General features: G+C 47.5%; 2 protein-coding genes across 8 annotated transcripts; both read right to left on the reverse strand.

The window, feature by feature from the left end:
• Window positions 1–6,121: 6,121 nt before the first annotated feature.
• On the reverse strand, window positions 6,122–60,203 carry Myo1f (myosin IF). Its single transcript, XM_075975659.1, has 28 exons — window positions 60,087–60,203; window positions 46,344–46,481; window positions 45,826–45,915; window positions 45,643–45,737; window positions 44,246–44,333; window positions 44,063–44,152; window positions 42,018–42,149; window positions 41,723–41,857; window positions 40,498–40,630; window positions 40,144–40,340; window positions 36,304–36,384; window positions 36,099–36,185; window positions 34,827–34,913; window positions 34,313–34,480; window positions 32,647–32,732; window positions 28,225–28,306; window positions 26,369–26,475; window positions 25,299–25,397; window positions 25,059–25,203; window positions 19,043–19,157; window positions 18,786–18,955; window positions 14,816–14,961; window positions 14,292–14,438; window positions 13,999–14,147; window positions 13,543–13,626; window positions 11,190–11,385; window positions 10,922–11,091; window positions 6,122–6,567 (listed from the first exon to the last, which is right to left on the reverse strand). The coding sequence occupies exons 1-28, from the start codon at window positions 60,087–60,089 to the stop codon at window positions 6,491–6,493; spliced, it is 3,297 nt and encodes a 1,098-aa protein (XP_075831774.1). The 5' UTR covers window positions 60,090–60,203; the 3' UTR covers window positions 6,122–6,490.
• Window positions 60,204–63,010: 2,807 nt separating this feature from the next.
• Window positions 63,011–94,434, reverse strand: Adamts10 (ADAM metallopeptidase with thrombospondin type 1 motif 10). Of its 7 annotated transcripts, none has more exons than XM_075975660.1 (25): window positions 94,144–94,434; window positions 88,910–89,096; window positions 88,347–88,693; window positions 87,077–87,233; window positions 86,040–86,257; window positions 80,047–80,130; window positions 79,805–79,950; window positions 79,105–79,148; window positions 78,901–79,006; window positions 78,665–78,811; window positions 78,386–78,527; window positions 73,472–73,579; window positions 72,989–73,134; window positions 72,831–72,894; window positions 71,820–71,922; window positions 71,421–71,554; window positions 71,195–71,318; window positions 68,635–68,715; window positions 68,386–68,549; window positions 68,162–68,288; window positions 67,939–68,068; window positions 66,753–66,957; window positions 66,226–66,402; window positions 65,986–66,148; window positions 63,011–63,665 (listed from the first exon to the last, which is right to left on the reverse strand). In XM_075975660.1, exons 2-25 carry the CDS (start codon window positions 88,995–88,997, stop codon window positions 63,556–63,558), a joined length of 3,315 nt encoding a protein of 1,104 aa, XP_075831775.1. In that variant the 5' UTR covers window positions 88,998–89,096; window positions 94,144–94,434; the 3' UTR covers window positions 63,011–63,555. The 7 variants fall into 7 exon arrangements, with proteins under 7 accessions (XP_075831775.1, XP_075831782.1, XP_075831781.1 ...); XM_075975667.1 differs by having other exon boundaries at window positions 78,403–78,527; window positions 94,144–94,189; XM_075975663.1 differs by having other exon boundaries at window positions 63,412–63,665; window positions 71,421–71,608; window positions 94,144–94,278.
• Window positions 94,435–144,179: the final 49,745 nt, after the last annotated feature.

Here is a 144,179-nt window from a genome sequence, read left to right on the forward strand (position 1 = left end):
TATTTACTGAGGCAATGTCTGTTACTGAAGCTAGAGCTCACCAGTCCCCACTGGTGTAACTTGCCAGAAGATTCTCTGTGTCCACCTCCCAAGTGCCCCAATTACAGGTAACTGCTATGTCTTCCACCCAGGGAGTGCCAGGGATCCAAATTCTCCCTCATTTACATGAATTCTGTGAGCATGAACCCTGATCCCTCATGTCTGCACAGAGCATTCTTCCTAGCAAGTTTCGAATTTTTCAGTGCATCCAAGTGTGCAGTAAGAATGAATCTGTTGGGGCTCGAGAGATGGCTCAGTAGTTAAGAGTACTGCTGCTCTTCCAGAGGACCCAGGTTCAGTTCCCAGCGCCCACATGGCAGCTCACAGCTGTCTGCTACTCCTGTTCTAGGAGATCCAATGCCTTCACATGGATATACACGTGGGCAAAACACCAATGTACATAAAAAAATGAAAAACATGAATAAATCTGTTGTAATAGCCTAATTCAGAACTGTGGACCTCAGGTTTAGTGAATAGGTAAATCCCACAAGTAGCAAGGTGTGAACATGAATCCCAAGTGCATTGGTGTCATGCAATGAGGTAAGTGCACACTCGGTGCTGCTCTTGGGAGGCTGGAGTCAGCCACTGGACACAGTGACAAAAACAACAGCAGAGACCTGAGCTTGGATCTGCCCCACGAGATAAGAAAACAAACAGCCATGAGTCAGGGAACCCGGCTGAGGGGCCTGGAGCTGAGCCTTGATACCTGGGAAAGCTGAGCACTCCGGAAGCTGGCAAGGAACAAGTTCCCCTTTGTTGGGCTACAGTGAGGAGATCTCTCCACTGTGCAAACAGAATGAAGACGTGGTGTGGAGGCCAGGAAGAGAACTTGGGTAGGTCCCGTAGGCTCCATGAGAGGTGGAAACGTGAGAAAATGTGGTTTCTGATGCTGTCACTGATGAATATTATTTTCCCATTTTCATGTGTGTGGTGCATGTGTATGTGCATGCGTGTTAGTGAAGGGGTTTCATGCAGGTACATGTGCACACGTGTGTGGGTACATGTGTGGGGGCACATGTGTACCTGGTTGCTTATACATGTGAAGGCTGGAGGTTCGTGCGGTGACTCTGTCCATACTCAGTGAGACAGAACCTCTCAATAGAACCCAGATCTCACCAGTATGGCTAGTCTTGCTCTGGGGATCCTTGGCCTCCACCACCTGAGGCTGAAGTTACAGAGAGGCCATAGTGTCTCCCTGGCCTAATATCTGGGGTTCAGAACTCAGGACTTGATGCTTCTTTGGCTGTTGTGTGACAAATACCTTTTCTAGGGACACACAAACATGTTTACTCACCTTAGATAGGGAGCCCACCTTGGTGAACCAAGAGATTTTCTGTGGCTACTTATAGGAATATGAGGAGGGGTTACTCAGAGAAGCAGAAATGACCCAAAGCCCACCCTTTAATGCGTGACAGCGCACAAAAGCCGGAACCCTGGAGCACACTGGAGCAGCTCAGCAGGGTGGAGGATGTCCTTTCCAAGTGACTTAGTTGGTCTAAACCTCTTCCAGACAGCTGGCGGCTCGGAGTCTTATTTGCAGACTGACTTTTGTGAAAGTGAGTCTCAGCAACCTGTGCTGTTTACTCTGGCAGGTGAATTTAGTCAGTTTCAGGGACGTTCTGAAGCTATTTTGAATTGTTGACCTCTGGCTTTAGGCGTTTCCCTGCCGGGTGGGGGATGGGACAGCTAGTTAACTGGGGGAGGCACAGCATCTCCTTCTGGTGATCATTTGGAGGATGGGTTTTGGGGTAGTTGATAAAGTAGAATTTAGATCCCAGATCCTTATGCATCCAAGCTTTCAAGAGATGTTTATTGAGTCATAAACAACTGTAGACATTATATGCAGCATATTTCTAGATAAACTAAGAGTCTGTATGTGCCACTTAGGCTAAGAAGATGGTTAGAAGACATTTAGGAACTGAGAAAGATGGGGGCTGGAGAGATGGCTCCAAGATTGAACTCTTGCAGAGAACCCAAGTTCACATGGCTGCTCACAAATCCAGTTCCTGAAAATTGGCATGTCTTCTGCCGGCACTTGTACTCACTCAGAAACACACATACATATAGACAAATAATAAAATAAATTAAAATTGAGAAAGGGGTTGGGGATGCCATTTACTTAGTAGACTGCTTGACTACCATGCACAAACCATAGGTTTGTCCCTAGAATCACAGAGACCTTCTGTGGTAGGTGCGCTTGTCACCCCAGCACCAGAAGTAGAGCCAAGAAAGTCAGGAATTCAAGGTCATCTTCAGCGATACATAGAATTCAATACTATTCTGTGCCACGTGAGGTCCTGTCTCAAAAAACTAAAACAAGTCAGGAATGTTTAATCTTTAATTCCAATATTTGGGAGGTAGAAGCAGTCTCATCTCTGCCAAAGGCCTGCCTTCTTTACATAAAAGTTCCAGGCTAACCAGGGCTATGTAGTGAGAACATATCTCATAAACAAACAAACAAGCAAACCAACCAACCAGAAATCTCCAAGTAACACCTCCCCCAACAATAACAACAAATTCAAGAGGAGGCCCAAGGACATAGCACAGTGCAGGAATTAAAAGTGGGTCACCACGCTCAGCCTTCTTCAGAGTCTTTATTACTGGGATCACAGGTGGAGAGATGGCTCAACATACAAACAAAACACTCATACACCTAAAATTTATTTTTGAAAACAGAAACAACCAGACAGGGTCTCCTGAATTGGCCAACATACAGAGAATAAGAGACTGTTGAGTATTCAGCTCTAAATGGCACCTGTATGTTATACCTCTCCCTCCAGGGGTCATCTTCTCAGAAGAAATATCAGAAAGAGCGTAGGAATCAGAGATTGAAGGTAGCATCAAGGAAACAGTGACCCCTGGTAGGTTGACCACACACCAAGGCCCCATTTCCAAGAATAAAGCGACAATACAAGCTAAATTCGATGGGGAAATTCAAGAAAAGAAAGACAGAAAAAATCTTCAGGTTTATTTGACATGGATGGTTGTGAGAGCAGCTGGAGGTGTTGGTGGATATGTTCAAAACATGTGTGTGAAATTGGCAACTGTGTAGCCGAGGATAACTTTGAAGTGCTGGGATTGTAGGTATAAAACCACAACATTTGCTGTATGCCGTACTGGGGACCCAACCTGGGGCTTTGTGCATTTAGCCAAGCACTTGACCAGCTGGCCTGGAGTCCCAGCCTCTCTTTGTTGCAAGGTGGAGAGGTGTGTTTATGCTGGGAAGGAAGAAGGGGTGAGGCTGAGGAAAGAGCATGGCCACAAGGAAGTGGGTGGAGGGGCCGGATGTAAGACCTTTTGTGAAAGAGCCCACAGGATGTGGGAGCTGACGACTGGGTGGATTTGAGGTAACAGTGGTTCAGTCTGGAGCTGTCCCTAACCTAATTTATCCAGCCCCAGTTTTATTCTCCAGTTCCAGCACCTGTCCAACACTTAACCGGTTACCTTCTCAGGAGCCTCCCTTCCTCTGTGCCAGTGGAGCCAGGGCTGGAAAGGAAAGAGGGAAAACCCCTTCTGCCTCTTCTGCCTCCTCTTTCTTTCTTTTATGTAGCTCAGGCTGCCCCAAAATGAGTTTGCACTTTTTTTTGTTTTTGAGACAGGCTTTCTCTATGGCTGTCCTGGCTGTCCTGGAACTCACTTTGTAGACCAGGTTGTCCTGGAACTCACTTTGTAGACCAGGCTGTCCTGGAACTCACTTTGTAGACCAGGCTGGCCTGGAACTCACAGAGATCCAGGTGTCTCTGCCTCCCAAGTGCTAAAGACTAGCTCCACCACCGCCTGGCAACTTTCACTCTTGATTCTGCTTTTGCCCTCTGAGTGCTGGGATAAGAGCTGGTTTATGCAGTGCTCAGGATGGAACCCAGGGCTTTCTACATGAGCTACTTTCCTCAACCTTGTTTTTCTTCTTCTCTTCTGTTCCCTTTCCTTTCTCTTGTCTCTTCCCTCCTTCCATTTCTGTGGGAGCCGAGAAGGCAGGCCGTTTCCACATCTGTCTGACGGTTGGAGTAGCTGGGAGACTAACTGGGGCATCTGGCACGGTCGCCCAGCACCTTTGATAGAAAAGCAGACCTGGCGTCACCCTCAAAGTGGTCAGGATACGTTAATGTCATTCTGCTTTTTCTATTGTAATTATGAGGTCACCTGGGGAAGAGGTCTTTTCAGCCTCCCTGACAAATTGAACATAAGCAAGCCATGACTTAAGTCATTCCCCCGCTGCCTAGGAAACAGAATGCCAATGAAGTTTTTGTCCCCCCTCCCCCCAGCTTACATTGATATAAAAGCTTTTTGAAAAATAAACGCGGATGATTTCAGGATTTAAATGATCACTGAAACTCCCTCCCCATACTGTCCTGTGAATTGTGTCTTTAATATTCCCACGCCTCTGCACTGGTCAGAATGATTTATGTGGGGCTAGTCTGTGACAGATTTCACTGCTAGGTTGGAACCCAGGCCTTCATGCTAAGCAAATATTGCCAACTAAGCTACATACCCAGCCTGCTCCTTTGGTAAGGAAAATTTATTTATTTAAAAATTGCAATTAATTTTTTTTGCTATGTGTGTATGGGAAAACATGTACCATGTTGTGCATTTAGAGGTCAGAGGACAGCTAGCAGAAATTAGTTCTCGTCTCTGATCACGTGGTCCTCAACACGCACACATGTTGTCAGTGCTGTAGGAAGCACCTCTACTTGCCGAATCATCCGCTGCTCTTAAGCAGTTTATGTACTATTATTATTATTTTAAATATTTTATTCCTATTTGTGTATAGAAGTGTTTTCCTACATATGTGTATGTGTATCCCGTGTGTGCCTGCTGCCCAGGGTAGCCAGAAGGTGTTGGATACCCTGAGACTGGAGTTATGGATGGTTGTGAGCCACCTTGTGGGTACTGGAAATCAAACCCTGGACCTCTACAAGAGCAGTCGGTGCTCTTAACCACCGAGCCATCTCTGCAGCCCCTGTTTGTTGTTAGCAGGAGGGGGGTAGAAAGAGGAAAGATTTGCATAGTCAGCTCTCCCAGTCCACCTTTATGTGGGCTCTGCCAGGAGTGAACAGCGAGCTCACTGGCCTGCTGGCCATCTCACTGACCCTCCTCCTTCACCATAGCCATTGGGGGGCCAGGCTTGTGAGGCCTCAACCCTAGACAAAGAGTTACAGGCACCTAAGGGATGCTGAGAGCAGGAGAAACTGCCTTCCCCAGGGAAGAGCACACCATGGTTATTCAGGACGAGGTGTCAACTCTGAAAGCACATACATGCATTGACATTATAGAATGAGCAGGTTGTAATTTTGTATTTAGGAAGGGGAAAGTGATGTAATTGTTTTCATAATCTCAAAAAATTATTTAAAATAAATAAATCGTAATTCTAGAACTTGGGAGGCAAAGGCAGACAGATTTGTAAAGGTTCAAGACTAGCCTGAGCTGGGTGGTGGTGGTGGCTCAAGCCTAGTTCCAGGACAGGCTCCAAAGCTATAGAGAAACCCTGTCTCGAAAAACAAACAAACAAACAAACAAACAAACAAACAAGACTAGCCTGGTCTATATAATAAGTCATTATTTTCTCTCTCTCTTTCTCTCTCAGTACTGTGATTTAACCCTATGCTATACAAGTGCTTCTGAACTGGAGTGTATAAGAACTCAGAGACGGAAGGGTCCAGCCACACTCAAGGACAGTTAAATGCTTTTGCAGAATGATTGGCCAACAGGAGGCCCAGCTACGTCCTGTGCTTGTTTTCCCAGCCAAGGTTGGTTTCCTGAGGCAAACGCAGAAGCAGAAGGACTTTTCGGAGCAGTTTCCTCACCCCCACATGAAAGTCTTATACCGCCCAGGACATCCTCAACATTGGTTATTTAGGGCTGGTGAGATGGCTTGGGGGCTAAGGCCTCACCACAGAGCTTGATGACATTGCACTCTCGGTGTCCCTGTCCCCGTCTCTTGACTACTGAGATCACAGTCATGCACCACCATGTCCGATTTTATGTGGGTCCTGATGAACCCCAGGGCCTCATGTTGAGAAGCAAGCACTCTACCAACTAAGCCCCATCCCCAGCCCCAGAACTCAGTGATTTTCTCCTGGTTTTTACCCGACATGTTTATTTGCCTCAGTGATGAGAGAAAGGTGGAGAAGCCCGACTGTCAAAGTCCCCTGAGCCTGGACTGTGCACAGCACTTGGCGCTCAGGGCAGGACATGGATCATTTCACACACACAAGGCAGTTGGGAGGTAGGTTCTGCAGCGAATCCTATCGGATACATGATGAAACAGAGACTTGGACAGCGATTCAACCCATGGGACAGGCCAGCACCAGGCATGGGGTGTGACGGTGGTGATCCTCCACACACAGGGCCCTCACTGGGCTGGAGGCCACAGGCCTGAGCATTCCGGCCAGTGCAGCCAGGGAAATCAAAGCTCCCACTGGCAGGGCAAGCAGGCAGACTGGTGGGCGGATAGTCAGATCTTCTCCACATAGTTTCCTGGGAAGAGACCTTCCTGGCCATGGAGTCGGCCCTTCCACCAGCCAGAGGGATCTGTGGGAGAGAAGAGCTTGAGATGCCCAGTGCACACTGCTTTCTCTGTCTCTATCTTATACTCATCTTGGATATTTTGTTTGCTTTGGACACATGGTATTGTATGGTTCTGCCTGTCTGCAAACATACTATGCATGGGCCAGAGAGATGGCTTAGTACTTGTCATGCCTGAGTGAGGACTGGAGTTTCTTAGAACCCACGAAAGCCGGATGCAGTGCTACATGGCACATCTGTTATTCCATGTTTCTCTATGGTGCAACAGAAGGTAGAGACAGGAGAACCCCTGGAAATGCTTGGGTCAGCTAGCCTGGCATATACTGTAGTGAGCAACAAACAAGGTGGAAGGGAAGGACTGACACCGTAAATTGCCCTCTGACCTCTATGTGCAGACCATGACAGGTGTGTACCTTCATAAAACACAAGAATGCACATATGTGCGCCTGCACACACACACGGATGCACACATACACACAGATGCACACATACACACGGATGCACACATACACACGGATGCACACATACACACAGATGCACACATACACACGGATGCACACATACACACGGATGCACACATACACACAGATGCACACATACACACGGATGCACACATACAGACACACATGTCCGTGCACACATACACACAGATGCATACATACACACAGATGCACACATACACACAGATGCACACATACACACGGATGCACACATACAGACACACATGTCTGTGCACACATACACACAGATGCACACATACACACAGATGCACACATACACACTGATGCACACATACAAACAGATGCACACACACACGGATGCACACACACACACGGATGCACACATACAGACACACATGACCGTGCACACATACACACGGATGCACACATACACAAGGATGCACACACACACACGGATGCACACACACAGACACACATGTCCGTGCACACATACACACGGATGCACACACACACGGATGCACACACACACGGATGCACACATACAGACACACATGTCTGTGCACACATACACACAGATGCACACATACACACGGATGCACACACACACACGGATGCACACATACAGACACACATGTCCGTGCACACATACACACAGATGCACACATACACACGGATGCACACATACACACGGATGCACACATACACACAGATGCACACATACACACGGATGCACACATACAGACACACATGTCCGTGCACACATACACACAGATGCATACATACACACAGATGCACACATACACACAGATGCACACATACACACGGATGCACACATACAGACACACATGTCTGTGCACACATACACACAGATGCACACATACACACAGATGCACACATACACACTGATGCACACATACAAACAGATGCACACACACACGGATGCACACACACACACGGATGCACACATACAGACACACATGACCGTGCACACATACACACGGATGCACACATACACAAGGATGCACACACACACACGGATGCACACACACAGACACACATGTCCGTGCACACATACACACGGATGCACACACACACGGATGCACACACACACGGATGCACACATACAGACACACATGTCTGTGCACACATACACACAGATGCACACATACACACGGATGCACACACACACGGATGCACACATACAGACACACATGTCCGTGCACACATACACACAGATGCACACATACACACAGATGCACACACACACACGGATGCACACATACAGACACACATGTCCGTGCACACATACACACGGATGCACACATACACACGGATGCACACATACACACGGATGCACACATACAGACACACATGTCCGTGCACACATACACACGGATGCACACATACACACGGATGCACACATACACACAGATGCACACATACACACGGATGCACACATACACACGGATGCACACATACACACACGGATGCACACACACACACGGATGCACACATACAGACACACATGTCCGTGCACACATACACACGGATGCACACATACACACGGATGCACACATACACACGGATGCACACATACACACACGGATGCACACACACACACGGATGCACACATACAGACACACATGTCTGTGCACACATACACACAGATGCACACATACACACAGATGCACACATACACACGGATGCACACACACACAAGGATGCACACATACAGACACACATGTCTGTGCACACATACACACAGATGCACACATACACACAGATGCACACATACACACACATGTCCGTGCATACATGCTCAAAGACACACACATATAAACCCGAAGACATGTGTGCATGTGTGCGCTATGTTGCTGAGGTTGACCTTGGACTCCTTATCCCCCTGCCTCTGTCCCCTGAGGACTGTGATTATACAGTGATTATACACGCACTTCTGTTTCGTTTGGAGACTGGTTCTCTCTCCCCGAGCAGCCCAGCTTGACTTTTTGCTCTCCATCCTCGGTTTCCCAAGTTCTTGGACTATATGTATACATATATATATATATATATATATATATGTATATATATATATATATACACACACACATATATATATATATATACGGAGCCATTATGCATGGCTGTCAGCCTTGGGATCTCGAGGCAGGCGCTGGGGATTGAACTTTGTACAAGCCAGGCAAATGCTCTGCTGCTGAGAAGCTTTACTGATTGAGCCATGTCCTTAGCAGCCGACCTCTCTCTCCTGCACACGAGGGAAGTGCTGCACCACTGATCTGCACTCAACGGTCTCTGCCCTTCAAACCCTAGCAGTAGTTAGGAATAACCAGGTCCCCATGACATCCACCTCTGAAGTGTTTCTGGGGTCCCAGATGGGGACCTTCAGGTAGGACTGGGCAGGGCCATCATGACTCGGCTTCCTTCCTACTTACAAGGACTTGTAAAGTCAGTTGTTACTGACAAAAATAAGGCTCCACCCTGATGTGGTGGCGCTTTCCCGTCCCTCAGCACGCAGGAGGCCGAGGGAGGCCGTTTAGGGAGCTCAAAGGCAACAGAGCATGACCTCGTCTCAAAATAACATAAATAATAAAAAGGCTGAGGCATGAGGTCTGATAGAATGAGGCCGCAGCCCTAGGTGCTTTAGGAGCGACATTCGGAGACCAGTTTTCCAGGCTGTGCAGCTGCGGGAGACGGAGCTTCATACCCAGTCCGCTGTTTCTCTATGTTTGTACGTGCGCACCACTGTGCTCACCACTGTGCGCACCACTGTGCTCACCACTGTGCTCGCCACTGTGCTCACCACTGTGTGTGCACCACTGTGCTCGCCACTGTGCTCACCACTGTGCTCGCCACTGTGTGTGCACCACTGTGCTCGCCACTGTGCTCACCACTGTGCTCACCACTGTGCTCGCCACTGTGCTCGCCACTGTGCTCGCCACTGTGCTCGCCACTGTGCTCGCCACTGTGCTCACCACTGTGTGTGCACCACTGTGCTCACCACTGTGCTCACCACTGTGTGTGCACCACTGTGCTCACCACTGTGCTCACCACTGTGCTCACCACTGTGTGCTCACCACTGTGCTCACCACTGTGTGTGCACCACTGTGCTCGCCACTGTGCTCGCCACTGTGTGTGCACCACTGTGTGCTCACCACTGTGTGTGCACCACTGTGCTCACCACTGTGCTCACCATGTGTGCACCACTGTGCTCACCACTGTGCTCGCCACTGTGCTCGCCACTGTGCTCGCCACTGTGCTCGCCACTGTGCTCACCACTGTGTGTGCACCACTGTGCTCACCACTGTGCTCACCACTGTGCTCGCCACTGTGCTCACCACTGTGCTCGCCACTGTGCTCACCACTGTGTGTGCACCACTGTGCTCACCACTGTGCTCGCCACTGTGCTCGCCACTGTGCTCACCACTGTGCTCACCACTGTGCGCACCACTGTGCTCGGTTTTACACTTTTAAATTACACTTTCTTCTTCCGTAATGTGTGAGCACGGTATGCACCTCTGAGTTGTATGTTTTTGCATGTGTGTAAGTGCCCGTGTATGGGGGTGTGCATGTGGAGACCCCACGTCATCATTCCCTACTGCTCATCCACCGTATTCACTAAGGCAGAATCTCTCAGTAAGAACCAGAGCTTGCTCTGGGGATTCTGGAAATCAGAACTCTGGTCCTTGTGTTTTCACGGAGCCATCTCCCCAGCCTGTGTGTGTGTGAGTCCTAGGTTTGGTGGCAATGGCCTTTGCCTGCTGGGCCGCCTCACTGGCCCTTGCTCCTGGTTTTTGCAGGGGTGGAAGGCTATGCAGCAATGTGTAGCTGCCTCACTATGTCTGAACACTCCCCACCCTCAGCCTCTACCCCAGAATACAAACCTTCCATGAGGATCTCAATTACTTCATTCACATTGAAGCTCAGCTCGTCCACATCTTGGCCTATGTATTGGTACAGTGCCCGGCACCTTGGGCCATGGATGCGTGGTTGGGGCTTGGGCCGGCCCACACCTGGCACAGGTCTCTGCCCTATGCTCCGCTTCCTTTGCATGCTGTGGAGACAGTGTGGGTTTCATCACAGCCCCAGATAGATACTCCTCTATCCCTTAGCCACCTCCTGGGGCTGTGTCCGCCACCTGTCCCCACCTACCCTGCCACACCCTGGTCAGGCACATTGAGGAATTCTGTGTTGTGCTCTGAAGGTGGCCGTGCCCGGGGACGTCTGCTGGCTCCTAGGGTTGAGGATGGAGGGCCTCGGGGAGGCCTCTGGGAACTCCTTCCAGATGTGATCTCCATGGGTAAGGGCCCCATCCGGGAAGAAGGTGGTACCCCATTTCGATTCATGCCTATGGTGGAAACAAAGACAGAGATATCTGTCATGAGTGGCTGTGAACATTTGAGGAGTTGGTGCTGAGATCTGAGCCCGACAGAAGATGCAGCCACTCTCAACTCAGTATGGTAGAACTGTGTCTGAGGACCAGGAGTGGAGATGCTCACCTTTAACCCCAGCACCTGGGGAAGAAGAGGCAGGTGGTCCTACCAGCCAGGACCACACAGAGTGTCCCTGTCTCAAAAACAAGAACATGGTGATGCCTTTAACCCCAGCACTCAGGAGGCAGAGGCAGAGGCAGAGGCAGGTGGATCTCTGGGGTCAAGGCCAGCCTGGTCTAAAGAGTGAGTTCCAGGACAGCCAGGGCTACACAGAGAAACCCTGTCTCAATAAACCAAAACCAAACCAAACCAAAACAAAAAACAGAAAGAAAAACCAAACCACCAAAACAAACAAAAAGAAAAGGACAGAGTCTGCATGAGGGACCCCAGAGGCAGGAGGCTCTATAGGGAGCTTTACAAGCTGCTGGGGTAAACAGAAGGGCGTTTGTGCGTGGCTTTATGTATTGCTGGTGTATGTGTGGGACGCATGCATGATACACACTTGATGAAGACTTGGGAGTTTCTTTCTTTCTTCCTCTTCCTTTTCCCTTACTTTTTCCTACTCCCCTCCTTTCTTCTCTCCATCTCTTCCTCCTCTTCACCTCCCACCTCTCCCTTGTCCTTTGATTTATGGTTTCACTGTGTAGCTGTGGCACTGGCTCTGTAGACCAAGCTGGCCTTGAACTTTCAGAGATTCACCTGCCTTCGCCTTCTGAGTCCTGGAATTAAAGGTGTTCACCACCACACCCAGCCCAAATCTTTTTTTCTTTTTCTCTTTCTTTCTCTTTCTTTCTTTCTTTCTTTCTTTTTCTATCTTTTCTTTCTTTCTCACTATCTATCTATCTATCTATCTATCATCTATCTATCTATCTATCTATCATCTATCTATCTATCTATCTATCTATCTATCATCTATCTATCTATCTATCTATCTATCTATCATCTATCTATCTATCTATCTATCTATCTATCTATCTATCATCTATCTATCTATCTATCTATCTATCATCTATCTATCTATCTATCTATCTATCTATCATCTATCTATCTATCTATCTATCATCTATCTATCTATCTATCTATCTATCATCTATCTATCTATCTATCTATCTATCTATCATCTATCATCTATCTATCTATCTATCTATCTATCATCTATCTATCTATCTATCTATCTATCTATCTATCATCTATCTATCTATCTATCATCTATCTATCTATCTATCTATCTATCATCTATCTATCATCTATCTATCTATCTCTCCATCTATCATCTATTTATCTACATATAATCTATCTACCTATCATCTATATCTATGTATGTATCCATCTATCATCTATCTATCTATCTATCTATCTATCTATCTATCTATCTATCATCTATCTATCTATCTATCTATCATCTATCTATCTATCTATCTATCTATCTATCTATCATCTATCTATCATCTATCTATCTATCATCTATCTATCTATCTATCATCTATCATCTATCTATCATCTATCTATCTATCTATCTATCTATCTATCTATCTATCTATCTATCTATCTATCATCTATCTATCTATCTATCTATCTATCTATCTATCTATCTATCCATCCATCCATCTTTTTTGGGAGGGAGGTTTCAGTAGCTGTGGAGCCAGTCCTGTAGACCAGGCTGGCCTCAAACCCAGAGATCCTCCTGCCTTTGCCTCCCACTTGCTGGTGTCAAAGATGTTCACCACCACTGCCCAGCTCTCCTATCTGTTTTTGAGACAGGGTCTCAACGTTCCTGTGCAGTTGACAGACCCAGATTTACATGTCTTTCCGCATGCTAAGCAAGCATTCTACCTCTAGGGTGTAGGTAATGTGGGGATTTGGATGCCAAGTCTAGAGGCAAGAATAAATATGATGAGTTGGCTAAATTAAACGTAGTTTCCAGGCTAGGATTGTGCCGGATGGTGGGAGAGGTCAGATCTCAGAAATATTCCCGATTATGCCTCTTGTAGATGGGAGAGCTATAGTGAGTTGAGTCGCTGTTGTTAGATTCTGACGTCCACAAAAGGCAGCGTAAGTCACTAAGTCCTCACCTCTGGGGGGCCCAGGAGCTGCTCGAGTAGGGGCCTGCGCTGACCTTCGAGGTCTTCCCTGGGCTAACCCCTTCCGCGTAGGCTCTGAAAAGAGAAAGACAGCAGAGACAGATTTGACTAAGCCTCTGCTCATACTCATCGGTTCTCCCACATTAGTTGCTGGTAGAAATTCCACCCTTTCTGAACCTTCCCCTCACCCTCCTTATTCTTTGAGCTCTCTCACTTCAGGACACGCCCCACCATCTGTTGAGAGCTTAGGCTTGCTTCTATGGCCGCGACCCTTCACGTTTCCTCTCATTGGTCATTTCCCTAAGGTGGGTTATCTTCTTTTGTACCTTGACCCTTGAGACCCTGGCCTCTCTAGACCAGCCTAACTAGCTCCACCCCCACAAAGTCTTCATCAACCTCGCCCCGCCTCGCACCCACGATGTCCACCTCTGCTTCCCGCGGACTTACTGGTGCTCTTAGGCAGACCGTCCCCAATGCTGACAGTGAGAGCTCGGCCCCCAGCTTTGAGCATAGCCAAGTCTCCTATCCCGCGGGAGAAGGTGACGTTGCGGGTACTGCCTCCTCCCCAGCCTTCCTTCTTCACCCGGAACTGTAGTCTAGGGGAGAGAAGGGTATTTGGGGGCGCCAGCTGGGGTTCCTCTTCCACACCCAACCCGTGCCAGGGTCCCTGCGGTAGACAGGGGCCACCGCACATAGACCAGGTAGACAGTGGTGCTCGAATTGGCTGTTGAGGAGCATACGTGTCGCTGAAGGTGAGGGGCAGGGGCCTGCGTGCGGCCTCTTCAAAGCGCTTGCACAGAAGGCTGACGAACTCGGTCTTGAAGATACTTTCTAAGAAACTGTCGGCAGCTTCTTCCTGAAGGATGAAGAAGTCATCCTGTCTGGTGCTGGCGGAGAGGCAGGAGAGCAAAGAGTGAGGGTACAGGAAAACAAGTGGAGTCCAACCTCTGAGGATCAAATTGGGGGAAGGGAGAAGGAAGAGCCCCAGAGGTGGTAACTGGGAAGGACCAGAGGTCAGATAGAAAGAGGGACAGAAATTGTCTCCACATAAAGATCACTAAAGTAGGGTCGGACCTGAGCCACATCCCCTGAGGCCCACATGGTGGAAATAATCCACATGGTGGTATGCTTTTCTACTGCCCTCCCCTCACTGTGCTGGGCTGTGTGCCCGTCTCCCCAGATAAAAGTGTAATTAAATAGTTTGTTGAAGATCCTGGAAGTAGGGGTAAGGGAAGGGGCAAGAGAGCTAGGGACTTGGCCTTACCTGAGGGACACGCCTCGAAGGGCCTGGATCTCCAATTTCTTCTTCAGGACTTCACGAACCAGACCCTTCTCTGGTCCCTTTTTGACCTTCTCTCTCCCAATCACATACACACACTTGGGGGTCAGGATCAAGTCCCGTTTGATGGGCTGTGGAAAGGCAAAGCCAGAGGCTGGTGGCTGGGCTCCAGGGCTGGGCAGTCTGATGGAAGACAGCCAACTCTAGACAAGGGTGGGGCTTGCCGGGAAGGTGACTGGGAAATCCCTCCAAGCGCAGGTGTGTGAGCTGCTAAATCACGTGAGAAATAGAATAAAAGTGAGGGCATATTGGTTAGGGATGTCTGGACCACAACAGGTACAGGATATAAGAAACACCCTGAAGGATGTGGCTGGCCTCTGAGTATCACATGACTGTTGCCCTCTCTGCAGCTGCATATACTTTCCAGAGACTTGCACAAGACTGGGCCCATTAACTTTCGGTGAGGGACTCTTGAGGCCAAGGGTCCTGAGGATTTGTAGACAGTTAATGGTTGCTAGGAGGGACTCATGTAGCCCCATCCTTCCTTGGAGATCTATAGGCAGTTCATGTGTTCTGAAGGAGAACGAGAGACATTCTCTGGTGGTACAGCCAATTCTAAGTTGCCCGTGCTTTTCTAAACCAATCCTTTAGCCACGCTCCTGGAAATAACCTGGATTAAATTTATTGTACCACCAAGCTATACCTTAATGGAACCATTTCTTTGATCTGTTGTTGATTGACCTCTCTGGGGTGGACAGACATTGGTTAGCAGCTCCAGGAAAAGGTCACAAAGCTGTGTGTATGGATTTGTGCTGGGAATGGAATCCTTGCATGCTAAGCACACACTCTGTCATGGAACCACATGCCCTCAGCCCAGCTTATGTAAAGGTATGGATTGCTCAGGGGAGTGTACAACTTACGGGGCAAACAGGAGCACATACCCTAAGTCATCTGATGGTGGCAGGGCACACTTGTAGTCCTGCTGCTCAGGAGGCTGAGGCAGGAGGATTGCAAGTTCTAGGCCAACCACATGAGTCTATGAATTTGTATAGGAAGGCAGGTATGCACCTGAATGCTGTCAAAAGAATGACGTATCATGAGCAGTGCCTGGAGGATTGTGGGAGACGCTCCAGCAAAAAAGGCAGAGGGCCTTTTGCCTCAGGCGCATGATTGTTCTTGGTGCCCCCTGTGACAAACATTTTTATTAAGACATGTTTATTCTGGCTGGATGTCAGAACATATCTCTGGAACCCAGTCTGGCCAGTGTGCCCTGAATCCGGACACATCCTTCCGCCCCGCTTTAGTGCTTCCCCAGATGATACATCTCTTGTGTATACCAGGCAACTGTGGTCAGATCCATCTGTTCTGAGGAAGTTCTGGGAAAGGCGGCTCTGTTAAGATTTACTATCTGCTTACTGATATTTAGGTACACGTTTTTCTGACCATTCTCTTCTGAGCTCAAATAGCCTTCATTGGATCACTACTTTCTTTGTTCCATTCTTGTATAAGAGCACACTGAAACTGAAGTCAGGTTGTGTACAGCGTCAGACTGCCCCTTCTTTGAGGTCCTCAGATCCCAGGTCCAGCCGACAAGAACTGCACCAGTCAGCCCCAAAATTCAACAATGACGGCTAGTTATATTTTATTTAACAATTACTTATTTTGTATGTGTCTGTGCATGTGCAGACATGTGAATGACATGGCATGGGGGTCAGAGGACAACCTGTGGGAGTCAGTTCTTTTTCTCTGCCAACTTGGTTCAAGGAACTGAACTCAGGTCTCAAAATTGGCAGCAAGTACCTTTATCTGCTGTGCTGTCTTGCTGGTCCTTGAGGGTTGGTTTTGTCAACTTAGCACAATCTAGACTCAAGGGATTCTCTAGAATAGGTTGGCATGTGGGGACATCTGTGGGAAATTATTTTGATTACGTGAAAGGTGGGAAGACTATTTCATGGGCTGTACCTCAAGCTGAATAAAAAGGAGCAAGCCAGCTACACGCATGCACACTTCAATCCATTGATTTCTGCTCTTGCTGTGGTTGTAACTGTCTGCTTAAGGTTCCTGCCTTGATTCTCCCATGCTGAGAGAATGTAGTCTGGAACTGTGAACCAAATAAATCCTTTCTTCCATACGTTGCTTTTATCAGAGTATTTTATTGAGTAACAAAACTAAGACAGCAGATATGGTTTGAAAGAAAATGGCCCCCAAAGGGAGTGACACTATTAGGAGGTGTGGCCTTGTTGGAGGAAGTGTGTCACCATGGGGTGGGCTTTGAGGTCTCTACACTCAAACTACTTCCACTGTCTCAGACCATTTCTTGTTGCCTTCTGATCAAGATGTAGCCAGTGTAGGCCCATATTTCTATATGGTGTGGCAGCCAAGCTCTAAAGCCATAGGCCCACCTGAGACGGTAACGTAGACCTGCAGACAGCGTCAACAATAGCCAGGAGGTGCTGCTCCTTCTCGGTTATAAATGTAGATCACCTGGGGAGAGGTGTTGGCTCAAGCTGATGACCTAATGGTCAGGATGTTTGGGGCTCCTTCCTATGTAATTTGGAGAATATCTTATAGAGATGCTAATTCAGGCCTACGTGATAGCTAGCATACTTCAGCAGACAGGTAGATGCAGATGTGACTAAAGGCCATTCACCTGGTTACCTAGGAGACAGACTAATGTATTTTCCCACTTAATTTATGTGATGGTATATAAGCTGTTTGGATAATAAACGCGGGGAGATCGTCAGGAAAAAGAACCCTGAGAAGCCCTTCCATGTGTAAGTTGCGTCTGATTGTTCCTTGTGTCTCCGTTTCAGTCCAGTTAGGGAAAACAGTTATCTGTGTCGGAGCGACACGGGCCCCAACAAGCCAGCACCACGTCTCCTGCACACCGCTGCTCCCTGCCGTGATGATGATGGACTGAACCTCTGAAACTGTGAGCCTCCCCAATTCAATATTCTGTCTGTGTAGATGCCTGCAGGCCAGAAGAGGGCACCAGACTCCATTACAGATGGTTGTGAGCCACCATGTGGTTGCTGGGAATTGAACTCAGGACCTTTGGAAGAGCAGGCAATGCTCTTAACCTCTGAGCCATCTCTCCAGCCCCTTCAGTGTTTTTCTTATAAGTGTTGCCATGGCCATGGTGTCTCTTCACAGCAGTAGAAACCCTAACTGAGACAGCAAGCGAGAGCGTGTCTTATGGAAGTGGATCGTCTGGACCCAGAGGTGGAAGTGTCCCTGTGTGGTGGGCGGGCACAGGCTACATGCCATGTGCAGCTGTGCATGTCTGGAAGAGATTTTTCTACATTAGGTTATTCAATCACGAAAATTAATTTGGTCATGATTTCTGGCACAGTGAGGCATGTGCCTGTGGACAGGGATCCCTTGGCTTGGTGAGAGTGTTTGTATGGTCAGGGGCATCAGAATCCAGGGACAGGGGTGTCTAAGCCAGGTGAGGGAAGTGGTCCTGTGGCAAGGTGAAGGGTAGCTGACGGATAGGTGGTCTGCGCTGCACAGGGACAGGTTTGATAGACGACTCTGTTATTGGCTGTGGGAGTGCGGGTGGGTATGACAGTACCACACAGAGTGTCTCCCTCCCCCTGGGGGTTCACGTGGCTCAGGCTGACCTGGAACACACTGTATAGAAGAGGATGAACTTGAAATCCTGAACCCTCCAAGAGCTGGGATTATAGACATTTGCTGCCATACCTGGTTTGTGTCGGACTGAGGACAGAACCCAGGGCTCATGCTAAGCAAGTGCTCTGCCAGCCCCATGAGGTCATGTCTGATGGACAGCGTCCACTACAATGGAGGGTTTACTTGTGGATAGGTGTGTCTGAGCCTGGCGGGAACACGTCTGTGAGGAAAGGTGTCAGGAAGCTAGGTGGACGGGGCATCTTCTGGTATGGGTGCGAGGCAGAGGCACAGCCTCTGATGGGAACACCCACTCAGGTCTTACCTTGAAACGGCGGTCATACTTGGTGACTGAGTCGGCAAAGTCCACTCGTTCCCTTTTGGCCAGGAACTGGCGCAACTCAGGCCGCTCCTCCAGCCCCAGATAGTCCCCGACAAAATTCCGGTTAATGCTGTTTCGCCTGCGTTCCTTCTTGTTCAGTAGGATGTTGGAAGCTGCGAGGACACATGTGTGGTTGAAAGTCATGGCCTTTCTTTAATCCTCCTGCCCGCAGACCTTGCCTCCTAGCGGAGGCTCCTCACCTTCTTCCCGCATCTCCTCGTACTTTCGGACTGCTATGTGGCGCCGCCAGGCTTTCTGGATGGTACGGGCGAAGCCATCAAACTTCCTCTCTCGCATTTCTTCCAGGAGGAAAAGCTAGACAGGGGGGAGGGGTGTTGGGTCCTGGTCTCTCCCAAGGCCCTGAGTCCCCATAGAAGCCTCACACTTGCTATGCAGCCGAGGACAACTTTGAACCCCTGATCCTCCTGCCTCTATCTCTGAAGTGCTGGGAGGACAGGCATGCACCCTCACACCTGGTTTAAGGGGTGCCAGGGATGAAGCCCAGGACTTCGTGCATTATAGGGAAGCACTCTATCAACTGAGTCCCATTCTCCCCATCCTCTTCATGACTGTACCCAGAAGTCCTTCCCACTTGGGGGCTCACACCCCTCTGCATTAAATTAGAACAGGAGTGCTGTGATAGATGGCAGTTAAGAGCAGCTACTTTTACAGAAGAGCCAGATTCAGTTCCCAGCACTCATGTCAGGCAGCACACAGCCCCCTGCGACTCCAGCTGCATGGGATCCAACATCTCTTCCAGCCTCTGTGAGACCCATACATGCATAGTATTCTTTCTCTCTCTCTCTCTCTCTCTCTCTCTCTCTCTCTCTCTCTCTCTCTCTCTCCCTCCCTCCCTCCCTCCCTCCCTCCCTCCCTCCCTCCCTCTCTCTCTCTCTCTCTCTCTCTCTCTCTCTCACACACACACACACACATTAATAAAATTAAATTATAACTTGTTAGTCTCAAATCCCAGCTCAGCCAGTGGTCTGCTCTTTCTGGGTGTGTGTGTGTGTGTGTGTGTGTGTGTGTGTGTGTGCGCACACACGCATGCATGCCTTTGGAAGCCAGGGGTTGATGCTGTGTGTCTTCTATTTCTCTCCAGCCTATTTTATTTTTTTTAAATTATTTTAGTGTGTATATTCTTGTCCACATGTACAATATGTGCACGCAGTGCCCTCCGAGGGCAGAAGAGACATCAAGTCATTTGGAGCTGGAATTACAGATGATTGTAACCCACCATGTGGTTGCTGGGAATTGAACCTGGGTCCTCTGGAGGCGTAACCAGTGCTCTTAACTGCTGAGCCACCTCTCCAGTCCTCTACCTTAGTTTCCGAGGCAGGGTCTTTCTCTGAACCTGGGACTTGCAGATGGGCTAGCTGGCCAGTGACCCCCACACTACTCCTGTTTCCAGCAACAGGGTTACAGGTGCGCCTCCCCAAGCCTGGCCTTTAACATGAATTCTGAGGACCACGCTCAGGCTTGCACGGCAAGCACTTTACTAACTATGCCGTTTCTCCAGCCTGGAAAGTACTGTTGAGAGCAAAACTGGGCTCTGCTTTTAAAAAAATAACCTATTGTGGAAATAGGTTAGTGGATAAAAATATCTGTGTCCAAGCCTGAAGACTCACCTCAACAAGAGCAAAATTCAAATCAAGGGTCAGGGGATAGCTCAGTGGTGGCGTGTGTGGTTAGCATGGGGAGGCCTTGGGTTTTATCCCAGCACCACACACACACCTATCTGGACACACACCACACACACACCTATCTGGACACACACCACACACACACCTATCTGGACACACACCACACACACACCTATCTGGACACACACCACACACACACCTATCTGGACACACACCACACACACACCTATCTGGACACACACCACACACACACCTATCTGGACACACACCACACACACACCTATCTGGACACACACCACACACACACCTATCTGGACACACACCACACACACACCTATCTGGACACACACCACACACACACCTATCTGGACACACACCACACACACACCTATCTGAACACACACCACACACACACCTATCTGAACACACACCACACACACACCTATCTGAACACACACCACACACACACCTATCTGGACACACACCACACACACACCTATCTGGACACACACCACACACACACCTATCTGGACACACACCACACACATACCTATCTGGACACACACCACACACACACCTATCTGGACACACACCACACACACACCTATCTGGACACACACCACACACACACCTATCTGGACACACACCACACACACACCTATCTGGACACACACCACACACACACCTATCTGGACACACACCACACACACACCTATCTGGACACACACCACACACACACCTATCTGGACACACACCACACACACACCTATCTGAACACACACCACACACCACACAATCTGGACAAAGCCTGATTTCTGTTTTTTTGTTTTTGTTTTTGTTTTGTTTTTTTTTTTTTTTGAGACAGGGTTTCTCTGTGGTTTTGGAGCCTGTCCTGGCACTAGCTCTGTAGACCAGGTTGGCCTCAAACTCACTGAGATCCACCTGCCTCTGTCTCCTGAGTGCTGAGATTAAAGGCGTGCGCCACCACCACCCAGCCTCCTTTTAAAGTTTTAAGGTTGCATTTATTTGTGAGAGTGTGTGTGTGTGCGTGCATGTGTGTGTGTATGTGTCTGTGTGTGTGCGTTGTGTGTATGTGTCTGTGTGTATGTATGTGTCTGTGTGTGTATGTGTCTGTGTGTGCGTGTGTGTGTATATGTGTCTGTGTGTGTATATGTGTCTGTGTGTATGTGTCTGTGTGCGTGTGTGTGTGTGTCTGTGTGTTGTGTGTGCGTGTGTGTATGTGTCTGTGTGCGTGTGTGTCTGTGTGTGTGTGTGTATGTGTCTGTGTGTGTGTGTATGTGTCTGTGTGCATGTGTGTATGTGTCTGTGTGTGTGCGTGTGTGTGTGTGTGTGTGTGTATGTGTTTGTGTGTATGTGTCTGTGTGTGTGTGTGCGTGTGTGTGTGTATGTGTCTGTGTGCTGCTGGGATGAACTCGCGGAAGCCAAAGGACAGCTTTTGGGAGTCAGTTCTCACTTAATCCTCTGAGACATATCAACAACCCAGCCTTTTCTTTCAGCCATTTTTTTCTACTTTTGTTTTTCTTTTTAAAAGATTTCTTTCTTTTTGTTTGTTTTTTAAGGCAGGGTCTCACTGTGTAGCCCTGGCTGTCCTGGAACTCACTCTGTAGAGCAGGCTGGCCTCGAATTTATGGAGAGTCTCCTGCCTCTGCCTCCTGAGTGCTGAGATTAAAGGTGTGCGCCACACCGCCTGGCTTGTTTATTTTTAAATTTAAAGATTTGTTTATTTTTAATTGTATGTATTGGGTGTTTTGCCCACACGACTGTCTGTGTACCACGTGCATGCAGTGCCCAAGGAAAGAAAAGGCATGGGAGGCTGTGAACCAGGACGTCTTCTGCAGCGGTAGTGAGTTCTCTTTAGCGGCTGAGCCATCTTTCTAGCCCCATCTACCTTTGTTTTTCCACTTTCATCTTACTAAAATTCTTTTCATCTGAGTCAGTCCCCCACACCATAAAAATATTTCGTGTTGGAGCTCAGTGGTTAAAAGCACTGGCTGCTTTTCCAGATGACCCCGTTTGTTACCTAGTCTCAACATGGCAGGCAGCTCACAACCGTCTATGCCTCCAGTCTAGGGGATCTGACGCCCTTTCTGGTCTCTACAAGCACTGCATGTACATCGTACTGAGACATGTAGATAAAGCATCCATACACATAAAATAAGGAAAATCTAAAAAGAAATCTATCTAATCTGCCTGCCTATCTCTCTATCTATCTATCTATCTATCTATCTATCTATCTATCTATCTATCTATCTATCTATCTTTCTATCTGCAGAATCTTTCTACACGGCCCTGGCTGTCCTGGAACTCACAATGTAGACCAGGCTGGCCTCCTGAGTGACAGCAAGCTTAAAGGGATGTGCTACAACACCCAGCTGGTGCACACTTTTAATTCCAGCATGCAGGGGGATCTCTGTGAGTTCCAGGCCAGCCTCGTGTAAGTAACAACTTCAGGCCAGCCAGGGCTGCATAAGGAGACCTTATCAAAAACAAAAAAACTCAGCAAATAATTCAGTTTCTTCCCCCCCCCCATGCTGATAAAAACTGAACACAAACTCATCATGTGTTCATTGTTCTCATCTGGTCCATTTCCCCAAAATCAAGATCTATATGTCAAAATTTTTGTCTCAGTTAAACCTTTGGGGGACACTAAGCTGCGTGGAATCCCCGGCTCTTCTGCCTCAGCCTCTAGAAGGCTGGGATTTTGGTGTTGTGCGCTGCCACACCTAGCAATGCATATATTCTCTCTCTCTCTCTCTCTCTCTCTCTCTCTCTCTCTCTCTCTCTCTCTCTCTCTCTCTCTCTCTCCTCTCTCTCTGGAGACGAAACCCATGTTAGGCAAATGCTGTGTAACTGAGCTGTATCCCCAACCTCAACCTCGTCCCCATTTTTCCCTCCTGCTCTCCTCTTCCTGTTTGTTTGTGTGTTTATTTGATTTTTTGAGATGGGATTTTTTTGGTAGCCCTGGCTATGCTGAAACTCACTCTATAGACCAGGTTGGCCTCGAACTTGGAGATCCACCTGCCTCTGCCTCTCTAGTGCTGGGATTAAAGGCGTGCACCATCACTGCCCAGCTCCCTCTTTATTTTCTTATACTCTTATATTTCACCTTTTAAAATGTGTGTGTGTCTGTGTGTGAATGTGTGTGTGTGTATGCATGTGTGAATGTGTCTGTGTATGCATATGTGAATGTGTGTGTATGCATGTGTGAATGTGTCTGTGTGTGAATGTGTGAATGTGGGTGTCTGTGTGTGAATGTGTGTGTCTGTGTGTGAATGTGTGAATATGGGTGGAATATGGGTGTCTGTGTGTGAATGTGTGAGTGTGCGTGTCTGTGTGTATGCATGTGTGAATGTGTGAATATGGGTGTCTGTGTGTGAATGTGTGTGTCTGTGTGTGTGTCTGTGTGTGAATGTGTGTGTCTGTGTGTATGCATGTGTGAATGTGTGTGTCTGTGTGTATGCATGTGTGAATGTATGTGTCGTGTGTATGCATGTGTGAATGTGTGAGTCTGTGTGTATGCATGTGTGAATGTGTGTCTGTGTGTGTGCATGTGTGAATGTGTGTGTCTGTGTGTGAATGTGTGTCTGTGTGTATGCATGTGTGAATGTGTGTGTCGTGTGTATGCATGTGTGAATGTGTGTCTGTGTGTATGCATGTGTGAATGTGTGTCTGTGTGTATGCATGTGTGAATGTGTGTCTGTGTGTATGCATGTGTGAATGTGTGTGTCTGTGTGTATGCATGTGTGAATGTGTGTGTCTGTGTGTATGCATGTGTGAATGTGTGTGTCTGTGTGTATGCATGTGTGAATGTGTGTGTCTGTGTGTATGCATGTGTGAATGTGTGTCTGTGTGTATGCATGTGTGAATGTGTGTCTGTGTGTATGCATGTGTGAATGTGTGTCTGTGTGTATGCATGTGTGAATGTGTGTGTCGTGTGTATGCATGTGTGAATGTGTGTCTGTGTGTATGCATGTGTGAATGTGTGTCTGTGTGTATGCATGTGTGAATGTGTGTCTGTGTGTATGCATGTGTGAATGTGTGTGTCTGTGTGTATGCATGTGTGAATGTGTGTGTCTGTGTGTATGCATGTGTGAATGTGTGTGTCTGTGTGTATGCATGTGTGAATGTGTGTGTCTGTGTGTATGCATGTGTGAATGTGTGTCTGTGTGTATGCATGTGTGAATGTGTGTCTGTGTGTATGCATGTGTGAATGTGTGTCTGTGTGTATGCATGTGTGAATGTGTGTCTGTGTGTATGCATGTGTGAATGTGTGTCTGTGTGTATGCATGTGTGAATGTGTGTCTGTGTGTATGCATGTGTGAATGTATGTGTCGTGTGTATGCATGTGTGAATGTGTGTGTCGTGTGTATGCATGTGTGTCTGTGTGCTCGTATGTGTACAGTGTGTACAGTGTGGCAGTGCAGTGTAGTAGTCCCATGGTGCGTATGTGAAGGTCAGAAGAGGACATGCTTGTACAGCCTGTTTTCTCTGTCCACCTTTATGTGAGTTCTGGGGATTGACCCAGAACTTTCTCTCTGTCACACACACTCACCGACTCTGGGTTCTTAACAAAGACCTTGGTACTCCCCATCTGGTACTGGTCTGGCTCCATGTTCACAGCACGAAGCAGGTGCTGGACTCCCTGGCGTTCATCTCCACGCCACCGTGGCCATGTCTCAGGGGTCAGAATGGCATACCTGCAGGCAGAAGACATGAGGGTGTGGGGGATTTGGAGCAGACCTGAGGTTGGCCATTTTAATAGGTGAGGTAATCAAGGCAAGGAAGACGTCACCTCTGCAGGAACTTGGAGAACTGCCGACGGTAGGCAAAGCCTGCCCTGCGCACCCGGATGTTTTCCCGTAGGCCCAGGTACTCTACCTGGTGCTTCACCCTGTGGGAGGGAGGTAGCCTAAGTTCCAGAGAGTGGGAGCTGCCCAAAGCAGACCAAGGGGATGGGGCCTGGGTTTGTGGTAGGGGCATCTTATGGATCGGTCAGTCAGTCTGTCTGTCTGTCTATTATATCTATCTATCTGTCTATCTATCTATCTATCTATCTATCTATCTATCTATCTATCTATTAGCTATGTATTTCTCTATCAATATATGTTATCTATTTTTTATTACCTATCTATACCTGTCATCTGCCTATCTATGGCCTATCTATTGTCTACATATCTGACTGTCTATATGTCTGTTTGTCTGTCTGTGGCTAGTGTTGCTCTGTGCAGCCTAGGTTTCCCTTGAATATGAGATCCTCTAGCTTCTACCTCCCAAGGCTGAGAAAAGAATACATGAGCCACCATGTGAAGCTTGGGCATGGTTTAGACGGTGTCTCAGCTCAATCTGGGGACCAAATCTTGGACTGAGACCTGAGGGGTAGGTCTGGGCTCATCTTGGGGGTTCGTTATAGAATTAGTTCTGGAGTTTAGATCTGAGAAATTGGGTTTGGATTCTTTTACAGTCTGTCTGGGGTTACCTGGGGATTGGTGGGGGTGCCTCCATCAGTTCTATCTATAACTCTGGGGCCATAGAGGTTTTACATTCTTAAAGTTTATTTTTATGGGTGTGTGTGTGTGTGCGCACGCGCATGTGTGTGCGTGTCACAGGTCACAGTATGCATGTGGCCATCGGAGAAGAACTTGCAGGTGTTGACTCATTCCTTCCATTGTGTGGAGCCCAGGATTGAATCCAGGTTTGGCAGCAAACACTTTCACCTGCTGTGTGTCTCACTGACCCCCTAGAGGATTCTAAGGTGATCTTAGAGTGAGGGGTCCTAAAGTTGGTGCTTTGTCTGTGGGTCAGGGTAGCTGCTCCAAAGCATGCCTAGATTTGGCACCAGATGCAAAGGAGGGGTCAGTTCACCTGCTCTCCTCCCAGTCCCGGGGCCGCTTGGTCTCATTGGGTTTGATGCAGCGGATATAGTGGGGTGTGCACTTCTTCAGCGTGGACACCAGGTCATTGGCTTGTTTCTGAGGCAGAGGGAAAGGCAGAAGTCAGGGAGGCTTAAGGATAGGCCCCCTGGCTCTTCCTGTTGAAGAAACAACTCATCCAAGAGCAGGGAGGCTGAGCGGTCAGGCCACAGTGTGCACACCGCCCTAAGTTCCCACCTTGAAGGCTGATATTGTGCACCTACCCAGTTATTAAATTCCAAACTCAGAGTTCTAGTGTCTGCCACACTTACCACATAGCTTAAGACATAATAAGGGTTTAGGAGATGTTTGATGACTGAGTAATAGAAAAACCAGAACAACTCACTGCCCAGACTTTCTGCTTGTCTTCAAGGAGACAGCTACTTTGGAAATAAAGAATTTACAGGTGGGGTGGGGTGGACAGGTCAGCCTTGGGTTTTGGAGTAATTAGTCATCAGGAGAAAGCTGTGGGGCCAAGTGATGACTAGGGGAGGTGAGATGAGATATTCAGGTACAAACTCTACTGTGGCATCTCCATCAGCATGTACGTGTGTATGTGTGAGGGTCCTGCATCTGCTATCATCCCAAAGTCCTCAACAAACGGTTGCGAATGCAGGCTTTCGGTGGGGCCACAGGGTCTCTGCAGCGTCATTCACCCTCAGCAGAAGGTGGACCCAGCCCTTCTGCACGGTGAATGTGTGGTAATCCACACAGCAGGATCTTATTCAGGAAGGGCTAGCCAGGTGGTGGTGCACGCGCCTTTAATCCTAGCACTTGGGAGCCAGAGGCAGGTGAATATCTGTGAGTTCAACACCAGCCTGGCCTACAGAGTGAGTTCCATGACAGCAAAGGTTGTTACACAGAGAAACCCTGTCTCAAAAAACTAAACAAAGAAGGAGGAGGAGGAGAAGGAGGGGGAAGAGGAAGAAGGAGGAGGAGAAGGAGGGGGAAGAGGAAGAAGAAGAAGGAGGAGGAGGAGGAAGAGGAGGAGGAGGAAGAAGAAGAAGGAGAAGGAGGGAGGAGGAGAAGGAGGAGAAGGAGGGAGAAGGAGAAGGAGGGGGAGGGGGGGAAGAGGAGGAGGAGAAGAAGAAGAAGAAGAAGAAGAAGAAGAAGAAGAAGAAGAAGAAGAAGAAGAAGAAGAAGAAGAAGAAGAAGAAGAAAGAGAAAGAGGGGCCAGGGAGTTAGTTGTGAATGGGGACAGAGTCTGGGTTTGGAAAGATGAGAAACTTTGGAGATGGCTGTGAAATAGCCAATGTCACTGAACTGCACACTTAAAATGGGTAAGCTAGCTCAGTCTATTACATGTGTGTGTGTGTGTACCTTTTAAAAGAAGTGGTCTGGGAAGTGTCATCCAAGGATAGCATGCATGCTTAGCATGTGCAAGACCTTGGGTTCTGTTCCCAAGCACAGGAAGAAAGGGAGGGAGGAAAGATGGAGGAACAGAAAGAGGGAAAAGAGCCAGACAAGGGTGGGGAGGGAAAGTTAGAAGGTAGAGGATAGGGAGGTAGGGGGATAGGAAGGGAGGACAGAGAAAGGAGGAGAGATGGGAAGTGAAGGAAAGAGGGAGAGGAAGAACAGAGACAGGGAGGGAAATGGGGAAAGGGAAATGAAGGAGAGAAGGAAGAAAAGGAAGGACAGATGGACCAAGCTTTAGCACATCTTCCTTCTGAAGGAAGACTGTAGGTCAAAGGGTGCCACAGACATTGAGAACCCAAGCGGTAGGGAACAGACAGATGTTTGAACAAGGAGAGAAAGAGTCTTGGCAAGCAGAACTTGCCTTTCCTGTCCCCTCCCTGCCACCAGACTCACCTTGATCTTGGAGCCAGCAGTACTGGGGCGGCCCTTCTTGTCTGTGTCTAGCTTCTCAGGAAAGAGCATCCGTAGGAAGGCTCTAGGAGGAGAGAGGAGTGGATGGGAATGAAGACAGACCCTGGGACATTGTCCTGCCTCCCTCAGAGTTGTAATGGTTGCCTCAGTGCCAAGATGCAAATAGGGTTCCCTGGTGTAGGAGGTTCTTCTGTATTTCTGTTGCTTTCATTGGTTAAATAAAGAAGCTGCCTTGGCTTTTTGATAGGCCAGCCCTTAGATGGGCATGGTAGACAGAACAGAATTCTGGGAGGAAGAAGGCAGTGTGGCAGACGCCATGGCACTCCTCTCCAAGAAGGACACTGGTTAGACTCATGCCGGTAAGCCACAGTCAAGTGGCGATACACATTAATGGAGATGGGTTAAACGAATATGTGAGAATTAGCCAATAAGAGGTTAGACCTACTGGGCCAGGCAGTGTTTAAATGAATACAGTTTGTGTGTGGTTATTTCGGGGGTTAAGCCAGCCAGGTGGCGGTAAGCAGTCTGCCGCTGCCCATTTGCAACAGTTCCCCCTGAATGTGGGCAGAGGCTGTGAGGCTGGCAGTGTTTCTTGGGTCTTTGGATTTATCTGCATTTTTTAGTCTTACTCTATGATAATGACAAGTCCCTTGGTATGTTAAATACAACAGGAATATGTGCATAATGTGGGGTGCACACTGCCACCCCAGCACTTAGGAGCTTCAAGGCCAGCATGGGCTATATGAGACTTTTTTTTCTTGTGACTTGGTCTTTCTACATAGCCCTGGCTGTGCTCTGTCCTGGAACTCACTATATAGACCAGGCTGGCCTCAAACTCACGGAGATCTACTTGCCCTTGCCTCCCAAGCGCGGGGATTAGAAGCATGTATGGCATGAGAGAGAACCCTGTTGTAAAATAACAAACAGGGGGCTGCGGTATGGATTAGTTGGTAGGCGGTTGCTTTGCCTGAATACAGCTCTGGATTCTGTCTTCAGCACCACATAGGCCAAGCACAGCCACGCATGGCAACCGTCTGAGTTCTGAGGAAGCGGAGGCTGACGGTCACAAGTGCTGGCACGGTTTTCTGAGGTACCCGTGATGGAATCAAGGACTTCCTGGATTTTAGGCAAGAAATCTACCATCTGAGCTATACCCCAAGTCCCTCTCCTTTTGAGGCAGGGTCTCATGGAGCCCAGGATGGCCCTGAACTCACCTCCCACCTCCACCTCCTGAGTGTCTAGTTTTACAGTCCTGGGAGGGAACCCAGGACGTGCCTAGCATACCGACTGAGCTGAGTCCCCACCCCTGGAATGTGTTTTCATTTCGCTTGACAAGCGGCTAACTAGCCACCGGACTGTTAGGACTGCGAGCGGCTAACTAACTAGTCACCGGACTGTTAGGACTGCGGGCGGCTAACTAACTAGTCACCGGACTGTTAGGACTGCGAGCGGCTAACTAACTAGTCACCAGACTGTTAGGACTGTGAGCGGCTAACTAACTAGTCACCGGACTGTTAGGACTGCGAGCGGCTAACTAACTAGTCACCAGACTGTTAGAACTGCGAGCGGCTAACTAACTAGTCACCAGACTGTTAGGACTGTGAGCGTCTAACTAACTAGTCACCAGACTGTTAGGACTGCGAGCGGCTAACTAACTAGTTATTGGACTGTTAGGACTGTGAGCGGCTAACTAACTAGCCACCGGACTGTTAGAACTGCGAGCGGCTAACTAACTAGTCACCGGACTGTTAGGACTGCGAGCGGCTAACTAACTAGCCACCGGACTGTTAGGACTGCGAGAGGCTAACTAACTAGTCACCGGACTGTTAGGACTGTGAGCGGCTAACTAACTAGTCACCAGACTGTTAGGACTGCGAGCGGCTAACTAACTAGTTATTGGACTGTTAGGACTGCGAGTGGCTAACTAACTAGTCACCAGACTGTTAGGACTGTGAGCGTCTAACTAACTAGTCACCAGACTGTTAGGACTGCGAGCGGCTAACTAACTAGTTATTGGACTGTTAGGACTGTGAGCGGCTAACTAACTAGTTACCAGACTGTTAGGACTGCGAGCGGCTAACTAACTAGTCACCAGACTGTTAGGACTGTGAGCGGCTAACTAACTAGTCACCGGACTGTTAGGACTGCGAGCGGCTAACTAACTAGCCACCGGACTGTTAGGACTGTGAGCGGCTAACTAACTAGTCACCAGACTGTTAGAACTGCGAGCGGCTAACTAACTAGTCACCAGACTGTTAGGACTGTGAGCGTCTAACTAACTAGTCACCAGACTGTTAGGACTGCGAGCGGCTAACTAACTAGTTATTGGACTGTTAGGACTGTGAGCGGCTAACTAACTAGTTACCAGACTGTTAGGACTGCGAGCGGCTAACTAACTAGTCACCAGACTGTTAGGACTGTGAGCGGCTAACTAACTAGTCACCGGACTGTTAGGACTGCGAGCGGCTAACTAACTAGCCACCGGACTGTTAGGACTGTGAGCGGCTAACTAACTAGTCACCAGACTGTTAGAACTGCGAGCGGCTAACTAACTAGTCACCAGACTGTTAGGACTGTGAGCGTCTAACTAACTAGTCACCAGACTGTTAGGACTGCGAGCGGCTAACTAACTAGTTATTGGACTGTTAGGACTGTGAGCGGCTAACTAACTAGCCACCGGACTGTTAGAACTGCGAGCGGCTAACTAACTAGTCACCGGACTGTTAGGACTGCGAGCGGCTAACTAACTAGCCACCGGACTGTTAGGACTGCGAGAGGCTAACTAACTAGTCACCGGACTGTTAGGACTGCGAGCGGCTAACTAACTAGTCACCAGACTGTTAGGACTGCGAGCGGCTAACTAACTAGTTATTGGACTGTTAGGACTGCGAGTGGCTAACTAACTAGTCACCAGACTGTTAGGACTGTGAGCGTCTAACTAACTAGTCACCAGACTGTTAGGACTGCGAGCGGCTAACTAACTAGTTATTGGACTGTTAGGACTGTGAGCGGCTAACTAACTAGTTACCAGACTGTTAGGACTGCGAGCGGCTAACTAACTAGTCACCAGACTGTTAGGACTGTGAGCGGCTAACTAACTAGTCACCGGACTGTTAGGACTGCGAGCGGCTAACTAACTAGCCACCGGACTGTTAGGACTGTGAGCGGCTAACTAACTAGTCACCAGACTGTTAGAACTGTGAGCGTCTAACTAACTAGTCACCAGACTGTTAGGACTGCGAGCGGCTAACTAACTAGTTATTGGACTGTTAGGACTGTGAGCGGCTAACTAACTAGTTACCAGACTGTTAGGACTGCGAGCGGCTAACTAACTAGTCACCGGACTGTTAGGACTGTGAGCGGCTAACTAACTAGTCACCAGACTGTTAGGACTGTGAGCGGCTAACTAACTAGTTATTGGACTGTTAGGACTGCGAGCGGCTAACTAACTAGCCACCGGACTGTTAGGACTGCGAGCGGCGAACTAACTAGCCACCGGACTGTTAGGACTGCGAGCGGCTAACTAACTAGCCACCGGACTGTTAGGACTGTGAGCGGCTAACTAACTAGTCACCGGACTGTTAGGACTGCGAGCGGCTAACTAACTAGTCACCGGACTGTTAGGACTGCGAGCGGCTAACTAACTAGCCACCGGTCTGTTAGGACTGCGAGAGGCTAACTAACTAGTCACCGGACTGTTAGGACTGCGAGCGGCTAACTAACTAGTCACCAGACTGTTAGGACTGCGAGCGGCTAACTAACTAGTTATTGGACTGTTAGGACTGCGAGTGGCTAACTAACTAGTCACCAGACTGTTAGAACTGCGAGCGGCTAACTAACTAGTCACCGGACTGTTAGGACTGCGAGCGGCTAACTAACTAGTTACCAGACTGTTAGAACTGCGAGCGGCTAACTAACTAGTCACCAGACTGTTAGGACTGCGAGCGGCTAACTAGTCACCAGACTGTTAGGACTGCGAGCGTCTAACTAACTAGTCACCAGACTGTTAGGACTGCGAGCGGCTAACTAACTAGTTACCAGACTGTTAGAACTGCGAGTGGCTAACTAACTAGCCACCGGACTGTTAGGACTGCGAGGAGTTCTACAGATGAGACGTGAAGGGAACTGAACTCAGGGCTTCCCCTGGGGAGGGACCTTCTGTCAGTAGACCAAGGTTTGGAAGTTTCTTTTCTTTGCCTTTTTTCTGTCCTAGACTGGAGTTCAAGCTCCCACACTCTGGGGAGGGGGGGAAATCACTCATCCTGAGTTACACCCTCAGAGCTTTAGATTAGAACTGTATCTTGACCACACAACCAGGGACACAAAGCCCACGGCACGACCCAGCAGTTCCCAGGCTGTCCTCCTTCTGAGGGTCTGCCCAGAGGCCGCACAAGGACTACTCACTGGTCACTGGACTGCATCAGTTCTATAAGATCGGAGAACAGGACGTCTCGATTCCTCTCACAGAAGCCATTGACGTCATAGGAGACCTGGAGGGAGACAGCGCTGAGGGTTGGTGAGGAGCAAGGAGAGTCATGTGAGGATGTCAGGGCTGAGAGGACTGGAGCTACGGCAGTTAGGAAAACATCTGTGATTCCAATGGTAGGGTGTGACCTACTGTTTGGGGCCTGGCTCCCCAGAAGTCTGATGCTCAACTGAAGCGGAAGGATGAAGGCTGGAGCTGGAGGTAAGGGGAGACACCGGGTTGAGTGCCAGGGCTGAAGTTTTGGTCAGTGGGAGGGGAAGGTGGGAAGTTATAGGCCAAACTTGAGGGAAGGGGATTGAAACTAGGCCAGGTCCCTAGGCGCTGCCAGGGAGATTAGGCTGTTTATCTGTCCTCGCATGTGTGGGGACCTAGAGTGGATGTGGGCTGTCTTCCTCAATGATTCTCCACCTTTTTTTTGGTTTTGTTTTTGTTTTGAGACAGGGTTTCTCACTGAACCTAGAACTTGCTGATTGACTAACCTGGCTGGCCAACAAGTCCCAGGGTCTCCTGTCTCCAGGCTGCCAGTGCTGGAGCAAGCCACTGGGTCTGGTTTTGCTGGGGTGCTGGGCATCTAGACGTGGGGCCTCATGCTTGCACTTCCTTGGTCCATTTCCTTAGCACCCAGAATATTTCTATTGTTTGTTTATTTTTTGATACAGGATCTCACTGTGTAGCCCAGCTGTAGATCAGGATGGCCTTGAATTCAGAGAGATCTGACTGCCTTTGCCTCTGGGATGCTGGAGTTAAAGGCGTGAGCCACCATGATGGGCTGTATATACATACATATATATATATGTTTGGTTTTGGCTTCTTTTTTCTCTTTTCTATCTTTTCTTTTTCTTCCTTCCTTCCTTTTTTTTTCTTTTTCTTCCTTCTGTCTCTTTCTTTGAGACAGGGTCTCAGGAGGTCCTACATAGCTAAGGATGGCCCTGAACCCCTTCTCTTTCGGCTTCCACTTCCCAAGTGCTGGGACTAGAGATGTGTGTGGCCATCCTGAGACCACAGTGGATTTTGGGGAAAGGAGCTTCAGTCCTGAGGGTGGGCTGGGGTGGCTGTTTTGAGTGAGGTCTTCTAGTGGTTTTGCTCCTGACGTTTGCAGCTTTAGCTGAGGAACACAGATAATGCCTCTGAGGACAGAGGTTGTGGGAACAGCCAGGAAACTCTTGGAGAGGTGTCGATAACTTGGGTCAGAAACTAGGGCGTGCCTGTAGCCTCATGTAGGGCTGAGGCAAACAGGCTCCAGCCCATTTTGTTTGTAAAGGGTCAGAGGATTATATTGAGCGCTGGCTATGTGTGTCAGCATAGAAGAACCGTGGTGATCTGTTGTCCCAGTTGGGTTCCACCTGTCTTGTCAGTTAGGAGCTGCCTTGTTAACTGGGTAAACTGATTAGAGGCCAGTGTGTGTCTGCAGCCCTGGCTGAGTGGACACAAGGTAGGTGTTCAGGTAATTTAGGAGAAAGTTCCTGGTTCTGGTCAGCAGGGGGTGCTCTGGAGGGGGAGCTTGGTCACAGGGCGGGGGTAGGATTTACAACCGGGAACCCCTGGGATTTGTGAGGGGGCGCCCACCCAGGGAGTTCCACGCACTTTGCCTGCGTAGTGATGGATGACGAAACCCGCGCTCCAGCTGTTGAAGTGCTCGTGGGTGCCCACTGCAGCTTGCAGCTTTTGCAGCAGCGTCTGGTCCGCGCCACCACCAGTTGCATGCATCGTGGCGCACACGTCGTCTAGCACGCTCATGATGCCTGGGGGGTTCTGAGGGGAGCAGAGGTTCGGCTCAGCCTGGCTGGGGTCCTCCCGGGAGAGCTGGGGGGCTGGTAGGGGACTCCTAAATACAAGCTCAAATTGTGATCTTTCCTCTTTCTTCTTCCCTTCCCTATGCCCTCCCCTCTGCCCCACCACCCATCTTTCCTCTCTTCTCTCCTCCCCTTTCTGGAGTTCAGGGAATCCATGCCTTTTCTCCTAACACCACACTGGTATAACTGGGGGGATCTCCGTTAGTCTGAAAATGTTACGTATGGGAGTGTTTGCGGAATGAATGAAAGGTGGACAGAAGAATCGGTCTGGAAGATTGTCCCTTCTAAAGTCACCCAGGCCTCACCAGCTTGTTTTCGATGAGGTCACACACGACTTTGTTGTTGAAGTACTCGATGGGGGTCCAGCGGATGCCCTCTTGCACATACTCCTCCTGGGGGTGCAGTGAGGCAATGAGCCACCTGCCCGGCCCCCCACTCCCATCTCGTCACTCATCTCGGGAGCTGTAAATACCCGGAGCCCTCATTCCTTTCCTAGGCCAACTCTGTGGTGTTTTGTGACACCTTCTCTGGGACTCAGCAGAATCAGGGACCGGTTGCAAACACAACCTGCTCAGGAAGACCTCTTTGGGCTTTGGACTCTATTTTTTATTTTTTTGAGACGGGTCTCATGTAGCTCAGGCTGCCCCTAACTCAGTGTGTAACCATCTGACCCCTCTTGCCTCCCCCTCTGAGTGCTGGGGTGACCACTGTACACCTTTGCACCTGGTGTATCTTGTTCTGGGGTTGGAACCCAGGGCTTTGTGTGTGGGAGGCCAGCCATTCTACCCACTGAGCTACATCCCCAGCCTAGGGACCTTTTAAAGTTTACTTTAAATCACCTTTTCATTGCCCTTTCTTTTTGCCTTAGGCTGTGCATTTAAAAGAGAGGCGGAATCAAAGCAGATTTGTTTTCCTTTTCAGATGCTGGGGTTGGAACCCAGCAAGCCAAGCTGGTCTCCTACTGATCTGTGTTACGTCTGTGCTCCAGAGGCCTTGACAGAGATTCCGTGTTGTCCCTACCCCTCTACCCATGTGTCAATAGTACCTGGCACAGAGCACTTGCTCAAACAACTGTCTTTTTTCTTTTTCTTCTACTTCTTTCTTTCTTTCTTTCTTTCTTTCTTTCTTTCTTTCTTTCTTTCTTCCTTCCTTTCCTTTCCTTTCCTTTCCTTTCCTTTCCTTTCCTTTCCTTTCCTTTTTTTTTATTTTGAGACAGGGTCTCCCTGTGTAGCCCTGGCTGTCTTAGAACTCTTTAGATCACGAGATCCACCTGCCTCTGCCTTGTGAGTGAGTGTTGGGATTAAAGTTGTTCACTGCTACACCCAGCTCTATTTTCCAAGATGGGGTCTCACTAGACATCCCTGCACCAGCTTCCTGAGTGTTGGGATGACAGGCATGTGCCACCACACCCAGTCTATCCAGCTGGGGGTGGCTTCATGCCTGCTTTCCGCCAACTGAGCCACATCCTCAGCCTCCCTTTTCTCTTTATAAACTGATTATGTCTGGTATTTTGTTATAGCAACAGTAAACAGAGAGAGGTGAAGTCCTGTCTCCTGTCTCTTGACTGCCCAGCCCACCTGTTCCGCCTTCAGGGTGAGCTCAATAAAAATCTGCTGTAACTTCTCATTGACGAAGTTGATGCAGAACTGCTCAAAGCCGTTTTTCTGCAGAGGAAAGAAAAGGACCTTTCTGTTAGTGGACTGTGCTGACACTGGGTGAGCCCAGGACGATAGGTAGAATAGGGTTGGGCTGAAGATGGGAGGGGGAGGTCCCAGGCCAAACCTGGAAGATCTCAAAGCCGTAGATGTCGAGGACACCGATGCTGTACTCTTCCTGAGGTTTCTGCATGGCGCGGTTGATGGCCTGGGCAGATGGAGACAGGGCCGCAGTCATCACCTTCTTGTTATGTTCTGGAAACTGCTTTTTTCTAATGTGTGTGTGTGTGTGCACATATGTGCGTGGAGACCAGGGGAGGGTACTCGGTGCCCTTTATCATACTCTATGTTATTCCTTTGAGACAGGGTCTTTCACTAACCCTGGAGTGAGGCCGGCAGTCAGCAATCCCAGCAATCCTCCTGTCCCTACTCCCTTATAGTACTGGGCTGTGGTTGTTATATGAGTGCTGGAATCTGAACTCAGTTTGACATAAATAGTATGTGTGTGTGTGTGCGTGCGTGTGTGCGCGTGCATGTGTGCGCGTGTGTGTGCATGCTAGGGCATGTGTGTAGAGGTCAAAGGACAACTTCAGGTGTCCATTATCCACTTCTATCACGTGGGTCTTGGGGCTAGAACTCATTGTTAGGCTTGGCAGCAAATGCTTTACCTAGCCACCTTGTCAGTGTGTTTCTAGCTAAACTTGTGACTGTGTCCCCTCTTGACAGATTTTCTCTAATATTTAACTCCCACCTGCAAACCCAAGTGCAGAAGTATCACAATTCTTGACTTTAGAGTCAAATATTCCCACTGTACCTCAAGTTTCTCATCTCTAAAATGGATTGATAGCTGCACATGATGGCTAGAGACTAATCCTAGCACTCAGGAAGCTGAGGTAGAAGGACTTGTGAGCTGGAGCATGGGTTCCAGGACAGGCTGGGGTACAGGGCAGGAGCTTGCCTTAAAGTCAAATATCTGAAGGACTGGGAAGGTGGCTCTCTTCTAGAGGACACAAGTTCCATACTCAGCACCCACAGCCACCTGACATGACAGTTCCAGAGAATCTGACGTACCATGTGAGCATTTGCACATATATGTCTTACATTCATTCCGGTCCAGCCTGGATTACTGGAGATCCTGTCTCAGACAGACAGACAGACAGACAGACAGACAGACAGACACAGACACAGACACAGACACACACACACACACACACACACACACACGTAATAGCAGTAGGGTACTTTGCATAGTACACTTTAATCCCTGGATTCCATCTCCACTACCACAAAATTAATTAATTAAAAGGCATTGAACTTTGATGATCTGTGACTAGAAATGTTTAGAGCAAGAACTGTTTTGCATTTTGGTTCTGAGAAACATGCAATATTTGGAGCATGAGGTCAAATTTTGTTTGTTTATTGTTGGAGATAAGGTCACTCTATGTTGCGCTGGTGTTCCTGGAACTCACTATGTAGACCAGGCTGCCCTCCCCGAGATCTGTCTGCTTCTGCATCCTGTGTGGTGGTGTTAAAGCTGTGTTCCATCATGCCCAGCAAGACCCAAGTTTAAACCTGACATTCACTTACACTTCATATGTACTTTATATACTAATTTTAGTGCACATTTTTTGTTTTAAAGATTTATTTAGTTAAGAAAAGATTTATGTGTTTTTATGTTATGTGTATGGGTGTTTTGTCTACATAAATGAATGTCTGTGCCCAACGTACATGCAGTTCAAGAAGAGGCCAGAAGAGGGCGAATGATCCCCTGGAACTGGAGTTACAGGTGATTGTGAGCCAACGTGTGGATGCTGCTTATTGAACCTGGTTTTTACAAGAGCAGTCCTTCCTTCCTTCCTTCCTTCCTTCCTTCCTTCCTTCCTTCCTTCCTTCCTTCCTTCCTTCCTTCCTTCCTTCCTCCCTCCCTCCCTCCCTCCCTCCCTCCCTCCCTCCCTCTCTCAGTTTTTTTTAAATGTTTATTTATTATGTATACAATATTCTGTCTGTGTGTATGTCTACAGGCCAGAAGAGGGCTCCAGACCTTATTACAGATGGTTGTGAGCCACCATGTGGTTGCTGGGAAGCAAATTCAGGACCTTTGGAAGAGCAGGCAATGCTCTTAACCTCTGAGCCATCTCTCCAGCCCCCTCTCTCAGTTTTTTGAGACAGGGTTTCACTGTGTAGCTCTGGCTGTCCTAGAACTAGTTCTCTAGACCACAGAGAGCCACCCACCTCTTCCTCCTGGGTGCTGAGATTAAGGGTGTGCACCGCCACCGCCTGGCTCTCTCTTAACTGCTGAGCCCCTACAGCTGGGTTTTAGCTGAGAGCCACACATGGGATCAGAGACAGAATTTTCCACTTCTAGTTTTATGTTGGTGTTCAAAAGTTTGGAATTTCGAAGTATTTTTGCATTTTGGGATTTTCAAACTAGAGATGTTCAACCTATACTTCATAGGAACTTTCCCCCCTCCTTTCTCATGTGTGTGTATGTGTTCATGCATGCATGCGTGTGTACATTTGTCATGTTGGAAAGAGAACCAAGGACCTCATGAATTTTATCACTGAACACTTTGCAACCTTATGGAATTTAAAAAATGTACATTAAAAAGTTGCTTTACATACTTAATATACTGGGAAGGAGGCTTGGCATATAATTTTGTGTGTGAGTTTGTGCAAAAGCGTGTGTGTATGTGTTCAGGTGTGCATATATACATACATACACACATACATATATACATACTTACATATACACGCATACACAACACATATACATATACAATACATATACATACACGCACATGCATACATACATACATACACATTTGTGTGCATGTGGGGCTAGAGAACAGCAAACCTTGGATGCTGTTTCTCAGGTATCTTGGTTTTTGTTTTTAGCTTTTATTTGATACAGGCTCTCTTTGAAGTCTGGAACTCTCTAAGTAGGTGAGGCTGGACAACAGGGATCTGCCTCTCTCTGCCTCCCAGCTCTAAGACTATAAATGCACCATGTCTGGCTTAACAGTTTTTGAAATCACATTTTATTTATTAGAGGGAGAGGGAGAGAAAGAGAGAGGCGCACACTTGCATGCCCTAGCAGCCTTGGTGAGACACTCACTCCTTTATCCACTGAGTCCTCAGCTTCATGCCTGGCTTTTTTTTTTTTTTGTATAAAAGTGCTGGGCTGAGAAGAAGGCTCAGTAGGTAAAGATGCTTGCTGACGGCGGATGATGTGAGCCTGATCTCAGGAACTCATATGGGGGAAGGAGAGCACCAGGCCCCTCAAGTCAACCTCTAACACCCACACACGTGTTGAAGCATGAACACACACACATGCACACAAAGTAAAGAAATAAATGTAATATGGGTCTGGAGACAGAACTCATGTCCCCATGCTCGCAAAGCAAGCACTTCATCGACAGAGGTCTCTCCACAGCTCCTACTTAAAAAGAAATGTCCGGCATAGTGGTGCATGCCTTTAATCCCAGCATTCGGGAGACAGAGTGCTAATATCTGTGAGTTTGAGGCCAGCCTAGTCTCCATAGAGAGTTCCAGGCTCTGTGCTACATAATGAGATCCTGTCTCAAAATAATACACACATACATACCATATGTATGCAGTCCAAACTGGCCTTGGACTCTCCCGCCTCAGGCTTCTGAGTGCTGAGATTACGGGTGTGCGTCACCATGTCTGGCCCCACTAATTGTTACACGTTTGTTAGTGCTGTGATTATCGCTGGCTCACTCACCTCACCCAGCTCCATACCATCCCTTTGTCTCCTTGACAACCATATTAGCTTGCAAGCACACCCAGCCTTCTCTATCACCACCACTGCGATGGGGCTGCCTTTCACCTCCTTATGAATTGGTGAGATGGGCAAGTCAAGCCTGCCTTTCCACTTGTCTGTCCAAATGCCGTGGGCTTGTGAGGCGCCAGGCATCCAGCGCTTTCTGGTGCTGGCTCCACTCACCTCCACCAGGAAGTCGAAGAGGCGGGCATAGAGCCCCTTGGCCAGTGCATCACGAGTGTAGGCTGCCTGCTCCACATTGAGGGTCACATCAATGGACTCACTGCGTCCACCCCATTTGCTGTCCATCTTTCGACTGGTCAGCTTCTCCTGCAGTCGCCCACTGTCTATGCCCAGCAGGTAGGCTGGAAAGGCCAAGACTGCCAGACCAAAGCAAAAGGAAGCAGCTGGTCAGGCTCTCAGGACATAGGAGCTTCCGCAGCAGCACCACCATGGCTCTCTTGGGATCAGAGTGGGAAGAAGCAGTCCTAATGCACTATGGCCTCACACCCAGCCCTCGACAGCACCCACACTCACGGTCTGCACTCTCCACACGGGCATAGTTCCCTTCTTCACAGAAGCTGATGTTCCCCAGGTGCAGGATCCCTGCCACAAGCTGCAGGACGAGCTGCTGCACACTGGCTGGAATCCCAATGACATGCATGGCGTTCTGTGGGCACAACGGGGACAGCTTATGCCACCAGGTTTGGATTTCACTCTGACCACAGAATTAGATCTCTGGGTTCACAGCATCCTGACTGCAGATTTAGACTCTTGGGCTCACAGCCTGGACTCAGGGAGACCAGACATTTGAATGCTTGATTTTGCTTTGTGTGTGTGCTCTTCATGTGTGTTCATGTGTGTGTGAAGGCCGGAGGTCAACCTTGGGGGTCCTTCCTCGGGTACCATATGCCTTGTTTTCTCGAAAAATAGGCGAGACTGCATTTCCCCAACCACCTGGTTTGCCTTGTGCGTGTGTGTGTGTGGTGTACACATGTGTATGTGTTTGTGCATGCGTGTGTGTATGTTTGTGCATGTGCGCATGTGATGGCTGCACATGTATGTGTAAAAGCAGGTACATCTGAAGGCTGGAGGGTTACATTGCGTGTATTCCTCTATTGTTCTCCAAGTTTAAAAAGAGTGTGTGTGTGTGTGTATGTGTGTGTGTGTGAGAATTCATGTGTGTGCCACAGCATGTCTGGAGATCAGAAGGCAATCTGCGCCTGTCTGTCCTCATTTTTCCACTCAGTTTGAGACAGACTCATTGCTGCCGCATACGCTAAGCCAGCTGGCTCATGAGCGCTGGACATTCTCCTATCTCACCTTCCATTCTCCACAGAATCACTGGGATTACACACGCTTGTAATCCACACTCAGCTCATTGGACTTGCCTTCCAAGTGCTCTTGCCTTCTGAACCTTCTTCCCAGCTCTTCACCTTATCTTTGAGAGTTTCTTACTAGTCCTGAAGCTCACTGATTTGACCAGACGAGATGGCCAGGGAGCCCTGGGGATCTGCCTGTCTCTGCAGTCCCAGTGCTGGGATATAAGCATGTGCTGCCATACCCACCTTTTTAATGTGCTGGGGTTTGAACTCAGGTCCTCACGCTTGTTAGCAAGCACCTTACCCACTGAGCCACCTCCTTAGCTCCATAATCTCCCTTTTTTATCCAGCTGCTGTATAACCTTGGATAAGTGCCTGCATCTGTATGTGTCTCACACAGAAGGTTCTTTGGGCCAGCCAGAGCGGTGGTTGGTGCTCACCAGGGTCTCGCTGAAGTCGCTCTGGTCATCAGTGCCTTCCACCTTGTAGGTGTCTGATTGGTTTAGGTAGTAATAGTAGTCTGGTGTCATGAGTCCTAGGTTCTGCTGCTGCTCCTGGGAGGCCCCTTCCAGAAGCTGGAGGATGTCGGAAGGTCATGCATCTCCAGCTGGCCTGGTGCAGCCATCCTCGGTGCCCCACCCTCCCGCACACTGCCCTTCCCACATTGCTTTCCTCCATTCCTGGGATCCAGACGGGTCTCCCTTTGCCTCCAGCCCCACAACCTACTCCCTGCACCTGGTAGTAGATGTGGAAATTCCTCTCATTCTCATTCTGCATGACCACACGAGACTTCTCCAGCAGGAAGTTGGAGATCTTGCCTCCATCTGGTTCCCCGCCTCGGCTGAACTGGATCTCAAAGTACTTGCCCTGAATCCCAGAGAAGCACATTAGCCCATCCCAGAGTCCCTGGAGTATGGACAGAGCAAGAATTACCATCTCATGAGCCTGACCTTTCTCCTCTTCCTCTTGTGACCTGAACTTGCCTTTCTCTTGTCTCCACTCACGTATGTTTAACTTGTCTCTCTCTCTCTCTCTCTCTCTCTCTCTCTCTGTGTGTGTGTGTGTGTGTGTGTGTGTGTGTGTGTGTGAGAGAGAGAGAGAGAGAGAGAGAGAGAGAGAGAGAGAGAGAGAGAGAGAGATGCCGTGGTGAACACAGGGTGGACCCATCTGAGAACAATTTGTGGGAGTTGGTTCTTTACCGTGTAGGTCCTGAGGATTGAACTTGGAGGCAGTGTCTGCTGAGCCTTTTTTCTGACCACTCCTCACTTCTGACTAAGCTCCTCTTTCCCCAGTGTCTTTCTTCTAGGCTGCACAGACTGTGGGGCCAGGCATCTCCCGTGGTGCCCTAAACCCTGCTAACTGCACTCAGCTCTGTGCTCTCCTCAAGTCTTCCCCCACCACATTCCAGAGGTTTCTGTGCCTCTTTTATGTGTGAATACACGGGTGTGTTGCATATGTGGGTGCGTGCATGATTGTGAGGTGAAGGCCAGAGGTGAACATCGGTATCTTTCTTGACTGCTGCCATCTTATGCATCAAGGAAAGGGCTTGTAGGCCCAGAGCTTGCTGATTTGACTAGTTTTAGCTAACCATTTTGCTTCAGATATTCCCTTCCTTCACTTCTCGTGTGCTGGGGATCTGAACTCTGGTCCTTACACTCCTAAATGCCATTACCCCAGCCCTTCTACTTCATTTCTCTAGAGCTCACTGATTTGCCTAGACCGGATGGTCATTCTGCTTCTGGATTCTCCTGTCTGTCTCCTAGTGTGGGAATTACAGGTGTGTGCAGCATATTTAGCTTTTTTTTTTCAAGACAGGGTTTCTCTGTGGTTTTGGAGCCTGTCCTGGAACTAGCTCTTGTAGACCATGCCGGCCTCAAACTCACAGAGATCCGCCTGCTTCTGCCTCCCAAGTGCTGGGATTAAAGGCTGCACCAGAGTATATTTAGCTTTTACATGGGTTCTGGAGATTAAGCTCAGATCTTTCTTGGGTGACTCCACATTCAGGGAGAGGCCTTGTCTCAAAAAACAAGACAGGGAGAGGCCTGTGGTTGTAGTTCAGGAGTTAAGAGCACTGATTCTCTTTCAGAGGATCTGGATTAATTTTTTAAAAATTTTATGGATAATTTTTTTTGAAATTATTCATTTTTATTTTATGTACATTGGTGTTTTGCCTGCAGGTATGCCTGTATGAAGCCATTAAATGCCCCGGAACAGAAGTTGGAGACAGTTGTGAGCTGCCATGTGGGTCCTGGGAATTGAACTCGGGTCCTCAGCCGCTAGTGTTCTTAACCGCCGAACCCTGAGGACTTGTGTTCTATGCCCAGAACCCATATGTCTGCTCATGACAGTCTGTTACTCCAATCCTGGGATTTCAGTGCCTTCTTCTGGCTTACAAGAGCACCGTACATTTACATGGTGCTTAGACATACATTCAAAACACTCATATATACAAAATAAGTATTAACAAAAAAAGTAGGTGAGGGAGACACCTAACGTCAACCTCTGGCATTCACACGCATGTGCATAAATTTGCATGTGCACATACCCATGTGTACCTAAGCATGCATGCACCCACACACAAAAAGAAGCATGGGGCCTAGGGAGATGCCTCAGTGAGTAAAGTACTTGCCACACAAGTGTGTGTGTGTGAGCATGCATGTTTGTGCACATGCATGTGTGTACATGTGTGTGCGCATTGTTTGCATGCATGTACATGTCTGTACACATGTGTGACTGTGTATCTAGAGGGAATCAGCTCAAGTGGGGTTATGGTGACTCACGAAGCGGCTGGAATTGTTGTTGCGCACCGTCTTGGCATTGCCGAAGGCCTCCAGCAGTGGGTTTGACTGGAGGATTATGTCTTTGACGTGCTAGGGTAGATAGAGCCAGGTAGAACGAGGTCAGTCTGGGTCAGACGGGTGTCACTGAGGGAGACCTGAAGTACCCTTCTGTTCTTGTCTTACCTGGACCTTGTCACCCCCACCAGACACCTTGGAGATGTAACCCATGATGTACTTAGCAGCCACTGTCTTCCCAGCTCCGCTCTCCCCACTGGAGGTGGTGGGAGGAAGGAAGAGTTAGTGGGCAGGGATAGTGGGAGCACCTTTTCTAATGTCTAGTCATTCATTAATTCATGCATGGTTTCATTCTTCTACTGAGCACCCGCAGTGCACCAGACCCTACTCTAGGTTCCAGAAATTCAACAGCGAACAAGAAAGATTTAAAAAAAATCCCTGCCCCAGGGGCTGGAAAGATGGCTTAGTGACTAAACAGCACTTGTTGCTCTTGCAAATGACATGGCTTTGCTTCTCAGCACCTACACGGTGGCAACAACCATTACTATAACTCCAGTTCCGAGCGGTTCAGCAGCCTCTTTGAGCCTGTGAGAGCAACAGGCATGAGGTGGTGCATAGATATGCATGCACACAAATCATGCACACACAACATAAAAATAGTAATTTTTAAAATAAAAAATACTTTCTTCTCCCCCCAAAAGGAGGGGCTGGTGAGATGGCTCAGTGTGTAGAGACACTTGCTGCTAAGCCGAGTCTCATGGAAAAGACCTGATTCCTCTTTACACTTGCACTGTGACATGTGGCAACCCCAGTAAATATAAATAAATAAGTAGATATAATGTAAAAATTTCTTGGGCTGGGAAGACGGCTCAGGTCCCGCCGTCAAGTTTGAAGACCCGAGTTCAGTCCCTCAGATGGTGAAAGGAGAGAACTGACTCTGGGAAGTTTTCTTCTGACTTCTACGTGCATACTTGACATGCATGGACCCACACACATACACACAAAATAATGAATAAAATTTAAAAATTCATGCCCCCACACTTCTTTATGTGTCTGTGTATGTGCTATGAGTGTGCTATATATGTTTGTGGTATAAGTATATGTGCCCATAAGCACAGACTGAATGGAGGACATCTGGTACCCTGCCCCATCATTCTCTGCCTTATTACCTTGAGACAGGGTCTCTCACTGAATCTGGAGCTAGGCATGTGGCCTGAAAAACCCAGCAACCTGTCTGTTTCAATCTCTCCCAGTGCTGGAGTTACAGGTGTGTGTCCACGCCTGGCTTTTTATGTAAGTTCTGGGAATTTGACCCCAGGGGTCTCTTTCTTGAGGAGCAAACATTCCTACCTACTGAGCCGTCTCCTCAGTCCAGGAGCTGATATTTAGGAGGAACCAATGGGCAATAATAAAATGAATAGATACACTGTATTAGGAGCCATATCGGTAGCCAAGGGATATACAGAAAGGAGGGCAGAGCAATAGGGATAAAGGTCCATCACCATCATGGCAGACTTGGTGGTGGGGATGGAGGACATGCCTGGACAGAACATTCCCCGCCCTACCTGATAATGACACACTGGTTCTCACAGTCGATCAGCATATTCCGGTACATGTTGTCAGTGAGGGCGTAGATATGGGGGGGATTCTCATACTGGGCCTGGTGGGGGCAGTCAGCGGTCAGTCCAGAGCTGGATGCCTCAGAGGGTAAGTGTGGGCATACTTCTACCCATCCAACCGGGACTTACTGCACCCTGATAGAGGTCAATTTCTCGGTCAGTGAAGTAGGGCATTTGCTTGAAGGGGTTTACAGAGATAAGCACCGAGCCGATATATGTCTTGAGAGGTAGTTAAGAACCATGCAGTGTCTTGCTTTATCTTTTGAATATTTTTTTTCCTTAGTCTATTCCAACAAGACTTTCCAGAACCACTGTGCTTGGAGAGAGAGGTGAGATACTTGAATGTACTTGAGTCTCTTAGGAAAAGAAGGCTGGATGCAGAAAGAGGGGAATTGGTGGCACAGTAGTTCAGCTGCTCCAAGGCAGAGGTGCAGCGGCAGTTACGGCATCTCAAACCACAGCACTCTTGTTACGTGATCTGTCCTTCAATCTGCCTGTCTTTCCCCATTTATTCATCCTCCCCCAACCCTGGGCTGGACTTCCATCTGCCCCCTGCACTGCCATCCTTCGGCAGCCTTCCCTGTCCCAGGACACCACCCTGACATCCGTTGCCCACATCCTCCCGTGCCCCGTACTGCTGAGGATACGAAGATGTAGTCATCCATGAAGCGCTTGCGCAGATTGCTCACAATGGCGTCCTCCGTGATCTGGGGCAGCAGCACCATGTCGTCCACTCCGCTCTGCTTCACATTGTGACTCTGCCAGTGAAAACGCTCCTTGCTGCCCTGTGGATGGGGTGGAAGAATGGAGGGTGAGCCCTTTCAGGGGAGCACGGTTGGCGTATCTGGCTTACCTCTACCACAGCTTTGGACTCGCCCTTCCTCAGATACCCCTGCCATGGCTAGGTTTTTGGTTGTGGTTTATTTGTTTTTATTTTTGAGACAGCATTTCTCTGTGTAGTCACTGCTGCCCTGGAACTCGCTCTGTAGACTAGGCTGGTCTTGAATTTACAGAGATCAGCCTGAATGGCTAGTTTTAATTGTCAGCTTGACACAATGTAGAATCACCTGTTAAGAGTCTCAATGACGGACTTTCTAGGTCAGTTTGGCCGGTGCTGTGTCTGAGGGAGATTCTCTTGATTACATTAATAAAAGTGGGAAGACCTGTTTGCTGCCCAGCCCTTCACTGGGGGATTCTAGGCTCATATTATACCAGTCTTGCAGAGGAGGATTGGATACAAATAATCTCTCTCTCTCTCTCTCTCTCTCTCTCTCTCTCTCTCTCTCTCTCTCTCTCTCTCTCTCTCACTATGCAGCCCTGGCTAGCCCAGAACTCACTGTATAAACCAGGTTAGCCTCTAACTCATGGAGATTTCCTGCTTCTACCTCCTGAGTGATGGGACTAAAGGTGTGTGCCACCACGTTGGGTTCTCTATGCTCTTGACTGTGGATGTGGTCAAACTAGTTGCTTCAGGTTTCTGCCTTGACTTCCCCATGATGGGCTGTAGCCTGGAACTGTGAGCCAATGAAACTCTTCGTCCATTAAAGTTGCTTTTGTCAGGATATTTGATTACAAAAACAAAAAAATAAAAGATGACAACCCCTTTTCTTCCTCACTCAGGAGGTAGATAAGGCCACCACAGGCTCCAGAGTGACATGCATTCCTGGGTCTTCTCTTTGTCCCTCTTTCCACCCGTGCCCTCGCTGCTTACCTTCCTGCCACAGAGAACGGAGTCATCTCCTTGCCAGGCCTTCCCCACCATGAACTCCCTTGAAGCTGTACGTCAAAACCAACCCCTCCTCATTTACGTTGTTTCTAGGAGGGTATGTCACAGTGCTGTGAAGGTAGCTCACACGTGTGACAGATTTGGCTCCACGTCTCTGTTAGAGAACCTGTCCATGGCTCCTGTCACTGTCCTGTTCCTCCAGGCTATAAATAATTGGTTTGCTTTGAGACAGACTCTTGTAGATCACACTGGCCTTGAACTCACTATGTAGCATGACCCTTCTGCCTCTCTCTGCTCTTGACTGTGGATGTGATGTGACTTCCTGGGGTTTTGATTGATAGGTGTGTGCTGTTGGGAGCATAGCACGAAGGTCCTTGTGCCCACAGATCTCCAGGGAGACCAGGAATGCTAAGCACACATGATTGTCTTTCCAGTGGGAAACATGAAATACCCATTCTTCCATCCAGAAAGCTGGGAATTAGAAGTGATTAAGAGGCTGGTGATCTGTGTTGGGCCAGGCCTCATCAAGCTCCTACAAGCAGGACCAGAGATGCCTAGAAATCCAAATGACCCTTATAGCCAGGGGCTCCCCCAAGCTCCCATAACCAGGAACAGAAGTGGCTAACAGTCCAAATGACCTCTGTGCTATCTGTCTGACCAAGACCAGGCCAGAGCCTTCTCTAGGCCCTCAAGCTAACACAAGTAGCCTATCTCTAGACCCCATCGTCTTGGAAGAAATGCCATGTACTGGGTCAAGTTTCACTGTAATTACGCTTCCTTGTGCAACAGGGATTGCATTACACCAGGAAACGATTTTTCCCAAATTGCACTGTTTTTTAAATAAGATGATGATGAACTGCCTGTCATAGACTCTGTAGAAGTCTTGATCCAGGCTGATGAAGTCAGTTGGAATCGAGTCTTCACACTCATCTCTTCGAGGTTTGCTTCTTTGCCAGACACATGCAGAGACCCCATTAGTGTTCACCAAGCACAATTTATAAAGCGCTGGAGAGCAAACCCAGCAATCTGGGCTTGTAGGCAGGAACTCTTGTAGGTGAATCACATCCTCATCTCCCAGCGGGATAGGCATGGTGGCATGCTGTTGATCCCAGTACTTAAGAGGGGGAAGTTGGGAGACCTTCCATGAGTTTCAGGTCAGCTGAGATATGCATCAAGACCGTGTTTCTAAAATAGGCTGTCAGTATTGCTCAGTGGGTAAAGGTGCTTGCTACTGAGCCTGATGACTTGAATTGAAGCCCTGGGACCCACGTGGTGGAAGGAGAGGACCAACTCCTGGTTCTCTGGCCTCCACACGTGTGTTATCGCAGGTGCAAACTCATCAATCAATCAATCAATCAGTCGGTATAATTAAAAAATTTAAATATATATGTAGTATATACATACAGCATATATTTTAGAATGTGTAGATGTAGTACAGATTATGAGCTACAGCCATGAACAATGCTCTCAAGTTCACAGCCTGAACAGTGAGGGATGAATCCTTTGCTTTGACATTCAGTCCTTTGGGGAGTGGTCCTGGCTAAACTTACACTACCCATTCACCTACACCCTTTTCCCTTCTCTCCTTCATTCAGATGAGCCCTCACACCCATAGGCCAGGCTTGCAGGACCCTGACATCTTCCTGCCTCTACCTCAATTGTTGAGATAACACGAGTGCACCACCCCACGTGGTGTACGTGGTGCTGGGGAGCTCCAGGGCTGGAGGAACGGCTCAGCAGTCAAGAGCATCTGCTGCTCCTGCAGAGGACCTGACTTCAGTCCCCAGAACCCACATGGTGGTCTCTAGCTGTCTGTAATCCCAAACTCCCAAGCTCGGAGGGTCCAGTGACCTCTTCTGGCTTTCACACAGTGCACAGGCATACATGATGGCAAAACGTGTACACCTTTAAAATTAAAATAATGATTCAAAGAGCAAAAAGAACGGACGTGACATTACAATCTAGCTGCTCCACAAGGCACGGCCTTCTGCTGTCACAGATGCCAGCACGCACCCTCCTGAGACACTTGAGCCCTTAGCCAGCAGAAGCCAGGTACTAGGGCTTCTCACCCGAGGAAATGAGTTTATGCCAAAGACCCCAGTTACACGCGTGCTCCACCCCTTTCCCTGCCTCCTGGCTGAGAATCAGAGAACCTGGCTGTGAAGCGGATGACTGAGACTCCCACTTGTGCCATGGGACCTTAGTTTTCTCTCTTTAGAGACCTTGCCATGGTGTCTGTCTCTGGTACTGGGGCCTGAAGTCTCCTCAGAGCCTGGGCTACACTGCTACCGCTCTGCCTGTCTGTCCATGGAGTCAATAAGATTTGTTTGTTTACAGTTATCATGTATATTTATTTTAAATGCCATCCATTTTTTTCTTTTTAATTTTTCTGAGACAGGGTTTCTCTGCCTAACAGTTTTGACTGTCCTAGAACTCGCTCTGTAGGCCAGGCTGGCCTCGAACTCACAGAGATCCACCTGCCTCTGCGTCCTGAGTGCTGGGATTAAATGTTTGCACCTCTATCGTCTTAGTACCCACTGAGCCTGCATTGAGACCAGTGGGCACATCTGGTGGCTTCACTGCATTTTGGGGCCACTGTGTGACCACTTTCATTATTTTCGGATAAAAATGTGAGCAGGCACGGTTTTAGTATCCATAACTTTTCCTCTGCATTATGGAGGGTTATGTAATTCCTTTTCCTTCCTTCCATCCTTTCCTTCCCCCTTCTTTCTTTCTTGCTGAAATGGGATGAAACCCAGGGCCTTGCACATGCTAAGCAGGCATTCTACCCCTGAGCTCCTCTCTGGGGGATTCTGGGTGGGCGTTCCACCCACGAGCCCTGCCTCCAGCCCCTCACAGGGGGAGTCTAGGTAGGAGGGCACACCTTTGAGCCACATTACCCTTTACTAGACTAGAGGATTAGTGTCATCAGCCTTGCCCCCAGGCCCTCCTTATTGGGTTTTATGTTTGTCTTACAAGCACAGGATCCTGAGTTCTTCCCTGGCACTGCAAAACAGAGAGTGCCAGGTTTTATACAAGATCTCTACTTGAAGGAGACAGGGCAAGGGGAGGAGCAGCTCATGGAATGCAACAGGGTGCAGCTGTTAAAGGTGACGTGCCTGGAGAGGTTAAGACGGCTGCCTGGGAGGTCAGAGGTATCCAGGACAAGCGGTGGGATGTGTTGGGAGCTGCAAGGAACTTTGGGCTACTGAAACTTGACCGCACTCTGAGAATGGCCCCAGGGAGGGCATTGGCAATATCCTGGAGTCATAGTGGGAGGTGTGGAAGGCTGGTGAGGACCCACCCATCACCCATCTGCCTGAGAAGAGGAAGAACAGAGGCTGGGAAGAAAGGTCAGGTCACAGCAGACAGTGCTTCCTGTTTGCAAGACGGGAACAGCAGAAGTATTGGTGAGGACAGATCATGAAAATTAGGGGTGGAGTCATTCATAGGTTATTTGCCATTCTCTGTGTTGATGGTTGGGTGGGGTATGGACAGTCAGGCTGACGACACAGGGAGTGGGTTCTAGCTCTGCAGAGTGCCAGGGAAGGGCTCATGTTAGGTGACCGCAGCACAGCAAGGCTCCTGTTTGGGTGCAGGGTCTGTCTCAGAAGTCCCAAGTGGACTGGAATTGTTATGTTGCCCAGGCTGGTCAGAACTACTGAGCGTTCTGTGTCAACATCCTGAGTGCCATCATTTTTAACTAACCTTCAGTGGCAGAAATGGAATCTCGAGACCTGCATGTACTGTGTGTGCTACCACTAAGTTTCACTTTCAGTCCTTACTAAGCTTCTTGTTTTGCTTCTTTTGTTCTAAATGTTTGTTTATTACATCGTATGTATATGTGAGTGCCATGCGTGGGTGTGCATGCGTGAAGGCTGCAGGACAGCACTGTGGACTCGGGTCTCTCCAGACACTTTATGGAGCCCCGGGGATTGAACTTGGGGAACTAGGGTTGTTCAGCAAGTGCCTTTACCCACTGAGCCTTCTTGTTTGCCTTTATTTTTTTTTTTAATTAAAGGCAACACCACACCCTTAATCCCATGCACTCAGAGGCAGAGGCAGAGGCAGAGATCTCTGTTAGTTTGAGGCCAGCCTGGTCTACATAGTGAGTTCTAGGACATATAGAGACCTTGCTGCACACATCTATCTATCATCTATCTATCATCTATCTATCTATCTATCTATCTATCTATCTATTGAGGTAGGATCATACAGTCCAGACCGGCCTCACACCTGTTACATAGCCAAAGATGACCTTGTGATTCTGATCTGTTGCCTCTATCTCCCAAGTAGTGAGAGGACACATGTACACTGTTCCCACTAACTGGGGTTTGTGAAGTGCTAAGGATCAAACCCAGGACTTTGTACCAGCTGACCTCCATCCTCATGACTAAGTCACGACCTACTTGACTGAGCTTAAAAAATCAGTGTATGTGTGTTTTTATGTATGTATACACGAATGTGTGTCCAAGTGTGTGTCTGTGAGGGGTTTGGGTGCTGGCACCTGCACGTATGCAGAAAGCCAGAAGTGGGTGTGAGTTGGATCTTTAGGGCCTGGAGAGAAGACACTGGGGATGTGGATGCTGGCCTCTTAACGTCCATTCTCACGATGGAGCACCACTGCTGTTTATGGCTGAGCCCCAGCTCTAGCTCTGTGATGGGGATTTTTAAGTGGGTTACTTCAACTTTTCCTTTCAACACACAGAGTGTAGAAGTATTATTAGCTCCATTTTTTAGAAGAGAAAACTCTGGTGCCTCTAGGTCGGAGGCTGCAAGGCCAGCTGTGGTTGGCCCCTCTGGCCTTTCTAGGCAGGTTCCTCTTTCTGCTCTTCCCGCTCTTCACACTGTCTTCTGTGTAATGGCGTTCCCTCCCGGTCTGTCCTACCTTCCTCCAGTGTCTGAGCTCTGCTATGTCATAAAACCATCCCTGTATTCTTGTGTGTACTCCCGGCTTCTCATGAGGTGGGGGCGGGGCTTGGGGGTGTTGCTCAGTTGGCAGTGTTTGTCTAGCTTCCATCTCCAGCACAACATAAACTAGGTTCTATAGTGTACACCTTGAACCCCATTATTTATGGGGCAAAGGCAGAAAGGTCAGGAGTTCAAGAACACCCTCAGCTACACAGTGCGTAGGACCTTGTCAAACTGGCTCTGAGGTCTGGTGGAGCTGAAGAGGTGGCTCAGCAGTTAGAGCACTGGCTGCTCTTTCGGAGGACCTGGTTTGATTCCCAGCATCCACATGGTGGCTCACAGCTCCAGCTTCCAGGAATCTGACCCCCTCTTTTGGCCTCCTAGGGCACTGCATGCATGTGGTACACAGACATTCACGATGGCAAAGTACACATAAAATAAAAATAAATCTTAAAAGTAAAAAATAAATTAAAAACCCAAAATCTAGTTAACCAATCAAATAAGTGAATGAATAAAGTTCCCTGGAGGGAAACTGTTCTTCACACCCCCTGAAGAACTCCTTGTCTCTCTGGTTCAAGATGAAACTACATGTTCCTAAGTTCCTTCCTTGAGCTGTGGGGTGAGGGGAGTTACAACAAATAGGTTTGTGGTCTCAGTTAACCACAAGCTAAATATGACTCAATCTGCTGTCTCTTGTGAAAGATACTGGGGGGCTGGAGATGGCTATGGTGAGAAGTGAAGGTAGATTCTTCCTCTAGCTCTTCAGCTCTGCCTACATGGGGGGTGGGGTTATGGGGGAGAAGGTGGGGTGGGGTGGAGATGACAGGACAGCCTTCTTGGTGCTGTTGAGGGAGGGACTGTTTGTGGTCAAGGTGGTGTCTCTTGTAGGGCTCGGGCTGTAAGCCCTGCAGTGTAGTGAACACACTTCCTGATTTCTATCAGTGCTCAGAGGAGGTACAGGCCCAGTCTAGGTCCCCGCTCTTGAAGCTCTTAGTGGTGCTGCAAGTTGATGAAGCTGGCCCCTTAAGGAGAGGTCATGTCAGAGGGTGCAAAGGCTAGGTGGGTGTATCACCCAAAGCTAAACTTGCAACTTGACCTCAAGGGCCTGTGGGTGTGAAACTCCAGGTCCCTAGCTTCTTTGCGTGGTAAGCCCAGGTTCAAATAGGACCAGAAGGATGCTCAGAGGCTATTTAACAGCAGTGAAGTTCTATGTGAGCTCTCATTTTCTAGGAAAAGAAAAGGGAAGCCATAGTCAAGGTGACTACTAAGAGAAGTGGCCTCCTAAAGGGGCTGAACTCATCTTCCACTCTTTGTCCATCCAGCGGCTTTGCTAGGCTTCCCTGCCTTAGTTTCCTCATTTGAACAGGAGAAGACAGCAGAGTTCACGGGCAGCTGCACAGATTCAACAAGGCGAAAGGCAAAGGTTGCCACGTATCACTGACGTTCCTCATCACCACCCACTGTGGGTGTCAGTTGCACGATGGAGCTTGGAAAGGCACCCCAAATGTGCTAGTGTAACTGCTAGGCTGGTTGAGCACACTTACAGAGACACTGTGTGCCTCACTTTGATTATTAGAAACAGTGGACCCAAAGAATCTGGAATGTCTCCTAGGAATATCGTGCAGGGAGAAGAGAAAGCTTAAAGCCAGGGCCAGCCAGCAGAGCCCGACTTGTTAGACAGCCTTACACCAGAGACATGGATGGGTCAGCGGTAGGGAGGACCACACTTTCACTAGGAACTGCACAGACAAGCATAACTGTGGCCTCTGATTAAACCTAGCTGGGGTCGGGTATGAGATATCAGTATTAGCTCAGCAGCCCCAAGACCAAGTTCTTAGTACAGAGGACAGGGACAAAAGGCAGGGAATAAGAGACAAAGACAGGAGATAGAGGATGAGGGAGAAGGGGAAGGGAACAAAGATAAGGGGGCAAGGGGCACTTGTCCCAGAGAGCAACAAAGGGTTATCTCTGGATACAGAGGAGACAGATGTGGCCCATAGGAAAATGGTTTATAACGGTAAAAGGGGAAACCCCGTATTAGGATGAGGTTTGATTTTAATTGGGCATGTTAGTTACGGAGCCAGACGGGGCTTTTAACTGCTGGGCTTTACTACTTTCACAGCACCTTGGTAGTCAGCCTCAGGAGAAGGAAGTGGCCAGATAAGGGAATAGACCTTAGCTAGCTTTAGGAATGCAATCTAACTGTTTTTTTTTTCAAGGCAGAGGAAATAAGGGAGAAGGGGTGAGGACTCCCAGAGCCACTCCCAGAGCCATGCCTGCCATGACTGCTGAGCCTGCCAAGAGTCCCTTCAGGTGGTTCATTGTTTTTCCCATCATGGCCACGCTGAATGAACGTCATTTTTCTGCTTGTCCCTCTATCCGGCTGTTTTAAGTGGCTTATGGAGGACTAGTGGCTGGACCTGGCCTGTAGGAGCATGGGATATGACCCCAAATCTGGTAGCAAAGCTCTCTTAGACTTGGGTGGTGATGAGCAAGAACTTCAGTCTAGAGAGAAATAGAACAGCCACTTCCTTCCTCACCAGGGCCTGCAAGCTGTGGAGATATGAACCTGATGCTACAGCTGTGCTGGATCCAGCTGTGGCTCTTGCGCCCCACCTTGGCCCTCAGGGGGTGACCCTAGAATCGTTGTCCTGTCTTTCCCCAGCCAGGGGGGTATTGGACCACACCCTGCTGCACCTCTGAACTGTGCAGACAACATGCCTTCCTCCCAAAGCTCTTCACAGGACTACTGGGGTTGGGGATTGTGTTGGGTGGGACCAGTGAGTTTATTTCCTTTTGGCTTAGTTGGGGGCCAGCCAACAGGTAAGGACCTTTGTCTTTCTGGAGGCAGCTGGGGTCTATTGTACCTCCTCAAATCCTCCACCCAGAGGCTGGAGTTGGGAGAACTCAGGTCTCAAGAGAGGAGCCTACTAGAGAGGCTCTGATGCCCAAAGCAGATGCCTGCCTGTCCCCTCCGATCTTCCTTGTCCCATCAGTTGTCGGTCCACGTGGATAAGGCCTGACATATTTAGTACAGTTTGTTACCTCTGTGAGCTCGTTAACTCGGTATGCTTTTTAAAAAATTAAAATGCCATGTATTTGTGTCTATGTTGGGAGTGTATGCTTGTGTGACAGGCACGCATGCAGCCAGAGAGCAACTTGAAGAAATGAGCTCCGGATGCAGCTCAAGTATCAGGCTGGCGGCGGGCACTCACCCTCTGAGCAATATCAACAGCCCTGTTTTTTCTCTTTTTGAGATTGTGTTTCATCATCTAGGCTACTCTTAACCTCCCGATTCCCGGCTCCATCTCCCAAGTTCGGAAAATTACTGGTGTGCTATAACACTCCCAGCTTAGCCATGGGTACTTAAAAAAATAAATAAAACCTTGTGGCAGTGAAATGGCTCACGGGTAAGGGGCTCACAGGGAAGGGGCTGCTGCAAAGTCTTATCACAGAGTTCAGTGCCCTGGATCTACACGATGGAGGGAGGGAACAAATTCTTTCAAGCTGCCCTCTGACCTCCACAAGTGGTGGCTTACTCCCCTCACAAGAAATAAATGTTATTTAAAAATTAATGTTGTTTTAGTTTATTTGTGACTGGTCTCTTATAGCCTAGACTGGCCTCAAAGTTGCTATATAGCAGAGAATGATCTTGGGTTTCTGAGCCTTTTGCCTCTCTCTCCCAAGCGCTGGGATGAGAGACATACACTACTGTTCTGATTTGTATAGTGTTGGGATGGGGCACAGGGCTTCAAACACATAAGGCAAGCACCTCACCAACTGCACTACAACCCCAGCCCTACAGCTGTGGGTTTTGTTAGGTCTCTTTTTAAGATACCTCCTTTTTTGGTTCATTCCCCTGGCCACTGGCCTCTTTGTTCCTCCTTGTTTTTATGAAAGATTTATTTCATTTTTATTCATGTGTCTCTATGTGTTTGTGCTACGTGTGTGCACATGTGTGTGGGTACCCATGGAGGCCAGCTGGATCCCTAGAACTGGAGTTACAGGCAGTCCTAAGGCACCTGATGTGTGTGCTGGGAGCTAACTCTGGTCCTCTGCGGGAGAGCACCGCTCAGCCCATCTCTCTAGTTTCACCTTAGTCTTTTGTTTGTTTCTGTGGTGTGAGGCATGGATCCTAGAGCCCTGGACTTGCTAGGCAAGCGCTCTGCCCCTGAACCATACCTCCAGCGCCGTCTCCTACCCTTTGTGTCTCAACCTTCAAAGCAACCACCTTTACCCTCAAGTCACCACTGTTAAAGATGCCCACCTCATACCACCCCTCAGACCCCACAAAGTCAAACAGAAACTGCTATAATGCGAGTCAGTGCACCAAACAGAAACAACGAACAATTCCACCACTAGCGTTGCTTATATATACTACCCTTGCCACCAGCCAGGATCAACTAACCGCCACCCACGATAACAGACAGACGCAAGTGGGGATGCGTGCCTGCAGGCCCAGCATTTTAGAGGATCGTGAGTTTGAGGCTAGGCTGATAATAAATAAATAAAAAGTGTCCAGTGACAGCAACAAACAGTAACCATCATAAAAACTCCAGGGGCCAGAAAGATAGCTGAGAGGGTAAAGGTGCTTGCTGCCGAATCTGGTCACCAGAGTTCAGTGTCCAGTACCCAACGGTGGAAGGGGAGAATCCACGCCTGCAAGTTGTTCTTTGACCTTTACAAAACAAATCAACCTGAGAACAAACTCACACCGAGGGGCTGGGGAACTGGCTCGGTAAGAGTGCTTGCTATACAAGCATGGGGGCCTGAGTTTGAATTCACAGCGTCCATGGTCACAAGCTCACCTAGAACCCCCGTGCTATGGAGGTAGAGACAAAGGCATCTGTTGGCTTTACTATCTGCCAGCCTAACTCCAGATTCAATGAGCGATCCGATTCAAGCAGGACATCTGATGTTCACACCTTACACACACACTGTACTCACACTGACACAGAGACATTGACAACCACACACAACCATATCCCATGCAAAATCTAAGAGTGAGTTGCTAGACCACCATTACTAGAAGCTAGCAGTAGACAACCAATGGCAAATGAGTATTAACCATTCACGCTCCCGATAACCAGCAGAGGCAGTGTCCTGCTGGCGACCAACATTAAACACTAGCGATTCCAGCATAGTGGCACGTGTCTGTAACTCCAGCACTCAGGAGGCGGAGGGCAGGAGGATCAGGAGTTTAAGGTCATCTTGACTATATAGTGAGTTCAAGGATGACTTACAGCATATGAGACTCTGTCTCGAAACAGCAATGGACGGGGTGTGGCTCAGCTGGTGGAGGGCTTGCCTAACGTGCTTAAAGTCCTGGGCTCCATCTCCAGGACTGTGCACAGCAGGGCACGGTGAGTCATGCTTGTCATCACAGTTCTTGGGAGGATCCGATTTCCCAGTCATCCTTGTCTATACCGTACCTTTGAGACCAGCCTGGGGACACACAAGGCCCTGACTTAAAGCACCAAACCCTGGCACAGGCTGAGAGGGTGGCTCAGTGCTTAAAAGCACCTGATATCTTTTCAGACGGCGAAAGCTGAGTTCCCAGTACCCACACGGTGCTCACAACCAACAGTAAATCCATCTCAAGGGAATCTGATGCCCTCTTCAGGCCTCCCCAGGCACTTGTGTGCAAATGGCATCCAAGCACACTGATGTGTCCACATGAATAAAACAGAAACATGCCTTAAGAAGTAACAAAACTAAACACCCTGCTGTCATAGATGACCACCACCTCCAACCCACCATGAGAACCATTGTGAGCACCAATCTTCACATACCAACAGCAACCCTCACCATTATAACCACAGCAGCACCCACTCAGTGGCTTGTCCAATTGCCAAGAAGGAACGACCTGCACCCCCCCCCCCGAAGCCTCCCAGGCACCAGCAGCTCCTGGGCATTTGGCATGCATGCTCCATAACAGACTCTCTTTGAACAGCATCCCGGCATTGCAACCCTCTGGGAAGCTCTCAGTATTCCCAGACACAACTGTGGTCCTCACAGACAGTGTCAGTCTTTTTCTTTCTCTCTCTTAGGACCCAGGCAGGACTCAATTCACTCTGTAGCAGATGACCTTGTACTGATTCTTTCTTCCCTCTGCAGGCATTTTCAGAGTTCTGGGCTGACAAACTTGGTTTAATGCAGTGCTGGGGATAGAACGCTGCTTCCTGCATACTAGGAAACTTATCAGCTCAACTCCAGCTTTGGATCTATTTTGGCTTCAATGAGAGAAGGTTATCTAGGTTGGCCTCCAATTCACGATTTTCTGCTTCAGCCTGCAGCGCTATGCCACCTGGCTCCAGGTCTCATCACTGTTCATTTTGACTCATTTCTCCCCTCAGATCTGTCTGCTGAGAAGTCCGTTGACTAAGCATTTCACAGTGCTGGCAGCTAGGAGGGGTTTCCCTTCCTTTCAAGCAGCAAATCTCTTCCTGTTTTTCTTTTTTTTAAAAAAGACAGAGTCTCATGTAACCCAGGCTGGCCTTAAACCTGCTATATAGTCAAGGATGACTTTAAACTCCTGCCTCCATCTGCCAAGTGTGGGGATAACACGTCCAGTCTATGTGATGCTCCGGATGGAATCCAGGGTTGCACAGACAGACGGAGCACAGCCTCAGCCCTCCTGGCCTTGCTCTTTTACCCCAGCTCCCTGCTTCCACTCCAGCTATGTTTGCTGGATCCGCCAAGGACTCCAGCAGCTACCCCTGTCCTGGAAGTGTATCCTTATTCCCTCTGACAGAATGACAATGAATGAAGGCTGAAGCGGACTGTGGGTTTGTGGAGCCACGGGGGTGATTTGTGTGACCATCGCTGGCTTTTATTGTGCATGGGGGATATTGGTCATCCCCCAGCCTCATCATCGCCAGCAGGCCTTGACTTGCGGTCTGTCTCTAGCTGCAGTATCTCCACTGCCACCCCGGTGTAGTAGCGAGAACACAGCCTCTCGTCCCTGCGCCCTCCATTTGTCTAGTCCTGTCTCCTCCTCCTCCCCCTCTCCCTCCTCCCCATCTCCTCTGCTTTCCCATTTTTCTCCTTTTCTTCTTCATCTAGTTCCTCCTCCTCCTTTGTTATCTCCTGCCCTTCTCCGCATCTCCAACTCCTCCTCTTTAGGAATACTGACTGAAAGGTAGATGACAGTGATGATGGCTGATTGTCAATGCTCGAGATGACACTCAGGACCTTGAGCAAGGGCCCTCCACCTGACCTCCATCTGCCTCTGAGACTGTTACAATCACCACCTGTCCTCACTTGCACTGCTAACACACGTGAGACACAGTCAGCCCCACCATTGGTGGACTCACAGTGGTCAAACCCACAGACCCCATGAGTGTTTCCAGGGAGAGCTCCCCCAAACACTCCCATCTCTAGACCAACTTCCAAACATGAACTCCGGAAACAGAGGCCAAGACAGGAGGAAGTGCTTGTTTCAAACCACAGGGAAATCTAGGATATGAGAGGACTCTCTAAGCCCCTGGAAAGGGACATGTCCCTCCCTGGCAAACTATGTATCCCTTAGGGATACCGTCTCCCTTCCTATTCTGCAGACTTGGTCCCCATAGCCAATCTGGCACCCTTGGAACTTGATTCCTGGTGGAGGACCATGGGATACCCTGTGCTGCCCCATGGGAGTCCCTCCCCTAAGGCCCTGCAATTCTCATAACCATTGCCCCAATTTCTGAGGGTGCTCAGGGCACTGCTACCAGGCCGTTACTCCCAGAGCCAATGCTGAAGAACTTACCATGGTGAGGGTTGGTGTCTGGGCTCCTGTGGGTAGTGACAGGGGCACAGGCTCAGGGGGTTCCTGAGAGGGGCTCTGGCATGGCCCTGCTTCTATCTACTCCTTCTGCAGACTCCTGGCCCCAGTTCCTCTTGCAACAGCCCCTCTCTCACTTCCTTTGACGGGAGGGGCCATGGCCACAGGGGAGGGAAGCTGAGGGCGGGGACAATGCTCTGAGGCTTAGTAGCGATGACCCTGCTGAAGTTGGAGCCTGGAGCCTGGAGGGATAGGTTAGAGATGTCTGGCAGCCACTGCCAGACAAGAGAAAGTCCCTTCTCCATCTACCTCCCCAAGAAAAGAGGCTACAGCAAAAGGCACCCAGGTCAGTTGACTGCAGGACTGGCCACCTAGTTGAGGTCTTTCTCTTCCGAGTCAGGAAAGGGAAGTGCTGTTTCTGATGTGTCTGCTCTGCGTGTTCTCTTGTAAACTCCTTAAGACCCTCCCTGCAGAATGTTCCTCCAAAGCCAGTGTGTTAGTAAGGACAAAGAGAGTGGAGGCCACCGTAGCTTTATGCCCATGTAGGATTTTGTATGTCAGATCTGGACTTCTTCTTTTTTTATTCCATTTTTGTGTTTGTGTGTTTGAGTATGGGTGTGTGTGTGTGAAGGCCAGATGACAGCTATCAGCCCCCACCTCGAGACGGGTGTCTTTCTGTCTTCTCACTGTGGAAGCCAGGCTTGCTGGCCTACCGGTTTCGGGGATTCTCCTGTCTCTACCTCCCATCTCGATGTGGAGCACTGGGGTTGCAGGTATTTGCCACCATTATCTGGCTTTATGGGGATGTCTGGGGATTCAAACTCAAGTCCTGATGCTTGTGTGAAAAGGGTCATCTTCCTATCGCCAGATCTGGCCTTAAAAAAATTTACTTTAAGTAATTGTACTCATAAGTGTGTGTGTCGGAGACCAGCTTCAACAAAAATACCATTTACCAGAGTAGGGACACGGGGATAAGAAAATTAGTAAAGATGACGAAGATGCAGATGAAAACAATAAAATAGAAAACATAGGATAGTATCGGAGGGAGTTCCAGTGAATACTGAAATTGCCTGCGTTTAATTTTCCTTACACTTTTATACTCCAATACCACAGGGGGAAAAGACAAAAGACTGCTTTAACACATGACAAGAACAACTAGAACAGTTACGTGCTTCAATACTTGCTGTCTCAAGTCATAAGCATTCTGTTGTTTAGGCAATGAACCTGCCCTAGACCAAGAGCTCTGAAGGCAGCTACTCCCAAGGTCAAACCTTCTATTTCAAAAGAAGGAGCAGAAGTATGCTTGAATATTCTGACCGTTGGTCAGGGTGGGGTGGATCCAACTGTATGGGCCATCTTAAATATCAAAAGAACCAAGTAACCACACCCTAGTTCAGGACGCGTAGCCCTGGTTGTTGTCAACAATTTTGAGCAACCTCAAACTCTCAGTTCAGACAAAGTGGAACTAGGCTCACATTTTTGGGCCTCTGTGTGTCTGTGTCCATGTGCAAGTCAGAGGCACTGGATCTCCTGGACCTGGAGTTACAGGAAGTTGTGAACCATCTGATGTGGATGCTGGGAATTGAACAGAAGTCCTCTGGAACAGCAGGAAGTGCTCATAGCAGCTAGCCGAGCCATCTATCTGGCACCTCCACCCCTGTTGGCCCCAAATCTGTATTTTGTTGTGGGTATTGTTTGTGTTTTTGTGAGACAGTCTCATATGTAATTCTGACTGTTCTGGAATATGCAAAGTAGCTGTCCTCACACTCACAGAAATCATCCTGCCTCTTTGTCTGGAGTGCTGGGACCAAAGCTACGTACCACTCTGCTCCTGGCCCAATCTGGGTTTTCACACCTGTGACTTTGCCGATTTTATGACTTGGCTCTATCAGCAGCACCTAGAGCATGTAGGGCCCACCACACAGCCCAACCCTTGATCTTTGGACGACCAGATCTCACAAGAGTCCTGTTGACATTTGAGGAAATGATGGTCACCTAGGCAGACAGTGGTGGTGCACGCCTTTAGTCCCAGCACTAGGGAGGCAGAGGCAGGCGGATCTCTGTGAGTTTGAGGCCAGCCTGGTCTACACAGGGAGTTTCAGGACAGTCAGGGCTACACAGAAAAACCCTGTCTCAAAACAAAGAGGTTGTCACCCTCTCATACCACCCACTGAGGCTGTGTTCAGTCTTTGGTTCACGTCTGAGGACTGGGATGTCTCTGCATCCTGTGTTCTCTTGATGAGGCGTGCCCCCTCCTGGCCATAGCTGAGAAGTCTTGTCTCCAATATCCAGGGGCAGTAGCACAACTCAGTATGTAGAAAGGTGCAGAATGATCACATTTGGTCGGGAGTACAAGGAGACTGGATCTTTGAAAGCTTCTGTAAACTGCACTTTTGTCTTAAAATAAATTTGCTTGTTCTTCGAGAAAGGGTTTCTCTGTGTAGCCCTGGCTGTCTTGGAACTTGTCTTGTAGACCAGGCTGGCCCTGAACTTAGAGAGCCACCTGCCTCTGCCTCCTGAATGCTGGGATTAAAAATGGGTGTGCCACCATCTGGCTATTGATAGGTTTTTATTTGTAGTGGCCAGAGTTCTCTCTCTCTGCTAGGGATGACTGATTAGGAAGTGTGGGCATGTGCCCCACTTTTAAGAGCTTTTATTTTGTTTACTCATTCGTGTGTGTGAGCACTCATGTCACAGCAAGCTTGTGGAAGGCAGAGTACATTTTATAGAAATTGGTTCTCTCCTTCCACCACGTGGATCCCAGGGATTAAATTATAGTTGTTACCTTGGCAGGAGGTGCCTTTGCACACTGAGACATGTTGCCACGCCTAGCTGTGTGTTCCCTTTTGATCCTAGGGTCGGGGCTGGATGGTATGCCTATACAGAGACACAGACCCACTCACGAGCATCTACATAAGACAGAACTTTATTGATGTAAGGCTTCTTGGTGAGGAGTGTGTGGACCCCAAGGCAGGGCTTGTAGCACCATGATGGGGGTAGCCTGGATGTTGGGCTCCCCCTGGGGCAGGCAGGGCAGAGGTTGGGGTAGATCTTGCCCCTGGTTAGTCTGGGGGAGGGTCGCAGGGAGGTGATATTAATCCCACTCCCCCAGAGCAGATATAAATCCCCCCAGCTCAGAGTGGAGGGATACAACAGTGCTGGGGGCAGGGCACCGGCACACCCCTCCCCACCCCCACTCTTCACAGTACATATTCCGATCAAAGGTGGGGGGAGTGCTGGGGACTTAAAGCTGTGTGCGGCATGGACAAGAAGAGGGTCCCTGGGGTAGCCAGCTCTTCTCCATCCCCTAGCCAGGATTCCTATAGGGGTTACCCAATAAATAACTTTCAACTGCATTTCACCCTTCAATCCCAGCCTCCCTCCCTCCCGCAGGCCCTCTCCAGTGAAGTTCCCTTGTCTGTGCTCCAGGGTGGCTCCGGGTGCTGCACACCCCCTAGCGGCCTTGGCAGGTTTTGCAGCACATCTGGCGGAAGTAGGCTCGGCTACAGAACTGAAATTTGAGCACCAGGGGGCAGTAGGCCACCTTGTTCACATCCTTGCATTCTGCAGTGGTGGAGGGGAAGGGCAGGAGGGAAGGGAGAGAGATCAGTCAGCGATTTCCCCACAGCTCTAGCTGGCTCTCCTCATCAGTCACAGACGGATTATCATCATGCTTGCATCACCAGTCTGATTTTGAGAATCTATGTATTTTCTATGTATTTATTGTTATCCTGTGTATGTTGTGTCTGAACAGGCATGCATGTCACAGCACACACATGAAGGTCAGGGGACGACTCTGGATTTGGTCCTCTCCTTCCACTGTTATGTGGGTTCTGGGAGGATTGCACCACCTTTACTCCACTGAGTCATTGCGCTGGCCCCTTTGTCTCCTGCTTATTATTTTGAGGACTTTCTTTTGTGGTTGTTGTTTGTTTGTTTGTTTTTGAGACAGGGTTTCTCTGTGAATCTTTGGAGCCTGTCCTGGAACTAGCTCATGGAGACCAGGTTGGCCTCGAACTCACAGAGATCCGCCCGCCTCTGCCTCCTGAGTGCTGGGATTAAAGGTGTGCACCACCACTGCCTGGCTGTTTTGAGGATTTTCAATACAGCATCTGGAGCTGCCCAAGACATACCTCAGTGAGAAAAACATTTCTTATTCTAGGATTCCCCTTTTTTCCTCTGCTGGAAATTGAACGTAGGGCTTTAAGTATGTTAGGCAGGCACTTGGAATTATATTTCCTAGCCCTCCTTTGACGTTTTATTTTGACAGTGTTTGCATAAATTGCTCAGATGGGGCTTGCTCTGTAGTATAGGAAGATCTTGAACATGCAGTCCTCCTGCCCTGGCCACCCTGATAACTTAAGATGACAGACCTGTTGTGCTTTTGATGCCAAGAGAATTTGTTTCCTTTGGCTTTTCAATAAACCTTTGAGTTCAGCTCAAAGAATTTGTAATTTAAAGGCTGGGTAACAGCTTAGTGAGAGAGCACTCACTGAGCACCGTGAAGACGGTGATGTTTAACAGCCTCTGTGGGGGCCATGGACAAATTCCCACGTAGCCTCCACGCAGCATTTCTTTCCAAATGAATGGATCGTTTGCAGTCTTCACAGACGGGGAAGACACAGTGTTGGAAGGTGAACCATTGCTGTCATCTAAATTTCTCTAATTCCCTCTATCAAAAAATAAATTTGCACACAAAAAATTTTATAGCTGGGTGCAATGGCTCACATGCCTGTAGTCCTAGGTATGAGGGAGGCTTGCTTGAGCATGGAGTTGAGGTAACAAGGCCTGACCAGTTGTGTGTGGTGGTGCATGCTTGTCGTCTCTGCAGGTGGGACAAGAAGTTCGAGGTCATCCTTGGCTACAGAGGTAAGAGGTCCTTCTGTCTCTGTGCTGCTTCTCTTGGCTAATGAATAAAGAACCTGCTTTGGCCTGTTGATAGGGCAGAACTTAGGTAGGCGGGGAGGATGGAACTGATTGTTGGGAGGAAGAAGGCAGAGTCAGAGAGACGCCATGGAGCCACCAGAGTCAGACATGCCAAATCTTTGCCGGTAAGCCACCACTGTGTGGCGATACACAGATTAATAAAAATGGGTTAATATTAGCCAATAATAAGCTAGAGCTAATGGGCCAGGCAGCGATTTAAATAATATGGTTTCGTGTGATTATTTTGGTTCTGGGCGGCCGGGATGAAGAAGCAGCTCCCTGCAACAAGACTGGGGTCTATGAGATCTTGTCTCAAAGTGATAAAACAAATCAAAATAGCTGGGCAGTGGTGGCACACCCCTTTAATCCCAGCACTTGGGAGGCATAGGTAGGTGGATATCTGCAAACTCAGGCAGAGGCCAGTTTGGCCTAAAGAGTGAGTTCCAGGACAGATATGGCTACACAGAGAAACCCTGTCCTGAAAAACCAAAACCAAACAACAACACCCCCCCGCAAAAAAAAACAGATAAAAAATAAAGAAAAGAAAAAAAATTACATAGATTTAAAAAAAAGGTATAGTGTAAAAACGGTGTTGTGTAAGCACGGAATCTTCCTCCTCTCAAACAGGGCACATGGAATGGAGATGCCCGCATAAACCGTGAGTGGGTAGGGACTACCATTGTCGGCATCTCACATGTCACAACAGTGCCTGAGCTGGGCTTGGGATGAAGTAGTAGCACCCTCGAAGCCTTGGCTACCACCCCTGGCACTGCAAAAACTGGGTGTGGTGGTGAAGTCCTGTAACCCTAGCACTTGGAAGGCAGAGCCTGAAGGATCAGGAGTTCAAAGTCACCCTTGGTCATATGAGATCTGAGTTTGAACCCGAGACTCACAGGACAGAAGGACAGAGTCAACTGCCTGCCAGTTGCCCAATGACCTTCCCCCGTGGTCCACATACCTTCTGGGCCATCCCCAGGGGGCACCACGCTGTCACACTTGGCCTCACACTGCTGCATGGTGGATGGCCGCAGGGCCTCAGTGCACTCTCGGGACGGCTGGCCCGTGTGGCTGGTGCATCGCACCGTGCGCTGCTGCTGGCCGAGGCCACACTGTGAGGAGCACTAAAGAGAGGAGCCACCGAGTCATCTCTCTAAGACCACTGTCCTCACCCTTATCCCGCAGGGCCGTGCCCACCTACCTCACCCCACTCGCTGGCCACCCAACGGGCAGGAGGGCAGCGGCGCAGGTTGCATCGCATAGTGGTTGGTGGCTTGGCGGAGGGAGGGCAGTGCCCAGGGGGCAGAGTGGACCGCTGATCTGCACTCTTACAAAGGACCACTCGGTGGCGGAGACCAGGCCCACAGCTCGGGGTGCACTGCAGTTAGAAGGGGTGTTTTATATTCAGTGTAGGGTGGGTGCTGGCCAGTGGGACACAAGGAATGGACAGGTAACTGGTGGTCCCTGTGCTGTCCTCCAGCCCAGTCTCTGATACTGTGTTACCTGCAAGCCTCACCACTGTCCCAGGCTGGGACCACCTTTCATAGGCAATGGGCCAGACCAAACCCAAGTCCAGAAGCCTGGGAACCCACAATGACCTCTGTTGATCATGATAACAGTGGGGCTTGGGGCAAGGTTGCTTTGGCAGCTTTTCCACACAAACAGCCCAGTTCCTGTGTGCCTTCTGTACTGAGAGTGGGTTGGGTGGGGAGAAAGGTGGAAGCTGACCTCAGACCATTCCAGGGCTGCCCACTCGGGAGGGCACATTGGGCCCTGGCAGGCCTCCAGCACAGGTGGGCGTGGCTGTGGACAGGCACTGTCATCTAGGGCTTTCTCCTCTGCAGCGGACACCCGGCGCTGGCACACCACCGAGCGGCTTCGCACCCCAGCGTCACAGCTGCGGCTGCACCGTGACCAGTTTCCTACAACCCAGCTGTGAGGGTGGAGCAATGGGTCTGAATGCTGCACAGGGCAGGGCAGCTCCCCTCAGAGATCACCATTACCCTATATCCAGACTTCAGATAGGAGGGAGGGCTCTAAGGAGAACCCATTTCTTGTGCTACAAGACAGCTCAGGTGCAGAATGGTTCAGTATATCAGTTGTTTTTTTGGTTTGTACATGAGTGTGCATGCGCATGTGTGCACTTGGAGCGCTAAAGGTGACCTTGAGCGTCATCCTATGCCACCCCCATCTCGCCTTTTTTTAAAGATAGCGTGTCTCAATGAACGGAGCTCACTGACTGGCTAGCCTGGCTGACATTCCAGTTGCAGGGATCCTCTGTCTCCACCCTCTCCTCCTAAGCTAGGGTTAGTTACCTGCCACTGTGCCCATGGTTTTGCTTGGGTGTCCACTTGTGACACATCAACTGGGCCATTTTCCCAGGCCCCGTGTGTGCGTGTGTGCGTTATTTAAAATTTAAAGGACTTGTTTTTCTTTATTTGTGTGTCTGTGTGCACACATGTGTATGTAGGTGCCAGTGGAGGGGGCAGAAGAGGGTGTTGAATCCCTTGGAGCTGGAATAACAGGCATCTGTGATCTATCTAATGTAGACACTAGGGTCCGACCTCCTCATAATCAAGAAGCAAGTGCTCTTTACTGAATCACCTCCTCATTGGATTGAGACAAGATCATTATGTAGCTCAGGGTGGCCTCCACTTCACTAGCTAATCCTGGTTGGCCCTGACCTCTTAACCCTTCTGTCTAAGCCTCCCAAGAGCTCGGATTGCAAGCATGAACTACCACATTCAGCCGACAATCTGCCTCTGACCCTCACTCAGGTGAGCACTTGACCCTGTGACCCCGTGAATCCCCTAAGGCCAGCACTCACCCACTCTCTCTCCCCTCTCCTGTGAGGACGATCCCTGACTGCAGAGAACACTCCCACCTTGTCCCACGGCGCTGCGCACGCACTTACTCTGGTGGGCACGGTTCTGTGTTGCAGGCACGCTGCCGCTTAGGCAATTTGCTGTGGGCGCTGCAGTAGTGCGGGGCCACCGCTGAGCTGTCCAGCTGATTTCGGCACTCCACCACTTGAACCTGGCTGCCTGGGGGAAGGGAGGAGCTCTCTCAGTCCTGGCCAGACCAGAGGTGCTCAGAGTGGCTGCCGTGCTGGTCCCGGGCCCACACTCTGGCCTCACCGCCTGCGCACTGGGCTGAGCACTTGGTCCAGGGGGCGTAGTGCCAGGAGTAGGGAGGCAGCGCATCCCGGGCAATGGGCGCGTTGAAGCGGTAGTGGAGGGCAGGCAGCTCTGCCTGGGCCAGCACCTGCGGGTACAGGGAACAGCCATGGCCGTGTCATGGACTTCCCATCCCCACAGGACACTCAGGTACTCCCGGACTTTGCCCCCAGCTTCACTGTTACCATGACGATGAGAGATGCATTAATGGGTCCCAGGGCTTCTAGGCTCTGGGCCTGATCTGGACCCTGACGTAGATGAAAGGTGGTCCCAGCCAAGGGAAGGCGGTGAGGTTGGGGGGTCCCAGGTAGCCCCTCCAGTAGCAGAGATTCCTGGTCCCCTTTTAGGGCTGAGGTAGAACACATGGGTCAGAAGTGAAGTCACTCTGCCCTCCAACTCCCATGGAATCACAATTCTCATCCCATATTACTTACCCAGGTGGCTAAGGGACAGGTTCAGATATTGGATGAAAATGTGGACGGAGCCTTTGGGGATCCAGACGACATCCTCATACCCTGGGTGATGGAGTTCCGCTGTCATCCGCTCAGCCTGTCTCCACACGCCACTGCGTCCCTCCCCCTCATCACTCACACTTAGGGATGCAGCTAGCCACCTCATGCTATATGCTTAGAGCTTATATCATGGCAAATTCATCTGGACCTTATGAAGTATGGAACCACCATGTTCTCCTCCCCCGACCCGTGTGTGTGTGTGTTGGGGGGAGATGCACGAGTACCATGTGCGTGTAGACTGGAGAAAATTTTTAAGGAGTCTGCTTCTCCTTCCACATGTGGGTCCTGGGGATCAAATTTAAGTTCCCGTGCTTGCATGTTACTGACCAAACCATCTGCCCCTCTCACTGTGTTCATTTACAGATTATAAAACTGGGGCTCAGGGAAGCTGTGCAGTTCACCAGGGGTTTACAGGCAAGAAATGGTTGGCTGGGATTTGAGCTCAAATTTGTCTGCCTTAGAATGGGTCAATCTAATTCCCCATGCCCCATTGAGCAGCGAGGTTGAACTGAGGCAGAAAGAAAAGGGTATCATGGAAGCTGCAATCTATACAGGTGAATGAGATTTGAGCACCATAAAGCACCACCACTGACTGCCCATCTGTGACCACTACATCTTTGTTCACCCATTCTCCCAAGATTCTTAGCGTCTATGCCTGGACCCCCACTTTGTCGCGTGTGCTGGATCCTGCAATCGCCTTCCCCTTGGGTTGTGTTTCTGTTCCCTAGTCTAGTCCATGTCTTTTTTGTTTGTTATGTTTTGTGAGACAGTTTCTCTGTGTAACAGCCCTGGTTATTCTGGAACTTACTCTGTAGACCAGGCTGGCCTTGAACTCAGGCTGGCCTGCCTCTGCCTCCCTAGTGCTGGGATTAAAGATCAACTCAGTATCTTACCACTAGAGCACTTGGTGCTGTGGATGCTCCAGGGGTTGGGATCAGGGTTCTTAGGCCTAAGAACCCCTCAGACTTTCCTCTTTTTCCTCATTCTCTTATCATTTCAACATCCTATGAGATCTTCTTTCTGTCTCCCAACCCAGTGCCCTTTTTGTTTCTCTTGACAGCTTATTGCCTCTCCCAGGTCACCTGGATGCCTACATTGACTCCTCTTGCTATTCCCTACCGCACGTCTCAGAACCATGAATGGCAGACATCTTGCCATCTGACTTCTAATCTAACTCCTTTCTATCTTTTTTCTGTATTCTATGTGTATGTGTTCCTGGGTTTTCGGGTGTGTGTGTGTTTGTGTGTGTGTGTACGCGCACGCACGTGTGTGTGTGTCAGTAGGTAGATCAGGACAACATACATTGGCAGCTGGGTTTTCCCTTCCACCTTAGGTTCTGGAAATTGTTAGGCTTATGTAGTCAGTGCTTTTAACCATTGAGTTATCTGGTCCATGCCCAGATCTTTTTTTTTTTATGTGGGTTCAGTGAATCAAACTTAGGGTTTTGCGCTTGCACAACAAACACAATACTGACTGAGCATCTCCCTAGCCCATGTGTTTTAGTCTTTTGTTGTTGTTATTTTATTGTTTCCTGGCTGTCTTGGAACTCACTCTGTAGCCCAGGCTGACCTAGAACTCACAGAGATCCGCCTGCCTCTGCCTCCCGAGTGCTGGGATTAAAGGTGTGCGCCATCACTGCCTGGCAGATGCTCTATTCTTAGACCAACCAACCAATGAACCAACCAACCAACCAACCAACCAAACAAACAAACAAACAAACAACCAAACCACCTCTAATCTAACCATGCCTAGAGAATGACACACACACATTCTGCAACTTGTTGTCCCTGACAATCATATATCACCTGGTCACAACCCCTCTGTAACACTTTCAGAACCGTCATCTTTCTACAGCCCTCTCATCATCTCATCCCTACTCCCTAGGCATTCTCTTTCTCAGCCCTGACAGTAAGACCTCCCATGACTCACAGGATGGGAAGTGACTTCTTGTAACCATCCTGAAGCCCCCAGGATGGTGGAGGGAGAGATCTGGATCCTCAGTCCCAATTCATACGAATTTCTATAAGTTAGATCCCAAGCCAGTAGCTGAGACCTTTCCTTATGACTGCGATGGGCTGACACGGACTGTGAACGTCACAGGATCTAGAATGGCTTGTGTCTCTGGGCGTGTTTGGGTGGATATTTTAGACTGGGTTAACTGAGGTGGGAAGGTCCACCCTAACAGGCAGCACTGGTCCAGAGCTAGAGGACCAGACTGCTTATAAAGGAAGAAGAGAACCCATGATGGACTGTGTCTCTGAAAACTGCAAGCCATATGAAATCTTCCTTATTTCTACTGAGATATTTTGTCTCAGCAACAAGAAAATTAGGGACAATTTTGTGCTCCCAGGACTTTGGGGTTCCCAAAACCCTACTATACTTCAGATTCTACAGGATCCCCATAGTCTAAGGAGTTACTGGTCTTAGCCTCTATAATGAGGCTAACACAGATCGCAGCCATGGGAAGGAAGTAGATTCTTACCACTTCCTGGCAAAGCTGGGCTGAAGACCCCCTCGATGGTCTCACAGGCACTGCCATCACCCCCACACACTCGGCATTTGTCCTCTCGGAGATCAGAACCCAGGACCCGGTCACAGCCCACATGCTGCACAGGAAGACAGTGGTGGGTTGATGGTGTCATGGAGACCTCTCCTTTCCGTAAGCTTCTCCCCGACCTGTCTTTCCTCCTCCCTGGAGTCTCCTGTACCTTGCACTCGCCGCTGACACAGATGTCCACGGTGTCAGGGCGGCAGGGTGTGCCATCCACCACAGCTGCTGCTCTCTCCGTGTAAAAGTTGAAGCCTTCTGCTAGGCAAGTCAGTGAACAGGCCTTCACGCCCCCTGGGGGGCACGGCCCCATCAGACCTGGAGCCAGGTCACCCTGGAACTCCCTGCCTGAGGGGGGTAAGGACAAGAGCAACAGACCCCAGACTTGACACCATGGGCAGAGGAAATAGGGATTTCCCCTACATATAAAGTACCATTGAGTTGTATCAAGGACTGAGTTATATCATTCTTTCCTTGGGCAGAAGATGAGACGCTGTGGACCTATAAGCCAACCGCTGCCATCCTCAGGGGTTCCAGGGCCTCTGGGAAGCTCACTCACCTCCACGATACGTCTTCCACGTGTAGAACTTCCCACGGAAAGGAACACTGTCAAATTCAGAGCACTGCATCTCTCGGAAGTCCTGGGAGCCAGGGGGGCAGTCCTGGGCAGGTGTGAGAAGAAGTCAGGGTAAGGAAGTGTTGCTCAGAGTGGCAGGAGTCCAGGTGAGGGCGGATGACCCATGGTAGCCATGAAGGTGTGTATGAGATGGTGTGTGTGTGTGTGTGTGTGTGTTCACGTCTGGGCGCTGCACATCTGAATTCTGGCCCTCATCTTTGCACTCCAGCACTTTACTAAGTAAACCATCTTCCCAGCCCCTATGTATTTATTTTTGAGACAGGCTCTTGCTCGAAATCCTCCTGCCTCAGCCAGGTGCTAGACTCATAGGCACGCACCACTGTACCTGGCTTATGAGATGGGACCTGAGTGATTCACTAAGTTAAGGCTGAGCTGGGGGTAGATGCCTGGGTTCTGAGTTTAAACTTTTCTTGAGACAGGTGGAGCTGGTTTGCAGTAAAGGATTAAATTATTGTGAACGTGAGTGGTGTGTAGATGCCCTCTCTGGTAATCGCTATGCAGGGGGCCACAGAGGCCACTGCTCCTTCCCAAAGTCTCCCTGATGTCTGAGCATCCCTTCTGACTCGGTGGCCTGCACACCTAAACATCTCCACGAGTAGGCAATAGAGCCATCTTTAGCCAGAGGGAACCCTAACATTTAAGGAGTAACCAGTGGGACGCTCCAAGGGCAACTGTGATGGGGGGAACACTCAATGGGCTTCGGAGGATGCTGGCTTGGTGACAAAGCTTACTCAGGCTTTGACGGGTGACAATGAGTAGTAGGGTCTTGGTTCTGGGGGAACTGAGCTGTGAAGGGGAAGACACTAAACTGTATTTGGAGAAGGGTCGGGGAGGGAGGTAGCTGACAGGGGAGGTGCTAGGCTGGAGGGAGGGGGATAGCATGGGGGGTGGTGGGAAGGAAGGGTGGCTGGGGCAGGACAATGGAGAACTCACATCGGTGTTGCAGGACCGGTGCCTCCGTCTCTCGCCCAGACAGTACTTGCCCCCAATGGTCGGCCTGGAAGGAGCAGGGGACAGTGGAGAGAGATGAGGCTGTGGGTGATGGGTGCTGTGGGTGGCCTCGCTCTTGGGAGAGGGTCCCTAGGGCTGACCTGGGGCTGTCGCAGTGCCGACTGGAGGATGACACACCGCCACCGCATGACCTGCTGCAGTCGCCCCATGGAGTCCATGGGCCCCAGGCCCCATCCACACCCTCTGGTCGAGACCCAAAGGGGACACACACACGTTTGTAGCACCACTGGGTGAAAAGGGGTGGGGGAGGGAAAAGGGGTGAGTGTGACTTTGCAAAGCTCTGGGTTCAATGCCTCTTCTCGGTCTATCATCCCCCAAATTACAGGCACAGTCCTCTCTGGAATTGGGGGTGTGTGACATGAGGAAGGGCTGGATCTGAAGGCAGGGTGTCTGACACATTGGATCACAGCTTGAATCCAGAGGCATGTTAATAGACACAGCTTAGGTAGAAGCAGTACCAGGGCCTACTAAACAAATGTGAGGGGCATGGCTTAAGATGCCAGGGACTGTGGCCTCAAGCTGGGCAGGCAGGACCCAGGGGAAAGCTCCTAGGCAATGCTCACCCCTTTGTCGATGGTGTGTGTTTGGCACAGTGTTCCCTCAGCAGCTGGGATGCTATTGGTGATGCACCGATTGCTCTTGCTCAGGCACCACAGCTCACTGCAGACCTCCTGCAGAAGGGAGGAGACCTCTCAGGCCCATCGTCCCCCACAGGCACGCCTTGGGTGACCCAGTATCCTCCTGGGTCTTAATGATCCCCCCTTAGGGTCATGGCCTGACACTTCTCTTCTGTCAGTACGAATGGAACACTTACACTTACTATAAAGACTTCTTTGGGCACTGTGACCCCTATTTCAGTGTAAGAAAACCAAGAAGTAGAAAGACAAGGTCCCTCTAGGCCCTGAAGATGGCTCATCAGATAAAAGCATTTCCTGTCAAGTCTTTTTTTAACACCTGAGTTCAATTCCCAGGATCTACATGGTAGAAGGAACAGTTCCTAAAGGTGTCCTCTGACCACACACATGCAATGGAATAAACACACCCAAAAGAAATAAATGTAATTTTACAGAAAAGAAAACATGGCTACTAGCTAGATGTAACAGCACTTCTGTGGGACAGCCTAGTCTAACTCAGATCTTTGAAGTAGGTGCCGTATTTTTACTGATTCAGGTCCTTCCAAAATCTGGGAGCTACTATGGAAGACAAGAAGGATTTTCACTTCCTCTATTGGACCAATGAAACAACTCAGGAGAGAACAATTTGAAAAGTCAGGGCTAGATCAGGGCAAGAGTTTCAGCTGTCATTTTTTCCCCAGTGATGAGTGAGTGTGTGTGTCAGGCCCAGGCTGAGACATTTGTCACACAAAACCAAAGCAACCCCAGAAAACTGTTCTAGCCCTTCAGGTCAGTGGTTCTAAACCTGTGGGTCACAACCCCAGGGGAGCGTGTTGAATGACTCTTTCACAAGGGATCCTGCAATCAGATATTTACATTATGATTCAGAACAGTAGCAAAATTAGTTATGAAGCAGCAATGAAAATAATTTTATGATTGGGGGTCAGTCACCACAACATGAAGAACTGTATTAAAGGGTTTGTTTGCAGCTGTAGGAAGGCTGAGAACCCACCACCAGATTCAGATGTGGCCACGTCTCACGTCCCCTCAGAATCTCGCCATCCAAGGGTTCATCAGTAATCCCCTTTGAGCAGATCCCTTCCAAGCCAATTCCTGAGTTCCAGGCCAATGAGAAATTTGGATCTGAACTAAGCAATGGCTGTAAGAGGCCTTCTAGGGTCAGCTCCCCTCAACCCTAAACACTCCTTCAACAACATCCCCTCCAAAGAATCCCTGACTTCTGCCACTCACAGGGATATGCCAGCTTTTCCGGCTTCACCTGCCTTGTATTATGGCCACTCATAAAACTATCAAGCCAGGCTGGGCAGTGGTGGTGCACACCTTTAATCCCAGCACTTGGGAGACAGAGCTGTGAGTTTGAGGCCAACCTGGTCTACAGAATGTCCAGGGTGACAGCCAAGGCTACACAGAGAAACCCTGTCTCGAAAAACAAACAAACAAACAAACCAACCAACCAACCAAGCCATTCCAGTTTCAATTCCACTTCTGAGACTCCTTAAAGGATACTTATTCCAGTGTTGTTTTTGGCCTCCACTCCACAAGGAGGCACTGTTGTATAAAATCTCTTATGTCACTCCAGATTTCAACTTTGCACTGACTTGCATCTCACCACCTTCTCTGGGCCTGTTTTAGCATTTATAAGATGTCCAGTCTACCGGCTGCTTCTGACAATATCAGTGAGATCATTTACATAAATGTCCTCTGATTGGATTAACAATGGACACAGATAACCCGTGACCAGGAGCTAAATTCTTCACATATATCAACCTAACATTCTTATTGAGAAAGGATCTTCTGTAGCCCAGGCTGGCCTTCATCTGATGTGTAGCCAAGGATGACCTTGAACTCCCGACTTTTCACCTCACAAATGCTAGGATAGACAGAAGCCAAGCTTCATACATGCTAGGCAAGCTTGCTACCAACTCAACCCCAGCTCCTATCAACCAATTTCCATGCAGTAAATGATTTTCTATTATGCCAGAAAGATATTTCCCCCAAACATAAAAGGTTCAAGGTGTGGGGACTGCATGTGGTGGACATACAGATACGTAGTCAGTATTTGCCACAGAAGCACCTGGACCTGAGTCTGACTCCCCAGAACCTAGTGCATAAGCCCAGTGAGGGAGCTGGAGATGGCTTAGCAGTGAAGAACTCTCATTACTCTTGCAGAGGACCTGGGCTTAGGTCCCAGCATCCACACAGTGTCTCCAATGTTGTCTTCTGACCTCTGCAGAGACCAGGTGCAAACATACAGGAAGAACAAAGACAGGTGGATGTGGGTGGATCCCTGGGGCTTGGTGGCCTGCCTGAAAGGTAAGTTCCAGGCCAACGAAAGACCTTACTTCAAAAAGCAAATAAATAAATGGGTCAGTTTTAACATATTGCTGGTTCCAGCTCCAACCTGCTATTCTGACAGTTCCTCTGCACAATGTCCTTTTTAATATACAGTCGAAGAGTGGCCTGGGGGTGGAGGGTTGGATGCTTGGGGCAGAGATGCTGATTTTGAGGATCAGAGTCGGGATCCCAGCTCACAAACACCAGCAACTCTAGCTCCAAGGGACCTGGTACCCTTCTCTGGCCCCAGTCACCTGTGCACGATCACACATGCACGCAGACACATAATACAAGTAAATCTAAAAGAGAGAAAGATATTGGGAGATAGAGACAGACAGATATCTATGCTGGCGCAATGTCTCAGTGGGTAAAAGCACCCCGACAACCCGAGTTTGATTCTGGAGTCTATGGTAGATCTGACTCCCACAGGCAAACCTCTGGCTTCCACATGCATGTGTGCCTTTCACATATTACATACAAGAAAAATGTAAACACTGAAGCAAAAGGCTGACTTAAAAGGGAGTTTAAAACACACGCGCAGAGTGCAGCTGCTCATATCCTTGCAGTTGTGGTCAGACTCACGGCTCCAGAGCTGGCTCTTCATCTGGTGCTCGGGATAGTAGATTTATTGGGAGTTTAAATGATGCTTCTGCATGCTTAGCACATACCAAGTGCTTGGTAAGCATCAGCTACTATCATGTTAAGTTCCAGGACACAAAAGACATTAGAGGTGGGTCCAGGTTTACTAAAAAGGTTCTGTGGTGACCAGCCAAATCAGTGTTGGGGGAGGGCAAGAGTAAAAAATACCTGGCAGTGCACAGTGGCACAGACCTTTGATCTCAGCAGCAAGTGGATCTCTGTTGGGGTGAGGCCGGCCCGACCTACACAGCAAGTTCCAGGTCAACCAGGGCTATGTAGTAAGACCCTACTTCTTTTTGTTTCTTTGATGTACATTGGAATCTTGCCTACATAAATGTATGTGTAAGGGTGTTAGATTCCTGTCCCTGGAGTTACAGATAGTTTTGAGTTGCCATGTGGACTCTCCAAACCACTGAGTCAATAGTCCTTGCTTCAGCGTGCATTTCTTGGTCTTCCGGTGAGAGGAAGCGAGGAGTGGCCGGACAGACACCTGCTCTTCTGTAGTCATCATGAGACTAGCTGTGTAAACACAGGTGTCCAGTGAAGAGTGTGGAGCTGGGCTGGGTCTTTAGGGCCAAGGCTGAACGGGGTCAGAGTGTGAATGAGGGAATGAGGATCGGAGCAGAGGAGGAGCTGACTGGCTCACCTGTCACCAGAGTGGGAAGGCAGCAGCTCTTCAGCCCTCAGGAGCTGTGGGGGAGCTGGGAGTCGGCTCCCCTGCACCCTAGTTCGTTCTTTTCTCCTGGTGTCACCGTATCACTGTCTCCTGTCCCCACCTCCCACAGCACTGAGTACTAGGGGTAGATACATGGCTTCACCCAGTTTTTTACACATGGGTGCTGGCATTTGAACTCAGACACTTGTGTTTATGTAGCAGGTGTTCTTTCTCACCAAGCCATCTTCCCAGTTACTCAGCTCATATTTTTGAGACAGGGTCTCACTGTATATAGCACTGGTTGGTAGGCCTGGAACTTGTTATGTTATGAAGTCAGACAAGCAGGCTGACTTCAAACTCACAGAGATCCATCAGCCTCTGCCTTCTGTATGTTGAGATTAAGGTGTGTGCCACCCCCCTCCCCATCCCTGTCCCAGCTCCCTTATTGATGCCAAGATGAAACTTTGAGAGTCTGAGCCTCAGGGAAGACACAGGAGTTGGTCAGAGTCCCTGGAAGGCTCTCTCTAGTTCATCACCTAGTAAAGTAGACAACCCCATCTCTAGGGAAAGTATTTCCATCAAGAAGCCTGGACATGTTGCTCAGAACTGCTTAGAGACCTTAGAACCTGGTGTTGCTACAGTCCTCAAGTAAATTTTTGTGTGGAACAGAAGGGGGCTCTCCCTAGTCCAGTCCTCAGATGAACTGTCTGGACACGTAAGTCATCCCATCCTCTGCATGTATGTGTGTGCTGGGAAGCCCAAGTGTGAGCGACCCACATGCGTCTTGCGGCCAGAGGTCAACCTTGGCTATTGCTCCTTAGGAGCTGTCCCGCTTCTTTGAAACAAGGTTTCCTACTGAAACTGGAATGTATCTGGGGCAGTGGGCACCAGGAGATCCGCCGGCTCCAGACTCACCAGTGTTGGCTTTGTAAACACCACCCCCAGCTTCTATATTGTTCTGCTGATCAAACTCGGGACCTCAGGCTGGCAAAGCAAACCCTTTCCTGACTGACTTCCTCCCCCAGGCCCAGGGTCAATCTGAGTATCACACTCTCAGTCTTTTTTGGTCTGCTTGGCATCTGGATATACTCTGGGAGTAGGGGCTTCGTTTCACTCCTTTTCCCTCTGCTTCCCCGGGAGGGTGTCCGGGAGAAGCTTCCCACCCTGTGGGCACCTCCCCTACCCAGGAAGGAAAGCAGGAAGGCTCTCTCTACCCCGTATTTACACTGACGCGATTTGACTCCGTGCTGGAACCGGCACTGTTCATCAGCGTCGTAGGCCTGGCCAGGAGCCACCGTCGGGTACACGAAGTCCTGTCTGGGAGGCCGGTTATTCAGGCAAAGCCCCAGGCCCGAGCTGTGATAACAAGAAAACAGCTATAACGCCAAGGGACTGCAAGGCCATGACCACAGGGTTATTCCCAACTAGGTGGGGTGGGGGAGTCAGCTTCCCCAACATGACTGCGCCCCCACTGAGCAGGCGATGTGGCTCACTCCAGAAAGCTGGTGATGTAGTCTCGACTGCACGATGACCACACGAATGGATTAGTCTTCATGGTAATGTGGGCAGCCATGAGCTTTGCTGGGTCCTGACCACGGGCCCCACAGCCATTCCCCACACCATCGTGATTCATGCCAAATCTGAGGAGAGGGGTGTCAGTTCCTCTAGGCCGTGAGGGAACCCACCCAGCTCCTGTCACCCTCCTCTACCCTGTGTCCCCTGGCCTCACGTGTGCCCGATCTCATGGGCAATGGTGAATGCCGTGGCCAGGCCAATATCTTCATTGATACTGCAGCTCCTCTCGCGCTCACACATCCCTCCCACAGGGGCCAGGCCTGGGAAACGGGAATGTGGGAGGGGTCAAGGGACTCAGGGTTGTACTGGCTAGGTTCTGTCCACCCTCCACGGTGCCTGCCACAGACGGACTCCATACCCAGAGTGCCGCAGGGTTTGTTCTTGTAGATGCAGATGTCATAGCTGTGGAAACAGATGGTAGAGAGGTTTGGTGGCCCCCCAGGCTGATGCCAGAGTCATCACTTCTGGGGAGGACAGTGTGAGGGTTTGCTGCGAGGTCTTTGTGGCCCCGGATGAACTTGAACTCTCCACATGGCCAAGGATGACCCTGAGCTACTGATCTCTCCACCTCACCTCTACCTCCAAGTGCTAGTATTTGAAGTGTATACTTATATAACATGGTTTTCTAGGGCACTGGAGATTAAACCCAGGGCTTCATGGATGCTATTCAAGGAGTCTATCACTTGAACTATATTCATGCCTGCCACCTATCCCAGACAAGGTCTCATGAAGTCCAGGCTGACCCGAAACTCCTGATCCTTCTACTTTCTCCAGAGCTGGGTTGCCATGACTGGCTCTGGGGATCCAATCATGCCCCAGCCTCATGCTGTACCCCCCATAGAACCAATCAGCTGGTCTTAGGGTGCTGACAATAAATGACTTAGTGACTTAATGAAGGAGTGGGTGGTTAGGGCTCAAATGTCAGCTTCCCATTTTCAGGGTCTCCTTGGTTCCCAGTTCCCGTCCTCCACCTCCAGCTGTACCCCTCTCTGGACTCTAATGATCCCTTTCCCACCTGCTCCACTGGCCTCAGCCCTTGAGGTCGCCCTGTTCCTTACCGTGTGATGAGCACAGCTGTGTCATGGTTGGCCACACCGTTCTCTGGGATGGCATTGCCATGGCCGCTGTGGCTCACGATGGATTTCTGCCACTTACAGAAGCTGTCCAGTGACTTGCCAGCATGGTGGGTGATCTCCAGGGTGGGCTGGGGATGGGAAGATTGAGGTGCATGGATGCCCCACCACCCTGGAGACATCAGGGGTAGATAGTGAAAGGGCGAAACACATCCCAGATATCACACCTGGTCCTCTGTGAGCAGGATAAGGCGAGTGACGAGGATGTTGACGATGTTTCCCAGACTCGAGTCCTGGAAAAGTTTGGCAACCTGACCTCCAAGAAACAAGAGAGACCAAGTCTTAAGAGGAGCCCAGAATAGTAAAGGACATTGCTGTGGAACAATGGTCTTTTATCCTGTCACTTGCATTATTTTAATAAGATGCTGATTGGCCAGTAGCCAGGCAGGAAGTAGAGGTAGGGTGATGAGAACAGGAGAATTCTGGGAAGAAGAAAGAGTCAGTCTTCAGCCATCACTGAGATGCAGAGGAAGCAAGATGAGAATGCCTCACTGATGAAAGGTACCAAGTCACATGGCTAACACAGACAAGAATAATGAGTTAATATAAGATGTAAGAGTTAGTTAATAAGAAGCCCAAGCTAACAGGTCAACCAGTTTATAATTAATGTAGTAGACCTCTGTGTATTTGTTTGGGACTGAACAGTTTCAGGACTTGGCAGGACAGAAACCTCTGTCAACAGAATTGGCATACCAATGTGGGGCTGACTATATCCACGTAAAACCTGAGAAAATTTGGAAAGGAATTCTAGACACTAAAATACAAAGTTTGGCTGCATTTTTTCTTTTTTCCAAATGGGTTTTGCTTGCTGGCAGCATGCTGCGGCTCCTTCAAGAGAGGTCTTACTGATACAGAAGTAGCAGAAGAAAAAGCCGCATGGTTTTAAAACAGTTTCCTGGGTCCTGAAGCCAGCATGAACTCTTACTCTTTCTGGAGGTCTGGCTATGGAGTATTTAAATGGAGTTTGTGGGCAACATGCTGTTAAGTTACTTGGTGGTAGCATGGGCCAACTGGCTATCAAAGTTGGAGTGGTGAGGACAGCTTCAACCCAGTCTCAGAGAAAGTGAACAGACTTCTGCCATGATGGACTGGGCAGAGCCAAAAGACAAAGCAGCCTTAGACCTAGCCAAGCTGCTTTAGCATTTTAAGAAGGGGTCCTGGTCAGAAAAAGGGTTAGAGATGTACAATAGGACAGATTCAGACAAGAGATCTCTAAATGGTTTACGCTTAAAATATATGTAGGCTTGGGAGAGAAAAGAAAAAGGATAAAGTCCTTAAAATAAAAGAGAGAGTAGTTGGGTGTGGTGGCACATACCGTTAACTCAGCACTTGGGAGGCAGAGGCAGGCAGAGCTCTGTGAGTTCAAGGGCAGCCTGGTTTACAGAGTGAGTTCCAGGACAGCCAAAGATACACAGAGAAACCCTGTCTCGAAAAGCCAAAAATTAAAAAAGAAATAGACTTTAAAATAAAGCTACGAAAAGATGGAAAATACACAGAGAGTCTGGATACTATGTGTTATTCTATTGTTTTTAAATTGTTTGATGGTCGAGAAAGGAACAAAAGCTGCTAAAGAACATTTGATTATAAATGCTGCTGGATTAATCCAACATATATATTTTGAAAATACCTTGACTTAAAAATTTAAGTAAAAAGATGTGTTACTTTGAAGAAGAGGTTTTGATTTTGCTTCCACAGGAAATGAGAGGCTGTGGATTCATTCTAAATTAAGAAAAATAAGGTTCGATCAAGGAAGACCCCCTGAGAAATCTCTAATAGGAACAGATGGCCCAGATGTCTGAGTTCTACATCAAGAACTGCCTCCTCAAGGCTGCTGGCTGAGATGATCAAGCCTCAGAGAATAGTCCAGCCAGGACTTCATTATAATTCTAAATTTTCTTTAGGTCCCCATAAGATTATTGGCTTGCCAATCAGCAGGAAGTAGCCTGGAAAACTACATCCACATTTCCAAAAATGGATTATGGATATTTATCTTTGTTTAGTGTGTTGGCTACAAGATGTTATGGATAATGGTCTGGATAAAAAGCTAAACAAAGGATGTTAGATTCAGAGTTCTTGTTTTTGAAAAAAAAGGGTGGGGAAGTGCTGTGGGATAATTGTCTTTTATCCTGCCACTTGCATTATTTTAATAAGATGCTGATTGGCCAGTAGCCAGGCAGGAAGTAAAAGCAGGGTGAACAGGCAGGAAGTAGAGGTGGGGCGATGAGAACAGGAGAATTCTGGGAAGAAGAAAGAGTCAGTCTTCAGCCATCACTGAGATGCAGAGGAAGCAAGATGAGAATGCCTCACTGATGAAAGGTACCAAGTCACATGGCTAACACAGACAAGAATAATGGGTTAATGTAAGATGTAAGAGTTAGTTAATAAGAAGCCTGAGCTAACAGGCCAACAGTTTATAATTAATGTAGTAGACCTCTGTGTATTTGTTTGGGACTGAACAGTTTCAGGACTGGGCAGGACAGAAACCTCTGTCAACAGGACAGAACTGTGGTGATGGCTTGCTATTCAAGCATGAGGACCTGAGTTCAATTCCCCAAATCCACATTAAAACAAACAAAAGACAGGCACAAGTATAAACCTGGAGGCTCACTAGCCAGCCAGGTTAGTTGAATGTACAAGTTCCTGGTTCAGTGAAACAGCTTTTCTCAGAAAGTAGGGCAGAGAACAAAAGCCCCACCACTAGCTGAGGAAGTATTGTCGGTTTCTGGGAGTGGGGGGAGGGAGAAGGAGAAGGAGAGAGGGAGAGGGAGAGGGAGAGAGAGAGAGAGAGCCAGTTTTCTTTAGGGATGTAGTCCCTGGTTGGTTGTCCAAACACATACAGGAAGAACTAGTTGGACTCAGGTTAAACAAACAAACCAGGTCTGGCGGCACACTTCAAACCCCAGCACTCAGGAGGCAGAGGGAGTTCAGATTGGCTAGGGCTACATTGTGAGAGACCCTATTTCAAAAGGAGAGGGAGAAGGGGAGAGTAGATGAACTTGGGAGGGAGACATGGTTGGGGAAATGGGAAGAGTTGTGGAGGAAGAGAGTAGAGGGTGGATATGATCAAAACACACTGTTTACACATACGAAACTCTCAAGGTTCAATAAAAAATGTACATATAAAAGGATGAAGAGCTACTGAGGAAGACACCAGTGTCAGCCTTCGGCCTTGACCCTGGCACATGAATGTTCCTGTGCCCCGAAACTGAAGGGTAAAAGCAGCGACCTTTCCTTTGAGTACCTACTATATGCTGGGTGCTGGATAAGGGTGCTGCCTGCACCCATTCATCCCACCTTAAAGATGAGGGTGCTGACGTGCAGAATGCTGGGCACACGGCTGGCGGTGCCACAGGGGAGATTCCAGTCTGCGCTGCTCTCCAGCATCTCTCTCTGACTGTCCCAGTTCCGTTTCTCTCTACTTTATCCTTCATCTCCCCTTCTTGGCTCCCCCTACACACCCGGCGGCTGCACAAAGGATGTACAAGTGTCCTTACTCCTCTGCAGTCTGAGGGTACTAATTAAACATCAGTACAAGAAGGTGGAAGTCCAAGGCAAGAGACAGTGAAGAAGCAGTAAGGCACAAAGAGGAAGTGGCCAAGTGGACCCAAGTGACTGAGGTCAGGCAAAGCAGCAATCTTGAGAATCTTGGGCTACCCTTTGGCCTTACTGGAAATCCCCAGGAAGCCTGGCAAGTTTTAGGGAACTTTCAAAGCCCCAGCAAAGGATGTGGGATTGGGACAGAACACAGAGACAATGTTATGTCAACATTGTGTGCCATTTATTAGTCTGCTAAACTTTGTCTTTAAAATTTTTAAATTATATTTGTGTGTGCGTGTGCATGTGTATACATTTGCATGCTCTTGAATGTGTGGATGTCAGACAACTTCCGGAGGCCAGTTTTCCCCTCCCACCATGTGGGACTCTGCCAGTAGAATCCTGGTTGTCAAGCCTTGTGCAGCACCTTTACCCGCTGAACCGTCCTGCTCTTTCTTTGCTTCAGGGAAGCAGGAACCCATTCATCAAACCTTACTATGTACTGTGTGCTCTACCATAACCCTTTTCCTCTTTATTTATTGTAGACTGCTAACAGGAGAGGGACTTGAGGACCAGGGAGGTACAGGACCTTGATCAAGTTCTAGTACAGAAGCTGGGCACAGACAGCACTGTGGGCCAGCACTGTGGGCTAGCACTGTGGGTCAGCACTGTGGGTCAGCACTGTGGGCCAGCACTGTGGGTCAGCACTGTGGGTCAGCACTGTGGGTCAGCACTGTGGGCCAGCACTGTGGGTCAGCACTGTGGGTCAGCACTGTGGGTCAGCACTATGGGCACTGTGGGTCAGCACTGTGGGTCAGCACTGTGGGCCAGCACTGTGGGTCAGCACTGTGGGCACTGTGGGTCAGCACTGTGGGTCAGCACTGTGGGCCAGCACTGTGGGTCAGCACTGTGGGTCAGCACTGTGGGTCAGCACTATGGGTACTGTGGGTCAGCACTGTGGGTCAGCACTGTGGGTCAGCACTGCGGGTCAGCATTGTGGGTCAGCACTGTGGAGCCCATGGATTCAGCCAGCACAGATTAAACATAGGTACAATGGGGTGGGGTATGGCACATTATTGATCCTTGCACTCGGGAGGTGGAGGGAGGAAGAGAAAGGGTTCAAGGCCGGTCTCACTTAAATGCAGAGTAGAGTCTGAACTGCATGAGACCCTGTGGAAGGACACAAAGGAGAAGAGGGAGGAGTGGAAGAAGAAAGAAATTATCTCACAAAAACTTTTATGTTGGGCAGATGGCTAGGTGGGTAAAGTGCTTTTGTATAGATGTGGAAATCTGAGTTTAGATTCCCAGCATCTATAGCGGCAGCGCTGAGGGAGCAGGGGCTGCCAGATTCCCAGAGCTCACCATTGGGCCAACCAGTTTAGCCACTTTCAGTGAGAGACCTTGTCTCAAAAAATGAGATGGAGGTACTGTAAGGACAGTTCCAGATAACAGAGAGTTAGGAGCACTGACTGTTCTTGAGTACCCAGGTTCGATCCCTAGCACCCACTTGGCAGCTCCAACTGCCTGTAACTCCATTTCCAGGGGATCCAATACATGCACACGGTGCAAAGGCAGACATTCAGGCAAACACCCATACATGTAAAATAATAAATAACTGGAAAGAAATAAGATGGAGAGTGATTGATGAAGACACTAGTGTCAACCTCTGGACTCCACACGTATGTGAATACAAATATACACACACCTGCACACGTATGTGAACACAAATGTACACACACCTGCACACATATGTGAACACAAATGTACACACACCTGCACACGTATGTGAACACAAATGTACACACACCTGCACACGTATGTGAACACAAATGTACACACACCTGCACACGTATGTGAACACAAATGTACACACACCTGCACACACACAAAATCACAGTGTACACACTTCCCATTATTATTGTCTAACTAATACTGTCTAAAGGTAGTTTAAAGGCTCTGGGATGATGTACACAGGTTCCAGGAAATTCCCCATAGACTGGTGTGAGGGATTAGACTTTCTTTCCTGTGCTCTGTACAAGGTTTTTCCATAGCTCAGTCCCTTGACTTGCAAATCCTCCTTGCTCAGCCTCTGAGTACTGATTGAGACAGTAGGCTCTGGGGGATCCCAGGCATGGCCTTGTGTGTATTAGGCATGCCATGCACTGTTCTAAATGCAGCGTCTGGGTCTACTGTAGTCTTTACATGCACTTAATGAAAGGCAGAGAGGCGAAATACCCTGCTCACCTAAGGCAGCTGTTCTCAACCTGTGGGTACTGCATATCAGAGATTTATATTATGATTCACAGCAGTAGCAAAATTATAGCTATGAAGTAGCAATAAAATAACTTTACGGTTGGGCTCACCACAACATGGAAAGTGCATCAAAGGGTCGCAGGACTGACCGAAAGGGACAGAGTGCATTTAGGCCCATGCAGGCCATCTTGAGCATCTGTCACCAGACCTTTGGTGCGATGCGTCTGCCTGTCACTAGACAGACCTCTGCTCTCCCTCTTCCCACTCTCTGCTTTATTGATTTGGCCCCTGGTTGCAGATCAGCAGTGAGGGTGTGGCACCTAGAGGCTGCAGGTCCCCAGGACCCCAGGCTCAGGAAGGGGAAGGCACTTACAATGTTCATGATGGCCAACACATACTGCTCAACATCTCTCCGCCCGTGGTAGGCCACCATCATCTTGTCGGCTACCACCAGCGTCTCCACATAGCGCTCCCTGCTGACTGATCGCTTCAGGCCCGGCTGGCCTCGCTCTGTCTCATTCCCCAGGGGTCTGGCAGGTGGTGGCTTCAGTGTCCGCAGCCACCACGGACGACCCTTCCATGGTTTCTCATCTGGGAGACAAAGCGGTGACTCTTCTGTCTGATAGCCTTGTAGACTGCGCTTGCTCTGAACTCTGGCCCTCCCTGTTTCCAGCTTCCCAGTGCTCACTTCATAGAGCTTTCCTATTCTCTTATCCATCGGTCATGCTTTGAACATGACTGCGTGAACAATGCCCGTGCCCTTCAGCAGTTGCTTGAGTCTGTGTTGTGCATGTGGAGGCAGGAGATTGACACTGGGCATCTTCCTCGGTGACTCTCTACTGTATTTATGGAGGCTGGGTTTCTCACTAGAGCCAAGAGCTCACAGATCCCTGTCTCTGTCTCCCTGGCCGACCATACTTGCCTGGGTGCTTAGGGATATGAACTTATGAACCGTGGTCCTCATACTTGCATGGTGAGGGCTTTACTCGCCAAGCCTGGCTTTTGTGTGCACAGTTTGTAGGGTCTTGTGCAACTCGGGTAAGCATTTTACCATTGAACTCCCAGCTCTTGCTGGCATCTTGGCTGCATAGCCACTCAAGTGTCTGCTATGACCACGCTGCAGCTGAACTGTGTGACCTGACAATAATTCTCAGTAAGGAATGGTTTCCCTATTGAACTCCTATCCCAGACAGCTGGTCACTCCCCGCCCTCAAACCATCACCTTCTTAGGATCAGTATACTTCCTAGCCCCCTGCTCGCAGATGAAGGAGCTCTAGAATCCTTAACAATGTCTTTCCTAGTTAGGCAGCACCTTGCTGACCTCTGTGGTGGCAAGACTGCTGCTTCTATTCGCCTCAAAGGAGTAATGTCATATCTCCTCCCTGCCCATCCCCAAAGACATAGGAGTACCTCTCACTCCACAGGCTGTGTCCAGATGGGGGTGACGCAGAGAGGAACGCTTGTATACTACGTGGGGGCCACTCTCTTCTGGGCCACGGCGACCTTTGGGCCCACCTTGCAGGGGTTCAATCAGATATTCTTCCTCGCCTGCCACAATCAGACCGTGCTGGGCGGGGACAGAAAGCTCAGTTCAGGTTGTGGTATCCTGGACCCTCTCTCTATGACTGCATCCCTTCCTTCCCCTTCTTCAGTACTAGGAATCAAACCTAGGACCTTGTTCATGCTAGGTAAGCACTCTACCACTGAGCTGTATCCCCAGCCCCTCTTTGGTTCGGCTCTATTGTTTTTCTGAGGCGGGATCTCATGTAGCCCAGGCTATCTTGGAACTCACTCTGTGGCCCAGGCTTGTCTGAAACTCAACTATGTAGCTGAGGAGGAGTCAGAACTTCTGTCTCCAACCCTCAAGTGGTTGGGCTTGTGGGCGTCACCACACATCTGGTTTGTATCTGTCTTTGTGTGTGCGCGTGTGCACACACACTGTGCAGAGGTGCTCGGCCTGAGCTCCTGTGCCCAGGTCAGATGAGAAGGTCCACCCCCATCAGTCTTCTTTATCTCCTCCTGACAGGGTCTCTCACTGGATCTGGGACCTGCTGTTCTCTGGCTAAAGTGCCTGTCTATGAAGCCCTCCAAAATCCGCCCCTCTCTGCCTACCACCTAGCACTGCAGGTACATAGGGTGGGATGCGAAATCAACTCCTTGTGTATAAACTCTATTGAGAGACTCAGTCCCACCCTTAAAAGAAAGAAAAAAAAATAAAAAAAAAATTAAAATACAATCTCATTATTTCTCCCCTTCCTCCCTTCAATTCCTCCTAAACTTTCTAATTCCTTAAAAAAGTATTTTACATTTATTTGTGTGTGGAGATCAGACGATGACTTGAGGAAGTTATTCTCTCCATCCACAATAAGGATCCCAGGATGGACCCAGTCTCTAGGTTTGGCAGCAAGCATGGCAGCAAGCACCTTTACCCACTGAGCCATTCACTGGACCTACTGTTCCAGACTTTATCATGCATGCTAAGCTGAGGTCTCTTTAGTTCCAGCCTCTCATGCGGTTATACTTTTTCCTTTAAGCATATCTTCAGCTGCATCTCAAATGACTGCTCAGCTCAAGAAGCTTAAAACACCAAGTATGACTGTTCCATTCTGTTGATCATGTTTTTCTTAACTTCCAGGTGGAAGTGAGCATTTCCCCCTGCTTCCCAGAATCCTCAGCTTACCAGGCCTCCACAGGTGCTGATGGCCACGTGGGAGCTCCCAGCTTGGCCTTGTAGGTGGCCAGCGTAGAGGCAGTGGGCTCGGGCAGCCCTCTGCCAGGCCAGGCCCTCCCGCGTCCAGTATTCCACGGAGACATGCCCTGCCAGTAGACGGGGGCTGCGGGTCAGATTCAGCAGGAAGTGAGTGCTGGGTGCGGCCACCTTGTAGAACAGGCGCGACTCGGCTGTGGCCCCCGTACCCCGACGCTGCCTCCGGTGGGCAGGTGGAGAGAAGGCCAGCATTGCCCCGTTGTGGTCCACACGGGTTGGGAAGGCAATCTCATAGCTCTCCAAACTGGACAGGAGTTCATCTATAGGTAAAGGGAACAGAGACTGGGGTGGGTCCCTGCTCCGAAGCCAGTGATGATGGTCTCAGGAATCTAGGCCACTAGATAGTCAACCTATAAACTCTAGGACAAGTGAATTCCCCAACCCCAGCCCACCGACTTTTCTTTTGCTCAAGGACCAACTGGCTTCCTTAGTTTCTTGTTCCCTTCAGACAGCCACCATTGGAAAGAGCTTCCTACCTTGAGATCTGAACGCTTGCGTGACCTTGAATGTGAGGCCCAGCCCCAGGGCAAGGGCCCAGCGGAGGATCTGGCAGGCAGAAGCCATAGGAGCTACGTGTCCACATGTCTCTCCCCAGCCCCGGCTGCTGGCAGCCCCTGCAGTGCTGCCTCCCCTGTTCACAGTCTGGGCAGCATCACCGGTCTCCTGGGAAGAGAGATTGAGTCAGGAGGGGGCCTTGGTCCCACTGTCCAGCAGAGCCAGTGCCTCTTGCCAGACCCTTGCCATCCCGAAGCCTCTCCATGACCCAGGCACTTCTATCAGAAGATTCCTGAGTAGTTCTAGCATCTGTTTCCATCTCCCACCTCCTCCCCACCATGTCCACACTCAGAGGGGACCCACACCAGGACAAGAAGCCACCTTCTCAAGCAGGTGATCTAGAATCACCTGGGAGGTGAAGTGGGAAGACACAACCTAAAAGTGGGTGTAACCAATTCCGGGGCAAGGGATCCAGGACTGTGAGAAAGTGAGCTAGTGCCCAAGACTGACAACCTGAGTTCAACCTTCCAAACCCACAGAGCAAACGGAGAACTGACTGGAAGTTGTCCCAGCTTTCCACACTTGTGCCTGTGGCACGTGAGTGTGTAAGTGTGCATATGTGCTCTCTCTCATGTAGGCATGCACACACGTGCACACACAGCTACACACACGACAAATGAATGTAATTTTTAAAGACAGGAAGGGAGCTGGGATTGGGCTTCTGCACCCCATCCGCCACACAGGGTTTCTCTGTAGATTTGGAGCCTGTCCCGGTTTGCTTTGTAGACCAGGCTGGCCTCGAACTCACAGAGATCCGCCTGCTTCTGTCTCCCGAGTGCTGGCATTAAAGGCGTGCGCCACCATGCCTGGCTGGGCCTCTGGTTTCTGATTGTGAATGTGATGTGTCCAGATGCTACAAGGTCCTGGTTACCTGACTTCTGTGACACGGTGGACTGTACCCCTGAACCGTGAGCTAAAATCAGCCCTTTATCCCTTAAATTACTGTTGTAGGGGTATTTTGTCATAGCAGCAGGAAAAAAAATTAAGACAAGCACTGGCGAATTTCACTTTCAGAATAAGTCCCCTCCTTGTATAGACGAGAGGTGATGAAGACGGATCAGGGTCACTCAGAATGAGGTAGAAATCAGATACACAGCTAAGACTGGCCGGGCTGCGGTGGGGCTGGGGGTGGAGAAAATGATCTCATGGCTCCTCACACGAGGAGCTCTGCTCCTGGGAGTGACAGACACTTCACTGTGGAGAAAGGAGGGCGTCTCAGATTGGGATGTGCTCTCTAGAGAAACCAGGTAGACACTGGGAAGCAGAGGTTCTGAGGATAAAGACAACTAATCATGGGGAGCAGAGGGTGCAGCAGGCAAGCGAACTACAAAATCAGAAGTCTGAGGGAGGGTGGGCAGTGAGCTGTCTCGGCAGGTTTGCTATGGAAGCATTTGCTATGGAAACTTGCCTGACCAACCTGGGCTTGCTCCCCAGATCCTGCGTGGAAAGAAAATTGACTCCTGAAAGTTGTCCTCTGAGGTCCACACACTAATCAATAAATACCCTTTGACCTCTTTAGGCATAGGGGAGCACCTGTGTTCTCAAATCCACACATCAATAACAAAACAGGAGAAAAAGAAAGACCTTTAAGATCCTGCAAGACCTAGCTTGACTCACCAACCAAGTCTGATGTACACACACACACACAAAGAAAAACAACACAACAACAACAGAAATATCAAAGTAAGCAGGCAAACCAATCCCTGAAGCCTAACAAAAAACTCAGGGCATTTGAAAGCTGGGGCAATGGTCAGGGAGAATTTCCAACCCGCAGTCAAGACCAAGGCAGGCACTAAGATCTTTCAGGCTTCTTCAAGTCCCCCATTATCTTGGGATCTGGCTTTGGATCCCTGGCTACAGGTAGTTTGTCTCCCTTCTTGGTATAGCCCAGGCTATCCTGCTACTCACTCTTTTGATCAGGCTGGCTTTGAACTCAGAGATCCACCTGTCTCTGCCTCCCTAATGATGGGATCAGATACGTGCACCACCATGCCTGCCTTAGAGGTAGGCTGTTAATGTCCCACATTGTGGTCACGTATTCCCAGAGGCTTTACCTTCACCCTACGTTCCTAGCTTTGCTCTTTACTTTTTTAAAAATTACATCCCTTTATTTTGTGAGTATGGAGGTCAGAGGACAACTCTCAGGAGCTGGTTCTCTCTTTCCACTCTGTGGGAGCAGAAGATCCATCTCAGGTCACCAAACATTACCCACTGAGTCATCTCGGTTGCCCTCTAGCCTTGGTCTTTATTTTGCTTTTGCTCTCAGATGTGCAGGCCTGTTTCTCAGGCATCTGCCCCAGGCTAACCACTCTGTGCCAAGCCCCTTCCCTGCCCTCTGGTCTCCACCCTCCACCTCTTCTTCTGTACAAATCCAAGCCCCCCTAATCACACACTGTCGTGCTTTCTTTGCATTCCAGCCAAGTCTGAGAGTCGATCCCCAAACAGGGCAGTTTGGCAGCAGAGAGAGAAGCCGGAATTTCTCCAAGATGCTAGCGGAGAAAGCCACATTCCCTGCTTCTGCTTGGTCCTTCCAGTAATGGGAGGCTGTCTCACAGATATTTTGAGACTCTGCAGTTTTGTTCAGCCAGGCTAATGTGTACCCTTAGTTGGGTGGTGGGTTCCTTTTGTCTTCCTCTCAAACCCCATTTCTGGGGGCCTCACTATCAGTAGAATGTGGAACCCTGTCTATGGATTCTTCAGTTCAGCTGGGCACTAGGCAGGGGAACCCAGCCTGGACGCACACAAAGGGAAGGAGGCAGGTTGATCTTCAGCCCTAACCTGAGCAATGTTTGTTTGTCTGTTTATTTATTTTGTTTTTTAGGAAAGGATCTCACATACCCCAGGTTCATCTCAGACTTTCTATGTAGCTAAGAACTTGAATTTCTGACTCTCTTGCTTCCACGTTCCGTGTGCTAGGAGGCCTCTATACCCAGTCTATGCAGAGCTGGGGACTGAACCCAGGCCTGAAGCACTCTGCTAACTGAGCTATATCTCAAGCCTCCTTGACATGAGGTTTTGGAGTTCAAAGTTTGCTTAGTCTTCTCGTCTCTTCTTTGGGTCTGGTAAAAACCCTCTTGGCCTTCATTCTTTTTCAGTTCCTAAAGTAAAATCTCCTTTTTCCTCTTTCCCGCCACTCCTTCCGTGGAGACAACTAAATCTGAAACCAGCAGCTAAGAGCGCTTATTGCTCTTCCAGAGGACTTGAGTTTTGTTTCCTCCCAGTGCCCACTTTCGGCAGAGTACAACCACTTACAACTCCGGTTCCAGGTCTGGTGCCCTCTTCTGGCCTCCATGGGCACCTACATAAACATGGTACACATAAATTCATACCAAAATACACACACACACATTTATATAAGTAAATGTGTATTTTAAATATATTTAAATTTTAAAAAGATTCTGATTCTGATCCCCTGTGGCCTTCACTACCCCACTTCCACTCATGGGAGCAGCAGTCTCAATGCAATGAGACAGGGGACCCAGCCTCCCAGCCTCTGCCTTTCCCATTCTAGTCCTACCAGGGTAGAACCCAGTTGTGGTGCCTTTGAGTTCCCACCCCTCCCAATAACTGCATAGGCTATCCGGTGTTTCTGACTCAGGTAGGGATCAGAGGCGGGGAGAGTGACTGAGGGAGGTGGTGGCGGAGATCACCTGTCCACAGAGTGGTAACTACCTCTAGGAGTGGTACAGCCCCCGGATGCCAAGACCAAAGGGAAGTCACTAGGTCTGGGTTCCTCAGAGGGGTCTCCTGTTTGTCTGGGCACAAGATCACTGAGGGTATCTACACCAGTGTGTATATGAGCTTGTATGACTGTGTGTGTGTGTGTACCTAGGCTTGGTCCCTTTCCCCCAAACCCCTCCTTTAGCAGGCTGGAGGGAGGCCATCAGCCTGGTGGGGGGGAGCAAGGGCTGGAGAAGAAAATGTCTCCCGGAAACTATGGCTCCATCCCATCCCTGGGATCCTGCAGGGACCAGCACTGCACACCAAGATCTCCGTAGGCCAGGCTGCCTGGGAAACCCAGCAGAAAACGCTTCCCAATGGAGGGTGAAGTCTCTTTGGCCAGGCCTAGGCAGCCATCAGCTGGGAGCAGCAGGCTTCCTTCAGACACTGCACATCTGGCCTGGCTGCGGTGAGCAGACAGACAAAGGCCCAGCCAGAGAGGAGGCCCGAGGGGGAGGGGGCTGTGCTGGTCACCAGCCCCATTACCACCACCCAGCAGCTAATTAGAGTGGCTGAAAGTCCCCACCTAGCAGGGAGACATCCTGCCTAAGTACCGTGGCCTAGATGAGCAGCTTGAAGGCAAGTGGCAGCCCCGGCCAGACACACAAACAATCACACATGCGCATTCTGTAGGGCAACCACACCTGTATAGCAGGAAAGCCTTGTTCACTAAACCCAAACACACATAACTACATACTCCCAAACCTATCCAGAAACACATATTTTCACATGCACAGCAGACAACACAGGCAACCCAGAAGCCTGGACAAACATGTACATCAGAGGCCTAAGTGCACAAGCTAAGACAACTCACAAGCCTAGAGGCCTACACACACTCATTTAACACAGAAACCCAACCCCCTACACATGTACACAAGTTTACACGTTCACTGAAGAGGAGACAAACTAGAATTCAATAAACCCAGACACATATACACACAGGCATTTCCACTAATCCCACGTCAGAGAAATGCAAATATTCAAACAGACACACTTAGCATCTACACACATCTACCTACAAACACACACACACACACACACACACACACACACACACACACACACACACACACGGACACTTTTCCGAGAGTAAACACTAGTTTGCCCTCAGTTAAGCAAACACTCAACACACCTCAACAATCTGCCCACACAGAGTCGCTCCCAAATGCTGACAGTCACAAGGACACACAACCCGCATAAGTACAACCTTTTGGATACACTGTTGACCCCGATCTCCCCCGCCCTCCTCCCGCCCCAAACCTGAGCCAACCCATAGGCGTTCGGTATCTGCACACTTGGGGACATCCCGCACCAACATAACACACGCACAGCGGGATCCATGCAGCGCACCTCGTCCCCGACACACACAGAGTCACTCATAGTAACTGCACTCCGGGGGCTGCGCCGCCCCACTGGGTCCCCCGGTCGTCGGTACCTGTGTGCCCGGGGCCTCTGGTCCACCGTGGCCGCACAGTCTCGCCGCCCAGTGCGCAGGAAGGGAGGGAGCTAGCGCGCGGCGGCGTGGCCGGGGGAGGGGGCGGGGGAAGGCACTCACTTCCTGAGCAGCCTGCCAGGGTTATAAAAAACCCCCAAACCCCGCCCGCTGCTGCTGCCGCGGCCGCCGCCGCCCAGGGCCTCAGGCTGGACCCCAGCCAAAGACCCCGGAGCCTGGGTTACCCCGCCCTGCGAAGGGCGCCCCGCGCGGGTGGAGATGCTGGGGAGGAACTTGGGGCGGGGATTGGGATGGGAAGTTGGGGGAGGTGGGGTTGGGAGCTAGGGGCGGTGATAGAAGGCGGGGGTGAGGGGAATAAGATGGAGAGTTGGAGGAGGAGAGGAGGCACACAGTAGGGGGATGGGCGGGGAGCCCGAATTGCTTGGAAGGGGGGTTAGGCAGGAGTTGATTGCGGAGAGGAGAGTTTGAATAGAAGGAGGTGGAGGCTGCGGGGGCGTGGAGGAAGGGACAAAAATGAGTTGGGGAGTAGCAAGGGGGTGGAACAAGGGGAGAGCCCACTGTCTCGCCTGCATTAGTCGCGACAACAGCTGTTATTTATTGAGGGCTGGTCCTTGTTCAAGCAAACATTTATTGGGCACCTCCCCGTGTGCCAGGCACGGTGCCCGAGGGTGAGTCCCGGCCTTCACAAAGCTCCTGTCTGAGGTCTTTGATCTGCTCTTGGGTTTACTTCTTTAACTCTCCAGGAGTGGCGTGGGCTTAGCCAGTTCCATTTTACAGATGTGAAAACTAAGGCCAGCCAGGGGTTGTCGTGGTCATCTTCGGGACACAGTGCTTCGTCCAAGAGGAGCCAGTACATGGAGGAGAGGACCATTCACCTCTGTTCAGTGGAGCAGGGCTGGGATTCCAGGCAGCTTCATCCCAGGCCAGACTGTGGGAGTGTTAAACTGTTACCCATGGTCTCAGAATTCCAGGCCTGGTCCCCAGAGAGAGCTTTGGACTTGATGTCTCTGATTCTAGGTTTACTTATCCTTAGAATGGGGTAACGACAGGCTTTGTAGGGAGGAGGGGAGAAAGAAGGGTGGCCGCAGGTGGAGCAGGGGAGTTTCAGCCACAAACATTCCCTCTGTGCTGGGTTCAGCTAGGGATACAGGTAGTATGCTGTCTAACCTAGACTTCGTCTTGAACTTGGAATGACATGTTAGGGTTCATGCATACAGCATGGGCACCATGCCAGACCAGAGGGGCAACTAACTCTTAGATACCACAATACTGGAGCCTCCATCCCTCCCTGGGCCCCTTTCCTGGCTTGCCTTCCCTAACCCTCTGGCTCTGTAGAACAGGCGGGTGCTTTTGTTTTCTCAGGTTCTCCCAGTGCCTAAGGCTACTCCAGCTCCCCATCCCACCCTGGGGATGGATTCTAGACTCACAGTGGGGATAGTTTCAGAATTATTTTGAACTGGGTAGCTTCTACCTAGGTGATCAAGGTCCTGCTACTTATCAGCTTTGGAACCACAAACTCAATTAATATGCAAAACCTTGGCTTCCCCCCAAAACCATCTTCCCCTTTCTTACTACAGGTCCATTGTTTTCTTGTGGCCTCCTTTTTCCACCAGGGTGGAACATGTGGTTTCATCGATTGGATGGTGGTGGAGGTGGGCATGATATCTTATCCTGAGTGATCTCCCTTGGGACTTTGATAGATTTTTAAGTTAATTACTTGTATTTTTATGTATGTCTGTATGATATATATATATATATGTGTGTGTGTGTGTGTGTGTGTGTGTGGCATGGGGACATGTGTTGGGGACATGTAGTGGACCAAGATTGATGAGTGTGTCTCAATTACTCTTCAGTTTATTTACTGAGGCGATTCTCTCAATGAACCTAAATTCTTTGATTCACTTAGTCTATCTAGCCATTTTGCCCAGAGTTTCCTGCATAGCCTGTCTGGCTTTTATGTGGGTTCAGATAATCTGAGCTCAGTTTATCCCATCCCCACCTCCTTATAAAGAAAGGCTTTTTTATCAGGGACTGAGGAAATACACAGCAAGGCACACAGAGAAAAAGACCCTTAGCAAGACAGAGAGAGAGTGTGTGTGTGGGCCACTCAGGAACCTGGTACCCTGAGCTCATGTTCTCGAGTTAGCACAGCAAGTGCTTTATCCACCGAACCATCTTCCTGGCCTTGTTATTTGCTTTTATTCATTTTCAAAAGTGTTTTTATTCCAGTACCTGAGAGGCAGAGGCAGGCAGATCTCTGTGAGTTTGAGACCAGCCTGGTCTGCAAAGCAAGTTCTAGAACAGTCAGGGCTACACAGAAAAACACCGTATCCAAAAAAAAAAAAAAGGTTTAAATTTTATTTTATCGGTATGGGTCTTTTGTCTGGTTTTGATGGCTGTGTGCCATATGCATGCAGTGTCTGGGGAGGCCAAAAGATGGCATTTGATTCCTGGAATTGGAGTTACAGTTGGTTGGGAGGTGCCATAAGGGTGCCGGGGGCCAAACCCTAGGTCCTCTAGAATAGCAACCAGTGCTCTTAACCACTGAGCCATCTTTCCAGCCGTGTTACCCGTGTTGGCTGGGAACCTCTGTGCTCAATCATTGTGCCGGCCTCACCCTCCTGAGAGCCTGGGACAGAGCCTGAGTGCTATGGGACTTAAGACAGATCCTGGCACTGTCGTCACCAGGGAGAGGAGACCTCTGGCAAGTGTGGAAATAGCAGGCGAAGGAGCCGGTGCCATGGGCCATCCTTATTTGAGCTCCGATTCACCCCATCTTTGTTGATCTCTAACTTGTGCCAGATGTCCCCCCTAGGACTGAGAGGACAAGACCAGGGGCAAGTATCGTTCCACAGAGACACAGTCTGCCTCAGGGCCTTTGAACTTCCTGCTGTGTTCGCAGGAGTATCTAGTCATTTTGTCTTTCCATTCTCAACCCAGACATCATTCCTCAGGAAGCACTGTCCTGACCTCACACGTCAGTGCCACACCCTGCCACATCCCCTTCCCATTTCCTGGTTTATTTTATTCTTTCCAGAAGTTACCTTTGAAAATACTTTAGAGAATGCTTGTTTGTTTTTATTGATATTCCATCTCATTCACAAAAGACCAGCTTCATGAGGGAAGGAGCTTTTTTCTCTTCCATTTATTTATTTTCAAATATATATTTTAATTTGGGGGATTATAATAAAATCACATTATTTTCCCCCTCTTCCAACATCTCCCGTGCACCCTGCTAGTACGCTTTCTCAAATTGATGGCCTCTTTTTCATATATATGTATATATTATAGATAATATATATTACATATATGTGTGTGTTTGTGTGTATTAATAATTCAACCTGCTCATCCATATAATGTTCGTCTATGTGTGTTTTCGGGTCTGACCATTTGGTGGTGGTTATCAGGTGATCAGCGGGTGTACTCTTCCCTGGAGTAGATCTTCTGTTCTCAGCCTTCCTTAGTTGCCTGGGTTTGACGTCCTTGTTCGGATCATGTTTAGGCAGCCATGCTGGTGAGATTTTATGAATGTAACTTCTTACAACACGAGGAGACACAATCTTAGAGCAAGCTCCCTGATGCTCTGGCTTTTACTGTCTTTCTGCCCCTTCCTCCAAAATGTTCCCTGAGCCTTAGGTGTGGCAGTGTTTTGGTAGATGTATCCACGGGGACAGGGCTTCACAATTTTGCATTTTGACCCCTTGTGCTTTTGTGGAATGATCTCTATCTGTTGCAAAAAGAGGTTTCCTTGATGGGGGCAAGGACGACCCTTATCTGTAGGAGGGGCAGTGGTTTCCATCTCTGTGGTTCACAGGAATACGCCCTACAGTCGCATGCTGAATAAACAGCAATATTGAAAAAGGATGCGGAGAGGAAAGACAGGGTGGTGACATGGTGGTTTTGTTTAGTTCTGATTTTTGACACAGGGTCCCATATAACCCAAGCTGGCCTTGAACTTGTTTAGTTGAAGATGACCTTGAACTCCAGATCCTCCCATCCCTACCTCCCAAGTGCTGGAAGGACACCCTGGACCACCATGTCCTGATGATGTAGTCTGAATGTTAAGAATTTGTTCTAGAACGAGGCCTCCATGAGGGCAAAGCACACGCGACATCTGTGTTTTAAGTCAGCTTGGACTGACTTCTACAAACTCTTTTAGGGGTAGATGTAACTTACAGTGAATGCTTAGAATCCTAAGGGATTGCACTTCAGAGCTGGCACTGGGGGGGCAACGGAATCTCATTGTTACTTTAGGACTTTAGAATATGGTAAAAGATTGGCTGGTTCATAACAATATGTGGAGCCGTGTGTGTGTGTGTGTGTGTGTGTGTGTGTGTGTGTGCATACCCAATATGTATGGGCACACGTGGAGGTCAACCTTTGGTCTCCTGCCTTTCCACTTTTTAAGCTGTCACTAAAAAAGAGATTTATGTTAAATTATATGTATGTGGGGGTGAGTGAGCATATATACATGTGAGGACGAGGTGCCTGTGGAGGTCAGAAGAGTGTGCTGGCTTTCTTTGGAGTGGAAGCTGCAGGAGACTGAGAGCCTGGGAAGTGAATATTCTTAACTGCTAAGCCTCTCTTCAGCCTGGTTGTTGTTTTTCACTCTTAGTTCTTTGGGGGGCCAGGCACCCAGCTCCCAAATAATCCCAAATAATCACACCCATGGAGTCTTATTCTTACTTATGAATGTCCAGCCTAAGCTTGGCTTGTTACTAGTCAGTTTTTCTTAAATTGTCCCATCGACCTTTTGCCTCTGGGCATTTATCTTTCTCTACTCTATATACCGCACTCTGTGGCTTGCTGTGGAGCTGGGTGGCCCCTGGCACCCGCCTCTCCCATTTATTCTCTCTGCCTACGAGCCGGCTTATGTTTCTCCTGACTAGCTATTGGTTGTTCAGCTCTTTATTAGACCAATCAGGTGTTTTAGACAGGCAAAGTGGCACAGTTTCACAGAGTTAAACAAATGCAACATAAAAGAATGCAACACGTGTTTTAATCATTAAACAAATGTTCCACAGCATAAACAAATGTAACACATCTTCAACTAATATTTTACATCACCCCCCCCACACACACACACAAGACAGGGTTTCTCTGTGTAGCCCTGACCATCTTGAAATTTGCTTGTAAGTTGAAGGTGAGACCTGCCTGTCTCTGCCTCCCGAGTGCTAGGAATGGTGGTGTGCCACCACCACCTGGCATATTTTTTGATTTATTTTTTTAAAGATTTGGTCTTATGTATTCCAGACTGGCCTCAAACTCCCTTTGTAGCGAACAATTACTTTAGAATCTTGTTTCTCCAGCCTCTACCTCCCAAGTGCTGGGATGACAGGCGTGTGCCACCGTAACTGTTTTAAGCTGTGTTGGAAATCTAGGGCTTCATGCATGGACTGTGCCATAGCCTTCACCTTGTGCTTTGAGACAGGGTCCCCATCACTGGGACTTGATGCTCACTGATTAGGCCAGACTGTCTGGCCAGTGGACCCAAGGACTTCCTCAGTCTCTGCTCCCCAGTACTAGGACCACAAGTGTGTGCCACCAGGCCGGGCCTTTTGCGTGTGTGCTGAGAGTCAGCTGTAGGCCCCCACGGTTATGCAGCCACTCCCAGCCTTGAGACCCCCGTGGCTATGCAGCCACCCCCAGCCTTGAGACCCCCATGGCTATGCAGACACCCCAGCCTCGAGACCCCCACGGTTATGCAGCCACCCCCAGCCTTGAGACCCCCATGGCTATGCAGATACCCCAGCCTTGAGACCCTCACGGTTATGCAGACACCCCAGCCTCGAGACCCCCATGGTTATGCAGCCACCCCCAGCCTTGAGACCCCCACGGTTATGCAGACACCCCAGCCTTGAGACCCCCATGGCTATGCAGACACCCCCAGCCTTGAGACCCCCATGGCTATGCAGACACCCCAGCCTCGAGACCCCCACGGTTATGCAGCCACCCCCAGCCTTGAGACCCCCATGGCTATGGAGACACCCCAGCCTTGAGACCCTCATGGTTATGCAGACACCCCAGCCTCGAGACCCCCATGGCTATGCAGACACTCCAGCCTCGAGACCCCCATGGCTATGCAGACACCCCAGCCTCGAGACCCCCACGGTTATGCAGCCACCCCCAGCCTTGAGACCCCCATGGCTATGCAGATACCCCAGCCTTGAGACCCTCACGGTTATGCAGACACCCCAGCCTCGAGACCCCCATGGTTATGCAGCCACCCCCAGCCTTGAGACCCCCACGGTTATGCAGACACCCCAGCCTTGAGACCCCCATGGCTATGCAGACACCCCCAGCCTTGAGACCCCCATGGCTATGCAGACACCCCAGCCTCGAGACCCCCACGGTTATGCAGCCACCCCCAGCCTTGAGACCCCCACGGTTATGCAGACACCCCAGCCTTGAGACCCCCATGGCTATGCAGACACTCCAGCCTTGAGACCCCCATGGCTATGCAGACACCCCCAGCCTTGAGACCCCCACGGTTATGCAGACACCCCAGCCTTGAGACCTGTTTTAACGTCACACCAGCTTCATGCAGTAGACATTGCCCATTTCTCACGTGGAGAAACAGAGGCACAAGAAGTGGAGTATGATTGTGGTCACAGATTTCTAGAGTGATGAACAACCAGAACAACTAAAAGCTCCCGACTGGTCGCCCAGAGGGAAGGAGAGAAAGCTTTGATGCTGAAGACACTGCTTTCAGGGTAGGAGCAGATTCCAGAAACCTCTGGAAGTGAGTTGCTTAGGAGTAACCCCCTTTCTTTTTAATTTTTTAAAATTTATTTTTATTTTATATACACTGATGTTTTGTTTGAATGTGTGTCTATGTGAGGGTGTTGGATGTCCTGGTACTGGAACTACAGACTGTTGTAAGCTGCCATGGGTGCTGGGAATTGAACCTGGGTCTTCTGGAAGAGCAGTTCACTTAACTGCTGAGCCACCTCTCCAGCCACGTGACCCCCCTTTCTAATGCCCAGTGTTTCCATATCTCCCTAGATCATTTGCCGGTTGTTTTTCCCAGATGACTCAGCGGCCTCTTAAATATGATACAAACTGCATATGCTAAATGGATCAGGTGAGTCATTTAAAGAAAACCACACTGCCACCCTATTTAGAGGAGGCTCTAGGAGCATGGAACTGTATTAGACTCTCTAGAGGAACAGATATGATGGCGTGGAATATATATGGAAGTATTTATCAGACTCGAGTTTGGTTCCAGCACCTAATGTGAAAAAAGCCAAGTGTAGTGGCATGAATCTATGATCGGATCCCCACACCCGGGAGACAGAGTCTGCAGGAGGATTCTTTGAGCTCACTGGAGAGAAGTATCACCCAATCAGTGAGCTCTAAGTTCAAAGATATGTTTGCCTCACAAAATAACACAAAATAACAGAGAGAAGCCGGGCGGTGGTGGCGCACGCCTTTAATCCCAGCACTTGGGAGGCAGAGACAGGCGGATCTCTGTGAGTTTGAGGCCAGCCTGGTCTACAAGAGCTAGTTCCAGGACAGGCTCCAAAACCACAGAGAAACCCTGTCTCGAAAAAGCAAAAAAACAACAAACAACAACAACAACAACAACAAAAAAAAAAAAACCAGAGAGAGACAATTGGGAGAGTGCTTTCCTTAGCATGCAGGTACTCTCTGGGTTTGATCCCCAGCAGTGCAGAGAACTGGGCATGATTGCACCCAGCTGTGGTCTGTCCCATCTTGGTAGGTGGAGGCAGGATTAAAAGCTCAGGATCGTGAACCTATGTAATGGCTCAGTTTGCAAAGAGGCTTGCTGCTGAACCTGATGACTTGAATTCAAGTCCCATGGCAGGAGAGAACCAGTTCCTGAAAGTGTTTTACATGCTCTCAAGCACACACAGACACACAGACATACATACACACACACACAATATATGAATGTAATATAATTGTAAAAGTTCAATTAAAGTCATCAACTACATAATGAGTTATAGTCATGTCTGGGATACATGAGACTCAAAAATAAAAATGTAAGAGCACTCACTGTTCTGCAGAGGACCCATGTCTGCTGTGAAGTTTGTTTATATAGATATTCCTTTTGAATAGAAATGCTTTAGAGAAGAAGAATGTCAGGGACTGCTCTTCATTCGCAGCTGCCCATACCTGATAATCACACAGAAACTATATTAATTACAACACTGTTTGGCCCATTAGCTCAGTCTTCTTATTAACTAACTCTTACATCTTAAATTAACCCATTTCCATTAATCTATGTATCACCATGATACATAGATTAATGTATCTATGTATGTGGTCTACTGGAAAGGTTCTGTCTGGTATCTGTCTCCTTTGGCAGCTACATGGCATCTCTTTGACTCTGCCTACTCTCTATTTCTCTGTTCAGATTTCCTGCCTGGTTTTGGCCATTGGCCCAAACAGCTTTATTCATCAACCAATAAAAGCAACACATATACAGAAGGACATTCCATATCAGGATATCTGTGAGCCATGTGTCTTAGTTAGGGTTTTATTGCTGAGACACATGTCCATGGCAACTCTTATAAAGGGAAACATTTAGCTGAGTGGCTTAAAGTCCACAGGTTTAGTTAACATCATGGTGGGGAGCATGGCAGCATGCAGGCAGACATGGGGCTGGAGAAGGAGGTGAGTTCTACATCTGGATAGGCAGGCGGCAGGAAGTGAATGCACTCTGCATGACTTGAGCATCCAAGACCTCAGAACCTACCCCCGTGCCTCCCACAGGGCCATACCTGCTCCAATAAGGCCACAGATCCTAAAAGTGCCTGGCCCTGTGGGCCTATGGTGGCCATTTTCATTCAGACCACAATACCACAATTAAGGCCCAAATGGATCTGGCCTTTCTTGTCCCAGCTGTCTGTTAGCCCATGGTTTTCTAGAAATCTCACAAACACTTCCATATACAGGAAAGAACAAATGTTAAACACTTTGTGCAATCCTATGACCCAGGATTTTATTTTTCCAGATTAAAATCCTATCCCAGGCACCTTTCTCATTTATCAAAATAGTGGGAGGAAGGGGAAAAAGTTTTATAACTAGAACTCTGAAGGTGAGATGCAACTTTTAAGTCAATGAAATTGCATATATGGTTAATGTTAAGACTGACTCTCCCTTGAGAAGTCTACACCCATGATGTGGGATTCCCCTCTGTATGCTGTGACTACCATTGGTTAATAAAGCTGTTTTGGACCCATGATAGGGTAGAGCAGAGCTATGTGGGAAAAACTAAACTGAATGCTGGGAGGGAGGAGGCAGCGTCAGAGAGAAGCCATGTAGCCCTGCCTGTAACGGCGAAAACGAATGCAGACAGATTGTAAAAATATATAGACAGCTTTAATGGCAAAATAGACTTACAGAACCACCGTTCCCACGGAGACCAGGAAAAGCAGAAGAAGGGACGGCTGGGAGCACGCTTGCCAAATTTATAGGCAAACATTCTCATCTGAAAAATAGACCTAATAGCTTGGTGTGACTGCCTGTCACAGAGGACCCAGCACCCTCTTCTGGCCTCTGTAGGCACCTGCATCCGTGAACACACACACACGCATGCACACACACACACATGCACGCATACCCTTGGCACATAATTTAAAAGCAAAAATAAATTTAAAAAATCCTGAAACAATAACAACCCCCCCAACCCAACAAACAAATTTAACAATGAAATAAGCAATAACCCTAATGAATCGTAGCCTCTGCAGGGTCTATGTGAGTATATGGATGTGCAGTAGATGTCTGGGTAGAATGTGGTGGCAGATGCCATCGTGGATAAGCTGGAAGTGTCCAGATACCTAGGCCGCATTACAGAGACAAGGATGAAGAAGAGGCTGAAGATGGTTTCACCAGGTGTGTGTGTGGCTGGGTTTGACTGCCCCCATCTCTCCTAGGCCGTGGTTGGTCAGGGTGTTATCCCATGTAGCCCTTGTCAGAGCTTCCAATATACTCCCATGCTTGGCACAGCTTTTTGATTTGTCTCTTGGTACTGCTCCCCCCGCCCCCAATTCCTTGGGATCATCTCCAGAGCAGTTTTGTTTTTATTTCAAGTAATACTGGAAATGATGCCTAAACCCAAAGGGGAGGCTTGAATATGGAATTTCAGGCAGGCAGAGACTTCTGGCCAAGCATCAAAGGTTTCTTCTTGGTTATTCTCTTCTGAGGACCTGGGCACTGAGAACAAGGCTAGCATCCCATAGTTCTCTCCGGGGTGGCTCAGTAGGGTTGCAAACTTTGGACAGGCCAAATTAGGAACTTCAGGGAAGACTGCAGGATCAGGCCAAGCTGCGTGGAGTCTGGGCTGAGGAAGAAGGGGCCGATGGAGACAGAGAGGAGGACACTTAACTGGAGTTCTGCTTCAGCCCTTGGATCACGTTCTTTGATCTGGGGTGGGGGTGGGGTGCCCCAAGACAGGCACATCTTCTGGGAAAGCTGTGGAGTTCCCTGGGATAAAGTCCAGAGGTTTGCTCAGCAGAGAAAAATTTGATTTCTCTTCCCGCTCCTCTCTTGTTCCCCAGTTTGGGGTCACAGTGGGAGACGGCAGATAGCCCCACTCTTTTGAAAGTAAACACACTGCCACCTCTTCTTGGCTTCCTTCCATCCACTCCAGCCACCCAGTCCTTTGCTCAGCTCCCCACTCCCCCTTGAGCTCCAGTGTCGCAGCCTCCTTCAGTTCACCCACCCACTGGGTATTTGCTCATCTTTGGTGTGGAGAAGGAAGGGAGGCGGCCCTGGGGATTTGCTCTGTCCTGGCTTCACCTTTGTGAATGTAGGGGAAATTCTAGAAAGACAGAGGGATACTGAGAAGGATGCAGGGCATCCTGTCCTTAGCATGTGGTGTGGTGGCTATCACCATTGCTGCTGTTATTGGAATCTGGGAAAAAACTGAGTGAACAGTGCCAGGGTTGCTGCCTGTTCCTCCTCCTTCTCTCCCTCCTCTTCCTCCTCCTCTCCCTCCTCTTCCTCCTCCTCCTCTTCCTCCTCCTTCTCTCCCTCCTCTTCCTCCTCCTCTCCCTCCTCCTCCTCCTCTCCTTCCTCTTCCTCCTCCTCTCCTTCCTCTTCCTCCTCCTCCTCTTCCTCCTCCTCTCCCTCCTCCTCTCCCTCCTCTTCCTCCTCCTCTTCCTCCTCCTTCTTCTCTTCCTCCTCCTTCTCTCCCTCCTCCTCCTCTTCACATCCTTCTGTCCTTTCTCCTCCTTTTCCTCCTGTTCCTCTTCCTTTTACACCGCTACCTCTTTCTCATTTTGAGTCCCCTCCTGTCCCAGCTTCTTCAGTTTTGGGATTGCCAGTATGGATGGCACAGAGACACAGCTCCATGCTACCTTTCGCTGTAACCTAAATAGTTCTTTTTAGAGACTCCACTTAGATGAAGATGAGATTCTTGACATCACCACTGAAAAGAATTTCAGAACTGTTGTAGTTAGGGTTACTATTGCTGTGAAGAGACACCATGACAATGGCCACTCTTATAAAAGAAAACATTTAATTGAGGTGGTGCCTTATAGTTTCAGAGGTTCAGTCCATTATCATCATGGCAGGGAGCATGGCCGCATGCAGGCAGATGTGGTGCTGGAGCTGAGATTCCTACTTCTTGTAGGCAACAGGGAGTCAACTAGCTGTCACAATGAGTGAGGCTTGAGGAAAAGCCCTCAAAGTCCACCCTCACAGTGACACACTTCCTCCAAGGCCATATCTCCTAATAGTGCCACTCCCTTTAGGGACTTTTTCTATAAACACCACAAAGACAAGGTAGTAGAAAGCAGAATATGAATTTATTAGGAAGAAAGTTTAACAAAGTTTTAAGCAAGGGCTTAATATAAAAGAGATGTCACTGGGCAGTGGCGGTACACGCCTTTAATTCCAGCACTAGGGAGGCAAATGCAAGTGATCTCTATGAGTTCAAGACCAGCCTGGTCTACAGAGCTAGTTTCAGGACAGTCAGAGCTGTACAGGGAAACCCTGCACCAAAAAAACCACCCTCAAAAACCAAGAACAAAACAAACAAATGAAATGAAAGAGAGAGACAGACATAGACACACACACACACACACACACACACACACACACACACATACACACACACACACACACACACACAGAGAGAGAGAGAGAGAGAGAGAGAGAGAGAGAGAGAGAGAGAGAGAGGAAAAGAGAATATCCTGTTAACTGGCTTCTTAGGGGAGAGTCAACTGCAAGGGTTTTAGACTATAGCAGCCATACTTGTCATTTTGGTGGTTTTCAACTTACATCTCAAAGGGTTGATAGGACACTTTATTATTCCTTTTTTTCCCCCAAGAAATTAAGGTATAAGAGGTGCTTTGGATTGCAATTCTTGTTCAAAGGGTTGCTTGCACAAGGGGGTTAAGAAGTTTTGCTGAAAATAGAGTTTCTGGTGGGGTTCCTAGAAAACTGAAGGTTTATAGCTGGAAAAGGAGAAAGGCCTTAGGAATGGTTCATTGCTCTCTTGACATTTCCAGCTGAACTATCACTCTGTATAAGAGATACTGTCCATATGAAGGCAAACTGTACAGAAAATGTTAATTGTGTTGCATATTTTCCCTCTATCCTTTTAAAAACATTCATTTATTTTTATTTTATGAGGATGAGAAATTTGCCTGAATGTATGTAAGGGGGCCTGGTGCCCTTGGAGGCCAGAAGAGGGTGTTGAGCTGTAAACTGTATGGAGAAGCAAACCTGGGTCCTCTCAAGAGCAGTAATTACTCTGACCACTAAACCATCCAGCTCCAAAATCTCTTCCTTCTTCCCTTTGTTTAAAAAACAATTTCATTAAATTGGTTTTCGAACAGTTTGATCCATGTCCAATGCACGCTGCTTGCTTTCATCCACACCTTTGTAACCTAGCAGCCCTCTTCCCTCCGAGTACCATTCTAGCACTTGTGTGTTTTTCTTGTATCCTGTGACCCACTGAGATTAACTGGGAACGTTGGTTTCATCAGGGCTTTTGAAGTACCTATTAGAGCTCGGTGGGTTCAACAGGGAACAGAAGACAGTAACTGTCACTTCTCTAGAGTCTGCCAATATACAAACTTCAGCACGAAGAGGTATAGCCCTGCGGCCTCCCCCAGTTCGTAATTCACAGGCGACAGGCTCAGTCTAGTGCAGGACTGCGGCTGCTCTGAGGTCATGTCCGCAACAATTGTGCCATCCATACCCAGAACACAGCACCGGGCCTCCTGTCTTCCACTTCCAGGTGTACAGTCTCCCACATCCGCTTCCTGGACGGTCCCTGTCTTGGTCAGGGTTTCTGTTGCTGTGAGAAACACCATGACCAAAGGCAACATGGAGAGGAAGGTTTTTACTTCAACTTACAAGTCTCAGGTCACCCTGGCGCCTGAGGGCGGTCGGGCAGGAAGGAAAGCAGAGGCCATGGAGTCACTTGCTCAGCTTGCTTTCCTGTACACACCAAGACCACAAAAACCCTGAGCTCTATATGGAGTGAGAGTGATACAGCGTCTGCCTTTTATCTATATTTATTTATTTAAACTGTCATCTGTTCTCAGCACCTTGAGCAGCTCTGCATCTCTCTATCTGTAGCCTTTCCTTGCTGCGAGAAGCTTCTGTGACCGAGGTTGAGAGCAGCGTTTATCTATAGATAGAAATATTTATGGGGCAACTTGGCACCGTGTTAGTTTAGCTAAACAACAGTAGTAAGTTCTGCCTAGGGCCCACGACCTCTTCAGCCATGGTCTTTTGACTATGTTTACAGTCCAGCTGAAAAGGCTTGGATCAGACTGCAGGGCAGGGACTCCTTTCTCTTCCCATTTCCTCTTAATGTTCTCATGAAATGGTGTCCTCTGATGATACTGAAACTGGTATCCTGCGTCAACTTCTTGCTCTAAAGATTATTTTCCTTATTCTGGTTTCAACTCTTTGTCTTGGGCCAAACCTGCATGGTTTGTGTGTGTGTGTGTGCGTGTGATGTAGGTTTCTATGAGGAACTTCAAAGGGAAAAATGCCTGTATGCAAGTCTGTGGAGTGTTTTCTTCTTTAGTAATTGGTGTGCGAGGGTTCACCCCAAACTAGGAAGTGCCAACTGGTCCTGGGTTGTATAAGAAAGCAGGGCATTTCTGGAAGCAGTGTTCTTCCAAGGCCTCTGCTTCAGTTTCTGCTTCCAGGTTCCTGCCTTGAGTCCCTGCCCTGACTTCCCTCAGTGGCGGAAGATGAAATATGCCCTGTTGCTTTTGGTCATGGTGTTTTAGCATATCAGTCTGTGTATTTGTGTGCAAGCACACGGAGTCCAGAGGTCGCCTTCATGTGTCCTCTTAAATAATCCTCATTATTGTTGTTATTATTATTATTGAACCTGGTTTTGAATGGCTGAGCCATCTTTCCAGCTCCCTGTCATATATATAGTATATATGTAACATATGCATATATAGATAATATGTATACATTATATATATTTAATATTTGCTTATTTTATGTGAGTGCGGAGTACATGTCTGTGTATCATGTGCATGCAGTGCCAGAGAGGTCAGAGAGAGCATCCGACCCCTGGACCTGGTGCTGTCTGTGGTTGTGTCAGCCAGCATGTGGGTGCTGATACCTGAACCTGGGTGCTCTGCCCGAGTAGTAAGTGCCCTTAACTCCTAAGCCGTCTCTCTAGTCTTCCATCTTATATTTTTGAGACAGGGTCATTCAGTGAATCTGGGCCTCATTGATGCCAAGGATCCTCCTGTCTCCACCTCCCCACTACTGGGGTTCCAGACACGAGTGCTGGGGATCCTAGTGGGTCTTCGTGTTTGTGTGGAAGGAACTTTGCTGCCAGAGCCATGCTCCCAGCTCTGTTTCTAATCTGTTAAAAAATCCTTTTTGCCTGTTCACTTGTTTATTAGCAGTGATGACGATGGCTCTCGGAACCTTTCCTGTGCTCCAACCACAGAAAGGCACCCTGCACTTGTATTTCACTGATGTGGCAATAATCACACATGGTTATGGGTTGCAGTGTGGTGGTTTGATTCATGCATATATTATATACTGTGCAATGATCAACTCCGGGCAATTAGTGCTTTTGTGTGTGTGTGTGTGCATATATGTGTGTGCACTTGTGTGTGTGTGTGCATGTGTGTACACTAGTATGTGTGTGTATATATATGTGTGTGCACTCGTGTGTGTGTGCATATATGTGTGTGCACTCGTGTGTGTGTGCATGTGTGTGCACTAGTGTGTGTGTGTATATATGTGTGTGCATATATGTGTGTGCACTCGTGTGTGTGTGCATGTGTGTGCACTAGTGTGTGTGTATATATGTGTGTGCATATATGTGTGTGCACTCGTGTGTGTGTGCATGTGTGTGCACTAGTGTGTGTGTATATATGTGTGTGCATATATGTGTGTGCACTCGTGTGTGTGTGCATGTGTGTGCACTAATGTGTGTGTGTATATATGCGTGTGCATATATGTCTGTGCACTCGTGTGTGTGTGTGCATGTGTGTGCAATAGTGTGTGTGTATATGTGTGTGCACTCGTGTGTGTGTGCATGTGTGTGCAATAGTGTGTGTGTGTATATGTGTGTGCATATATGTCTGTGCACTCGTGTGTGTGTGCATGTGTGTGCAATAGTGTGTGTGTGTATATGTGTGTGCACTCGTGTGTGTGTGCATATATGTGTGTGCACTCGTGTGTGTGTGCATATATGTGTGTGCATATGGAGGCCAGACATTGGCATCAGTGTCCTCCTTAGTCACTCTCCTCCTCATTTTTAACATTGCATTTACATTGATTTATGTTGTGGATGTGCACGCATGTGTCACGATGCGTGCATATGGAGGTCAGAGGACAACTTTCAGGACTCAGTTCTCTCCTTCTACTGTGGGTCCTGGGAATCAAACTCGGATCGTCTGCCTACACAGCACCTGTGAACACGCATGCACATGTATAGTGATGGCAGCAGTCAGTGTTGTATCTTTTTTTAGATGAAATTGTTATTTAAAAATTTGGGTGAGGTGTTGTTCAGAGATGACTCAGAGGATAAAGGCACCTGCTGGTAGAATCTGATGATCTGAATTCAGTTCGGGGGACCCACATGATGGAACAACAATACCCCCAATCATCCTCTGATCTCCACACATGTGCCACAGTAAATAAAATATTTTAAAATGCTGCTGTGGAAATCTGCCTCTCTTAGTGGTGAGCATCTTCACCTGCTGGCCGTCTCATAGGCCCAGGAATCAAGTTCTTACCCCTAAGCTGCAGAGTCACAACATAGACTGCAGAAATCAATACACGTGTAAGGTGGGTTAGATGATTCAGTGAGTAAAGGTGCTCACTGCCAAACCTAATGACCTGAGTTGCATCCTTGGAGCCTAGAGGGTGGAAGGAGAGAACCAATTTCCCTGTGTTGTCCTATGACTCCCCCCATGCACTGTGGCATGTGTATATACATGTGTGCACGCACACACGCACCACATAAATAAAAAATGAAGTGATGGTTCACTGGCATATACCGAGAAAGTGTTAAATATTAGGTTATCATTATGTCTGGTAGACTTGAGTATTTTGAGGTATGTCTGGTGTGTAGCCGAGCCCAGGACTCCAGGAAAGAATCTAGCACCATTTAACCCCCACTTTTCCTGCCGGGTGTTTGAAAGACTTGCCGAGGTTGTGACTTTCTGGCTGGGGACAGCTCTTTTGTATAACAGATGTTACCCAGATGTCAAGCTAGGGTCAATAGGAGATTTGGCGCCTGCCTCTCTCCCACGGCCTGCCGGGAGCCCAGTGCCCTCCCTGAGATGTCTGTGAATTCCCAGGGCCTCTGTTCTCATGGTTGCATCTTGGCTTGAGTTCCTGCCTGCTGCCCGTTCCTGGGGGGGCATCCCTTTTGGGGGAAACCAGCTCTGTTTGTTCATTCGTCCCCTAGATCAGCCTTGTTTATGCATCCGATTGCTTAGAAGTCCATAATACCTCCAAAACACAGTGGCCTCCCTGAGACCCCACCATTCCAAGGGTTCTGGCATGGTTTAGCTTTAAGATCATGCCTGACAAAGAATTCCAGTGCTGGCAGGAAAAACTTGCACAGTTCTTGCATAACACAGCCAAGAGTGTTATGACTGGCTTAGAGCTGAACAGGCTGTTGAGAGCGGGGAAATCTTGCTGAGGACACCCAAGGTCAGTGGCTGTGTGAGGACGCTGGACAGGCATTTTCCTTGGCATAAGACCGAGGCTGGGAGTCAGTCTGCAGGCACAGGAGCTGGTGTGGTGCTTACAAGGAGACTGGCTGTCAGGCTAGGCAGCAACCTGGGGAGATGAGGGAGCAGCTAATCCCAGGCCAGTATCAAAGGACCAGCTGTCAGTGTTTTGGGGGACAGAGGCCTTAGCAGACCGATGTGTTCTCACAGACTTCAGGGTCCTCCACTTTGGCCAAATTGGGATTTGTGGCTGCAAAGCAAAAAAAAAAAAAAAAAAAAAAAAAAAAAAATTTAGGACTAGCTGATTTATAAGCAAAGTTAGGAGTTAATAAAAAAAAAGTGTGTGTGGGGGGCTTGTGAGCTGCCTCAGTTGGTAAAGGTACTTGTAGCCAGGCCTGACTTCCTGAGTTCAATTCCTGGGAGCCCCAAAAAATGAGAAGGCAAGGACAGACTCTACAGAGCTGTCCTCCATATGCCTAACTCCTCTGTCTCCTTTCTGTTTCTGCCTCTCATCTCTTGCACACTGTAAAAATAATAAACATGTATAATAATGTATACATATAAAGATTATACTTATCTTAAATTTTGTGTAAGTGTGTAGAGGCCAGACTTTCAGGAGTCAGCTGTCTCCACTAGGTGGCCCTAAGGATTCAGGCTTGCCTACAAAGCCAAGATGCCTTACACACGATTCTTACACACGAGGCTTAAGAGGAAGAGAGACACCCAGAAAACAGGAAGACACACCTGGGAGTATGGGGATGTGGCTACTCAAAGAAAAGTCATAAAAAGTAAGACCCACCCAAGGGCTGGTGAGAACTCCTCATCCGGAGTCTTGGGAAATCATTGTGTCTTTTTAGTATTCGAGACAGAATCTCATTAATGCCCTCGGGCCTAGAACTTACAGAGATCCACCTGCTTCTGCCTCCTGGGTGCTGGGGTCAAAGGTGTGCGCCACCACACCTGGCCATAGATCTTGATGGTCCCATCTTCAATGGATTGCTGAGGAAACTGTAGCTGGGTGGGCCCTGGAAGACATCTGGCAGGACTATAAAAGGTATAGTCTGGCTCACAGAGATGTTTTTACTCAAAGCAAAATTAACACTTTTATTTTTATTTTTTAAGATTCTAAGTAAAGTCTGGGGAAAGGAATGGGGACCCTACCCAAGCTAGTGTGTGTTTAAAGATTAAGCCTAATTCATTGTTATTTTAACATTGAATCTCTAAATATGAAAGCAATATTAACTCAGTGTCATCTGCCTTCACACCAAATATCCTGCAATTCTTGTTTCTCAACTGGAATGAGGAGGTTCAGTTCCTTTGTCTTCTTATATTCCTATATTTTCCATGTCTTTCTTTTTTTTTAAAAAAATATTTTATATATGAAAAGTTCCTGCACCCTATGGAGCCTCTCCACTGACACAATAATCCAAATCAGACCAAATCAAACAGAATTAGAAAAGGCCCAGGTTTAATGGGTAAAATGTTCCTGGGTGACTTTTTGGCCTTCCAGAGAGATGTGGGGGGCAGTTTAAATGCCCTGTGGGAGTGGTCTTGAGCATCTCTGGGGAGGGGTCATCATTTGGCAGGCTTTCTCAGATGTAGCAGGGTATGGAGAGAGATAGGGGAGCGGGCTTGGGTGGAGCTTCCACCAGAACCTTCCAGACTTTTTGGGTATATGGGTGCCAGAGGCTGGGGTGCAACTTTCACCAGAATATCATATATGAGTGTTTTGTCCATATATGTGTGTGCCTGGTTCCCTGGGGTGCATTGGGACTGGCGTTTCAGATGGCTGTGAGTCTCCACGTGGGAACTAGGAACTGAACCTGGGTCTTTTGAAAGAACAGCAGTGTTCTTAACCTCTCTGAGCTGTGTCTTGTGTCTTTCTATTCTGCCTCACAATGACAGCCATGTCAAGCAAGACTTTTAGAAAATTATGCAGGGGCTACAACCAGTAGAACACGCTATGCATTGATTTGATTCTTGCCATCATAGTCTGGCTTCTTGTGGTGTGGTTTACTGGGGATCAGAGGCTGAAGTAGCAGCAACAGGAACTTCCATGAGATGGAAGCATCCCTGGGCTGGTCAGGATGAGTTGGCCTGGCTCAGGATTGGTCTAGTTTTAGGATAAGGGTGTGGTATGTGTTAGAGAGATGTATCTCACTCAAGTCTACCAGAAAGCTGATGTTCTGATGAATGTAACCATGTCTCAGTATATGGACTGGATTGATTCATGGAAAGGCTTGCTTGCTGCATAGTGTGCGATATCATTTGTAATGAGCTGGAATGGAAACCTGGCATGAGCAAGGGCTGCTGGGGAGCATATTGACCGGCCTGCCTTCGCTCCCTCTTCCTTCTTTCTTTCTTCCTTCCCTTCCTTCCTCCCTCCCTCGCTCCCTCCCTCCCTCCCTCGCTCCCTCCCTCCCTCGCTCCCTCCCTCCCTTCCTCTCTCCTTCCCTCTTTTCCTCCCTTCCTTCCCTCCCTGCCTTTCCCCCTCCTTCCTCCCCTCTCCTTTCATTCCTCCCTTCTTTCCCTCCCTCCCTTCTTTCCCTCCCTCCCTCCCTTCCTCCCTCTCTTCCTCCCTTTCTCCCCTCCCTCCCTCTCTCTTTCTCCTTTAATCTCTCCCTCTCTCCCTCCTTCCCTCTCTTCTTGCCCTGTGTTTGGTAGAGGTATCAAATTGATGTTCTTTTGGGTGTGTGTGTACTGGGCTAGAGCCCAGGGTTTGGCATGTGCTAGGCAAATCCTCTGCCTCAGCTTCATCCCCACCCCATTTTTAACATTTCTTTAATGTTTTAGGGTCTACTCTCATGTTGGAATACATCCAAATCTAAGTCCCCAGCTCCCCAAATATGTTTCCCTGAAAGATTTCTGCAGATAAGAAAATGACATCATGGCCACTCATCAGCTTCATCCATGAAACTCATTCTGATCCTAGACCCCCTCCCCATAATTAGAACCCAGGGCTTTACACATGCTAGGCAAGGGCTCACTACTGAGCCTCAGCCCCAGCAGCTCGCAGTGGACTCTAGGCTGGCACTCCACTATCAAGACACATCTGCAGATTCCTCCTGGGTGGTTCTGGGCAGGTCCTTGAGTTAAGAACTTCTGGTTTAGTTAGGTTCTTATTTTGTACACGTGAGGAGAGAAACAAATCCCCAAAGCTTTGTTCAGGGTCACTCAGGCGGCCAGTGACAACACGGGGGCCAGGCCAGCGTGGCTACTTAGTCACACGTGAGAAGAATGTGCAGCTGTGCCCCATTTCCTCATCTTAAAGTGGGGATAATAACACACAGGCAGCTCTCTGTGAGCACTAAGTGGAGGAGCCTGCGATGAAAACTGAAACCTGCTGTCTATGTCTTGTGGGGAGGACAGAAGCTGGCTAAAGGGCTAAAGGTTGAAGTGCTGGAGTCGAGAGGACTGGGAGCTGGTGTGATGAGATAAGAGGAGGGAGAGGGTTCTGGGCCAGTCGTGACAGGCCGGCTGCCTCTGAGTCCCCAAAGCCCTTGAGAGACTTATAAGGAGACTCCTCCAGATCACCTATAGGCAAGGAGCTAAATAGAACAACCAGGAAGACAGCTGCACATCTTGGTGGCTGTGACTTCTCTGCGTGGTAAGCCGACAGGGGCTTCGTGTGAGTGTGAGAACAAAGAGCACTAGGCACACGCGCAAGTGTGGAGGTAGCAATGCTCAGTGCTAAGAGCTGGGCTCTCAGCCGGCCCTAGCTGGGCGGGCAGCACACCCACAGTGCACACTTATCTCCTTGTGCACAGAGCACTGGAGCCCTGCGTTGGCTCAGTTCAGAGAACTTATCAATCTCACAACTGTTACCTCAGCTGCTGCCCGCTTTGCTACCAACCTATAAAAATCTAGACAGGAAAGTTCAATGGCTCCCCCCCCCCCAAACAGCTGCTGCACTTGGGAGTTTGTTTCATTTTTTTCTTAATTTCTCACCCTTCCTCCCTTTCTTAGTTTTCTGTAATTCTATTATTTATTCATTTACTTACGTATAGACAGGGTCTTCCCCCTCCCCTCCTTCTACTTCTGCCTGGCCTGTAACTTGCTGTGTAGACCAGGTTGGCCTCAAACTCATAGAGATCCGCCTGCCTCTGCCTCCAGAGTGCTGGGATTAAAGGGGCGCGACACCATGCCAGTCAGCAATCTCTTAATCAACTCAAGTCTGCCTTGTAGACTCATCTTTAGGCATTATGTGGAGAGACAACAAACTTAGGCAAAACCTCAAGTGATTGCTGCTGAGTGCATGGCTCCTTAAGTCTTCAGTTAAGCATTGCCAGGCTGCGGAAGCTCCTGCCAGACCACGCGGCTGCAGCTACAGTGCCTACTCCGTGGGAATTCCATGTGGATTAAGATAAAACATGTAGAATAGAATTAATTCTTCAGTAAATCCTTACTTCCACCAGTCAAAGTTATTTACTTTTTTTAATAAAATAAAAATAAAATAATAAAAATAAATAATAATAATAAACAATAACAAAAAATGGTCTTTCTTTTATTGCCCAGACTGATCTTAAGCTCTTGGGCTCAAATGATCATATTATTCGACAGCGTGGTTAATGTAGGTTCCTGTATTTTAAAAATTGGAGATATAAATTAATTCCTGTAGGAACTACATTGTAGCGCAAATGGAAGTCTAAATTAAAGAACTCTTGCCACCTAGTGGTTCTATGTGGAATAACATGGACTTTTTAAAAATTTTTTAAAAAAAATTTTGTTTTTTTATTATACATATCAATCCAAATTCCCATCCCTCCCTTCCTCCCATTCCCTCCATATACCATTCCACCCCACCTTCATCCAATCCTCAGAGAGGGTAAGGCATATCGCTTTGAGGAAGGTCCAAGGCCCTCCCTACTATATCTAGGCTGAACAAGGTGTCCATCCAAAGAGAATAGGTTCCCAAAAATCCAGTACATGCCATAGGGATAAATCCTGGTGCCACTGCCAGTGGCCCCCCAGTCTGCCCCAGCCATGCAACTGCCAACCACATTCAGAGGGACTAGTTTGTACCTACGCTTGTTCCTTCCCAGTCCGGCTGGAGTTGGTGAGCTCCCATTAGCTCAGGTAAACTGTTTCAGTGGATGAACCCTTCATGGTCTTGACCTCCTTGCTCATATTTTCATTCCTTCTACTCTTCAACAAGACCTTGGGAGCTCAGTTCAGTGCTCTGATGTGGGTCTCTGCCTCTGTTTCCACCAGTTGCTGGACAAAGGTTCTATGGTGATATTTAAGATATTCATCAGTCTGTCTACAGGGCAAGTCAAGATGGGGCCCTCTCTTCTCTTGCTTAGGGTCTTAGTTTGGGATATCCTTGTGGATTCCTGGGAATTTCTCTAGAGCCAGGTGTCTTGCTAACCCTATAATGGATCTCTCAGTCAAGATATCTCTTTCCTGCTCTCATCTCTGTCCTTCCTCCTTCTCCACTATCCCATTCCCTCAAGTTCTCCTCACCTCCTTCTCCTCTCCTCTTCCCCTTTCATGCTCCCTTCTCTCCCCACCCCCATACTCCCAATTTTGTCAGGCAACCTTGTCTGTTTCCACTTTCCAGTTGGATTCATATATGTTTTTCTTAGGGTTCACCTTATTACTTAGCTACTATAGGATCATGAACAATAGGCTCAATATCCTTTGTTAATAGCTAGTATCCACTTATGAATGAGTACATACAATATTCATCTTTTTGTGTCTGGGTTACCTCACTCAGGATAGTGTTTTCTTATTGTTTAAAAACAATTTTTTTCTCTTTTTACATACCCCACTCCTACCTTTCTTCCGATCTCCCAACCTTTCCCCAACTCAATTCCCACCCATTCCTCAGAGAGGATAGGGCTTCCCATGGGGAGTCAACAAAGTCTAGCACATCACTTTGAGGCAGGACCAAGGCCCTCTCTCCTATATCTAGACTGAACAAGGTATCCCTCCAAAGAGAATAGTAGTTTGACCGTTAAAGGCTAGGCTCACAACCAAAACCAGTTTTTCTTTTTAAAAAACTGTCTTGTGTATCCCAGCCTGACCTCCAACTCATTATAGAGTCAAGGATGCTGATGGAGTCTCGGCCCTGCCTTCACACGTCAGCGCTGTTGCAGATGAGCCCCTACATCCAGTCTATGCAATCAAGCTGGAACCTGGGACTTCTTGCATGCTGGGAAAGTGCTCTGGCGGCCGAGCTACAATCCCAGACTCAATAACAAATGATGGCAGGGAAAGGATGGAGCTTCCTGCGTTTTGTGCATCTGGGCCGTATCTCTATCTCTAATGCATCACTGATGTTTTCTCAACTGAGCATGGGTGGTGGAAGAAAGCCTTACTGTGTGTGAAAGGGCGTCTGTATGAGGACTGTGGGTGAACATGTATGTATAGAGGCACATGTGGACGACGGTGAGCCTGTGGAAATCAGAGGACACCTTTTGCGGGTTGGTTCTCTCCAACCATGTATGTTCCAGAAGTTTCATTCAGGTGGTCAGGCTTGGAGACAAGTGCCTTCACCAGAGGAGCCCCTCTCAATGTTATACTTTTGAGGCAAGGTCTCTCTCTGGATCTAGAGCTCACTGATTGGCTAGACTGGCTGGCCAATGAGCTACACTCCCTCAGCTCTGTGCATATAGACTTGTACTACTACACCTGATTTTAAAATGTATTCACCCCATCCCCCAACTCTTCCCAGATCCATCTTCTCCACTATCACCACCCCACCCACATAACTTCCAGCTGCCATTATTTTCTTCTTTTTCTTCCTCTTTGTCTTTGTCTTCCTTCTCTTCCCTTTTCTCTTCTTCCATCTAGTTCAGTTTGTATTGCCCATATACTGGTTATGGGGTCTGCCTTTAAATATGGTTGGCCCAGCAGGAGAAATGCCCTCAAAGAAATTGTGCCAATACCCGAGGTCCTCAGGAGTGGGATTTTGTGCCCAACTCCCCAGCTTCATTTTCCAGGCTTGAGTTTATACAGGTCATGTGCATTCTGTCATTGTCATCATTACTTTATATGTGCGACTGTCCTGTTGTGTCCCCAATGCTCTTCCCTTGTAGTTATCCACCACCCTGCTCTTCTCAAAGATACCCTAGCCTTGCAGGGAATGGGTGTGATATGTACAGCCCATTTAGACCCCAATAGGGTCTAATGCTCTGTTTCTTATTCTCTGAATGTTGACCATTGGAGGGTCTCTGTGTTAGCTGTTGTCTATTGCAAGCTTCTCTGTAGAGTGTTGAGTTATTCTGATCTATGGTTATAGCAATAAGTCATTAGGAGTCCTTTTCTTCTTTCTTTGTTTGTTTCTTTCTTCTTCTTGGTTCTTTGAGACAAGATTTCTTTGTGTATCTTTGAAGCCTATCCTGGAACTTGCTCTATAGACTAGGCTGGACTAAAACTCACTCAAACTCAAACTCACATAGATCTACTTGCTTCTGCCTCTCTAGTGCTGAGATTAAAGGCACGTGCCTCCACCGGCTAGTTCTTATTTTATTTATTTTGGGTTTTTTGAGACAGGGTGTCTCTGTGGCTTTGGGGACTCCTGGAACTAGCTCTTGCAGACCTGGCTGGCCTTGAACTCACTAGCTCTTGTAGACCTGCCTCTGCCTCCCAAGTGCTGGGATTAAAGGCATGCACTACTACTGCCCGACTTAATTTTTTTATTTATTTTACATACCAACCACAGTTTTCCCTCCCTCCTCCCCTCCCACTCTCTCCCCCACCTGCCTTCTACACCTCTCCATCTATTCCTCTTCCATCAGACATGGGAGGTCTCCACTGGGAGTCAACAAAGCATGGCACATCCAGCTGAGTCCAAACCAAGCTTCTTCCCCTGCGTCAAGGCTGGGTGAGGCAACCCAGCATGAGGATTAGGTTCCCAAAAGCCAGCTCTCATGCCAGGGACAGGTACTGATCCCACTGCTAGGAGCCCCACAAACAGACCAAGCTACACAGCTGTCACACACATGCAGAGGACCTACATCGGTCCCATGCAGGGTCCCTAACTTTTGGTTCAGAGTCGGTGAGCTCCCATGAGCTCAGCTCAGCTGTCTCTGTGGGTTCCTCATCATAACCTTGACCCCACTGGCTCATACAATCCTTCCTTTCTCTCTTCAACAGGACTCCAGAGCTTGACTTAGTGCTTGACTGTGGATCTCTGCATCTGCTTCCATTAGTTACTGGGTGAGCGCTCTCTGATGACAACTAGGATAGTTACCAATTTTATTACAGGAGAAGGCCAGTTCAGGCACCCCCTCCGTCATTGCTAGGAGTCTTAGCTGGGGTCATCCTTGAGGATTCCTGGGAGTTTCCCTGGCACCAGGTTTCTCCCTAATGCCAAAATGCTCCCCCTATTAAGATATCTCTTTCATTATTCTCCCCTGTCCCACCCCAACCCGCCCAACTCAATCCCTCATGTTTTCATCCATCCATCCCTCATCCCCGGCCCCCAGTTTACCCAGGAGATCTCTTCTATTTCCACTTCCCAGGGAAATTCATGCATCTCTCTTTGAGCCCTCCTTGTTACCAGCTTTTCTGGGCTGTGAACTGTAACCTTTTCATTCTTTACAGCTAATATTCACCTGTAAGTGGACACATGCCATCCATGTTTATTTTTCTGCATCTGAGTTACCTCACTCAGGATGGTTTTTTCTAGTTCCATCCATTTGTTTGCAAATTTCATGATGTCATTGTTTGTTTTACTGCTGAATAATATCCATTGTGTAAATGTACCACATTTTCTTTATCCATTTTTTGGTTGAAGGGCATCTAGGTTGTTTCCAGTTCCTGGTTATTAGGAGTAAAGCAGCTATGAACATAGCAAGTGTCCTTGTAGTATGATTGAACTTCCTTTGGGATACGCCCAAGATTGGTATAGCTGGGTCTTGAGGTAGATTGATTTCCATCTTTCTGAGAAACTGCCATACTGATTTCCAAAGTGGCTGTACAAATTTTCACTAGGAGTCATTTTAATACTAGGTCAGTGTTGGAACACAGTCTAAGAATGGAATTCTGTGAAATTTCTTCTTTCTTTCCTTCCTTCCTTCCTTCCTTCCTTCCTTCCTTCCTTCCTTCCTTCCTTCCTTCCTTCCTTCCTTTTTTGCTTCCTTCCCTCTGCTTCCTTCCTTCCTTTTTTTGAGACAGGGTTTCTCTGTGTAGCCCTGGCTGTGCTGGACTCACTCTGCAGATGAGGCTGGCCTTAAGCTTGGAGACCCAGCACTGATACTGAAGGCGTGCGCCACCACCACTTGGATGTATGAGATTTCTGAGTACTTGGAGAACAAGACAGGAGTCTTGTGATGTTAATTTCTTCCAAACACAGAGTTGTTCTTAGAATGTGTTTCTGTTTTCCTCCCAGGTGTAGCAGATAGGACTGACTTTACCTCAGCTGTTATTATTTATATACCTTTATGAGAAAACATGTTTTTCTCATGTGATTTGCCTTGTGATTGAACACCTTGCTTATGTGATTCTTCTTAACCCTTACTCTGAATAAAGTTGGCGATCGCATGAGGGTTTAGTCCACCTCATTTTTAGGCCCCGCTCTCTCAGGTTCATGCCGCCAGTAGAACAGTCAACAGATCCATGTCATAGAATGACAGCATTAGGACCAATGACCTATCTGGTTCCAGGTTCATGACCTCATTAACAGAGCTAGGCATGGGTTCCATCTCATGGAAAAATTCAATCAGAAAGTGGTTGGCTACTCCCATAACCAGTAGTCATGTCTTGTCAGGCTACACTTGGCTTTTTAGATGTATATAGGTGTTATAAGGGGGGCTGCTTGTTTGTCCTGGCTGCCCGGCTAGCTTACACCTGAAATAACCACACAGAAACTGTATTAATTAAAACACTGCTTGGCCATTAGCTCTAACTTCTTATTGGCTAACTCTTATATATTAGTTTAACCCATCTCCATTAATCTGTGTATCGCCATGTGGCAGTGGCTTACCAGAGATTCTAACCAGTGACTGTCTCAGGTGGAGGTTCTATGGCTTCTCTTGACTCTGCCCTTCTTCCTCCCAGCATTCAGTTTTGTTTTCTCCACCTATCTAAGTTTTGCCCTATCAACTAGGTCAAGGAAGTTTCTTTATTCATTAACTAATGAAAACAACACACAAACAGAAGGAACTCCTACACCGTACAGGAATCTGAACTCAGGTTCTCATAATTGCATAGTAGACTTTTTACTAATTAAGCTGTCTTTCCTTGTGTTGCTTTGAGTGTGTGTGTGTGTGTGTGTGTGTGTTTAGGTCGTTAGTGATGAAATATCAACAGTACGTGCATCCATCTATGGCTTTTGATTTGGTGAATATTTTAAAAGGTTACATATGTATTTATGCACTTACACACACACAAACAAAAACCCAAGATGGCTAAGACCAATCAAACAAGTGACAACACTTGCTGGCAAGGATGCAGATAAGGGATAAACTCATCATTGTTGATGGGAGTGTAAACTTGTATAACCACCATACCACTCGTGGGTACCCAAAGGATTTCATCCTGCCACAGAGCCACTTGTTCAACCATGTTTATTGCTGCTCTATTGAGAACAGAGAGAAAATGGAAACAGCTTAGATGTCCCCTAACAGAAGAATGGATAAAGAAAATACAGTACATGTATAAAATGAGGACATGACCCCTCCAAGGTATGGTTGAGGAAGGGTTTTATTGTAGACACGAGGGAGCATACAGCCAGGGGCATCTGGAAGAGTCCAGAGCAGGGAGAGACACTGAAAATAGTCAGCAGCTGAACCATTTTTATTTTCAGCAGACTGAACAGGTCATGAAAGGCGGGAGGGGGGAGAGTGGAGACAAGGAGAAAGAGACACCAAGATCAGGGGCAAGGGAGGAAGACAAAAGAGAGGACCAAGACAGCACATCGCTGAAATGGCAGAGTTTTGTAGGAAGAAGTTGGGAAGGGAAGTCCATGAGTTGGAGAAGTTTGGTGAAGTTTTGGTGCTGAACCTGGAGGCCAGCATGTGCTTTGGTAATATGAGCCACAGATAGGCATTTGTCCCTTCTGACGGATAAGGGAATGGCTCCTTTGGGAGAGGGAAGCGGGCCTGAGAATTCAGAGGAGCGGAGTTTAAACCTGAGAGTACATTTACACAATGGAGTATTGCTCAACTGTTAAAAAGATGAAATCACCCCTCACTTGATCCCTTCTGCTCCCAGCCCACCCGTCCCCAGTCCATCCTTGAAATCTATTCTACTTCTCCTTTCCAGAGAGATCCTTGCATTCCCCCTTAATTCTACCTTGTTACCTAGCCTCTCTGGCTCTGCAGATTGTAGTATAGTTAGTTATCCTTTACTTTACAGATAATATCCACTTATGAGTGAGTACATACCATGATTGTCTCTCTGAGTCTGGGTTACTTCACTCAGGATGATTTTTCTCAAGTTCTATCCATTTACCTGCAAATTTCATGATGTCATTGTTTTAAGAGCTAAATAATACTCCATTGTGTAAATGTACCACATTTTTAAAAATCCATTCTTCAGTTGAGGGACATCTAAGTTGTTTTCAGTTTCTGCCTATTAGGGGTAAAGCAGCTATGAACATAGTTGGACAAGTGTCCTTGTGGTATGATTGAACAATCTTTGGGTATATGTCCAAGGTTGGTATAGCTGGGTATTATGGTAGATTAATTCTCAGTTTTCTAAGAAACCACCACACTGACTTACAAAGCACTGTACTGGTTTGCACTTCCACCAGCAATGGAGGAGTATTTTCCTTACTCCTCTCCAGCGTGAATCGCTGCATGTGTTTTTGATCTTAGCCATTCTAACAGGTGTGAGGTAGAATCTCAGAGTCATTTTGATTTGCATTTCCCTGATTGTAGCGAGCTGTATGGAATCACACCTGATGGAGATGTATAATCAACACCTGAGATGGCTAAGACCTGACTTATGCTATTATCACACAATGATCATCAGCTGCTTGCATATGTGTGAACCTATGGGCAGTGCCCACCTGGCAGTTTGGGGTTGGCAGCCCATGCCTACTTAAGGGCTGGGAGAGGTTTGTTCGGAGAGTGGAGGAGAGAGGAAGGAGAGAGAAGAGAGAGAGGAAAGAGAGAGAGGAGAGAGAGGGGGAGAGAGAGAAGTGTAAAAAGTCCTGGAATAAAACTGCAGTGAGAAGAGCTCGGTGGTTGCGTCATTCCTTGCGGGACAAGGGTGGCTGTGACAGTTGGTTGCCCGTACGGGGAACCTCCAAACCTCTCTCCGTGGAGCCCAGAACTTGCTGCAGTCAGGGGGTGCACCAAATAATCCTCAAGGTAAAGATTGGGGATCTGCGACAAAAAGTGGGTTTTCCCGCTCTCGCCAGTAGAAGAAGGGAGAGTGGGGGTAATAGGGCCGTGACCAAAGCGGACGGTTTAAAGTCAGAGCCATGATCAAAGTGAACAGATTAAAGTGAGGGCCACGACCAAAGTGGACAGTTTAAAATGAAAATAAAAGGAAGAATAGGATTTTAGAATGGGCGCTTCAACATTACACCTGATTTTTCTGGCTCTTAACGAGCTGTTGCGGATCACTTTGGAGAGGTTTTTGACTGAATGTGACACAATTGCTCTTTGGTTTGCCATCTCTGGCAATCTTAATGTGTCATCCTGGGATAAGCCTGGTAGAGATCTGGATTTTGCGGCTGAACAAGGTACGTTAAGGAAGGGAGGTATATTCATGTGGTTTGAATTACCGAGACCTCCAGAGTTTGCAGTGGAGTGTAAGCAGCTGCAGCTCCAAGACCAAGGCCAAGCTCCAAGGCCAAGCAGCACTGAGGGTCCACGAAGCTGCAAACACTGGGACCTGCCTCAGGGCATAGAAGAGCAGCACTCGAACCTCTGTCCCTGCCCGGGGCAACCGACCTTGACCAGGTCGGCCTGCCGCTCAACCCTGCCACGCCTCCACCTTTCAGTTCGGTGGGGAAGTCTCCGCCTCTCCCCTGCTGTCGCTGCGATCTGAGTCCTAGAGCGACTGGAAAATGGCAGTAGATTGTAGTAAATACCTTTGAGAATGCAACGTCCCTGCTCAGCAGGAAGTAGCTAGAGAGATTGACAATGCCCAAATTCCCTATAAGATAATTTAAGCAGGGTCCCTTTCAGAGCAGAAGCAGGATCAGCTGGGCTGCTAGCGAAGCCAAAGAGGTGCACGAGGGAGAAGGTGTCTTCCATGCACTCAGCTAACAAGAATAAATGAGCCACGGGGGTATGGCAGCTGGGATATGTTATTTAGGGGACTGCTGAAGGAATAGTAGTTTCTGACTGCTCCTGGAGTCATGGCAAAGCCACTCCTAATGACAAGAGCAGGCAGAGGAAAGCCAGGGAGGGGAAAGCAAGATTGCCTCCCCTTCCTCTCCTCTGTGCTGGCCCCTCTGCTACCAGTTCTGACTGCCCTTGCTGCTGCCACAAGCACAGCCACGGCTGTGGCCATGACTCAGATAGATGTCCTCTGGCAATTGGCTCAGCTTGGCTGTGAATGGAAGTATCCGGGGCTGTGTGTGACCAGCATTCAATATGACTCATGCAACTAATCTGTCTAAAGAACTGTCTAGTGTAATTGGTCTGGTGAATTCGAACAACAACTGGAAAAGCTGCGAGTGACGATTGCAACTGCAGATTCCACACACATGGATACCAGCCTGGCAGAAGGACTATCTTCCTGGATCACTCCATGGGTCACCTGAGGGAGTGGGCGGGAATAAGAGCCCTGGCAAGCTTAATGGTGCTTGCCTCCCTGGTATGCCTGTGGTACATTTGTCACATAAGGGTTTCACAACATCGCAATGCAGTTATGATCATTCAGGCCTTCACGGTCATTGAAGCAGGCCAGTCTCCCCAAGTTTGGCTAGAGATGTAAGAGCAAGTCTGATTGCATGTGGGTTGGTGTCTAACTCCCACCTCTGTAAAAAGGCACCGGACAGGTCTAGTGTTCTCTGAGTGGATGACACCTGGACAGATACTAGTACATGTTCCATTTTTAACAGAGATCAGACCTCTACTCTTACCTGATGGGGGAAACTGTAGCGAGATGCATGGAATCACACCTGATGGAGATGTATAATCAACTCCTGAGATGGCTAAGGCCTGACTTATGCTATTATCACACAATGATCATCAGCTGCTTGCATATGCGTGGGCCTATGGGCAGTGCCCACCTGGCAATCCGGGATTGGCAGCCCATGCCTACTTAAGGGCTGGGAGAGGTTTGCCTGGGGAGAGAGGAGAGAGAGAGAGGTCAAGGAGAGAGAAAGAGAGAGAGAGAGGAAAGAGAAATAGAAGAAGAAGGAGAGAGAGAGGAAGGAGAGAGGGGAAGAGAGAAAGTGAATAAAGTCCTGGAATAAACTGCAGTGAGAAGAGCTCCGGTGTGTCGCATGTCATCCTTGCTGGACGAGGTGGGGTGTGACACCTGATAGTTAAGGATGTTGAACAATTCTTTAAGTGCGTTCTTCTGTTTAGATGTGTACACCAGTTTTTAATTGGAATATTTAGTTTATTGGTGTTTAGTTTATTGAGTTCTTTATATATTTTGAATATTATCCCTCTGTCTGCTGTGGGGTTGGTGAAGATCTTTTCTCATTCTGTGCTGCCTTTTTGTCCCACTGTTGGTGTCCTTTGCTTTACAGAAGCTTTTCAGTTTCAGGAGGTCTCATTTATTAATTTTTGATCTTAGTGCCTTCACTATTGATGTTCTGTTCGGAAAGTTGTTTCCTGTGCTAATGTGTTCAAGGCTCCACTTTCTCTTCTATCAGATCCAATGTATCTGGTTTAATGTTGAGGTATTTAATCCACTTGGACTTGAGTTTTGTGCAGGGTGATAGATATGGGTCTCTTTGCATTCTTTTATATGCAAACATCCAGTTATGCCAGAACCATTTGTTGAAGATGCTTTCTTTTTTCCATTGTATATTTCTGGCTTTTTTTTTTTTTGTCAAAAATCAGGTGTTCATAGGTGTGTGGGTTTATGCCAGGGTCTTTGATTCAATTCCATTGATCAACCTGTCCATTTTTATGCCAATACAGAAGGAGAAAATGCTGGGAGAAAGGTCTAGAATTAGGAGGCCTTCCGGGGGTGAGGTGGAAACCAAGTTGCCGAGACTAAAGGGTGCTCTCTACAAACTGACAGCAAGACCTCATTGTTGAAGACAATACCTACACAACTGATTGAATATGAAGAAGATGGAGTCTCTAAATAGAGCCTTCATCCCTACATTCTAGCGACTTTGGTATAGGAAGGTACTCTGCATACTACCAAAGGAGAGATGTAAGCACCAATCCAGCCACAAAACCCTTTGATCTATAATGGTGTCCTGGCTGCAAGACATACTAGTACAGTAATGATACAAACTTGTGGGGTAACCAACCAATATCTTATTTGATATAAGGCCCACTCCATGAAAAGGACCCCATACCCGACACTGCCTGGGTGACCAAGAACCTGAGAGTAGATAGCCCAGGGACCTAGGGTAAAACCAATACTGTTGTTCTAAAAAAATTAGCAAAAAAATGACGCCTAATGACATTCTGCTTTCCTCATAGATCAGGGCATTACTCAGCCTTCATTCCGTAGCACATAAAATACCCACAATAAATAACACGTTAAAATACATGCGTTCATTTATTGTGTGTTTATTACTGATTATGGGTATTGTTTGTGTGACCCACAGCCAGACATTATGCAAAGTGTAAGAGAATTTGAAATATTCACATGTAAATGGAATGTCCCCATCAAATCCTCTTCTCAGGGCTCTGTGAACTCTTCAGAAAAGGGTCAGAAAGAGTGTAAGAACCAGAGGGATAGAGGACGTCAAGAAAATAAGGTCTTCTCAGTCGACATAATCAAAGCTCACAGGGACTAAAGCAGCAAGTACAGGGCCTGCAGAGTCTGCACCAAGTCCTCTGTGTTTATCTACAACTATCACGTGCTCACTCATACTTGACTAGCACGTCACTCCTATCCAGGTATAGCTTCAGGTTAGTGTGTGAATGAGTGGGTCTCTGGCTCTTGTGCCTTCTCTTGTACACTTTTCCTTCTGTTTATTTTGTTCAATTCCAAAGTGTTAGTCTTTTAAATCTTATTATCTCTTGCTATCATCCCTTAGAAGACTTTTTGTATTCTATCGAGAGGCAGAAAAGGAGTCGATCTGGATGGCAAGAGGTGGGTAAGCACTGGGAGGAGTAGAGCAGGGATAAACCCCAGTAAGGATATGTTATGAGAGAAAATTCTATTTTCTTTTCCTTTTTTTTTGTTTTTTTTCTGAACAGATTTTCTCCATGTAACAGTTCTGATGGTCTGAGAACTTGCTTTGTTGACCAGGCCAGCATTGAACTCACAGAGATCTGCCTGTTGGGATTAAAGGTGTGGACACCAGGCTCCACGGCCCAGCCAAAAATAAAAACAAGCTCCACTTTCAGTAAAAGGAAAAAACTAAAAATCTCATTTGTTTATTCATTGTGTGTTTGTGTGTGGTGTATCTGCACTTGCCTATGTGTTTGTGTGTGGTGTATCTGCACTTGCCTGTGTGTTTGTGTGTGGTGTATCTGCACTTGCCTGTGTGTTTGTGTGTGGTGTATCTGCACTTGCCTGTGTGTTTGTGTGTGGTGTATCTGCACTTGCCTGTGTGTTTGTGTGTGGTGTATCTGCACTTGCCTGTGTGTTTGTGTGTGGTGTATCTGCACTTGCCTATGTGTTTGTGTGTGGTGTATCTGCACTTGCCTGTGTGTTTGTGTGTGGTGTATCTGCACTTGCCTGTGTGTTTGTGTGTGGTGTATCTGCACTTGCCTATGTGTTTGTGTGTGGTGTATCTGCACTTGCCTATGTGTTTGTGTGTGGTGTATCTGCACTTGCCTGTGTGTTTGTGTGTGGTGTATCTGCACTTGCCTGTGTGTTTGTGTGTGGTGTATCTGCACTTGCCTGTGTGTTTGTGTGTGGTGTATCTGCACTTGCCTATGTGTTTGTGTGTGGTGTATCTGCACTTGCCTGTGTGTTTGTGTGTGGTGTATCTGCACTTGCCTATGTGTTTGTGTGTGGTGTATCTGCACTTGCCTGTGTGTTTGTGTGTGGTGTATCTGCACTTGCCTGTGTGTTTGTGTGTGGTGTATCTGCACTTGCCTATGTGTTTGTGTGTGGTGTATCTGCACTTGCCTATGTGTTTGTGTGTGGTGTATCTGCACTTGCCTGTGTGTTTGTGTGTGGTGTATCTGCACTTGCCTGTGTGTTTGTGTGTGGTGTATCTGCACTTGCCTGTGTGTTTGTGTGTGGTGTATCTGCACTTGCCTGTGTGTTTGTGTGTGGTGTATCTGCACTTGCCTGTGTGTTTGTGTGTGGTGTATCTGCACTTGCCTGTGTGTTTGTGTGTGGTGTATCTGCACTTGCCTGTGTGTTTGTGTGTGGTGTATCTGCACTTGCCTATGTGTTTGTGTGTGGTGTATCTGCACTTGCCTGTGTGTTTGTGTGTGGTGTATCTGCACTTGCCTGTGTGTTTGTGTGTGGTGTATCTGCACTTGCCTATGTGTTTGTGTGTGGTGTATCTGCACTTGCCTGTGTGTTTGTGTGTGGTGTATCTGCACTTGCCTGTGTGTTTGTGTGTGGTGTATCTGCACTTGCCTGTCTCTGGGCGCATGTGACAATGCATGAAGGTGAGAGGAGGACACTGGGTGTTCTGTTCTGCCGCTGCCATGTCGCAGGGTCTCTCACTGAAGCTGGAGCTGGGCCGGCATCCTCAAGTCCCCCATCTCTTTCCTCCCTGGTTACAGGTGCTAGCAGGCACGCCTGGCATTTTACATATGTTGTCCAGCTTTAAACTCAGTTTCTCATGCTTGCACTGCAAGTGCTCTGATCCACTTAACGGACTCCCCAGATCCATCGGTGACTTTCTGTACCCCATCCCTATAGGGATACCCCTCCTCCGAAGCTGGAGGAAGACTCTGGTATGCAACCAAGAGCATCCTTTCTGTCTAGAGCATCACTCTTGACGAGCGTGTCGCTCCTATCGAAAGTCATTTCTTTTTTCATACTGTTACCTATTTACTTGAAAGAAAACCTGTAGGGCATATAATTCTGGGTATCAATATGTAGTTTTAACAAACTTTTTCTTTTTTTTATTGATTTTTATTGAGCTCTACATTTTTCTCTGCTCCCCTCCCTGACTCTCCCCTCCCTTCTCAGCCCTCCCCCAAGGTTCTCATGCTCCCAATTTACTCAGGAGATCTTGTATTTTTCTACTTCCCATGTAGATTAGATCTATATATGTCTCTCTTAGGGTCCTCATTGTTGTCCAGGTTCTCTGGGATTCTGAATTGTAGGCTGGTTTTCTTTGCTTTATGTTTAAAAACCACCTATGGGTGAGTACATGTGATAGTTGTCTTTCTGGGTCTGGGTTACCTCACTCAAAATAATGTTTTCTAGCTCCATCCATTTTCCTGCAAAATTCAAGATATTATTTTTTTCTGCCATGTAGTACTCCATTGTGTAAATGTATCACATTTTCCTTATCTATTCTTTGGTCTAGGGGCATTCACGTTGTTTCCAGGTTCTGGCTATGACAAACAAAGCTGCTATGAACATAGTTGAGCACATGTCCTTGTGGCACGATTGAGCATCCTTTGGATATATACCCAAAAGTGGTATTACTGGGTCTTGAGGAAGGTTGTTTCCTAATTTTCTGAGAAATCGCCACACTGATATCCCAAGCAGCTGTACCAGCTTGCATTCCCACCAGCAATGCAGAAGTGTTCCCTTTACCCCACATCCTCTCCAGCATAAGTTGTCATCAGTGTTTGTGATCTTGGCCATTCTTACAGGTGTAAAATGGAGTCATAGAGTTGTTTTGATTTGCATTTCTTTGATGACTAAGGATGTTGAGCATTTCCTTAAGTGTCTTTCAGCCATTTTAGATTCCTCTGTTGAGAGCTCTCTGTTTAGGTCTGAACTCCTTTTTTTTTTTTTAAATTGAATTATGTGGTTTTTTTGTTTTTTGTTTTGGATTTTCGAGAGAATGTTTCTCCATAGCTTTTGGTTCCTGTCCTGGAACTAGCTCTTCTAGACCAGGCTGGCCTCGAACTCACAGAGATTCGCCTGCCTCTGGCTCCCGAGTGCTAGGATTTATGTGTTCTTTTGATGACCAATTTTTTGAGTTCTTTGTATATTTTGGAGATCAGACTTCTGTTTGATGTGGGATTGGTGAAGATCTTTTCCCATTCTGTAGGCTGTCATTTTGTCTTGTTGACCGTGTCCTTTGCTTTACAGAAGCTTTTCAGTTTCAGAAGGTCCCATTTATTAATTGCTTCTCTCAGTATCAGTGCTGCTGGGGTTATATTTAGAAAGTGGTCTCCTGTGCCAATGTGTTCAAGTGTACTTCCTACTTTCTCTCCTATAAGGTTCAGTGTGGCTCTCTTTATGTTGAGGTCTTTGATCCATTTGGACTTGAGTTTTGTGCATGGTGATAGATATGGATCTATTTTCATTCTTCTGCATGTTGATATCCAGTTATGTCAGCACCATTTGTTAAATATGCTTCCTTTTTTCCATTTGATATTTTTTGCTTCTTTGTCAAAAATCAGGTGTTCAAAGATGTGTGGATTAATATCGGGGTCTTCCTGTCTGTTCTTATGCCAATACCAGGCTATTTTCAGTACTGTAGCTCTGTAGTAGAGCTTAAAGTCAGTGACTGTGATGCCTCCAGAAGTTCTTTTATTGTACAGGATTGTTTTGCTATCCTGGGATTTTTGCTTTTCCATATGAAGTTGAGTACCATTCTTTTGAGGTTGTTGAAGAATTTTGCTGTGATTTTGATGGGCATTGCATTGAATTTCTAGATTGCTTTTGGTAAGACTGCCATTTTTACTATGTTAGTTCTGCCTACCCAAGAGCATGGGAGATCTTTCCACTTTCTGGTGTCTACTTCAATTTCTTTCTTCAAAGATTTAAAGTTCTTGTCATAAAAGTCTTCCACTTGTTTGGTTAGAGTTACTCCGAGATATTTTATGCTATTTGTGGCTATTGTGAAGGGTGTTGTTTCTCTGATTTCTTTCCTAGCCCTTTTGTCATCTGTGTACAGGAAGGCTACTGATTTCTTTGAGTTAATATTCTATCCTGTTACATTACTGAAAGTGTTTATGAGTTGTAGACATTCCTTGGTAGAATTTTTGATATTGTTTATGTAAACTATCATATCATCAACAAACAGTGAGAGTTTGACTTCTTCTTTTCAGATTTATATCCCCTTGATCTCCTCTTGGTATCTTATTGCTCTAGCTAGGACCTCAAGGACTATTTTGAATAGATATGGAGAGAGTGGACAACCTTGTCTTGTTCCTGATTTCAGTGGAATCGCTGGGAGTTTCTCTCCATTTAGTTTGATGTTGGCTGTTGGCTTGCTGTATATTGTCGTTATTATGTCTAGGTATGTTCCTTGTATCCCTGCTCTCTCCAAGTCCTTTATCATGAAGGGATGTTGTACTTTGTTGAAAGCTTTTTCAGCATCTAATGAGATGATCATCTCGTTTTTATTTTCCAGTTTGTTTATATGGTGGATTACTTGACAGATTTTTGTGTGTTGAATCATCCCTGAATCTCTTGAATGAAGCCGACTTGCTCATGGTGGATGATGGTTCTGATGTGTTCTTGGATTTGATTTGCCAGTATTTTATTTAGTATTTTTGCATCAATGTTCATGAGTGAGATTGGTCTGTAATTCTCCTTCTTAGTAATTCTGTGGTTTGGGTATCAGGGTAATTGTAGCCTCATAAAAAGAGTTTGGCATTGTTCCTTCTGTTTCTATTGTGTGAAATAACTTGAGGAGTATTGGTATTAGTTCTTCTTTGAAAGTCTTGTAGAATTCTGAGCTGAAACCATCTGGTCCTGGGCTTATTTTGGTTGGGAGACTTTTGATAACTGTTTCTATTTCTTCAGCAGTTACAGGTCTGTTTATTTTGCTTATCTGGTCTTGATTTAATTTTGCTAATGTGATATTTATCCAGAAAGTTGTCCATTTAATTTAAGTTTTCCAATTTTGTGTAGTACAGGTTTTTAAAATATGACCTGATGATTCTCTGTATTTCCTCCATGTCTGTTGTTATGTTCCCCTTTTCATTTCTGATTTTCTTAATTTGGATATTCTCTGTCTGCCTTTTGGTTAGTTTGGATAAAGGATTGTATATTTTGTTGATTTTCTCAAAGAACCAACTCTTTGTCTCATTGATTCTTTGTATTTTTTTTTGTTGATTTCAGCTCTCAATTTGATTATTTCCTGCTGTCTGGTTCTCTTAGGTGAATTTGCTTCTTTTTGTTCTAAGGATTTCAAATGTTCTGTTAATTCACTAGTGGTCCTGCAGAGATCTCTGGTTCCTGCCTACTCCCTTGGAGGTCCCAGATATATGCCTAGACTGGCAGAGGTCCTGGCTCAGGCCTAGTTCCTGGGAGGTTCTAGACTCATACACATACCCAGAGGGGTCTTGACTTAGGTCTACTCCCTTGAAGGCCCCAGATTCACGTCTGGACCCTCAGCGGTCTCTGGCTCTGGCTCACTCTCTCAGTAGTCACTCCTCTATACCTGTTCTGGTGAAGACTGCTGACTCTGGATCGGGTCTCTGGCTCAATCCTGATCCCCAAACTAATTTCTATCTAGAGCATAGAGTATCACTTTTGACTAGAGCATCACTTTGGTCTAGAGTGTCACTTCTGTCTAGAGCATCACTATTGTCTAGAGTGTCACTTCTGTCTAGAGAATCACTATTATTATTGTCTAGAGTGTCACTTCTGTCTAGAGCATCACTATTATTATTGTCTAGAGTGTCACTTCTGTCTAGAGCATCACTATTATTGTCTAGAGTGTCACTTCTGTCTAGAGCATCACTATTATTGTCTAGAGTGTCACTTCTGTCTAGAGCATCACTATTATTGTCTAGAGTGTCACTTCTGTCTAGAGCATCACTATTATTGTCTAGAGTGTCACTTCTGTCTAGAGCATCACTATTATTATTGTCTAGAGTGTCACTTCTGTCTAGAGCATCACTATTATTGTCTAGAGTGTCACTTCTGTCTAGAGCATCACTATTATTGTGTAGAGTGTCACTTCTGTCTAGAGCATCACTATTATTGTCTAGAGTGTCACTTCTGTCTAGAGCATCACTATTGTCTGTAACGGCGTAAACGAATGCAACAGATTGTAAAAATATATATATATTTAGCTTTAATGGAGAAATAGACTTACAGAACCACCATTCCCGAGGAGACCAGGAAAGCAGAAGCAGTGGCTGGGAGCACACTCACCAAATTTATAGGCAAACATTAGCCCGAGGCGAACATGCCCCCCAAGGGGCGGGACTTATCCCTACATCTCCCCTTTTTGTCTAAATAAGACAGAACTAAACCAAATACAACTATATACAATAATAACAAATAAATATAACAAACAATATTGAGAACAAAAGTTTTGCTAAACATTCTATCTCAAGGAGTCTAAATAATGTAGAGTAACTACAATTATATAATCTTCAACTCCGTCAAAGATCTGAGAAGGGAATAAATATTACTTAACAAACGAGAGATATTCAAAATGTGCAACAATTGACAGAGACAACTGACTACCTAGGCAATCACCCAAAGTCTCGTTTGCAATGCTGAGTCAACCAACTTTGGCTAAGGCCTAACATAACTGACATACCATTATTAAAGGCAAGGAACTTTTCAAAACTATCTTACCCTGTCTTGGAAGGATATAACAGTCCTGTTTTATTCATTGATGCACGCTCTGTATCTCTGTCAGTGGTTGAAGTATGGGCATTTCTTTGCCCAAAGGCCAGTTCTGCCAAATAGAAAGGCTCCAGGTGGAGTGTCTTTGGTGCTCAACATTCTCTCGGGAATAGAGTGGTGTTGCCAGGAGCAATTGTGTCTCACTATCACAAAACTATGAGTTAGATTAAAGGCCATTTTCTACAGCTCTTTGAAGAGGTTGAAGATTATCTATCTATACTGAGTATAATCTCTGTATATCTAGAGAACCTGATTAGTCTAATTATAAATGACAAACTTAGATGACTATTTATCTATATAATTCTCAATATCTATCTAACTTAAAGACTAAGACAATAAACAACTGTGTAACAAATGAGGATAATGACCTCCAAATATAAACACTGTACAAATATACATTGCAATATGGTAAATATATATCAATACACAAACATTATATAAGTATCTTAATCAGAGGTATAAATGTATACTGCAATATGGTAAATATATACTATATATATATCAATACAATATATGTCAATACATAAAAAATGTTTTAAACAGAGATAGAAACATGCATGCATACAATAGTCAATATAATTTAACTTTGTATCAATATACATGAATCAATACCAATATATTTGTCTAAAAGCAGTAATTCACAATTATAAATCTATTATCCCATCATTCCCTCCTTTTTTTTCCCCAAAATGATCCCTGAGTTTATAAAATTCCTCCCCCAACCTCCCAACCCCTAAATGATGTCCCTAAACCCAGGGGCAAACTTTACTGGGAGAGGGGACGTCGTCCTCTAGAATTACTTCCAGCTGTCATGGGGGTGACGTTCTTTCCTGGGGATCCTGTGAAAGTAAAATGATGGTTAAATTTCAGGATCAATCTCTTTTGAAATTGCAAATATTCTCTGAGTATTTTGTGTAGGTCTGGCCAGAATGTTGTACAAGATGTGCACCATTTCAACTAACCAAGTTGGAACTGTCTTGTGCAGCTGGTACCTAAAGCACTATCAGTATCATGACGTCATGTCAACCAGGTAGAGTTGTTGTTGTGGGGCCCCATCTTCTTCCTGGAAACTTCAAATGTCACTTCAGGAAAAACTCATTGTTCATTGTGAAAAACGTAAACATTAATCATATAGAATATATATACATACATATATATATATATTCAATGAAAGGCATGATAGATATATTCAATGAAAAGTATGATAGATATGAAGAAAAGCAAAGATGTTTTCTAAACTCATATTTCTTTCTGTCTCATATCATGGCTCTTGACATGAGACAGAAAGTCCAGAAACTCTGGTTTTTTCTCTTACTAACAGGCTTGGAATTGGAGAGGGACTGAGCCAGAGTCCAACTTCAAAACCAGCTCTATATATTTATAAAGAAATGTTTAATAAGACATATATATATATACATATATATAAAATTAATACTTACAAAATGTGTCCATCCATCAGTAATTAAATATTCAGGGTCCCTTAATTTCTTTGAAGATGAGTATTTTCCTGTGGAGATAAGAAAAGAACCCTGCCTCCAACCTATCTGCATTTCTTACCATCAGTATGCTTGCCATCCTTATGAAAGAATTGTTATTTATCTTTTCCAAGTGGCTTCTCTTCTTCAAACCGAACTTTTATTAATTTTGATGGTATCCACAATTTTTCCTCACCTGTGGAGATAAGAGCAAAACCCCTTCCCCAACGCAGCACATCTCCTGGCTTCCATTGTGAGGTCAGCACATCCTTGAAATAAACTGGTTGATTTAGTTCAGTAGACTTTTCCATTATCCAATGTCTTTCTGCAGCCATTGTTCCCTCCTCATTAGCGTTGAGAAAATTCAAGGTTAACAAAGCATTATGTAACCTATTTCTGGGGGTGTTTTCCACCCCTTTCTGTTTGTTCAACATATCCTTTATAGTTTGATTTGATCTTTCTATGACTGCTTGACCTGTAGGATTGTATGGTATACCTGTAACATGGTTGATATTGTAATAATCAAAAAACTGTTTCATTTTCCTAGAGACATAAGCAGGACCATTATCCATCTTTATTTGTGTAGGTATACCCATGATAGCCATGACTTCTAATAAATGAGTGATTACTGAATCAGCTTTTTCTGAACTTAAAGCAGTTGCCCACTGAAAGCCTGAATAAGTGTCAATGGTGTGATGAACATATTTTAATTTGCCAAATTCTGCAAAGTGGAACACATCCATCTGCCAGATTTCATTCCTTTGGCTGCCCTTTGGATTAGCCCCTGCAGGCAGTGGCGTTTGGTTATAGAAAGAGCAAGTAGGGCATTTCTTTACAATCTCCTTAGCTTGTTGCCATGTAATTGAAAACTCTTTCTTCAAACCTTTGCTATTAACATGATTTTTTATGAAATTCAGAGGCTTGTAGCACACTACCAATCAATAATTGATCAATTTCTGCATTACCTTGTGCTAGAGGACCTGGCAGACCCGTATGGGATCGGATGTGTGTTATGTACATAGGGCAAAGCCTGTTCCTGATCAAATCTTGAACCTGGAGAAACAATGAGGTTAGTTCAGTATCATCAGGTATAAATTCGGCAGTTTCAATATGTAAAATAACTCTTTCTGCATATTGTGAATCAGTGACTATATTAATAGGTTCTTTAAAATCCCTTAGCACCATAAGAATGGCATATAATTCCGCCTTCTGGACAGAATTATAAGGACTTTGTTCCACCTTATCCAAGTCTTCTGATTTGTAACCTGCCTTCCCTGATTTATTGGCATCAGTATAGAATGTATGGGCTCCAGTTATTGGAGCATCACGACGATTCGAGGAAGAATCCAAGAAGTTCTCTTTATGAAGTTAAGCCTCTTGCTTTTTGGATAGTTGTTATCAATGTCTCCCAAAAAATTAGCACAAGCTCTTTGCCATGGTTCATTATCGTCCCATAATTTCTTTAGTTCATCAGCAGTGAAAGGTACTATAATTTCTGCTGGGTCTATGCCTGCTAGTTGATGAAGTCTCAGCTTGCCTTTTATAATTAACTCAGAGACTTTTTCCACATAAGTTTTCAGTTTCTTACTTGGTTTATGTGGTAAAAAGATCCATTCCAAGATAATATCATCTCTCTGCATTAAAATTCCTGTAGGTGAAATTTTTGATGGTAGTATGACGAGAATACAATCGAGCTCTGGATTCACCCTGTCCACATGTGCCTGTTGTAATTTTTCCTCAATCATTGTCAGTTCCTTTTCTGCTTCAGCTGTTAATTCTCTGGGACTGTTTAAATCTTTATCACCATCCAAGGTTTTGTTCAAATGAATTATTAGATCAGGCATTATCCCAATAGCTGGTCGTAGATTGGAAATGTCTCCTAACAGTCTTTGAAAGTCATTAAGAGTCCGTAGGCGATCTCTCCTAATTTGTGCTTTTTGTGTCTTAATTTTTTGCAAACCTATTTTATAACTTAAATAATTAACAGAATCTCCCTTCTGAATCTTTTCAGGAGCAATTTGCAATCCCCATTTAGGTAAAAGTATCTTTATTTCTTCAAACAGCCTGTTCAAGGTATCCATGTTTGAATCGGATAACAAAATGTCGTCCATGTAATGGTATACTATAGATTTGGGAAATTTCTTGCGTATTATTTGCAATGGTTGGTTCACAAAATATTGGCACAGGGAGGGGCTATTTAACATACCCTGGGGGAGGACTGCCTAGTGGTACCTCCTCGAAGGTTGAGAATTGTTATAAGTAGGCACTGTGAAAGCAAATTTTTCTCTATTTTCTTTTTGCAAAGGTAGAGGGAAAAAACAATCCTTTAAATCAATAACTATGAGAGGCCATCCTTTTGGTAATAAAGAGGGCAAAGGAATTCCAGATTGCAGAAGGAATTCCAGATTGCAGAGGGTCCATAGGTTGAATAACCTTGTTGATGGCCCTGAGATCTGTCACCATTCTCCATTTACCTGATTTTTTCTTAACCACAAATACAGGAGAATTACAAGGGCTGGTAGATTCTTCTATATGTCCAGCATCTAATTGTTCTTGTACCAGCTGTCCTAAAGCCTGTAACTTTTCCTCAGCTAAAGGCCATTGCTTTGTCCATATTGGTTTCTCAGTCAACCATTTTAGAGGCAAGGCTGTTGGTATCTCTGAAGGGACATCAATTGCTTGTTCTTGTACGGCCCGAATGGCCGGTTTTCTCTGTTTGTAATATCTTTTAATATTATTCTCAGAAATATAGGCTCTAGAAGTAGCAGGAATGTTAATTTCGGTATTCCATTGTTGTAATAGGTCACGACCCCATAAATTCATTGCAATATTGGCTACATATGGCCTTAATTTTCCTATTTGTCCCTCTGGCCCTATACATTCACCCCATCTCGTGCTCTGCCTTACTCGAGATAGGGTTCCAATTCCCAGGAGCTGAACATTTACATTCTGAAGAGGCCAATATGGATGCCAAAATTCTGGGGTAATGATACTTACATCAGCACCTGTGTCCAGCAGGCCAGTAATAAAAATGCCATTTACACACGCTCTCAGTTTAGGTCTTTGATCATTTATAGAAGTTTGCCAAAACACACGTAACTTATCTTTCTGATCATTATTGCTTGTAACAGTAGGCATGGGGCTTCCTAATTGTCCTGACGAGGCACGTTCTCTGCAGAAACTGGAAATGACTGAACCATGTTTGCCATGGGGGCCTGTGAGGCCCCCCTCTCATGTTTCCCATCTGTATCAGGTTGCTTTGTCTATCTCTTGTAGACCTGCATTCATTCGTCCAATGTCTGCCTTTTCCACATTTTCTACATAAACCTGAAGGCTGAGTCCTCCTATTTCTTTTATTTCTAGAAGATGCATTATTATTATTATTTCCAAAAGATACATTATTATTATTTCTGAAAATCCGTTGTCTACAATTTCTTTTCATATGACCCATTTTGCCACAATTAAAACATTTGGTATTCTAGTGTCTCCTTTTACCATTGGAAATTGCTTCTTCTACCCATGCTTCAGTGCCATAATCAAATGTATCAACATTGAGTGTATGCAAGACCCATTCTTCCAAAGGCGCTGATCTGAGCTTTAAAGGCCCCAAAATCCTTTTGCATTCTACATTTGCATTTTCATAAGCCAAAGACTCAATCATTATACGTCTTGCTTCTGGGTCAGATATCCCTATTTGTACAGCCTTAGTTAATCTTTGTAAAAAGTCACTAAAGGGTTCTCTCTGACCCTGTTTAACTCTGACAAATGATTCCATTCTCTGTCCTGGGTCTTGTACCCTGTCCCAAGCCCTTAAGGCTGCTCTAGTACACATGGAGAGTGTGTTTTCATCCAAATTAGCTTGTTCCTGAGGGTCAGAAAAGAGCTCTTCACCTAGAATTTTATCTAGGGAAATGTCAATTCCCTTCACTTTTTCCTGCTGTTCTAAAAGTCTAGCCTCTTGCCTGAATAAGCATTTCCATTTCAATTGCGGTCCACTCTCAAGGACCGCAGAGCTCAGTTGGAGCCAGTCTGAGGGGGTTGCTCTGCTTGTTGTGGCCCAAGATCTTAGCATCTCTTTAACCAAAGAGGCTTGCATCCCAAAAGTCATGACAGCCTGTTTAATTTCCTTGAGGTCACTCATACGGACAGGCTCCCATGTATCTTCCTTGATGACCCTAGGGTTTCTGGAACCAATCACCTTCTCTGTTGTTATTACTGGAAAGGCAGGTAGAGCTGTAGGTAGAGCTTTGTGGAAATTGTCCTGGAGAGATTTACCCACAGATGTAGTTAAAATTTGCCCTTCTCCCCTTTGCTCTTCTTCTTCTTCTTCAGAATTTAGAAATTCCTCAATCTTTTCAATTCTATTCACCATTGCCTTCTGCAATGTCTGAATCTCCTGTCCAGAATTATGTTCCAAAGCCTTCATTGAGGATTCTAAAGTATGAAGTTTATCCATTAGAGATAATATCTCATCTTTGGACATAATTTTTATGGCATAAACCGTGCCTTCTTGTATTGACAATCTTTCTGCCAATCTGTCATAAGCTTTAGACAAAATCCGATTGTCACATTCAGCAGTTTTGATTCTCTCAGTTAATGTTTCATTTCCTACAGAAAGGGACTGAAGCTTATGATCCAAATCAGCTGTTCCCTCTTCCATAGTAATGAATTTCTCCTTAATATCAGCCACTAATGTTTCAGTTCCTACAGAAAGGGACTGAAGCTTATGATCCAAATCAGCTGTTCTCTCTTCCATAGTAATGAATTTCTCCTTAATATCAGCCACTAATGTTTCAGTTCCTACAGAAAGGGACTGAAGCTTATGATCCAAATCAACTGTTCCCTCTTCCATAGTAATGAATTTCTCCTTAACATCAGCCTGGAGAACTTCAAACTGATTCTTGAGAAGATTGTTGTCATTCTCAATTGTTTGTTTATTTATTAATTAATTTATTTATTATGTATACAATATTCTGTCTGTGTGTATGTCTGCAGGCCAGAAGAGGGCACCAGACCTCATTCCAGATGGTTGTGAGCCACCATGTGGTTGCCGGGAATTGAACTCAGGACCTTTGGAAGAGCAGGCAATGCTCTTAACCACTGACCCATCTCTCCAGCCCCCATTCTCAATTGTTTTTAAGCGTTCAGTCTCTGCCTTAAGAATCCTGGATTTGTCTCGTAAAGACTTTATCATATTTCTATTATTAAACCATTTAGTGCCAATGAAAACTACGAATCCCAGAAGGATCCATAGATGTGGGGTGATAGACACCTCTTGTAAAATCTCCCACATGGCACAATTAAAAAAAACTGTTAAATTCTTGAATAGTGACATGTTCAGACATTTTATTTATAAAAGAAAAATTTTTTACTTGCAATGATCGGTTCCTGCCAGTGGTGGTCTCTGTGTTTTTGGAGCCTGTCCTAGAACTAGCTCTTGTAGACCAGGCTGGCCTCGAACTCACAGAGATCTGCCTGTCTCTGCCTCCCGAGTGCTGGGATTAAAGGCATGTGCCATCACCGCCTGGCTGGCCTCGAACTCACAGAGATCCACCTGCCTCTGCTTCCCAAGTGCTGGGATTAAAGGCGTGTGCCACCACCGCCTGGCCAAGTCACTTTGTATCGGACCAAATCTGCCGCTGTGGCGGCTTTTGTTGCAAAACCGCAGGTACTTGAGCTTCTGCTAATTCAGGCAGTGGGATTCCGCTGCAAACTTAGCCAAGGCAGGCAGAATGGGCCTGTGTGGCCGAGTGTGTCTCGGACTTGGCACTGGGGCCCGAGTCATGAACTAAAAAACAGCACCCGGCAGCATGCTGTGTTAGCTAGCGGGCTACGCGCTTGAGTAGGGGGCAAAATAGCCCGACGTTGGACACCAAAATGTAATGGCGTAAATGAATGCAGACAGATTGTAAAAATATATATATAGCTTTAATGGAGAAATAGACTTACAGAACCACCGTTCCCGCGGAGACCAGGAAAGCAGAAGCAGTGGCTGGGAGCACGCTCGCCAAATTTATAGGCAAACATTAGCCTGAGGCGAACACGCCCCCTAAGGGGCGGGACTTATCCCTCCAGTTGTCTAGAGTGTCACTTCTGTCTAGAGCATCACTATTGTCTAGAGTGTCACTTCTGTCTAGAGCATCACTATTATTGTGTAGAGTGTCACTTCTGTCTAGAGCATCACTATTATTATTGTCTAGAGTGTCACTTCTGTCTAGAGCATCACTATTATTGTGTAGAGTGTCACTTCTGTCTAGAGCATCACTATTATTATTGTCTAGAGTGTCACTTCTGTCTAGAGCATCACTATTATTATTGTCTAGAGTGTCACTTCTGTCTAGAGCATCACTATTATTGTGTAGAGTGTCACTTCTGTCTAGAGCATCACTATTATTATTGTCTAGAGTGTCACTTCTGTCTAGAGCATCACTATTATTATTGTCTAGAGTGTCACTTCTGTCTAGAGCATCACTATTATTGTGTAGAGTGTCACTTCTGTCTAGAGCATCACTATTATTATTGTCTAGAGTGTCACTTCTGTCTAGAGCATCACTATTATTGTCTAGAGTGTCACTTCTGTCTAGAGCATCACTATTATTGTCTAGAGTGTCACTTCTGTTTAGAGCATCACTATTATTATTGTCTAGAGTGTCACTTCTGTCTAGAGCATGACTCTTGTCTAGTGGCTTTTGAGGTTAAATTATCACCATCTGGGAAAACTTTCTGTAGCTAGAAACTATTCAAGAAGTGGTCTGTGTGGGAAGAGTGGAAAGGCCCTCTCCAAAGCATGGGAGTAACTGTGGAATTGATACCTGCTGGGAGGTAAAAGTCAGCTTTCTTCCATAAAATGTCACCGGGTATATTAACCACAGTCTAGGGTTGGCCCAATGCCAGGAGCAGTTGGCCAACACAAAATGGACTGCATGATTTTTGTTGTTGTTTCATTTTTGATTTTTTATTTTTGTCTTATTGTTTTTGTTTGTTTTGTTTTCATTAAAATTTTAGAGAGAGAGAGAGAGAGAGAGAGAGAGAGAGAGAGAGAGAGAGAGAGAGAGATATTGAAGTTGGTTGAAAGGATCTGAGAGGAATTGGGAGAGGGGACGAGTAAGATCAAAGTATAGTTTACAATTTTTTTAAATCAAAAATTAAAAAAAGAAAAAAACCAGTGACTACTGGGGTCTGGGAGTAGGGACTAACATCTTTAATCCTCGTACCTGGGAGGCAGAGGCAGGTGGATCTTTCAGTTCTACCACAGCCAAGGCTACAAAACTCATTGATCAAAGAAAAGAGCAAATCCAACAAATTCTTAACACAAAACATCCAAGAACTCTGGGACACCATGAAAAGACCAAACCTAAGAATAATAGGGGTAGGAGAAGGAGAAAAACTTCAGCTCAAAGGCCCAGAAAATATATTCAACAAAATTACTTTCCCAACCTAAAGGGGCTATTCCTATGAAGGTATAAGAAGCTTACAGAACACCAAATAGGCTGGATCAAAAAAAACACCCATCCCCTCACCATATATTAATCAAAACACAGAACATACAGAATAAAGAAAGATTATTAAGAGCAGCAAACAAAAAAGGTCAAGTAACGTATAAAGGTAAACCTATCAGAATTACACCTGACTTCTCTATGGAAACCATGAGAGCCTGAAGGTCTTGGATAGATGTGCTGCAGACACTAAGAGACCATGTTTGCAAGTTACTTACAATGTAATTCCTGTTTACTTAGATAATATTATATCCTTCTGGAGTCTTTGATGGAGTCAAAGAATATATAGTTATAATTTTCCTTAGTTATGATGAAAGATAAAGTAGGTATAAATATTGTAACCATAATTCTTGCTTGATAACTATTTTGTTATATGTAATTTTACTATGTTAAAGTTAAAACCTTTTTTTTTATTTAAACAGAAAAAGGGAGGTAATGTGGGACTCCCACTCTGTATGCTGTGAAAACTATTGGTTAATAAAGAAACTATCTTAGGCCTGCACTGGGTAGAATATAGGTAGATGGGAAAAACTAAACTGAACACTGGGAGAAAGAAGGCAAAGTCAGGAGAATCCAAGTAGGCTCTCCAGAGACAGATGCCAGAACTTTACCTGGTAAGCCACAGCCACATGGTGATACACAGATTACTAGAAATGGGTTAAATTAAGATGTAAGAGTTAGCCAATAAAAAGCTAGAGCTAATGGGCCAAGCAGTGATTTAATTAATACAGCTTCTGTGTGGTTATTTCGGTTCCGGGACTAACAAGCAGCAGCCTCCTACTACACCAAAATAAACTTTTTTTTTTTTAAAAAGACGTTACTCCATCTTGTATATTCTGTTGTAGGCATATAAAACAAATGAAACGGGGATGGAGATGCAGTGCAGATCAGGACCCTGAGTCTCTTGCTCAGCATTGAGTGGGTGAAGGGGAGCATTCATTAGTAAAGAATGCAGTTCCATGGAGTGCCCACCAGGGGTAGCTGTTCATAAATCTTAAACCCTTCATACGCTGGGCCATGTGGGCATTTACGCCCCACAACTCAGATAGGGTCCTCAGCTTTCCTAATGCTGTGACCTTTAATACAGCTCCTCATGTTGTGATGACCCCCAACCACATGATTATTTCATTGTTACTTCATAACTGTAAATTTGCTAT

This window comes from Microtus pennsylvanicus, chromosome 6, assembly GCF_037038515.1.
Source record: "Microtus pennsylvanicus isolate mMicPen1 chromosome 6, mMicPen1.hap1, whole genome shotgun sequence".
Lineage (NCBI taxonomy): Eukaryota > Metazoa > Chordata > Mammalia > Rodentia > Cricetidae > Microtus > Microtus pennsylvanicus.

Bases quoted from the DNA above. Each gene is read 5' to 3' on its own strand.
- Myo1f (XM_075975659.1), bottom strand. The intron at 40,631-41,722 runs GTGAGCACCAAC...TTGTGCCCACAG, and splicing joins GCGACTTCAGCGAGACCCTG to AACGCCATGCATGTCATTGG. The intron at 40,341-40,497 runs GTGAGTGTGGGT...TTGGTCTGGCAG, and splicing joins CCGTGTGGAGAGTGCAGACC to TCTTGGCCTTTCCAGCCTAC.
- Adamts10 (XM_075975663.1), bottom strand. From the start codon at position 88,997: ATGGCTTCTGCCTGCCAGATCCTCCGCTGGGCCCTTGCCCTGGGGCTG. The intron at 79,951-80,046 runs GTGTGATATCTG...TCCCATCCCCAG, and splicing joins TCCTGCTCACAGAGGACCAG to CCCACCCTGGAGATCACCCA. The intron at 71,319-71,420 runs GTACAGGAGACT...CTTCCTGTGCAG, and splicing joins GTGTCAGCGGCGAGTGCAAG to CATGTGGGCTGTGACCGGGT.